The sequence below is a fragment of the Leptonotus elevatus genome, chromosome 7 (assembly GCF_054856555.1).
Source record: "Leptonotus elevatus isolate MCC_2025b chromosome 7, RoL_Lele_1.0, whole genome shotgun sequence".
Classification (NCBI taxonomy): Eukaryota; Metazoa; Chordata; class Actinopteri; order Syngnathiformes; family Syngnathidae; genus Leptonotus; species Leptonotus elevatus.
Window position 1 is genome coordinate 22,809,645 of NC_141245.1, and position 144,179 is coordinate 22,953,823.

The 144,179-nt window shown below is 39.8% G+C and overlaps 5 protein-coding genes across 12 annotated transcripts in view; 3 read left to right on the forward strand and 2 right to left on the reverse strand.

Moving 5' to 3' along the window:
- cntn5 (contactin 5) overlaps positions 1–15,414 on the forward strand; it is a 166,676-nt gene extending 151,262 nt beyond the window's left edge. For all 3 annotated transcript variants that reach the window (XM_086080520.1, XM_086080517.1, XM_086080518.1), the window contains 6 exons: positions 8,526–8,760; positions 8,839–8,948; positions 10,751–10,937; positions 11,029–11,141; positions 11,575–11,743; positions 14,652–15,414. In XM_086080520.1, coding sequence (XP_085936646.1) covers positions 8,526–8,760; positions 8,839–8,948; positions 10,751–10,937; positions 11,029–11,141; positions 11,575–11,743; positions 14,652–14,740 — 903 coding nt within the window. In that variant the 3' untranslated portion in view covers positions 14,741–15,414. The remainder of the gene's footprint in view (positions 1–8,525; positions 8,761–8,838; positions 8,949–10,750; positions 10,938–11,028; positions 11,142–11,574; positions 11,744–14,651) is intronic.
- Positions 15,415–28,847: 13,433 nt separating this feature from the next.
- arhgap42b (Rho GTPase activating protein 42b) lies at positions 28,848–114,487 on the forward strand. Of its 3 annotated transcripts, none has more exons than XM_086080900.1 (26): positions 28,848–28,969; positions 38,388–38,821; positions 50,469–50,564; positions 54,311–54,372; positions 73,532–73,603; positions 88,832–88,933; positions 89,062–89,172; positions 92,482–92,586; positions 94,695–94,824; positions 95,531–95,631; positions 95,894–96,003; positions 96,433–96,489; positions 97,434–97,512; positions 98,772–98,811; positions 99,189–99,251; positions 99,322–99,396; positions 100,333–100,417; positions 100,587–100,645; positions 101,506–101,611; positions 101,859–102,018; positions 102,092–102,242; positions 103,606–103,947; positions 105,176–105,335; positions 109,678–109,740; positions 110,659–110,738; positions 114,044–114,487. In XM_086080900.1, exons 2-26 carry the CDS (start codon positions 38,668–38,670, stop codon positions 114,130–114,132), a joined length of 2,652 nt encoding a protein of 883 aa, XP_085937026.1. In that variant the 5' UTR covers positions 28,848–28,969; positions 38,388–38,667; the 3' UTR covers positions 114,133–114,487. The 3 variants fall into 3 exon arrangements, with proteins under 3 accessions (XP_085937026.1, XP_085937025.1, XP_085937027.1); XM_086080899.1 differs by having other exon boundaries at positions 28,849–28,969; positions 103,594–103,947; XM_086080901.1 differs by lacking the exon at positions 96,433–96,489 and having other exon boundaries at positions 28,849–28,969; positions 103,594–103,947.
- Positions 114,488–116,937: 2,450 nt separating this feature from the next.
- On the reverse strand, positions 116,938–127,277 carry pgr (progesterone receptor). Its single transcript, XM_086079865.1, has 8 exons — positions 126,365–127,277; positions 125,608–125,717; positions 123,451–123,567; positions 122,161–122,466; positions 120,849–120,993; positions 120,525–120,655; positions 118,439–118,596; positions 116,938–118,368 (listed from the first exon to the last, which is right to left on the reverse strand). The coding sequence occupies exons 1-8, from the start codon at positions 127,150–127,152 to the stop codon at positions 118,213–118,215; spliced, it is 1,911 nt and encodes a 636-aa protein (XP_085935991.1). The 5' UTR covers positions 127,153–127,277; the 3' UTR covers positions 116,938–118,212.
- cep126 (centrosomal protein 126) overlaps positions 126,651–144,179 on the forward strand; it is an 18,350-nt gene continuing 821 nt past the window's right edge. The window contains exons 1-11 of one of the 4 annotated variants that reach the window (XM_086079862.1): positions 126,651–127,288; positions 127,386–127,440; positions 130,412–130,462; positions 138,349–138,460; positions 138,632–138,741; positions 138,948–139,184; positions 139,926–140,091; positions 141,167–142,277; positions 142,932–143,053; positions 143,158–143,230; positions 143,297–144,179. The exon at positions 143,297–144,179 is cut by the window's right edge and continues 821 nt beyond it. In XM_086079862.1, the coding sequence (XP_085935988.1) occupies positions 138,641–138,741; positions 138,948–139,184; positions 139,926–140,091; positions 141,167–142,277; positions 142,932–143,053; positions 143,158–143,230; positions 143,297–143,517 (2,031 nt within the window). In that variant the 5' untranslated portion in view covers positions 126,651–127,288; positions 127,386–127,440; positions 130,412–130,462; positions 138,349–138,460; positions 138,632–138,640 and the 3' untranslated portion in view covers positions 143,518–144,179. Of the gene's footprint in view, positions 127,289–127,385; positions 127,441–130,411; positions 130,463–138,090; positions 138,149–138,348; positions 138,461–138,631; positions 138,742–138,947; positions 139,185–139,925; positions 140,092–141,166; positions 142,278–142,931; positions 143,054–143,157; positions 143,231–143,296 lie in introns of those variants that run through there. The other 3 variants (XM_086079864.1, XM_086079861.1, XM_086079863.1) reach the window with 3 other exon arrangements.
- Positions 127,974–137,541, reverse strand: trpc6b (transient receptor potential cation channel, subfamily C, member 6b). The gene is made up of 12 exons (XM_086079860.1): positions 137,384–137,541; positions 134,764–135,517; positions 134,076–134,240; positions 133,838–134,002; positions 133,412–133,628; positions 133,099–133,326; positions 132,537–132,801; positions 132,119–132,314; positions 131,669–131,878; positions 131,528–131,584; positions 130,369–130,444; positions 127,974–130,285 (listed from the first exon to the last, which is right to left on the reverse strand). The coding sequence occupies exons 2-12, from the start codon at positions 135,493–135,495 to the stop codon at positions 130,146–130,148; spliced, it is 2,451 nt and encodes an 816-aa protein (XP_085935986.1). The 5' UTR covers positions 135,496–135,517; positions 137,384–137,541; the 3' UTR covers positions 127,974–130,145.

A 144,179-nucleotide genomic window follows, 5' to 3' on the forward strand; every position in this document is an offset into this window, starting at 1 on the left:
ATGGAGGGTCTCAGACTTGGGTGGGGGAGGCTCACCTTGGTCACACTTGACAAATGTGCTGATGAGGCGGTCCCCGCAGCCCACCTGGGACCCTTGTCGCAGTGATGAAGATGCAGCGAATATGCAATTGGGTCCTAGAAGAAGAAGAAGAAGAAGGGGAAGAAGACAGCGGGTCAGACCCGCCCCGGATGGACCCGTCGATGTGTATTAATGTGGTTGTAATCTCCCGCTAAAGCTAATAAATCTGTCGGCAAGCCAAGAGGAAATTGGAGTGAACTTCTTGCAGGCTCGGCCCGCAGACGGGTCGGGAGTTAGGGGGGCGAGGGGCCTTTATGCGGCACGTCCCGAATGTCTATGAGCAAGGCCAAGAATTTGTAATTAAGATGGGTTGAAGGACACTTTTGCAAAGGAAGGGGGGGGGTGAACAGATGTGGAATCAACTCGTCGTTATTAACGAGTGCCTGGCAGCCCAACTGCCACTGGGAGAAGCAGTGCAATGGAAACGTGGGCCGTGGGCGCCTTATGGAGGGGCGAGCGCCATCCAGATGGAATGGATGCCTGCTGGTGTCAATTGGCGGGGGTCGGTGGAACATATTGTTGGCTGGGGTCCAATTAGCATATTAATACACTGGTAGCTTGGCTCGCGAGTTGAATGAGTTCCTTGACCGCAAGTCGCTCGCATCTCAGATCAACTTTCCCCATGGAAAGGAATGAAAATAGCACGCACGCACGCACGCACGCACGCATGCACGCACATACACATACTCACCCACACACAAAAAAAATAAAAAATAAATAAATAAAAAAAAAATAATAATAATAAATAAAGACCAATGATGATGACATTTCCGAATGAACAATACTGAGCTCTTTAAGAAGAAGAAAAAAAGAAAAAAGAAAAAAAGGAATGAAAATAGCATTCGTCTCTTCCAGCCACCCCCCCCCCCCCCCCAAAACAACCGTAAATTGTGCAGTGTTTTGAATGAGTAAGCTAGCTTTCTACAGTTCAAACATACATTGATAACATACTTCAAGTCAAATGTGAAGAATGGCAATCGGTCCAGGGTGTGGACTGAACAACGTCAAATGTCTGATCTGTCACCCATTTCAATGTTAAATGCGCTAGCCATGTACATCTGCTAGCTTAGCAAATAGCCCGGCTGCTCAGTCTTTTATTGTCTTCCTTCTGTGAGAATGAAGAATTCTTGTCACAAATGTAGCTTATGTGCCGCCGCGGAGATGATTAGTTACATTGTGGAGCAACTCCACAATGTGTTTTGGCGCACTAGTAGCCAGCCGAAGCTCTTTTGCTAGCTAGCTGCTGTGGCGTAATTAGCACAGAGCCTTCCCTCGACCTCTGTCTACCCGCAGTTTTGGGACCGTCTCCACAAATCGGAGACTCTTCCAAATGTTTTATTATCAGTTTTGCTATTCAATGTCGCAAAATGCTAATTTCGGCTCGCAAACTGTGATATTTCGAGCTTTGACGTGATCTCCATCTCAGTCTCAACCAAATAGCCCAAATGCTCCCATACTGTTGACGTAAATGAGCTTGGAGAGGCCACAATTTCAGAATTATTACTTGTATTGCCCATCGCCGTAAAAGTAGGCACATGGCGCGGATTTGGAGGAGAAATTTACCATGAATTCAAGCTTACATTTTTATAAAATGAATAATGATGCACTGAGCCGATTCATCTGTTTCTGGATTAGGACACAAATTCTCAGAGTTGGAAAGCGCAATCCTAACGTTTCAAGCGACGCCGGCTCGCGTCTTAAAGTATCACGATTTTCGGTTTCATTAACAGGTTTAGAGGAAATGCGGCCAGTAGTATGGATAGATTTGGACTATTGCGGTTGTGCAACTGCACTGCCTCACACTCGGAACAGTTTCTAACATTTTGCTTCCTTGTACCGGAGGAAGGAACCTTCTTGGACTCGATTTACCGCATCAGACGCAATTGGTGCTTTCCGTCGGCCTTGGCGGAGGTCTTCACTCATGTGAGCGAGTGATAAGAAATATGAATGTGATGATGTCTCTCCACTACGCCTCGCTGTCATCCATAAATTTGACAAGCTCCTCTCTCTTGCAACCTCAACTGGTTTTCTTCCCGTGCGCCATTTCCGCCGGTCGCTGCTCAACACGTTTAGGAATAAATCAGCGGCGGGCGCCGGGTGATCGATGGTGGCCCTTATTAAAGGAGACGCGGCCCTTTTTTGCCGGCGGTGGCTTGTCCGGGAACGCTTCTGCAATCATCGACGGCGGGCGACCGGACGGCGTTAAAGCAGGATGAATGGCTAAACCAGCTGGCTGCTTTTCTACGGGGGCGTCCATTAGCGTTGGCCTCGCAGTCACCAAGCACATTAGCGCTCGGTCATGAGCTGATTTATCAGGCTCTGGCCACGTGTGCCCCCCCCCCCTCCCACTCCTCACTTGGACCAGTGGTTGGAAGTAACGAATTAAAAACACTCATTGCTGTACGAAACTAGCAATATCTGTTCTTCTGCTCCTTACTTTGTCCAAAACAGACTGGTTGTTTTTTTTTTCCAAACTCCACAGATGATGACAAAAAGACGTTAAATCCTAAAGGAGTTTTTATATATATATATATATATATATATATATATATATATATATATATATATATATATATATATATATATATATATATATATATATACACGAAAGAGGATTAGGGCCAGTGAAGAGGGGAAAAAAGGTTGGCAGGATTCTGACTTTAATCTCAAAATTCTGACTTTAATCTCAAAATTCTGACTTTAATCTCAAAATTCTGACTTTAATCTCAAAATTCTGACTTTATTCTCAGAATTCTGACTTTTTGACTTAACCCCACAACTCCCAGCTCTACGTCACAAAATTAGAATTAAAGTCAGAATTCTGAGATTAAAGTGGTAAATTCAGAATTTTCACTTTAAAGTGAGAATCCTGAGATTAAAGTGATAAAGTCAGAATTCTGAGATTAAAGTCAGAATTCTCACTTAAAAGTCAGAATTTCTGAGAATTAAGTAAGAATTCTTACCCTAACCCTTTAAAATCCGAATTATGAGAATAAAGTGAGAAACCTGCCAACCCCTTTTTTTCTCTTCACTGGCCCTAATCTTCTTCCGTGTTTTTACACAAGTATCCGTACTGGTAAAATCCTGAGCAAATCCAACCAGCATTTTTCATCTTGCAGCATGAAGGTTTTATTTCAGTGCTTGTGAGTGCGATGACCTTTCCCTTCACTCTCTACGACTCAAAAACAAAACAACAATGAGAGAGCACTTGTATTCTTTTTTTATTATTTGAAGCTGAAGCCTATCTGATCGAGGGGTGTGATACACCGTGGGCCCGATTTACTGAAGGTTTGTCAGGCACAAAATTCCTCCGGAAGCTGATCTAACTGGCCGCGCTCAGGATTGCATCTGCCAAACAAGCGAAGTTGCCAAGTATATGCAAATATCTGGAATTAGCACAGCAAAAGGGATTTATCATACCTGATTTGAATTGCGCTGGCTGATTATGCAAGTCTAAGTAGCATGTCTGAAATTCAGGTGCAATTAGTCCGCACATTGGTGCCAGTGTAGTGCACACAAAATCCGAGGTGGCCTAAAGAAGAGTTACAAGAGGAACAATGTCAAAACATGTTGACGTTTTATTTTGTTATTTTGTTATTTTTTTTAAATGCCAGAAATAAAAATAAACAGAAATGCAATTTTGGAGCTTCTTAATGATTGGCCTTGGAGCCAATCACAAGAAGGAGTCATGCCGTATAGCCAATGAAAAAAGTTCCTTTTGACTCTGCAATCCCAAGTTCTAAATGCAAATTATGCAGGATAGGCACACACGGGACCAGCTGAATCGATTATTTTATGTAGCTCAGTAATATATTGCCTTTTCCACTAACACTTCCAATTCCATCACTTCAAATGAAATTTTCTGCCTGTGGTTTTAAATATGTCATGGTGAAAATGATCAGAGTATTTTGGTAATCGCGGGAAATGCACTATAACATGTCAGTTGTACAGTGCATCAAAAAACATGAAAGATTTTGATACACAATGGGAGTCAATAGTCCAAAATTTGGATATTTTTACGTATGTGTACTATAAAAATTTGTTTTCCACATATAATAATGACAATAATTATTTTTGAAATTTTGGATGGTGCCATTTTGAACTTCAACATGTTTTGGACAATTTGGCAATTTCAGCTCACTTAGTGATTTTTTTCATATGCTTCATATTTGATATTAATAATAATAAAAAGCAAAACATTGGACAGAGGGTATTCAGGGTGTTTTTTGGTGTGTGTTTTTTTTTTTTTGCCTCTGGTCACCAAGCCCATGCAGGCTTCGTGATGAGCTGAATCATCAGGCTCTGTCCACGTGTCCCTCCCCTCCTACGTCCCACCAGCAGGGTCCTAAATGGCTTCCGTTTGTTCACGCTGCTCCTAAAAGGTTCATATTCAATGAGCAAACGCGGCCGGCCTGTAATGATCCACTTTGATGACAGCTCATTTAGCTCCACTGATCATCCCTGTAATGAGCACAGTCACGGTGATTGGTCATCGCGTTCCCATCCGGCACCATTACCTCTGGAGAGGACATGGCTCATTTGGGAAGAGGCGTTCCGGGGCAGATTCACATTTGTGTGTATGTTATTTTGTGGATGCTTGAATCATATTTTTCATTTAGCCACTTCAACTATTTTTTTTTGTAGCCAAGCCTGAGCTCTCTTGACAGCAACTGGAATTCGTATTGGATTCCAGGAAGCTGGTTCACCTTTTTTTTTGCAAAATCAAACCACAAAATAGGCCGAAGAAAAAGCAAAACCTCACATAAATTTTTAGGGCTGGGTTTTAAAAAATGTAATAATTGATATTGAATCAATTTTCCTTTTTGAGCCTGATATCGATTCATAAAACCACAAATTGATTATTTTGATATCTTTTTTCCAATAAATTCATACGAACATTAAAAAAAAAAGTATCTTACTGTTTTCTTGAAGTTTACTATTCACACGAATTTAAAAGTATTTTTGTTATATTTATAAAAGACCTGACATTAATAAACTAAATGATTTAACTAGTTACTGCCTACACAAAAAAAATTTTAGAATATGTTTGCGAGTTTTAATTAATATTTTAGAATTAATTGATGATAAATTAGTGAAAATACAATTCAAATAACAACAATCTAAATCCTTACCATTATTTGTTTTAAATACTTTTACTTTCAATACTTGACCACATTTAATATTTAAAAAACATTTTTGAAAGTACCTCGAAGTATAGCCATTAACAGCTAAAACGCCTGACAACAAAAGTGAGTATACCCCTATGGGAAAATGTCCAAAATATCTGTAGGAATTTGAGGGGTGTACTCACTTTTGCTAGATTCTGCAACTTTAAGACTTGGACTAACTTCTTCCAAAGCTATTTTCTGTTAAGGTACTTTATAGAAGACTGAGCTTAACAAACCTTAAAGTTGCTATTCCATCATGTCGCTACCCATATTCAGAATGCGGCTCGCGACAGAAAGGTTCAAGGATCGATTCCCCCATTTGGCTTTGGGACATTTGTCACTTGAGCGTTTTCATGTATTCCCTCCTGGGATGCAGAGTTTTAAATTGTGTAAAACGCATGCAAATGTCAATCTGTGGCAGTAAAAGTCAGTTTTGATTCATATTAATTTTGGATTTCACACACCATCATTAAAACATATTCCATTAAACGCAAAAGGCAGTGGCTCTTTTCCATATATTGCATTTAGCAAGGCCCTTAATCCGCTCGGCTCACATTAATTCATTGAGTTCCGTCCTAATGAATTGCCATCTGATTGGATGGAGTTGCTGGAAGACAACTCAGGGGAAAGCACACCAGACGCCGTCCCAAAGACGGGGTAAGGGGGGGGGGGGGGACTCCTGTCATGGATGCCTGGATTCAAATGTCTCGGTAAAGAGCGCAGCTGAGCCGCGCGCTCGCCTTCCAATCCTCACGACGGACTGCTCCTTTATGAACACTGGCAGGGAATTACAGTAAACGGGGAGGAAATTGCTCCAGATGAGAAAAGTTTGTTTCTTTAGTGGGTGTTCCAAAAGTGAAACTGCACAACGTATCAATCATTCTTTCCATTTTAAATAGGGCCCGACCGATACGCATTTTTTGAAGCCAAAACCGATTTTTGGCGGAAAAAAATACTGATTACCGATTAATCTGACAATTATTTAACAGATATTTCATGCATAAAATTGTGTTCGCACAGCATTTGTGTGTGAATAATTCGTTGTTCGAAGGAAAAACACTCCCTAAGTCGATGCTAACTTCCTGTTAGCATTTGAATGGGATCTTCCCATTACTTTTAGCATTAGCGCTAGGCTAGCGATGTTTTAAGAGCAAAGCATGTTTTATATTAAAATATATAGTGGATGTGATTCTTATTGTCGTGTGTTTGGTTTTACAGTTAACTCCAACTGGGGTGTCATTAAACAGCTTAAAGGACGCTTAGGGACAACAGAATATCCAGAATAACATACGCTACGCACTTGCTAGTTGCTAATGCTACGCAAGCAAAATGGTGCGTTCATGGTACCCTTCACAGCGTCGGAAACTTAGGGGGGGGGGGTTGTATTAGCCGATTCTAATCAGCGGCCTGGCCCAAATTTGAATTGCCGGGGACAAATATGAAAAACAATTAGATTTTTTATAAATCACCATTTTATTATTCGTTTGAGTTATTGTGATCTGGTAATGAGCCTTAGTAAAGATATGTTCGCTGCCACAATCCATTAAATGGTCCATCAGTCGTATTATTTCAAGGACCAATGTCTACTGGAGTGACTTTCTGCCGCCACGCCCCCTAACAGAGATCTATCGCATTACGTTTGACATGGAAGATATACATTGTTTTCAACTCCACTTGGGGCAACGACGCAATTATTTTCATTCTTCTTTCCGCCATTGTGCCAGGAACTAGCTTTTGTCCCCGACATCACACGTACTTCCAGATGGCAATAACTCAGATGGCGCAATTATGAAACAAAACTTTCCATGTCATTTGATCAAGACAGAGCGATTGACAAACCATTGCAAATGGCTTGAGAGATGATTTTAGCCTTCTTCTCTACCGCCGCAGTTTGAATCGCGTCAGTCGAAAAGAAGATGCGACAAGAGATAAATTGATTGGAAGGAAGACAAATTGCCGGCCGTCATTTACATTTCAACAGGAAACTTCAGACATAGATGATTAGTGAACGACTGGCTAATGAGTCGACTTCTCTGTTGCTGACGTTAGCAAACAGGCTAGCTAATATTTTGCTTCCCAGTCTGTCTTTTGTGTGACAGTGGCTTCTCCTTGCAATTTTTTTTTTTTTTTTTTTTTTTTTACAACATCCACTTCGATATATCCTCACCCACATGTTCAGCTAGATTTATTATTAGGGGCCCAAGCAGCGACCATTGCAAGGTCCCGATATTTTCTGTGGGAATTCTTCCTTATTTTAGATTTTACAGATTTCATCCCATTGACTTCAAACTTGGGCTGTACCATCTGAACACCTGGGACAACGTCTAACAAATTAAATCTTGATTTTACGGGTCATCAAATTTTGCCTTTCAATTTTTTTTCATTTATTTGAGTAACATCAAGTTAAAAAAAAAAATTACAACAAAAGTTATACAAAGGTGGTACTCAAAATGAGAGAACTTATAATGATCCTACCCCTTATTTTCCACTATTATACATATTTTAATTTTATTTTTTATTTTATATATAACAGCCCACGACAAACAAAAAAATTTTTCGTAGCCGTATGCTAAACCTAACCGGACGTGTGTTATTTTCAATTTTCTGCCAATTTTTTTTTTTGCTATTTTTGGCCTTTTATAAAGGTCGTATTTTAAGTAGGAGTGTCAGGCGATTACATTTTTTCATCTCAATTAATTGCATGACTTTAATTGTTAACTCACGATTAATCACAAATGTTATATCTGTTCTAAATATACAATAAAATATATTTTTATAAGTTTCATACTCTTGTTAACATAAAAGTGGGAACATGTTAAATTAATAGAAATATGGCTGCATATTTTAGTCATTGATACAGTCATTTCATAATAATTCATAAAATTAAGTTACAATTAAAGAAGATGCACTGTACTGTAAAAAACGAGTGTGATGTTGATTTGTGTTGAGGTCATTTTTCTGCCACTAGATGGCATAATTGCATTTGTAAGATGTTGGTGCATTTTTTTCATATTAAGAGCTATCTAATCTTAAGCATGAAGTAACTTGTGAAAATCTGCACATTTTTTAAATTGTAAAATACAACTTGACCCCAGCCTCCACAAATATATGCGTTATTATTATTATTCAAGTAAAATGATAGGCGAAAACACGTGCAACTTTGTGTCACCTCAGGCTTGGTAAAAACTTTAGGATTATTGTGTGATTTCTTAAAAATTCCTTCTAGAAATAGAATTTCAAGCATTTGGCCTCCCTAAAAAGTTTCTCTTTCCGTTGCAGCCCGTATCGGAGGAATTCCAAAACGGCGAGGGCTTCGGCTACATCGTGGCCTTCCGCGCCAACGGCACCCGCGGGTGGAAGGAGAAGATGGTGACGTCGGCCGACTCCACCACGTATAAGTACCGCGACGAGACCTTCCCGCCGCTGACGCCCTTCGAGGTCAAAGTGGGCGTGTACAACAACAAGGGCGACGGGCCCTTCAGCCCGGTCGTCGTCATCCACTCGGCCGAGGGCGGTGAGGTCAAATTTGGCTTGTTGGGACACGGGGGGGGGGGGGGGAGTGTGTTGTTGACACGTGTGTGTGCACATGCAGAACCCAGAGAGGCGCCGTCCGACGTGAAAGCTTACGCAATTTCCGCTTCGCAAATACGAGTCACGTGGAGGCCGCCCAACCCTGGTCCCGGAAAACCCAAAGGATACGAGGTGAGCTCGCAATCATGCACCCAGCAGACACTTCATAAGGTACACCGCATGCACTTAAAATGAGATCCATTATGAGGTGACTCAGGTACGTCATGTGACCAGGAGTTTCTCGCATTAGACTTTGGGGATGTAACGATATCCAAACATCGCGATGCGATATCACGATATCAAGCTCATGATACGATATTGTGGGGAGGATGGGGATGTTAATAAAGGTCACAATATTGTGCTAGTGCATATAAATAAACCTTCAATCTCTAATATTGATGCACTTACTTGCTAATGCACTCATTGAGTTCCTCTACATATTGACTCGGTTCACAGGCATGTTACATTTCCCTTCATCTGACCATTAGCGTGGATTTTAAACATAGCCAAAACATGCCGTATGAAAATTAAACGGCACAAAAAATAAAATAAAATAACCACCACAGAGGGTGCTAGAACTGAACAAATAGAAATCAACTTGGCATTTTTAACAAATGTGCTGCTTTTAATATCATGACATGACGACGAGGATATTGTGGCAATTTTAATATCTCGATATCACGATATTGCCGTTATCGTTGCATCCTTATTGGGCTTGAGGCTAAAGTTGCCACTTTTAGGACTCCATATGAAAATGATTGCATGTCTTTGCAATATGCATATTGCACGGCCCAATATCCCGATATCGATATTTTTTCTGATATATTGCCCAGCCCGACCTGTTTATATTTGAAAATCAGCCTTATCAAAATGGGTGCCATTTGTTGTTGTTGTTTTTTTTATAAAAATGAACACTTAACATGAAAGCAGTCGTTTTACCCTACACGTTCAACTATTAATGTTGTAATGGCAAAACTCAACAATTATAATGTACATAACAATTACATTTACGGAACTGAAGCTAGATCACACTCTGTCGACAGTACCTTAATTTTTTATTATTATTATTTTAGCTAACTTTACTCAAAATTGAGACTGCACTCTAAAATTTGGTCAAAAAGAACCCAACAATGGGTCCAAAAAGGACCAATCCTCTACTTTGTGTCAAGAAATGGGTCTTTTAGTGTGTTTGTAGTGTTTGTATTTTGCATAAAACAACCTAGAAAGTTGGGTCGGTCCATTTTTGATCCATAATTGGGGTTACTTTCTTATCCAACTGTTTTTAGAGTGTGTATTTCCACAGATACTGACTTCACCTTCAGTTAGAAGTAAAAATGTAATAATGTCTTGTAATATAGTAAAAGCAACTGTAATCTGATTACTTGACTGAAAAACATTTTCGTACGTTACTTTGTTTTGTGTTTTTTATTTATTAATTTTTCTTGAGAGCTCAGTATTGTTCATTCTGTCATTTTAACGATTCGACATGTCATCATCATTGCTCTCTTTTTCTTTTCTTTTTGTAATTTTTTTATTTTGTATGAGCGTGTGTGTTTATGTGTGAGTGTGTACTCTTTAGTTCACCTAAAACCTATTAAAAATCCCATACCGTTTACCTAAACCGAATACTTCAGCATCCAGCTAGAGTCGTGAGGTTGTCAGGAGACCCGAGGAAGGATCAAAGAAAGGAAAGTGAAATCCAGCACCGACCACCGGGTTACCAACCAGAGTCTTTCACCAACCCCAGAAACATCTCAATTACTTTGTAATGTGTTACCGACAACACCGGTCGCGACTGATCAAGTGTTGTATGACTTGACTTTTCAACCCAAGTGATAGCTTGACTTGACTTTTTGCCAGAGTAACTTGGCACTTGAACCATGAAGGTTGAGGAGCTTCCTTACTGAACGCAAACCGTGCTCCGGTGTGACCAGGTGAGCTACTGGAAAGCATCGGAGAGGGAAGACGCCGGCTGGAAGCAGAGAACCGCGAAGAACGAGACCTCCATGGTCCTGGGGGGCTTGGAAGGAAACAGCCAGTATGTCGTCATCATCAAAGGCTTCAACAGCATCGGGCAGGGACCCGCCAGTGCTTCCGTCATGGCCAAGACCAGGAAAGCCCGTACGTTCAATCATTTGCTATAAATCCCCCTTTTTTTTTTTTTTTTGAGGCTAAGGTTTTTGTTTTTTGTTTTCCCTCCGTGCTTCTTCAGCTCCGGTGCAGCCTCCAGGCAACCTGTTGTGGATTCAAGAGGGCAACAACGTGTCTTTAAGCTGGGATCCAGTCAAGGCCAACGAAAATGAGTCCGACGTCATCGGCTACATGGTAATCATAACGTTCCCACCTCGTTTTATGTGTAAAATCCTCCACGCGGGCAGCAAGCTTTGAACACGATCCCCGTTACTGTACGAATATAAAACTGCGCACGGTGACGAGGGTTTTAAAAATAGCGACAGGAGTTTCATTGATGCTTCGACAACGCGGCGAGTGAGGCTGCGGAGGAGGAAGCCGAGTAAAAGGGGGACGAGAGCTGGCTGGCTTTCAAAAGCTTCCCGGAGAGCGAGAACCTCCTTCTGGCTCGTGACCTCCGGGTTGTTGCAAGGGAGGACAGGAAAACAAGATCGGTGGGAAAGGGGGGGGGGGGGGATGTTGGGGGGGTTGGGTCTAAAAGTATCAAATCAACCGTGTAAAAGAACGGCATTGAAACAAATCAAAGCTAGATTCCCTTCAATGAGCCTGTTTTGTCGTCGTCACGCAGGTTTTACTTAAACAGGAGGGCCGAGGCCACAACCAGGTGACTCGCACCATCAACCCGTCCACCACGCTGTCCCTTCCGGAGGGCGGCACTTACGTCATCGAGGTGCGGGCCCTGAGCGAGGGCGGCGAAGGGGCGGTCAGCTCGCAAATACGACTCGTCACATCCTCTGGTAAGCTAACAGCGTTCGGTGTTCATTGCTACCGTTATTTTCAGAGGCGGCAAAAGTAACAATAGGTTCTATTTTATTCTGTTTAATATCGTGTTCGTGGAATATGAGTTAAGCAGCAAAATCCAGCCACTTTTAATCCATTTCTGGGGGCGGCCATTTTGCCACCCACTGTCGACTGAAGATGAGATCAATGTTGCTCAGGTCTCAGGCAACAGCCAATCACAGCGCAGCTTCAGGAAACAGGTGAGCTGTGATTGGTTGTTGCCTGAGCCCTGAGCAACTGTGATGTCATCTTCAGTCGACCGCACGTGGCAAGATGGATAAAAAAGATTTTGCTCCAAAACTCATATTCCACTATGTAATATTAATCACAATGTCATGTTTACACTAATGAGGTCACATGTAACGTATTATTGTCAAGAAATGTTTAAGGTTGACTTTCATTTTAAGTAAATGTAAACCTATTTTAATCATTTATATAGTGCCTATACTATGAAGATTGAAATTTTCATCACATTGCTGCTTTTTTTAAGCCGCTAGCTAGCTAGCTAGCATTACCGTGACTTTTTGCTATCAGAACATGTTTCCATATTTTTGCTGATGTTGTGAACTGAGTTGAAATATCTAAAAGCAAAATAGCAAATGATTACAACTGAAAAAGTGTTTTCATATTCAATATATTTTGATCACCAGAAGATTGTGTTGTTGTTTTTTTTAGCTAAGCACGAGACAAAACATTCACCACAAATCATTCATGTAGTGTAGTAGCAACGTGATAAGTGGCTGCCATTTTGTGGAATTTTCTTTAAAAAAAAAAAAAAAACATAATATGTACAGACCCTGTTAAATCCAGAGGTGGCAAATCCGGATCCAGAAAGTAAAAACCCTGCTACAGTTTGGCTTCAGCCCCTTGCGCTAGCTAGCTAGCTCCCTAGCAGGTAACTGAGTACCCGGGGAGCTAGCTAGGGAGCTTGCTAGCTAGCAACTGTGGCTAAAGCCAAACTGTGGCAGGGTTTTTACTTTCTGGACCTGGATTTGCCACCTCTAGGTCCAGAAAGTAAAAACCCTGCCACAGAAGACAAAAATATCAAGAAATCTTCTTGCTATTTAGCTATTAGCAGAACTTTGTGATGCAGATAAAGTAAAATACTCTAGTAAAGTACAGTCACTGAAAAATCGACTTAAGTACACTACATTAAGCAGTGTAAGGAAATTGACTTGACTTCCCCCCCCCAACTGTTTATTTTAGCATAGCTCGATGCTATCTGTTGTAATTAAGCAGTCAAAGCTCTTGCGCGAGCAAAGTTTTCTTTGGCTTAATACTCTTTTAATTACTTTGCCCACACACACAAAGCTTCGCGGACGCGCTCGGCCAATTAACCTGCTAGCGGCGCGCCGGCGAGACGAGACCGGCCAACAGATGTTTTATCCTCATGGCCGGTTCACTGGCTGCATTGTTTGCGCCCGTAATTAGTTGGACAATGACACAGTTGTCTCTCACCACACAGTACGCTGGGGAATGGAGTGCAGCCGTTCAGCTTTGCTCAAATTTGACATGGTTTAAAATTGGACTGGTTTAAAAAATGTATTTTTATTTATTTATTGGTGCGTTCATTTTGAGTTAATTTCAAGTTTCTTTAACGCCACAATTATTTTTTTTTTTACGCACGATTAATGGCCGCCCCTTACTTGGAAAGCCTGTACTGGGGAAATTCCAGTCGCAACGCAGCAGACACGTCCACGTCAAAATTTTGCAGTAATAAATGTAATAATAATGCATATATTTGTGGAGACTGGAGTCAAGTTGTATTTTGCAAATTTTAAAATGTGCAGAATTTCACAAGTTACTTCATGTTAATATTAAAAGAAAAATGCACTGAGCTGTCACCAACGTCTTACAAATGCAATTCTGCCATCTAATGGCAAAAAAATGACCTTGACACAAATCAATATCACACTCATTTTTATTTTATTTTTACAGTACAGTACATCTTTTTAATTTGAACTCAATTTTAACTCAATTTTAACTCAATTTTAACTTAATTTTAACTTAATTTTAACTTAATTTTACCAAATTTAAATTTTAGGAATCATGAAATTACAGCCATATTTCTATTAGTTAAAAAAAAAATCCACTTTTAGGTTAACAAGAGTATGACTTTTAACAGATGTAAAATTTGCGATTGTGAGTTAACTTTTGAAGTAATGCGATTTATTACGATTAAAAATTGTAATCGCCTGACACCCAAATATATATATTAGTGCTGTCAAAGTTAAAGCATTAACTGATTAATTAATCACAAAAAAATATCGCATTAAAGGTAGCACAGGTTGTTTGAGCAATAAACATAATTAAATGCATTAAAGTTAAGCATTTAATAAATGTTTGCGTATGACATTTAGAATATTTGTTCATGTCAAGTTATTGGGGTCATTTTTTCCCCATTTTAAATTATGCAAGTAATTCATTGATTAGAAAAAGAGGAGGATGACAGAACGTAGTGGATCAAAAAATGTTGAAGACGTCCTCATAACATTTAAATGTCAAAAGAATTATGCTCTTCAAATTTGGCGGGAAACAAATATTGATTAAAAAAAAGAAGGCTTTTTTATTAAGTGATTATTCGTGATTAAGAAAAATTCTAAGATGTGTTATATATATATATATATATATATATATATATATATATTCCTGTACTTTTTTCATTTGTATTATGTCTTTTCAAGCCATTTTTGACAAATACATTTTTGTAATGAAATAAAGAAAACAAAGTAAAATCCAGCCCGGTCCATATTCCCCTCAAATAGTGGGGGTCAATTTGTTGAAGATAAACAGGCGGCTGTCGACTGTGCAAAGATGTGATGTTGCGCTTCTCTCCACTAATCCTCCCCCGCTTCGTCCTATCAGGTGTGCGTGCAAAGAGCGGCGGATGCAAACAGAACCTGTCGTGGCCTGCGATGCTCTTGGTTCTGCTGGTGCCTTCAGCGTCCTGGTGAGGCCGCTTCACACTCATCTTTTTCCATCGGAGGGGAAAGGACTCGCCCTTTTCCTTTTTTTTTTAATTCCCTTTGACGCCGCCACTTTCGCGGGGTTGGCGTTCCCGCGGAGGAGGAAAAGGTCCGGGCGGGGGGGGGGTCTGAGTCATCTCGTCACCCGTTTAGTTTTGTGTCCAACATCGCGCTAGTGTTGTGCTGTCGTGTGCCGTGCGAGGAGAGATGTTTTTTTTTTGTTTTTTTTTTTTGTGCTCGTCTCATTGACTCCCGGGGTTTGCGGAGCATGAATACTTCTCGCGAAGCAACGAGCAGGATCATCTGGGACATGTGCATCAACCGCCCCGCCCCGCCCCACCCTCGCACCACCTCCACCTTCCTCGGGCTGCCCGACAAGCCAGGCGGCAGAAAACTCACTCGAGGAAAGAAGTGCTTTTTTTTTTTATGGACCAAACAAACCACGACGACTCGGACTACTTGCCAAGACTTGCTTTTTGTACATTGTGTTACCTTTTAGAGGAGAACACGGTGGTGTGTATCAGCTTTGTTTCTGTTGGTAGCAGCGCTTTGGTGCTCCGTGGCCCACGTTGATGGAAGTGCAGTAGGCAGCAGTAGGGACTCCTGGTGACCAATAAATGTGATGTATATTTTCAAAACGGTTTCGTCTTCTTTTTGTAGTTGATTCAAATGTGAGCCAGAAATAAAATGACGACGTTACGTAACTCATTCAAACCCAAAAACATATAAATATTTTTTTTACTTTGTCCTTCACTCCCAAAGACGTATATATATGTTTTTTTTTGTTTTACAGAATGCTTTGATGTAGCTTCTGACCTGAAGAGGTGGCTTAAAGCAATGGTAGTTATTACAAAAAAACGGCCAACAGGTGGCAGCAGAGTATAAGAGATCAGCCAGAGCCATTTAGCAAAAAGCGCTTTTCCCCAGTGTTTTCAACAGGCTTGATGAAACTTAGCTATATTCTAATGCTAATTTCTGCAAAACGGAAACAGATACAAAAAAAAAAATTTCTTTGCTGACTGATCTTTCTTTTGGTAGGTTCCATGTTTTTATAGCATTAGAACACAATATTCTGTGGGCCTTGCAAAATCTGTCAAAATCCAGTGAAACAGCTGGGAGCGAAGGGGGGTTGCTTCAGTGAAAATGGCTGGGAGTGAATGAGTTAAAAGTAAGACATTGAATCCATTAATCCAAAATCAAGGCTGTAATTGCCACTGAATGTCTTAAATCAGTCTTTAGGTAGGATTTTATAAATGTAATTAGTCCCAAAGTTCAAAATAAATTAACGTACTTAAAAAGATAATTTGCTGATTGACTCAATTGGTAATCTGAATCAGAATATCTTGTCAAAAATTGTATATATACAAAAAATGTATATAAATTAAAAAAAACTATATATATATATATATATATATATATATATATATATATATATATACATACATACATAAATAGAAATAAATATATATATATATATATATATATATATATATATATATATATATATATATACATAAATAGAAATAAATTCTAAAAATATATAGAAAAGTCAATAAATAAAAAACGCTCCACTCTCACATTTATTTATTTCATGCTGCAGACGCTCTGTAGGATGAAATGTTATTCAAATGAGGGGGCGGTCCTAAGCGTCTCTTGGGTTGAGCTCTGTAAGGAAACACAAGTAAGGAGAAGGATAGAAAAATCAGCCCCATATTAATTAAGCTCCTATAAAAGGAGCAGAGAATGCATTTGGAAGAAGAAAAAAAAAACCTCAGCAAACAGGCACACATGAATGAGCAGGCATCTGTAGCCAATCTGCAATTCGGAAAGTTCATATTAACAGCATTTAATTCCCAAAAGCACCGAGGGAGGTTGTCGTCATTCCAATCAAATGTTCCACTAGCAGCCAAACACAAAAGGGTTCCAAACTCGAGGCGACGCTTTTTATCGTTGGCGCTTTTGCAGCTGGCTTGAAATGTCAGCACTCAGACATGGCAAACATTTCATTTGTCACGCGGCGCTGCCATTTAATTTGCCACTGGGACCGAGAATCCAAACGGGACACGGGCCAGCCAGCATCCCTTCACTCTCCAAACTGACTTTGGGATGGGAGCGGGGTGCACCCTGGACCGGTTGCCAGCCCATCACACATTCGAAGTAGCTTTAGAAATTGTGAGAACCTCAGAACCGTGCTGTCCCAACTATCCAAATGAGCGTGAATAAAGTTCCAGAGAATATTTTTTTGCTAACTTTCCACAAGATGCACGACTCAGCAGGTCGACCACTTGGGGCCAAAGCGTATCGAGGACTAACATTGCTCCGAGCGCTTTCTTTAAAAAACAAACAAAACAAAAAACACTTTTTTTTTTGTTCACTGGAAGGAAGGTGGACCTGCTCCGACTTGTCTTTGGACTGTATTGATTTATTTGTATTTATGTTTTCGTTTTTGTAGTCATATTTCTGCAAATTTGGGCCACGCACACACAACAGACCCAAGCGCTCATGTAGCGACCTTTAATTATTCATGCAGCTGTTGTCTGTGTTGGCACATGTGATTTATGATAATGGATCATGTTCTGTGCAAGGAAGAGCCACAAGCTACAGTGTCAGCAATTAAATCACAAGCCCACCCGTGTGTGTGTGTGTAACATTATATACAGCTTGAAAAAAAAAATATCAAAAAAATCAGTGGTGTCAAACATATGGCCCGCGGGCCAGGACCGGCCTGTCAGGGGGTCTAATCTGGCCCGCGAGGACAGAATACAAACTGCTGTTTTTCACTCAATTTCCCTGTTATTGCTAATTGTATCCACTGGAGGGCGCGCACTGATGACCATTTAAACAGCCCTTGATAAAGAGAGTTTCAGCAGGGTAACAACATGGCGTCCATATGTCATGTGACCAGCAGTTGTTAAATTTAAAATCGACTCCAGTCCAAAAGTTCGGTGAAGAACTGATTTCATATTTCATACGTTCAAGAAATGCTGATTGAATATAAACCCAGTAGGGCTCCGGGGTCAGCAGACTCGGGTCAGTTAATGGAGTCCAGAGTTCAAAGCAAACATGGTGAAGCAGCATTTTTTTTGTGTGATGCTGCATGCAAGTGAAATCGGCCCCCATCGTAAATGCTTTTAAAAAATGATATATTTTTCCCATAGCTTTGATGAGTTTACTTTGAAATGTTTTTCAAGTCTCCTGTTAAACATTTTGGTAAACCATTTAAATTTTCTCTGCTTTGCTTCTGAATGTCATTCGCTGTTGTGTTTGTAAAAGCTTTTTGGTGACAAGACTTTGCTCGTGCGAAGCACATTGAATTGCCTTGTGTATGAAATGTGCTGTCTGCTGTAAAATCAAGCTGCCTTGAGGAAAAAAAATGTATTCCATTTTGCAATGAAGCTTTAACCTGACAAAGATTGGAAAAGTGAAGCGCTGTGAATATTTTCGAGCTGCACTTTAGCTGAAAATGACACAAATGTTGCACCAGTTCACACTCGGAACACGTTATTCATCCCTGCGGGCAAAATTCAGGCAACAGAGTTATTGTCAATAGTTTACAACATGAATAACATAAATACATAACTAAGTAAGGGCATAAGTATAAGAAGTCAGGGCGCAGTGGATTTTCTACTTTGGTAAACAACAAGTTCTCCTTACATGTATTGTTTTATTACAATCCATTATTGTATTGAGTCTTGCGGGTTACCAGAGGTAAGAGCCGATACCGCCTCACTTTGTGTTGCTGAAAGTCGGCTTGTTGGTGTTTGGACGCTTGCTTGCTCATGCTAATGTTCTTCTTCTTCCTGTGCCATGTTTGCTTTATCCGCTTCTTGCTGCTCGGGAATGAGAATTAGGGAGGCCTGCCATGTGCCGGCTAATGTGAACAAAAGGATTAACGCGGCAGTGTCGGCGGCGGCGGCGGCGGCTTTGGAGCTCGAGTCAACACGCAGACTTTTTTTTTTTTCCGCCTTAGCACCTGAGCGCTAATCATGGCCGCCTTAATTGAAGTCGTCTGGAGACGCGTAAAGCGAGGGGAGCCGCGGGGGGGAGAATAAAAGCAACAGAGTGTCCTGCTTGACTTTGACATTCATTTGTTTGCTTCGTGATTTATTTGTGTTCTTCAGCAACTTTTGTTTTTCGAGAGAAAAAAGCTTTCTGAGCGGTGCTGTGGTTTGCGCGCAGAGGTGGCAAATCTAGGTCCAGAAAGTAAAAACTCACAGTTTAGCTCCCTAGCTAGCTTCCATGGTGCTCATTTACCTATAATGGAGCTAGCTAGCTAGCTAGCATTAGGGGCTAAAGCCAAACTGTGGCAGGGTTTTTATTTTCTGGACCTAGAGGTGACAAATCTAGTTCCAGAAAGTAAAAATTCTGCCACAGTTTGGCTTTAGCCCCAGGTGCTAGCTAACTAGCTCCCGAGCTAGCTCCCATGGTGCTCGTTTACCTTCTAGAGAGCTAGCTAGATAGCATCAGGGGCTAAAGCCAAACTGTGGCAGGGATTTTACTTTCTGGACCTGGATTTGCCACCTCTGTAAATTGCGCGTCATCATCATATGAATTTGTAACACTATTAAGCGTTGAATTAATCCATGTTTTTGGTGGACACACATTTAGTAACTCCTCATGCTCTAAACGAACGGTTCTTGTGAAAATAAATAAAACTCTGCGGACCTGAAAGATTTTTTTCTTGACCTATTTTGAACCTGGCTTCTGGCCAGACACACGTTCTCTTCTTCTCTGATGCAGAAGTACAGTTCCGAGGTGCTCTTGAACCATTTCTGCCATCTAGTGGTGATCACTGTTATTACAACTTAAAGGTACTCATCTGCACTCATCTGTTCGACTCCAAGTCACCCGTGCCCCAGAGCAGCACGAGATGAAGAGAAGCAAACATCAACAGGCCGTTTGTTTTCAACGTATTGACGATTTAACAACAAATGGCTGATAATGAGAACATTAAAGATGACGATTGAGAAGTTACTTGTTGAGGCAGGCCCTCGTTTGCATGCGGAAACGCTTTCATTAACGCCTCGTTCTCGTCGACGTCTCCTTTCCTTTTTAATTGCACACATTGCGCTGCTATTAAAATAGCAGCCAATTTAATACGCACAGCGATCCCCATAGGGAAAGCGCAAGCGTCCTGCTGTGAGTCCTCATTAGCCAGAACATTTTTGAGCAAATTGTGTGAAAAGCAAAAAAGCCCAGTCCGTTTCTGACATGTCTGGAATAAGGACAAACTGGTTACGCTACTTGGGACAATCAATCCAGCATATGCGCTAAAAACAGCCGGTTCAGAAATAACTCAATGTAACTTTTTGAGCTATTCTTGTTACCCAAAACATTGGGTTGAATGAATAACTCCAAGGCTTAACCCAATATGGATAAAAAAGGAACCAACCCAATTTTTTGATTTAATCATTTCAATGAATAACCCAAAAAATTATTCCAAAATGGGTCAAAATTAGATCAACCAAACTTTGATTTAGTCATTTAACCCAAACGTTGGGTTAAACGAATAAACTAACCCAACTTCTTTTATTTGTTCATTTAACCCAAACCTTGGATTAAATGAATAACCCAAAGGTGAACCCAATATGGGACAAACCCAACTTTTTGTTATATAATTAACCCAATATGGGTCACCAACCCATTTTTTAAATGTAATAATTGAAATGAACAACCCAAAAATGTAATCCAACATGGGTCAAAATGATATCAACCAAACTTTGATTTATTAATTGAACCCAAACGTTTGGATAAATTAATAAACCAACCCAACTTTTTTTATTTGTTCATTTAACCCAAGCGTTGGGTAGGTTAAATGAATGAACCCAAAGGTGAACCCAATATGGATTAAAAAGGGACCAACCCAACTTTTTTATTTGTAGATGGGTTATATGAATAACCCAATATGGGTTAAAAAATGACCAAACCAACTTTTTGGGGTTGGCCCAGCTTTTTGGGTTATTCATTTGACTTTGTGGGTTAGATGAATTAAAGGTTGGGTCAAACCCTTTTTGACTTATTCAGTGTTCACTCCTTCACGTGACGAAGCTCTTCAACTGCCCTTTTCATTTTGGACATGATTAGATTCACCTTTCACAAACAGGCTCTACAACAAAAATAGAAGCAGAGTGACAGCAAGTTGAGTGCTGGCGTGTGGGTCCAAGTGCAAATCTCAGCAGGGATGATAAGAAGTAAGCGTTTATAAAAAAAAAAAAAAAAAAGATGATATAAGGCAGAAGGTACGGCGGAAATACAAAGTGACAAACTGAACACGATAAAACACAAGTGGCGTCTGACACACGAGAACAAAGTCTGTTTAATTTAAAAAATATTTTTTGCTTCCACATTTGTTAGTTTAGTTTGTAGTAAATATTATAAATACAGTTGGTAAATATTCATCAATGACAAGCTGCAGTATGTATTCTATTTCATCATCATCTACATGTGTCCATAGATTTGTAAGTTTCTTTTTGCGGATCTCTAGGTACCCACTTTTTGATTAAAAATAAATCATCTAACTCATTCACTCCAAACCATTTTCACTAAAGCAACCCCCTTCGCTCCCGGCTGTTTTACTGGATTTTGACAGATTTTGCAAGGCCTACAGAATATTGTGTTCTATTGCTATAAAACATGCAGCAATTGGCATTAGAATATAGCTAAGTTTCATCAATATTCAAATTCCTGGTGAAAACATTGGCAAAAAGAGCTTGTTGCAACATAACCCTTGGCTGATCTCTTATACTCTGCTGCCGTTTTTTTGTAATAACTACGTTGCTTTAAGCCACCTCTTCATGTCAGAAGCTGCATCAAAGCCTTCTGTATGAAAAAATATAAATATGTCTTTCAAATAGAATGTATTTTTATGTTTTTGGGAGCAAATAAGTTAACATAATGTATTGGAAATGACCCTGAAAGTACAGCTGGCGGACCCCGGTGGGTCCCTGAACCCCAGTTTGAGAACCGCCGCCCAAGCGTCCAAGTGATGCAAACATGGTGGGATGTGCTGCTTTTTCAAGGTCGCCTTGTTGAGTCGTCGCCTCCCAACGAGAAGGAAAACCGCAAAGGTGTGGAGGTGCCCGTGGTTTTTTTCCAGAAGGTAATCATTTCCCCAAGGTCACGCTCGCAACGGCGCAGCTGCCGTCGCGCTCAGCTGCAAATGCCGTTTTCTGTCCGCCGCCTCCATTGAGGTTTCTCTCTAAATTGCAAGCAATCCTTCCAGCCTCGCTTTGTGTCCCCTGGTCTGCTCACTTTTTAAGACCTTAATAACAAGTGGATCTGAGCGTAATACCCAATGTTTTATTCATTGCCTTTAGATTCCAATGGATCAAAGTCTAATCTGTTCCTCTAATGCACTGGCTTCCCCGCGGATTGAACCGTCCTGACCTGTCGCCCGGCCGTCCAATCTGCAAGGGAAGGTAAACGCGGAGGTTTATCCTCGGGCCGGCATCCGGTTCACGGCTCGGCCTTTTTCTTTTTTTTTTTATGGCTTCGCTGGACGCTTTACAGCAAAGCCAACCTTTAGCGGTGCTGACATATTGCCCGATTTAAAGGTTCCCCGGACGGGCCGAAGCCGGAGATCAGCCGAGGCCAATCCGAGGGTTCCTTGAGACGGAGTCGCTAAACAGTAAAAAGAGTCGCGCCGTGCTCATCTGCCGGCTTCCTCGCAGCAAAAGCCACTAAATTGGCTTTTGTGAAAGCAGAAACAGATACGACAACCAATATCGCGAGCCGGCAAAGTGGTTATTCCCACGACACATACTCCAAACTAAAGCGTGGTTTTCAACATATATGAGACACGACGGTGAAAAAAATTGGTGATTGAAATCGTTAGTGAAAACGTATAAAGACGTTCTTCTTTTAAATATTGCCCTGGTCCCAAAAAACGTATTCATACATTTTTGATGCTAGAGCATACATAAGGCTTTGATGCAGCTTCTGACCTGAAGAGGTCAGAAAAACGACCAGCAGGTGGCAGCAGAGTATAAAAGATCAGCCAGGGCCATGTTGCAACAAGCTCTTTTTGCCAGTGTTTTCAACAGGAATGTGAATAATGATGATGCTTATTATAATGATAATTGCTGCAAAACGGAAACAAATACAAATATACTTTTTTTCTGATGAAAGAAGAGACTCTAATCTTTCTTTTCCATGTTTTTATAGCCATAAAACACAGTATTCTGCGCGCTTTGCAAAATCAGTCAAAATCCAGTAAAACAGCCAGGAGCGAAGGGGGTTGCTTCAGTGAAAATGGCTGGGAGTGAACAAGTTAAGCAAAATCCGGGTCAAAATGACCCAGGATTATTGTTGCTGTTCCTGAAGAAAAAAAAAATTAAACACAAGAGTGCAAATTTTGTATTGGATTATGTACATACACACACACACACAAAAATCGGATACTTTTGGATAACTACACATGACCCCGGGTCAAATTGACCCAGGAATTGATTACTAATCCAGAGAAACGCACAGGTTGAAAATGTAAGTATTGTCTTTGTTATTATTGTATTTGTTATTTTGACCCAGAAACATTATTGCTGTTCCTGTGAAATAAACATAACGCACTGATTAAAATGAAGTCTTGAATTTGGATTAACCACATTTCTGGCACGTTTTGGAGGACGAAACATGCCCCGGGTCAAAGTGACCCAGGGACATTATTGTTGTTCCTCTCAAACAAACGTAACAGGAAGATTAAAGTGTGTGATCTACTTAAGATAACCAACACAGCACACAACTTTTGCAAGAAGATCTCAGGTTTTACTTCAAATTGTCAGCCGGGACTGTTTTCTGAACCGATTGAGGAGGAAATCACTCTTAGAGACATACCATAATCAAATTGATCTGAAAGGGCAGGAAATCAGGCTCGAAATCGGCCAATTATCCGAACATCCGACAATCGGGCTTTTGCCAAGTTTGACTGTACGAGAGGGAAAATGCTGAAATGAGGCCCGATTTTAGACCCGCTTCGATGAACCGCTGAAGTACACGAAGAGGACGGAGAGCCCGACGTGCTCGTCACATGTAATCAGTTCAACGTACTGATCTACGGTCGTCGTCATGTGCCGTAAAAACAGCAAATGAGCGCAACGTCATCCATAAACAAGATGGAGGGAGGGGCATATAAATGACGACATGGGCTCATTTCAGATAAACCAACAGAGCCAGCGTATTATTTATTGACAGGCCTATAGGGGGAAGAATAATGAATGAAATTAAAGGCATTTAAAAAAAATAAAAAAATAAGACTCAGGCCATAACTAGACACACTAAAGATAAAAGTTTCATTAACAAGACAGCCAAGTGAGATAAAATTCCAAAGCTTTTGCGGAGACGCTTTGTTGCACTTTGTTTAATTACAGCGGGCACGGAAACCTTCGACAATTAAAAGGACAGAATTTAGTGGCAAGTCGTTCAAAAGTTAAACTGCTTCCTCTCCACAAAATGATCAGATTTCTTTCTGTCAACATTTGGTCTTAAGAAAACAATATTCGATCATTTAGTTCGCAAAACGTTATGTGATCACACAGTACAATGATTATCATGTAAGCTTGGCTGTCAAGTAGGCAAGATCTGCGTATGTGAATTAACGGAAATGTAGAATAGGATAAAAATATAATAATAAATAAATAAAAAATAATAAATTATAGTTGTAGTAAAATGAAAATATTACATCCCGCCCTATATATGTGCTATTCTTAAATAGAAACTCTCTATTGCTAACATGCTAACGGTGGGTATGCTAAACTATTGAAAACTGGTAGCCAGGAAATGGAAAGAAATTGTCCTAAATTAAATGAAAAGTTAGAAGTTGGAATGGTTTGAGTTGGATGACAAATGTAGAAGGATTTCTGCATTGATTTTGGAAATTTGTGTTGAAAAATGGAAAAAGGGGGAATTTGTGGGATGTGAAACATTTTCTGTAAATGTCCCGTGTGAGCTTCACAATTTGAGTTTGGAATGTTTTGAATCGGTCAAGAAATGTAGAAAGTAAACATTTGTAAAATGTCACCATTAGTTTGCAGATTTTGTTTATGTAAAACTTGGATTTATTCAATATGACAGCTTCTAGAATACATATACCCCCCCCCCCCCCCACACACACACACACACACATTTGTAATGATCGGAAAGACTATTTTAAAATGGTAATAATAATGATGATGATAAAAGAATAAGTCACAATCGTACATAAAGTTAATGAATTAAATAATATGCAGTCATTCAATTAAATTTATAATTGAAAATGAGTCATTTAAAATAATACACATACTTTTTAAATTTGGGTATTTTGTCATGGAAAATGTGAAAATACTGAAAAATACTTTCCAATATGAGTTGAACATTTATGAATGGAATAATTTCACAATTTGAATTTGGAATGTTTTGAATCGGTCAAGAAATGTAGAAGGTAAACATTTGTAAAATGTCACCATTAGTTTTGCACATTTTGTTTATGTAAAACTTGAAATGATTAGAAATTATGATCTGGAAAAAAAAATTGGAGGATTTGGGGAATGTGAATTATTTCCAATATGTAACCTGAACATTTTGAATTTGAAATGGTTTGAAAATTTGAAGTGAAAAAATGCGGTATGTTAAGTTTCACTGGGTAAATGTCTCCCATGAATTTCAATAAATCTTTTTTCATGGCAAATATGGAACGTTGGAATCAGAAATTTTAGATAGACAATTAGCCTCATGCTCAAAGACTTCAGACATGAAGTAACTGCAAACACCTGCAGGCCACCGACATCTAACGGCAGATACATGTCCAATCAATGACCCAATCGACAGCCCATGTTCAACGTCACGCAATCTCCAAAGTGAGACAACCCACATGGAACATCAGCCTGCGCTACTGTGGCCCATGCTAGCCGCGAGTCACTCTTAAACTAGCTTAGCGATTAGCACGGCTCTTTTCCCGTAGTACCTTTTGTGAGAATGATACTTGTCAGAAATGTAGTTTATTCACTGCCATGGAGGCGATCGTTTCTGACTTAGGAGCGACTCAGCGAGGTTTCTGACCTTTAGCTCGTTGCTAGTTAGCTGTGGAATCAGATCCCATTGCTAAAAAAAAAAAGTTGACGTTACATCAAGCAGCAGTGCTGCTAATTCTGAAAGCTCGAGCCAGATTACGTTTACGTTGCAGCACTTGGAGGCGGAACTCTGATTGGACGAAAAAGAAATCAAACTTCCCAACAAAGTAGCGAAGGCAAATGCAGTTAAGAAAAAGGTTAGATTGCTGATTCAACGCGTGACGAACGGCCGCCAACACGCAGCTGATTGAGCGTGTCAGCTGTGACGGCGACGTGTGTCGATATGTTCTCCTAATTGAAGGCCCAAGGAGCTTTGCGCACCTCCAATTGCATGCAGATGTGCAGTGTACGCAAAGATTCACACTTAATGAGCTCGTACCGAGATGCTGACTTTTCTTTTCTTTTTTGTTAGTGCCAATGATTAATGTTGTGGGTTTTACCTTATTGATTTAAAGCTCAAAGGAGGAAATGGCTTTCTTGTGTGTTGCACTTTAGCCCACAGTCAAGCCACGGTGTCACACGTGCACATTGAAAGTTTTCACTCATTTTGTTTTTTCTTCAGTTTTTTTTTTTTTTTTTTTGTATGGAGGGAAAATGACAAACGAGTCGAGAAAACGCTAAGTACACAATTCGTGTCTGGTTGCATTTACATAAGCGCCAAATGGCCAATCTGGATCTGATCCAGATTGGGATTTATTCAATATGACAGCTTCTAGAATACATATAGCCCCCCCCCCCCCCCCCACACACACACACACATTTGTAATGATCGGAAAGACTATTTTAAAATGGTAATAATAATGATGATAATAAAATAATAAGTCACAATCGTACATAAAGTTAATGAATTAAATAATATGCAGTCATTCAATTCAATTTATAATTGAAAATGAGTCATTTAAAAAAATATATATACTTTTTCAATTTGGGTATTTTGTCATGGAAAATGTGAAAATGCTGAAAAATACTTTCCAATATGAGTTGAACATTTATGAATGGAATGATTTGATCGGTAGAGAAATGTGATTACATAGGATTAGGTAAAAATGGTCAAATTGCTGCATTCATTTCGGAATTTTGTCTTGGCAAATGGTTGGAATACTAATAAAGGGAATTTGGGGGAAATGGTAAATAGTTTTGTCGATGTCCTGAATGAGCTTGTTGGAAATTTTTAATGGGTTAAAAGTTGTGGAAGGTTCCGGTAAAAAGGTCAATTTGTTACAAAAACGTGAAATACTGAAAAATGTGGTAATTTTGTGGACATGAAAAATGCATGAGTTAGTATGATTTGAATAAGTACAAAAAAAGGAAAGAGTTAAATCTGAAAAATGTCTCCATTCATCTTAATGGGTTTTTTACATAAACGAATAAATGAATACATAAATAATCAACAACAAACTCAGCTGTGCACACGGATGACATTCCTCGCAAGACACGACGACTGTTCATCCTTTTGAACCAATTATTGTTCTCTAGCAAAATGACTGAAGTGGCTCCAATCCAGACGACACTCATGAGACTAAAATCGACGCGGCTCGGATGGGCGTCGGCACCCCGACGTCCCGATCGATGGGCCTAATAAAGTGTCAATGAAACATCCCTCTCAATCGCAAGCGGCCAAATGCGACATGATGGTGCTCGATGCGGAGATTCCCTTACGTTCAGTGGACATCAATAGCATGTTGTGCGCTGGCACAAAATCAATGCAAAGTGGCTCGTCTTGACTGAGCGGACATTTTCCCGAGGCCTCGTGTTAATCTCAGTTTAGCATTTGCTGCAACACAAAGCGTCCTTTTGCAGACGGTCAGGTCACGACATGACAAGTTTTTGCGACTCGGCACAAAGCTTCAAACCTGACTGGGGGATTATTCTTCACAAGAATACTGTCAACTGAGTGGATTAGTACACAGCCCCAGACAGGAAATGGTGGCGGTGGGGTGTCCTCACGCTTGTGAGGAAATGTGCCATGTTCTGATGAAACTTGATTGTGGTGGCTTCAAGCTTTGCGGCAGTTTGGGATTACGAAATGTTAACAGCAGGACGGCGTTAGCACAAAACCTTCTAGGCTTCTGCTAGAAAGCAAATACGTTGCAGGAAACTTTATTTTGGGTTAATCAGAGGCACTTTAAATGGTGGCATGCGTGTGCTAGCTAGAGTATGTAGCCTTGAAGCTGCTAGCAAGATTTGAATGTAGCCTCACTTCACTCGCCACCACCTTCACTCTTCTGCCCAAAAGGAAACACCCCTAGTTTTGTTTGTTTTATTTTAACCACTGCAACCACTGAATTTGAATGTGGTTGGTTAATTCTAAACAGCCAATTTATAAGTGACTGAAAAATATCTATTCAAAAAAGAAGATGTCGTGTTTTCGTTCTGTGGGGGTTGGGTTTTTCTTTTTTTATGGGTGTGTTATGGTGTTTTTTGTCTTGTGTTCCTGGATTCATCCCTTGTCTCGTTATGTCTAACCACGTCCGCCTGTGTGTGTCTTCCCTTCCCCAGGTGCGTCTCATTAGTGTTAGTGTATTTAGACGGAAGCAAAGCCGGCTTCGTTCCTCAAACAAATCTCGTACACACAGAAGCGTTTCAAGACTTGCGTGTGTCCAAAAGAAGACGCTGAGGACGTTTAACGGATGTAATGTAGATGCCAAGTCTGAAGTGGCGCTGTAGCGCAGCCACAGGGAGTTAACGGAAAGCGTAGAAGAAGAATCAGCGAAGAAGACGAACACTTTTTTTTCCCCCTAACTTTATTGCAATCCACAGAACAAATACAGCTTTGCATGTATCAAAACAACATGAAAAAGACGAACACAGGAGAAGCGACAATGGCGGGTGATTTAAGTACAACACCACTTGTCGAACGTGGGAATAAAGAAGCTAAATATTTTGCTGGATAAGCAAGCTAAGGCGGCTGCGCACAACGACTACGCCATTGTTGTTGACAGACTGACGGTTCGCGCGCAGTCACGCGAGAATTGGCGCATACGTCATCAATCTGCGACAACGCGTCATCCTCGAGCTGCGACCATTACTTCATCACTGGAGGAGTATCCTGCATATGGTGTCCAGACGGATGTGTATGGGGCACGTTTTGGAATCTTTCCACTCTGGAGCCCGCTTTCAAAAGTGATCGCTTTCAAGCTCCGAAACGGCGCCGTCGTGTGGACGAAGGGCCTGAACGGTAAGAAACTTATGAGGATACATTGAAACTGGCTTTCGTGTGTTTGAAGAATATATAAACATTTGAAACAATCCAATGGGTGACAAGGCTAATTCAATATCGATTAATATTGATAACGCTTGGCTTGGCATAGTAGTCATTTTTCAAGAGACTGACTGGGAACAAAACTTCTGTTTGCGTTTGTAGAAGGTATTTCTCAAGGGTATGTACAGTATCAAATATTTGCTTGGGTTGTCTTTGAGTAATTTAGCAAAACAAAACGGCTAGCCTGCTCGCTAACGTCAATGCTACAGAATGCTAGCTGTTTATTTCAGCATCAGACTGGGAACAAAACCTGTGTTTGCGTTTGTACAAGATATTTCTCAAGGGTTTGTACAGTATCAAATATTTGGTTGGGTTGTCTTTGAGTAATTTAGCAAAACAAAACGGCGAGCCTGCTCGCTAACGTCAATGCTACAGGATGCTAGCTATTCATTTCAGCATGTCTGTGCTGTTAATCCAAGCAACGGAAAGGTTACTTAATGATTAGGATTAATTTGAATTTCTACCACATTTATTTGTAGATCAACTTACCTGCTGAAATGTCAATGACGGCCAGCATTATATCTTCCTTCGAAGCAATTTACATCACATATCATACAACTAGTAAAAAAGTAGGTTGAAATGATGGTGGTCAAAAAGCTATTTGTTTACGAGTGGTGCCATCTGATATCGCTTTGGCTTTTGCCCTATGGAAGGACGTCATAGTGAACAATTGTCCTCGAATGAAGTGATAGCAAAACATGATGCTTTTTCATACACAAAAATGGAACTTAAGCTTTCTTAGTATTCCCACGGCGCACCTGGCTATGCGGCGGAGACGCTCTTGATTAGATAAATCACTCGAAGCGCTTTCCATCAGACCGAAAGGATTACGTACGCCGATTTGTTTTTTGTTTTCTCCCCAAGCTTTCTCGGGAAAAGCTGAAATGCAATTTTGCATTCTAGCTTTTTGGCTCAAAATGAAAAGCCCTTGAGTTTAATTCACGTTCTCAGTGCCACTTGAATCTTGTATGGCAGGAAAAAGAGCTCTCAGTTTAGTAAGTGACTCCTTCTGTTGGTGAGCTGCATCCAAAATTGTGTGTGCAATCTTTGGGGACCTCAACGTGCCCAAAAAAACCCTCACCAATTTAGGCAAGAACTTGTATTTTAGTGGTCCCCAGCAGGACCTCACAAAAATCACTCAGTGAAGCTTCCCAGAAATGTATTTTAAAAATAAGCCTCTAACCCCAGTTTCACTGTCGTACACAAAATTGGGTGCTAGTGTCGATCACAACAGGAAAAAAGTCTCAAGGACACCTGCCCCGTCATTGAACAAAAAGTCGGACATTTTCCTATCAAGTGGCCATTTCAGGTGAATTCCAGAACTCCTAGGAGGGAATTTGCCCCAAATGAGCTCCAATCGAAGGCAAGTCTACAAGACAGATGGCCGAAAGTAAATTCCGAAGTTTTTCGCCTATGCCACCTAATGTGGGATTTCCCATTATGAAGGGGGGTCCAGGGCCCATTAATCATTGCTGGCAGCTTTAATTATTATTTTTTCGATGACTGAATGAACTTTTGGGGGGCATTGGCATGCCCGAAAAGTCAGCAATTTTGGCAAACGCATGTATCCTAGTGAAAATTTATTTATTGGAGGGGGATAATACATAAACCCCCTCGCCACCACCCAACCCGCCCAGCTGGATTTTTTATTTATCTTATTATTATTATTTTTTTAATTATCCCCGATAGCAGTTTCATGGATAGACGTGAAATTGACATGTCTATCAAAACAGGACGCATGGAAAAGTTTCAAGGACGCATGCATGGAAACAACAGGAAGTCGGCAATTTTGGTTTAAAGCAGCCATTCTGAGCAAACTTCAGGTCTCATAATTTGACCAACTCGTCTCCTACTAGGTATTATACCCAAACGAACCCCAGTCAGAAGCATCTGTCCTAGACAGATGAGAGCTGCTAAACTGCCAAGCTGGTTTTGGCTATCTAATGTAGGCGGAGCTTGGTGTCAAAGTTTGGATTGATGGAATGGGTGGATGGAATCGATTTCATTGTCACTGCACATGCACGAGTACAGCGCGATAAAATTCATTTAACAGTTAGAACCTGTCCAAGACACATAAAAAAAAAAATAATGACCAACAGAGGGAGACAGAAATGAGAAGCCTGACGGGTCGCCAAAGGGTGCCCTGATTTTCTTAGATGAAAAAGAAAAATTGAAAAAGGTAAGCCTCAAATTTTTCTCGTATAAGGGAGGGGCACAGCATGGGATTGGAAAAACAAAAAACTTTAGTTTTCAGCGGTATCACATGGCATTTACATTCACAGGTAATATTGTGGCCCTCTCGTGTAGTTTACCAAATGTATTAGAAACTCTTTGTTTCAGACAAAAATGAGCATTATTATCTTTGAGTGTATCCAGTGTCCGCATCAGAGGACATTCCAGAAGGGGGCATTATGTCAGTATCGGGGGGCACAATCGATTTTGACTGATTTTGCAAGGCCCACAGAATATTGTGTTGCACTAAAATATGGAACCTCCCAAAAGAGATGTTAGTCTCTTCTTCATCAGAAAAAAATATATATTTCTATATGTCTCTAAATATTTTAGTTTCATCATTATTCACAAATCTGTTGAAACAGCTTGCTGCAAGATGGCCCTGGTTGATCTCTTATACTCTGCTGCCACCTGCTGGCCGTTTTTTGTAATAACTACCATTCTTCAAACGTCCCTCTTCAGTTCAGAGGCTGCATCAAAGCCTGCTGTATGCACTAGCATAAAAAAGATATAACTACGTCTTTGGGAGCATGGTAATATTTAAACTATAATATATTTAAAAGTTTTTGGGAGCAAAGTGTGATGAACAGCCGTGGCGGACATTGTCACGTAAATTGAAAACTTTGCTCCGTTGTAGGACGAGAATGCGGGCACTTTTCTATATGCGATGTCCTTCTACATTTGTTGGTGCATTTTACAATTACTTTTCTTTCCAAAGCCAGCCCAACCAACTGGGGCTTTTATTTTACGGAACACTGTACGTCTGCTGCCGGAGAATAAATTCTTAAAATTGCCATGGAAACGGCAAATGTTGAGGCCAAGTTTGAAAGCAGTCAGCTCACTTAAAAATTGCCAGCGCAGATGTGGCTGGATGTGATGTCATCATATGTAAATGAGCACTCACCCACATACAAAAAAAATAATATATATATATATATATATATATATATATATATTTTTTTTTTTTTTTCTTTAAAGAGCTCAGTATTGTTCATTCGGAAATGTCATCATCATTGCTCCTTTTTTTTTTTTTTTACACAAAAAAAAAGAAAAGAAAGAAAAATAAAATATGTAAATGAGCAACATGCTTATTCTTATTTTGTATTTGTTTTTATCCTTTTTTATCTTTATTTTATTGTTAGTGTATACAGATTCACACATCAGTAGATTGAAAATTCATGTTCAGGTGCACATTAACTCAAGGGGAGTTTACTTTCTAATATCTCGGAATAGATTCGACAAACACGTGAATTCATGAATCACAAAAGGGATTACTGTTGTCAACTAACATTGGTAAACTATTTTTTAAGGGACATTTGTCAACCCGTTCCTTTTCCAAGCAGCCAAGCCGTAACACATTACTCCCCTCTCATTACAGCAAATGTCAAGTTGTTACGCTGCAAACGTGAGGTCGCCAGCGAGCGGTCGCCTCGGCAGACAGCGGCAAAAGCGGCCATCCATCCATTTTGTCCTCAAACCGCAGCCTGTGACAGAAGCTCAATAATCCAAGGTCGCGCCATTTAACACACACACAAAACAAAAAGGGCTCATCAGACCGCTTTCGCTCCAACCTCGCCGCAGCTTGGCACGCATCAGCGACAGGTTGCAAAGATTTATGCAAATCGGCAAGGTTGCGTTTAACATGCTTGCTGTGCCGTCGTTTGCCCGAGGAAAGAACAAACAATAAAAGTTGTACTCGGGGAAAATAAAAACAAATGGAGGGGGATTTTTTTTATTTATTTTTTTGCATGAAGATTCATAAGAGCATTTATATTCACTCGACATGATTTAAGAGAACATTTTAAAACAAGGATTTTTCAAGACAGGATGTTGATTTTATTTACGTATTTTCTTCAGTTTATGCTTTTAAAAAGAATCATGTCTCAAAATCCAAGTCTTTTTTTAGCAGAGTATTTTATCTTTCCTTTTATTTTCCCTTAATTACAGTACTTTACGTTTTGGACATAATGGTACTTAATTCCTGCAGGAAGATTTTATGTTTCCATATTTGTAAATCATGCATTAAAAGACAAATCATACTATTTTATTTTTCATTTTTGTCTCTATTTTTACCAATATTATTGCACAGAATTAATTTTTCTATATTATTTTTTTCTTAATTGCTATGTAATACTTTTTGTACATAACAGTACTAAAATCCCTCTTCAACATTATAACAGGACACATTTGTGATATATTTTTTTACAGTTTGCTATGAACGAGTACAATTAAGACACAAATGCATACTTAATATACTATTAAATAGTATTTAATATATATTATTGAAACACAAATACAAAACACAACTTTTTGTACATAATGGCCTTAATTTCTACAAGAACATTGCTTGTTTCTATAACACAAAAATATGCAAATTGTCCTTAACTATAAGTGCATTTTACCTTTTGTATACAATCATACACAATTTCTGAAATCAATTTTTTGTGTATTTTTAAATCATGTATAAAAAGAAAAATATATGTCTTTCTATTTTTAATATCATTTAAACATGTATATTTTTGTCTTCCAAAATTGACAGTAACACGATTCATTCTGACCAACCAATCATAGGATGGAAAATTGCTGACATCATCGAGCTCCGGGTTTTAGCCAAGTTACAGCCAAAAGAGTCCCAAGTCCTCAAATTGTCGACTCAGGCCTGATTCGAGCCAAGTCCCGTTACACAAGTCTCTTCATTTCTCTCCGATTCGCTGCTAATTTCTCCACAGAAGATCTTTTATTTCCCTGGAACTTTTGGAGAGAATGGGCATCTTTAAGTGTGTAGACGAACACTAAGTGATGCTCAGGTGACACCTCGTCCCTCCCGAGCAAAACAGCTGCAGAGTTTTGACAAGTAAGCGGCATGACTCGGGCGAATGCAGCACCACAGTCCTTTCATTTGAAAGCTCAATTATTTGTCAGCCCGTCGGGATCTCGCGGGGCCTAGATTGCTTTCCTCAGATGAAGCTGCCAATCTCGTTTATCTCAGTTGATTTTATGGTGGAAATGTGCTAACAGATGCTCTCCAATGATGAAAAGACAGCTTTTGCTGCTGTTGCTTTTCTTTCTTTCTTTCTTTTTTTTTTTTTTAATGATTTGACTTTCATCATAATCCAATTTTTCCACAGCATATGTCAAAATGAGTCTGTGACCTGTTGTAAGTGTATCATCTACATTCATCAACAGTAAAAGGCAAAAGGGCTATATATATATATATATATATATATATATATATATATATATATATATATATATATATATATATATATATATTATTAATAATTATATATACATATATATATATAATTATATATACATATATATATAATTATTATTAATAATTATATATTGTCCCACTCTGCTCCAATGGTGTTCCACAGGGTGCAATTTTGGGACTCCTACTGTTGTAAGAAACTAAGAAAGAAAAAAAATAGCATGGTATTTCCTTCCACCGCAATGCGGATGACAGTCAGATCCACATCTACTTTGCTCTTGTCTGGTGGAAATCCAGGCCTGAATGGCACTGAACTTATCTCATTTCAATGAATAGAAAAAAGTTTTTTCAGCATGAAGATGAAACATTTTTACGGTTTTTATGTTATTAATTTAGAGTTTTACTGTAACTTACTTTGTTTTTATATGTCAGATTTGTTTACTCCATGTGCAGCAATTTGTTTAATTATAATAATAAATGTTTAATTGAATTGAATTGTTTCTGAGCAACAAGTAAAGCTCAGGAAAAAGGGCATCCTACTCATTTCCAACCTAAATGATCTTTCAAACCTGCAGAGATTGCAAATCCAGGTCTAGAAAGTAAAAAACCCTTCCACAGTTTGGTTTTAGCCCCTCGTACTAGCTAGCTAGCTCCCTAGCAAGTAAATAAGCACCCTGGGAGCTAGCTAGGGAGCTATCTAGCTAGCACCTGCGGCTAAAGCCAAACTGTGGCAGGGCTTTTACTTTTTGGACCTGGATTTGCCACCTCTGCAAACCTGAATTATGATGTAGCTGACATGGATGAAATATGATGTAATTATGATACATTAGAGGTGTAAATAGCAAAAACAAATGGCCTTAATGTTTGCCTTTCTGTGACATTATTTTCCAAGTCTTAGCTCGAAGAGGGGTCCGCAGGCGGAACAACACATCCAAAAGATGAATTCCTCAACACGGCTATTTCCTTGGGGCTGCGACAGGGCCGTGAATGAGGGGCAGAGAGGTCTCGTCCACCCTCCACCCCATACGGCGGAGCTGTAAAATCAAATTATTAAAGGCAAAGTCACGGCAAAGTGTTTACAAAGCTGCCCATCATTCATCACCTGACTGAAACGCCTGGAGGGAGCGCCTCCTCAAGGTCAAAATGGAGGGGGAAAAAAACTTTTCAAAAATGTCTAGCGAACTTCACATCAAGCAGCACTTCAGCACATAGTGAACAATTTATTTTTTTCCGAGAGTCCGAGTGCTTGCTTCAAACTATTTATTGCCACTTCCTGTTGAAATTTCCTAGAAAACTAGATCTTAGAAAATAGGAATATATAACTAAACAGCACATAACTTCTGTTAGCTTAATGCTAACAAACAATGCTAAAGTGCCATAGGTTTGAGAGCGGTCCAGTTTGGACCGGCCTGGCAGATGCACGTGCGTGGCGAGACGTGGAGGTAATGGTGCGGAACAGCTCATCGCCTTGGCGGAGTCATAAAAGCCGAGCGATGCCGGCGCCAGCGAGATTGCTCTGTCAAGAAGTAAACAACGCAAAAATGAGGAAGGACTCATTTGATAGGAAATGTCACAGCATGATTGGATTTATAAAAAAAAAAAAAAAAGAAGAAGTGTAAATTAGGGTCATTAATCATTAGCTGGGAAAACAGCGGCAGCTCGTGTTCTCGTCTCTGAAGGAGAGATGTGTCACACGGCAACAACCTGAAAACGGGCTCAACGCTAATTTGACTGAAGACTTTTTAAGTGGACAAAACACCTCAGCAGATTCCAACCTGTCACTTTCCAATGCAGCCGTTTGTCTCTAGTGCACAACGGCAGCATGTTGTCTTCAATAAGATGTCTAGCTGCTTATCTGTAAAAGAGGCTAAATCGGCATCATGCAAGCGCGTACGGGTGAAACCTTTCAAATGTGAATACATTTAAACTCATTTACTGCCATTGACGGCTATCGACGGCAAAGATACATTTTTAACTGGGCTGGCAGTTCATGTTAATTTTTATAGATAGATAGATGGATAGTCCATTAGCCTGCATGATGACTTACTATTTACGGCCTGAGTAAGTGAGCCTGAAAATGATGATGTCACCGTTGGGCGGAGCCTCCAATGTTAACCGATTTATGAAGACAAAGCATCACTGTAAATCACTTCCCCGCCAGCGTCCGGCCGCGACTTTTACAAGAAGAGTGAACTACTGCCAGCCGCGGCATAAGCTTCACCGCGGTCATATTAGCATGACACAACAAATAAAATACCTCGTAACTCTTTTTTTGTTTTCTTTTAGCTGTTATGTCGAACGTGACCTTTAAGTGGGCCACAAACGTCCACCAGCTTCATCTGTGCCCGGTGATTTATTGGCACACTACCTGTGGCCAAACAGTCAACGTGGGCCGGCGAGGTGGTAGTCTGGCAACAAGGAAACCAAAACTTGCGCTGGCTCTTCCAAAGCAAAGCCATCACTATAAGTGTTGTTGTTTTTGTCTCTACGGGTGTGAAAGATTTTGGCCCTAACACCTAAAAGTAACACAGGATTTAAACCCAAATTTGATTACACTAACTCAGGCTTCAAACTCCACTTTGAAACTCCAACCCATAATTTAATACCCTGACCCTTTCTTGAAACCCTATCTCAGTTCTAAAACTGTCATTTGAAACCCTAGCCACTGTTCATAAACCCTACTTTGAAACATACACTCTGGCTTGAAACCCTTATATGAAACCTTAACCTTTGCTTGGAACTCTGAACCTGGTTTAAAACTCTACTTTGAATCCGTAACCCAGGCTTCAAGCTGAACTTCCAAGTATTTATTTGAAACTCTAAAGCCGTTTAGAAACCCTACTCGTCTTATATACCCTTATATGAAACCCTGACCTTTATTTTGGAACCCTATACCGGGTTTAAAACCTCACTTTGAACCCTAACCTAGGCTTCAAGTCCCAATTTGAAACCCTAACCAAGGCTCTACACCTTAATTTGAAACCCTAAACCTAATTAGAAACACTAATTTGTAACACTGGCTTGAACTAACTGGTTTAAATCTGGTTTTAAACCCTACTTTAAAACCATAACTTTGGTTTGAAACCTTGGCTTCAAACACTAATTTGAAACCCTTCTTGAAGCTTGAAACCATAATGTGAAACCCAAACACTGGCTGAAACACCACTTTAAAGCCCTACCTGGCTTTTACACCCTACTTTCAAACCTAAAATTTGAACCAAAATCATAGCTTGAAACCCTTACATGAAACCTTAACCTTTGCTTGGAACTCTGAACCTGGTTTAAAACTCTACTTTGAATCCGTAACCCAGGCTTCAAGCTGAACTTCCAAGTATTTATTTGAAACTCTAAAGCCGTTTAGAAACCCTACTCGTCTTCTATACCCTTATATGAAATCCTGACCTTTATTTTGGAACCCTATACCGGGTTTAAAACCTCACTTTGAACCCTAACCTCGGCTTCAAGTCCCAATTTGAAACCCTAACCAAGGCTCTACACCTTAATTTGAAACCCTAAACCTAATTAGAAACACTAATTTGTAACACTGGCTTTAACTAACTGCTTTAAATCTGGGTTTAAACCCTACTTTAAAACCATAACTTTGGTTTGAAACCTTGGCTTCAAACACTAATTTGAAACCCTTCTTGAAGCTTGAAACCATCATGTGAAACCCAAACACCGGCTGAAACACCACTTTAAAGCCCTACCTGGCTTTTACACCCTACTTTCAAACCTAAAATTTGAACCAAAATCATAGCTTGAAACCCATATATGAAACCTATGCGAATAATTACAAAACCCTAATTCCTGCACTACTTTAAAGCCCCAACTTTGATTTGCAACCCGACCTGACTTGTATTTGGACTCCTCTCCACCTTTCTTTCGTAGCAAGCGGGGTGGGCGTGGGCCCCGAACCACCAGCAGGAGTCACACGACCACCGTGATTAGACGGATCCCCCCCACCCCCTCCCCCCTCCCCCCTCCCCTCTCCCCTAACCTCCAGTCAGGAACCCGGAAGTGAGGCACAGAGCTGCGGAAAGTTTGTCGCCTGCGACTTTTTTTTTGTGTTCGTGTGTGTGTGTGTGTGTGTGTGTGTGTGTGCTTGTGTGTCTGCGGCGTGTGGGGCGCGAAGGAAGAAGCGAGCAGAGCGGATCCACGGAGGGCAAGCATGGGGCTCCCCACGCTGGAGTTTAGCGACTCGTTTCTGGACGGTCCCGATTTCCGAGAGCGCCTCAAGTGTCATGAGTTCGAACTGGAGAGGACCAACAAGTTCATCAAGGAGCTCATTAAGGATGGAAATATGCTCATCGGCGCGCTCAGGAGTGAGTAATTCAAATAATAATCATATTACAAATCACGGGCGATTTGACATGGAAAAACAACGCGCGAACTACGCGTTTGCTGCTTGTGCGGGGTTTTAATAATCCGGGGGAAATGTCATTGAGGAGGATTATTAAAAGGCATTTATTCCATGTAAAAACACGCGGAGTCGTTTGTTAGTACGTCTCGCGGGTTGCAAGATGAGACTTGCCTCACTGAGCACACTTTGAGGCCCACGGAGTGTCCTCGACTACTGCACACTTTGCTTTTGTTCAGACAATGTAGTCCAAAAAGTGGTTCTCAAACTTTTTACACCAACCACCTTTAAAAAAAAAAATTCTTTAAAAACCCAATTACAACACCTAATCTAAGTGAGGTTTGAATAAAAAAAATGTGAAGCCTTTGCCCAAACTCAAAACACAAACCCTTGCTTCAAACTCAAATCATTTTGCAATTTAAATCCTGACTTGAAACCCTAATCCAGGCTCCAACCCAAAACCGCATCCGAGCCTGCAAACCTTAATTTGAAAGGTCAACCTCGGTTTTAAACCCTAATTTGGAACCTTATCTCATTTGAAACCCGAATCCTGGCTTGAAGCACGTAATTGAAACCCTAGACCAGGCATGGACCTTATAAAACCCCAAGATTGTCTTGAAATGAACTCATGCTTCACACTCAAATTTCACAACTCCAAAACTGGTAATTAATGGCAAATTTAAAACCGTAACCCCGACATGACACTCTAATTTGAAAACCTAAGACTGGCTTGAAACCATAACCTTCATTTGGAACTGTAACCCAGAATTAAAACCCTCATTTGAAGCCCCAAGCCACGCTTAAAGGCCCATTTGAAGGCGTTACCCTGGTCTGAAACGCACATTTCAAACCCAAATATTGTCTTGAAACCCTAATAAAAACACATAACCCTTCACTCTAAAAACAGTTGGGTCAAAAATAACCGAAAAATGGACCGATACTCTACTTGGGTCAATTTGACCCAACTTTGAGTCAAGAAATGGGTCTCTTAGTGTAAAACAATAAATATTGCTTAGATCCTTTACTCGGGTCAAAAAATTGGGTCATTTTGTATAAAACAACCCATAATGTGGATCGGTCCCGTTTTGATCCATAATTGGGTTACTTTTGACCCAACTGTTTTTAGAGTGTTCCTTGAAACCATAACCCTATCAGAAATTCAGAATGACAGATGTGGTTTACAGTGGTTGACGTTTGGTGAAAGGATTTAGTCTTGGGTGCAATGGAAATGCTCTCGTGACATGTGGAGTGGAGAAAAAAAGTTTAGTGTAGTTTTGTGTACTTTTGGTGTTTGACTCGACCCCATTAGGAGTCAGCAAAGGTCCGAGTCAACAAAAAAAGACATCCTGCCTTTCTTGCGGCTTCTCTTTCACGACTCTTTGTCCGCCACGTCAAATTTCGCTGATAACGTTCACTTCCTGCTGTCTTGTTTGGGCTGCGCTTTTTAGCCGAATGGACTCGAGTTGTTCGACTTAACAGCCCCAATTTGTGTGGAAAAGCTGCGGCGGTGGGGAGTGCGGCTGCTAATGGAAAGGGAGAAGTAAATCATTGATGGGCTTTAACTTTGGTCGCCGCAGACGCTCCAAGAGCCGCCATCAGTCAGAACGTTTTTAAATAGTCTGCTGTTTTCTTTGTTAGTAATGTTCTCAACAGAATTGTGTGGTCATTACACAAATGCTAATGTTATTGTATGGCTTCATATTTGGTGCTTTGAAGTAAAAAAAAAAAAGTGCTTATGACTGTACATTTGATGACTTTCAACATGTTTATTTGTATTTTTTATTTTTAAAATATAAGACTAGTTTATATTGTGAGTGTGTTTGGTGCCACATTTTCATTATTGCTTTTACTTTTAAGTTATGTCACAAAATGTTGCCTATTGTTTTTATTTTCTGTGTTTAAAACCCTAGTTTATTGCTATTTTTCAGTGCCTTATTTTTTATTTTACTTCTATATTATTTTTTAGCTTTATTTTATTATTTCCATTACTGAGTGAAAGTTAAAAATTAATAATAATAAGAATGCAAACAAAATCAACTACAAAAAAAAAAAGAAGAAATACACTACTATAAACTAGAAATGATGACAGAATGGTTTTCATTAAATATTTATGATAAGTACTTATACAATTGAGGATGTAAACACTTTAAATGTACCAATTTAAAAACAACTAAATTAGAGTAGATAATATAGTTAATTTTAGGATTTAAAAAAAATCTAGTACAAGACACAGATTTCAGTATGTATTTTATTAAATTGGCTAAAAAACGTAAAAACAAAAATCTACGGATGTCAATCGCATTTTCATAGAGTTTATCGTCCTGAGCATGTACCCGGTTAATTTTGAAGACTAACCAACAAGAGCTGAAGGTGGTAGCTGAGGTCAAATGTGTTCTTGGTCTTCATTGATTCACTATCAACTGATGTTCACTGATCTAACTTATTTTCTGTGTCAGAGAAAGAACATTCCTTACGTCTTATTTTTGGATGACTTGTATGTCGAGATATTTGAGGTTGCCATAAGATGCCGTAAGATTGCGCCAAAGACCAGGCTAATATGAAGGTTGGAGTTGGTGTCAAGGAAGTATGTTGAGGTGATTCAACTCAACTGACTTAAGATATTTGTATGTCGGGGGGGCTAAGAAACTAAATCATAATCAGCAATTTATTTTTTAAAGGTGATGTAATGATATTTAAGTTGTTTTGGCAAATTTTAATATTATACAGAACAAAGTTCCACATATAATATCACAAATATTGTATTATGTGATATTATAAGGACCAAACCTACCAGGAAAAAATAATCATATTTCTTTTCTGTATTGTAATCCGGAGCACAATTTGTAACGATTTCACCAAAAAATCAGCGAAAAAGAGCTTTTTGAAAACATACCTGATATTTATATTTGCTCGATTGCAGTTGACGAATGGAAACGTCAATGGCCGTGAATGACTTAAGGTCCGATCTTCAATCTGGTTTATGACCCCCAAATTCTCGTGGAAAGTTTCCAACTTTGAACATTCCCCGAGCCTTAAGACTGCGTTCTATGATGTAAGTTGAGCTATGGATTGGCCTCTTTGGAGCACCAGCTGTTTCTATTGCAGCTTTAATGAATGGCAGTCCAAAGCATCCTGAACTTATTGTGCCACGGATAATTGATTCCAGCTGCAAGTGCCATCCATCTGCATCCAGCCACGCTACTTGATATTCACACCTGGTCTCTATAACCACCGCTGACTTGTATTAATTCCCTCGGTGTGGCCGCACTAATTGAATACACTAATTAGGCCTTTGCGAGCCGGGGGAGGGCGCGAGGGAGCGTGAAGGCAATGCCGATAATGATGCATTTTCAGGATGCCAGGTGAGTTTGTCTAAAGCAGGGGTGCTCAAGTTCGGTCCTCGAGAGCCCCTATCCAGCCCGTTTTTCATGTTTTTCCTCCCGCAGCACAGCTGAATCTAATGACCAGCTAATCAGCGAGCTTTGCAGATGCCTGATAACGAGCCTGATCATGAATCAGGTGTGTTAGCGGAGAGAAACGTGGAAAACAGGCTGGATAGGGGCTCTCGAGGACCGAACTTGAGCATACCTGGTCTAAAGCCTGGTAGGCACATTAAGACATTCGGGTTGTTTTGTCCGGATTTTCCTTAAAAAGAAAAAAGGAAAAAAATAATAATAATTCTTTTATGTTTTATGAGACTAAGATTAAGTTTGTTAAGCGTTTTTTTTATCGACCATTTATCTTTAAAACAATCAAACTTAGTTGCTTAAAGAATGACCTAGCTTAATGCTAAAATATCATCATAAAAACCCTGCCACAGTTTGGCTTTAGCCCCATGTGCTCGCTAGCTAGCTCCCATGGTGCTCGTTTACGTGCTAGGGAGCTAGCTAGCTAGCTAGCTAAAGCCAAATTGTGGCAGGGTTTTTACTTTCTGGACCTGGATTTGCCACCTCTGTAAAATATAAAAGAAAACGCCAATGGCGTGCTAACGGTTAGCATCCGTTTTTGTGGTTTTAACACCCTTTAATCAACAGTTTGCAACTCTGCATTTGATATAAAAAAAGATCATCGTTGTTGTTGTTGTTTTTTCACCACAGTGCCATCTGCTGGACACTGCTGTCATGAATCTATGAGCTGATTCCAATCTTTCTAACATAAATCGAGTCCATAGCAGGCCATCATTTTGTCAAGCGCGTTATTTCACCCGATGCGTGTCCGTGCCTGCTCAGCGGTTCTCTGGGATGAGAGTAATGAATGGCTGACGCTTCGCATCATGTTATTATGCAAGTCCGTAAACAGCATTCTCACTTGTCACGACACAGTGCATAGTTTAGCCAAGCAATGTGATCCGGCCGGGCACAGTTATTAAAATAATAATACGGATCTGTTATCACGTCAGTTTCGGCGCTGTGGGACGTCTCGGCGTTGATGTGAGGACAGATGACGCTACAGGAAGTGTCCTGTAAACATGCTGGCTTGTGTAATCAACCACCCCCCCCCCCCCCCCCCACCTCCCTCCCTCCCGTCCTCTCTCGCTTTGCGTTTGGACTGACATCACTCTGGCATTGGATGAAGTCATGTTGCAGAGATGAAGTTCTGATTTTGATATTAGTCGGACAGTAGCTATTTGCAAGGAAATAGGAATGAAGCCATACCACAAATGGTGAAAAATGATCAGTTGATATTTTTTTGTTAATTTTGTGAATGGCCCTTGTGTCCTATTTTGTGTTGTTTAAGGGAACCGCACACTGTGTGAAGCGGACACAAATGTGCTGTGACACGTGAAAAAAAAAAATACGAGCTGTGACATTCATTTCAAATTTTGTTTCCACAAAGTATAAGTACATCACAAATGAGTTTTTTCTCTCTCATGAATATAGTGAAGTGCTTCCTTAAATTCTCCATCGAAGTCCGCCTCCATTGTGTGGTTGTGATTGGCCAGCGATATTGTGTGTTGTGCCTGTTGTCGTTAGGCTTCATCGAAACTGAAGATCTCATCATAATCCTCCCCGTTTTTCACGACTTAATTGTAAAGTGATGATATATGTGCGGGGAAACCCAAAGCTGGCATTAGTGTTTATGCTTTATGCAATAAGTGCCACAGTCAACGTGACCCCGTAAAGAAGCACATCAATGGAGTCATACAATTGGGAAGCAACAAAAGTTGCAGAAAAACGTAAGCAGATTTTTGGGGTGTATTTATTCTGCTGATGACTTTTTACTACCTACATTTAAAAAAACGACCATTTGTGCTTTGTATTCCTTAATGTCCTTAACGAGGAATGTCAACCAGGGACCTTCAACAACTATGACAACAGATTCAGATGAGACAAGATCTGTTGTCTTGTGCCAGACAAAAACAAACAAAAAAAACTGATGTCTGTTGTAGTTCTAATACTGTCCTGTGAGAGGCAGCGTGGTGCCAGAGGACGGCCAGAATCCAGGAAAATAGAAAAAAGCAGAAGATAGCCTGATTAGCTTAGCTGATTTAGCTTATCTGGACATTGCGGTGGGATACTTTTTATTGCCATTTTTTTTATGGTGAGAGGAGATCCATTATACAAACCGTTGTTGGCTTTGATAGGAAGGGAGAAGGAGTGTAAGCACATAGCAGTCATCAGGCTTAATTTGAGCATTTATCGCCCCACTTTTCTGAAGTTAGCAATGGTCCGATTGTATGTCGATAAAAGACTATCCTGACCGATTACCGTGTGGTATGTTAAAAGTTGTTGTTAAACCTGTTCAATATTTCCCATCACAATATTGAGAATGAAATGATGAACAGACGGTTTTTAGTTTCCCAGCTTACACGGCGGTGGGAAAATTCGTACATTCTACAATCCCACAGGCTTGTCTTTTGGACTCCGCCCCTCCCGCTGTGTGCCTGACTGGCTGAGCGCAACGTGGAGTGCGAGGAGTCTTACCTTGAAGGGGAGGCCTCCATGTTTCATTTCAATCAAAGTGGCACAATGCTCCCCGTCGCTTCTCCCCACTCCCCCGTTAAGCCGAGGCGGCTTAATAGAAGGAGGCGCCCCCCCTTTGGAAATCGTCTTCGCCCCCAATCAACTGTGATGGAATGGTGTTTCGGAGCACAATGTACTGGAGGACAGAGCACGAGGATGCTTTTGTGCTTGTGTTTTTGCCACTGTAGAAGACTGAGACCTTTAGTTCAGTCTCTGTGGGAACGAAGAACAACACATTGACTACCTTCTTTTCATGTTGCGAAATGAGACGGTAGAAGATCATTCCCGGAAATTATTAACAGCGCTTCCTTTGGCAATATGCATTTCAACGTGACGGCAACATAGAACAATGTAAATAAAATATACTCAGCAGAGATGCCTGGTTATTAAATGTATCGAAGCAAGCAGATTGCTTCGGGCATGTTTTGCTACTTGAATTTGGCTTAGTATGTCATTAAGGTGGCCCCCGTTTAAAATGGATTGGTTGAATAAAGAAGTAGTCTCAATGTTATCCGTTTAAATGAGTGATTCTCAAATTGTGGTACCAGTAGCACTCCTTCCAGTGGTATGCAAAGAAATCACTGAATTAAATGTTTAAACTGTGCGTAACGGCAAAGTAGCTTTAATCCAGTGCAATAGATTTGCATTTTGCAATGAATCATTTTGATGTGCAATAGGTTTTGAATAATCTTTAAAATTACGTTTTTGTTTTGCAAATTTACGAGGTAACTTTTAATTCCGTAACTTTTACATATAGGAGTGTTTAGATAACATTTAGTGAGTATTTTACAGGATTTAAGAGTATGTAGCTAACGTTTACTGATTATTTAGTAGATTTAAGAGTTCTTAGGTAACTTTTAGGGCGTGTTTGAGTAGATTTAAAAGTATTTAGGCTACTTTTCGGGATTGTGTACAACTTGGTGTATTTACATAAAATTTAGGAAGTATTTGAGTTTATCCAGGAGTTTTTAGATCATATTATTCGTGATAATTTTTTTGTTTTGTTTTAATGTTATATATATTTTTTTTTAAGTAAACTCTAATATTTCATTGTAATTTTCTTTTAACCTTCACCTGTAGCACTTTTGAGATTTTCTTGACATGTAAAGTGCATTATAAATAGAGCTGTCAAACAATACATTTTTAAAATCTGATTAATCACATCTTAGATTTTTGATTAATCACGATTAATTGCTTAATTAAAAATACTTTTTTATCAAAAAATTTTGCCCGTCAAATTTGAAGAGCACCTGTTGTGTGTTAATTATTTATTTAATATTATGAGGTCGTTTTCAAAATTTTTTGATCCACTGCACATGCTCATCCTTGTTTTTTTCTAATCAGTTAATTAATTTAGAATGGAAAAAAATGACCCCAATATTTTAACGCATGTAGTTATGTTTATTGCTCAAACACAACCTGTGCTACTTTAACGTAGCCAATAAGTTGCCTGCAATCTTACATATTGGAGAAACAGTTTTTGCAGACAAACAAATAGTTGCCTTTTGAATGATAATTTTGACAGTGCAACACTGAGCTGGCGGCATGCGTCGTGTTTGGACAGGCATGCCGTTGCCCTGGAGACGAGATTGCGATGGTCCCCCGGGGGCGTCTCGCACGTCGGCTGCTAACCGGCGTAGCCGCTCCGTTCGAGAACCCAGAGCATCTCTTTTGTGATTAAACCTGCACACAAGGATGCCCCCGTGGCTAATATTGTTCTTGCTCTGCCCCCCCCGCTGTGCCGAAGGATAATTTCAGCACAAAATAATCACACGCTGGGCTGGATCAAATGCTTGTCGAGTGTAATAAAATTAGATGCGGCTATTTTAAGCGCCTGAATGTTCTTCTAATAAGTGCAAAATGTTTTATTTTGCAGGGCCTTGCTTGGCAACGGCGCTTTCATCATATTGCTCCTCTCATCTCGCACTTCTTGCGCTCAGCAAGACAATTTAGACCTTCGCTGGCTTGTGCTGGTCTCCCTTTTTTTCTTTTTATTACCCCCCCACACCCGCCTGGCTCGCCACAGCTCTTCTTCGCCACATATAATCAAAGTGTAAGGCAGCAAATTCCCTCCTCTGTCAGCACAGATGAAGACGAGCTATCTGGGGAGCCGTGACATCTCTACTTGGCACGCACCCCTTCTCAGTGGCCGCTTTATTTGGGGCTTTTATCCCTTATTTCCCTGCTGTCTTGTAGAGTGGAAGCTAATGGGGTCTCTTGTGTTTGCTGCCGTATGTCAGCGAGCCCTTTCCCCCCCGTGTTTACTTTGTGCCATAGATTATTAAAGTTACAGAACAATGCATGCAAATGGGGAAAACATGAAATGCAGGAATGTAGATGAGGAATTATTCATTAGAATAACCAACAATTTACACGTTTTTTCGTTTCTTAACACTGATTCTTATAGGACAGCGTGATAATAGCATAGGTGTTTCTAGCTAATTTTGGGGGGCTCTAGCATCCCTATATTGAACCTCAGCACCCCTAAAATTAGCATTTTTTATTATTACATTTAAAAAAACATTTAACACATAAGACATACTGCTTGAAAGCATGCTTGCTATTAGGGGTGTTAGAAAAAATCAATTCGGCAATATATCGCGATATTACAGCGTGCAATTCTCAAATCGATTCAATATGCGGCCGAATCGATTTTTTTATGGGAATATTCAACAAAACGTCTTACTTAGGGTTAGGATTCACACATTAAACATGGAAGAATGTTATATTAATGGAACATTAAGCCATAATATTTTATTTCAGTGCTGTTCAAACATGAAACAGACTGCAGTCAGAATTTTCAGATAAATAAATACAATTTTCATACAAATCTTACAGTCTACATGTACAAGTTTGCTGATTAGTATTTTCTCTGTACCGCAGCAAAATGATAATCAAATATATGTACTTTGACGCCCCAGTGTTTCTGAAAGAGCACCAAAAAAAACAAAACTAGATGAAGTTGTGGATGGTGAACCGCAAATATGCGAGGAATTACGAAACTGTTTATTTATCTCATACATAATCCATTGAAGGTGGTCTCCATTGTAGACCTTAAGTGCTTTTGTAGCCATGCCATCCAAAACAGATTATTTTTGAGGAGTCAACAAGGTGTTATGTTTTTTCTATTTTTGGTGGCTTTCCAGAAAAAGGGCAAGCAACATGGCGCGTATGACCTGGTGATTGTTTCTGAGCTTTACGCCTGTCTGAATGTCAGAGCTCAAAGCTCATCCATTATTGATGGCCCTGTGAGCGCGTATAGACCGCTGGCATGGTATTGATCCCAAAATCTGCAGCCCCATAGACAAAGTGAGAGCGCGTCGAAGGCGTAATACATCTTCTGGAAACGTTGCTCTCTGGGCGCCCTCTGCAGCATTTACAGGCGGTCATCGTTCACTATAATGTAGAAGCCTCAATAGAGGCTTTCAATCTGAGGTCTGGCTGAGTCGCTCGCAACTATATCATGTAACAGCATTGAAACATGTTTATGCAGTGTATCAATCTATTTCGAGGAGTTCTGTGAGAAATTCTCAAAGGCAAGGTTTACGATGGTACGACGTAAGATTATGTTGTCTAGTGGCACACAAAGACTCTCTGTTGTCGCTGCACAGTAATCAGGAGGATTGGGACAGAGCCCTATTCTGATTGGCAAATTTGGATTACAGTACTTGGCTAGGAACACAACTGCATCGTGAACCAAGGTTCCTTTGTCGATGGTGGCGATCCACAAGCGTTGTTACTCAGTCCACACACTTTTACAGCATATGCTACATCAGGTAATTAAAGGTAGTTTGAGCAAATCTATCACTTCAGAAGTGTGTACAAAACTAGTTGCCCCTCCACTAGAGCAACACTAAGGAACCTTCAGTTTTCGTTGATTATTGCCATATGGACAAAAGCGGTATTGTTATGCCTGAGGAAAGGCCACATTTCCCATGAGGACAAGCGCATTGCGTCATGTTTTTAGCTCACGTCATTGAGTGAAATCGGGGCCAATGTTGATCCTTGACTGTCCTTTTATCTGGGTAGCTTCCCTTTTCCTTTTTTCCTTTTTTGTCTCCTCAGACAAAACTTTTCAGATGCTTTGCAGCCTCTTCCAGGAAAGCAGTAATCGTGCGTCGACATTCAAATTGACTTCCGTCTTTGTAACGAATGGGGAAAAGGGGAAATCCCATAAAGCAGTTAAAGTTGCTTAGTGCCAGTAAAAATGATACAGACCCCCTCAGGCCATGGCAAAGGTACCATTCAACTACTTTTAAGTCCATGTTTCATCAAAAAAGTTTTACTAAGGTTGAAAAGTTCCTTAGTGCTACTTTAATCAGTACACAAAGTGGTGTTCCACAAGTGTCAATACCAGGTCCACTCTACATAACTCAAAATTGCGAGGTACAGTATTCTAGTTACTGACAGTTACCGCCATCTTTACTGTTTTTCCTTTGATTGTTTAAAGGGATGCTTGACTCATTGAGCCATTTTCAGCAGCAAAAAGTTCATATTTTGTCCAGAATGAATTTGGCAACCAAATTATTTTTCAAATACAACCAATCATGGCTCAGTTTGCCGACCAAAGCCAGGAAACAGGTGAGCCATGATTGGTGGTTACCGACTTCCTCAGCACAGGTGATGTCATCTTCAGTCGACAGCAAGTGGGAAAATGAGTTTTTAAAGTTATTCATTTTACAAGAAAAATATTGAAGTTATCAAATTCATTCTGGACAAAATATTAACTTTTTACTGCTGAAAATGGCTCAATGAGTCAAGTATCCCTTTAATATTTATGGTCTAGGTGTTTTTTTTTTTTTAATACAAATATTTACTGAAATTCTGACTAATTTACTCATGGAGTTTTGGTTAGAATAGATAGACGGCATATTCAGATTCACGGACAAATTCGGGTTACATCACCATCCATTGGATCTCATTATATGTACGGCATAGATCATGCACACCATTAATTTGTCACTTTCATTTACAAACAACTTGTTGTTGCATTATCAAAAGTGTAAACTTTTGTCATATGTTAGCACTTTCGCTAGTTTAATTAGCAAATATGTTCCAGCACGCGAAACATAATTATCACACTGTCTGAAAGCATTTCCTCCGCCGCCACTCACTAATGAAGGCTGTGAATAAAACATCTAAGGAAGAAATTGCTACACTCTGAAAAGTGTCAAATTCCAGAAACTTCATAGCAAGCAGAGATCAAATGTAAACATTTTACATCAAGATTATAGTATTACCAGGATAGTAGTAAAATAAATTGCTTATAAATGAAACCAGTCTTATTTTTAATACAGAAATGATAAATAATTTTTCATGCATGCATTTGACTTTAATTACACTTTATTTTAAGATGATATAGCAATAAATTGTTTCATCCCAAATAGCAAGTAGAGGACTGCTCATTGAACCCTAAATCAATAGCTTACTATTGCATTTTTCACCAAATTTCCATGCAGGCTTAACTTATTACAGCTTCTTATTTCCAAACTGTTTAAGTCCCAATCAATGGACAATGAAATGTTCATGATTTAAGACCAATGAAAAGTAAACATTGTCATGGCTAAGATAACAAGTGGATAATAAGTTGGCAAAGTTGATATTCCGTTTTTTTTTTTAAATTTGCTTTCCTGCTGTGTTGTTGTGCAGATCTTTCTGCCGCCGTCCAGAAGTTCTCCCAATCGCTGCAGGAGTTCCAGTTCGAGTGCCTCGGCGACGCTGAGACGGACGATGAGGTGAACATTGGTGAGTTCAGCTTGGCTCTGGCTGAGGATGTGTGATCGATGCTGCGTAAAAGTAGACGTAATCCAAATCCTCGACTCGTCTCTTAAATTTAAAGAAAAGCCGAGAGAGGTGAAAGAACAATTCTTGGTTGGCTTTACACGAAAATGGCCCATCTATTCTTGATTACCATACTTGAAACGTATATCTTCATGGCCATTTAACTGAAATTTTCTTGACTGACTGTGGGGTAAATTTAGAGATCATTCAGAATCAGAATCATCTTTCTTGGCCAAGGAAGTTGTGTCTGGTAGTATGAGCTGCACTAGTATTGCAGTGGCAAGCTACTATGACAAACACAGACGTGACACGTCATTCTGGAGAGTCTTGTACGTGATGTAACAGTCCCATTTGTGCTGTAGTACCAACCAGTGACGGCTGTGCAAATGCTGTGGAGGGTCATCAAGCAAAGAGGAAGTGAAGACAAAGTAGCCCCAGTGATTGAGATACAACTTTAACTACGTGATGATACAGAAAGTCTTTGATCACTTAAAAGTGTCTAGTGCTGGGGAATATTGATCAATCACAGTTACACAAATATGTAGCGAGGTAAAGCTACAATGAGGAGTACAGTAACGCTTGTCATTCAACCATGTGAAAAATGGAAAAAGGTGCCACTATGCAATTTTGAGTCAACCGTTTTGGGATTTTGATGGCAAGAGGGAAGAAGCTATAGGAATGCCTGCTGGTTTTAGAGTGCCTCGTTTGATAGCACCTACCTGAGGCAAGGAGGTGGTGACCAGGATGTGGAGGGTCCAACAGACTTTTCAATGGATTAAGAAATATTATTTTCAAGGTTCTGAACTGAAGGTTGTTCTGAACTCTGTTTCCATGCCATGTTCTTGAGCCTGTAAATTATCTTAGACTGCTGGTTGCACCCGTGAGATTCATCAACAATAATTTTCTGGAAATCCGTAAGATTTTAAGGCATCAATGAATCCATTATCTTGTCCATCCCTCGTGGAAAGCTGCAGCCCTCAGACAGGCTCTAAGTGTTTGCTGCATGTATAATTGATGCGATTGATTATTTTATGAGGCTTTCAATGTAGGAGATCAAGGGCACTAATTGTCTGGCCAGTGTCAGAGATTAATGAAGATCTGAACTGTTGAGCCTCCAGCAGGAATATGAAAACATCTGTGCAAAAATTTGCCAGTCCGGATTTTTCTTCCTCTTTTTTTTTTTTTTTTTCTATCTTCATTGCGTTGCTCATTATCCTGAGTTGGAAATCTTGGCTCTGTGCGGCGGCAGAATTACTGTCCATCTGCGAGGGCAGAGCGACCATCGACCTCCTCGACATCAAGCCGTTGGACGGAATGCAAAGCATATAAAAGTCTCCACAAAGTCGCTTTTTGAGAGAGGCCAATTAACGTGGAAACTTCACGTTGACTATGAGGTCCTTTCTGTACTCATTATAATGAGAACCAATTCAACAGCTGTCTTGAAAGATAAGTGAAACGGGCCTTGGTGGACCTCGGACCCCTACCAGGACCAAACTATAATTCCAGGTAAATTCCTCACCTTTTATCTTAAATGCTAGCCTTCAACCTTTTAACTCCGGATCCTTACTGATATGAATCAATATGATTATGAAATACTGCAAACGTACCTAATTTTGTGGCCCCCTGAGAACGTACAAAAACGTAGGGTTTCGCTTCACCACAAATGAAGAAAGAAAAGGCCATGATTACTTTTTACAACACTCTGCAGAAAACAATCAAGTCATCAGTGAGGGTGAGCCCGACCTTGCAGGTCCCTCGACCGACACTGGCGGACCCTCGTCGCTGGCCTCTCTTTGATGCTCCCTACTTCCAACGCGTCAAGCCGGACGCCTGTTCACGCGCCGCCATGCGGGTGGCCTGACCTTCCATCGATTTGGCTCCATGACATTCACATTCTCCCGCAAATCGATACCACCAAAGGATTGATGCCATGACAGAATTTTTTTTTATTTTTATGCGAGAAGTTGCGTGCCCTTCTCACGAAAAGTCGATCCCAGAGCTTTCGCGTGTGAAGTGAGCTTTAAATCTCCATCAACCAACAAACCTGAGATACATTTCCTCTCGCAGAAAAAGACTCTATAGGGTATGTGTCCACTCGGGTGTGTGAAATTTTATGTATCTCTTACAGCAGCGGTCTCCAACTACTGGTTCGCAGCCCGGTACTGGCCCGCAGGCCATTTGGTACCGGGCCACACAGAGAGACAAATTTTTGTTTTAAAAATAACTCTTTTAGTACCGTCTAAAGAGCGTTTATGCGTATGGCTGATGGATTATATGATAGCGAATCATATTATTACGGTGTCCAGTTGTGAGCATATCTACTCAAACGACGGAAATGTGTGTGACAGCAGCCAATCAAAGCCAACGTTTTCTTTCTCTACTTTGGTTTGTAAATTGAAGAAGTATAATAAAGTAAAAGTAAGAGAGAGTAACAGTACAGAAAAAAGTAAGAACTTAGAAGTAAACAATGACCGGGCATCAATCATTTGGCGTTATCTTCCTAAGATGAAACTATTTTATATATAAATATAACGTGTGGTAAATGAAGCCGTTGTGTGAGGTATGGCCTTAAAAACGGACAAAATGGCAATCCTGTTGAATCATTCGAACAAGTTCCTCCCAAGTGATGATGTGGAAAGCATGAAAACGTGAGAACAGCTGCCCAATTAGCATTAGCACTTTAGCCGCTACTAGCTAGCCCTGTAGCCACCGGATCAAATCACTGCAAATAGCAGTGAAAACGCCGCATGTAGGAGCATAAATTAGAAATTAGAATGTTTACATTTTAATTTCAAATTTCCAGAGGATAAATTCCACTGAAAAAAATGTAAATATATGAATTTATGAGGTGTTGAACAAATGACTGTATTTTGGCCCAGGAATGTCACAGACGTTGTTTTAAATTGTGAAAACATGACATAATATGTCTCTGTTAAGCATGCAGTCACTTGGTACGTAAGGTTTCTTTTTCAAGGTTGTCTGCACTTATCTTTTCTCCATTTGCAAGTCGTAACCACCCTTGACTCCTATTGGCTGTCTTTGGAGTGCCATCAGTGGCTCCCTGAGAGCTTTTGTGCGCTTGATAAAGGAGCCGGCGGATTTAATGGGAGGCCGGATGAGTGAAAATCATTGCTCCCTTCACTTTAAGGCTTTGCCGTGTAAATGGGCCAACGTGTCTACGATGATGCATGGCTCCCCGTGCCCGGCTGGTAATGGTGTCAGCGGCGTGTTGGCGAGCAGGGCGGGTCGGCCACAAGGGCTGACCAAGAAGGTTGCCTCATCCGACCTTACAGCTTGTAATGTAAGCCGCAGGTGGCGCCGGCGTATCTTAACAGCACCAGTTTCCAATTGGCAGCAGTGCGTCGTTAAAAGAGCCCAGCAGGGAAGGAAAATAAAGGGATGTAATCAATGGTCTTTGCACAGTTTCAAGTATTGCGCTCTTTTTGTTTATTTTATTGCTCGTCTTCGGACAGCTGCATGACTTTATTGCATTCTAAAATATGCTGCAGCGAAAGCTCGGAGGCCGCGGTTCCATAAAGATTTTAAGGCCGCGCTCTGATGCTTGCGGCGAGCCGGGAGCAGCTGACGTTTAACGACTCCGCCACTGCGCAATGCGCAATGCGTTGACGCCTCTTATTTAACTAACGGCGTTGCATCCGTAAACTTCCGATGACATCTGTGGTAAAAGTTTCTTCTTGATTTTTTTTCAGCCCAGTCCTTCAAGGAGTTCTCCAAGCTGCTCAACACGGTGGAAGAGGAGAGACGCCGCTTGGTAAGAATGCACTGAATGACTCACCTGCTAAATCTTTTTTTTTTTTTTTTTAAGAATACTGTGAAACATGCAGAATGTTTAGTTCTGTTCTGTGACTGCTTTTCTCCATCCAGGCACAGAGTGTCTTAAGTTTGTAAAGGGTACAATGAAATCTCAAGACTATAACAGGGTTTCTGTAGTTCATTAACTCATTCCCTTCCAGCCATTTTCACTGAAGCAACCCCTTTCGCTCCCGGCTGTTTTACTGGATTTTGACTGATTTTGCAAGGCCCACAGAATATTGTGTTCTATTGCTACAGAAACATGGAATGTACCAAAATAAACATTTAAGTCTCTTCTTTAATTAGATTAAATTTTGTAGCATTTAGCATTAGAATATAGCTAAGTTTCATCATTCACAAATCTGTTTAAAACACAGGGGAAAAGAGCTTTTTTACAACATAGCCCTGGTTGATCTCTTATAGTCTGCTGCCACCTGCTGGCCGTTTTTGTAATAACTACCATTTCTTCAAGCAGTTGAGAGGCTGCATCAAAGCCTTCTGTATGCTCTAGCACACATGTTTGAGGTTTCTCTACTCCAACACACCTGATTCAATGATCAGTATAATTATCAGGCTCCTGCAGAGCTTGCAGATGAGCTTAAATATGAATCAGCTGTGTTGAACATTGGAAATCTCTAAGACATGCAGGACTCAGGCCCTCGACGACCGGACTTTGACACCACCGCTCTAGTATATAAAAAAAAAAACTATTTGTCTTTGGGACACTTTTTTTATTTATACGTTTTTGGGAGCAAATGAGTTTAAAAAGCATTAAAAGCCATTACAAGTATTTTGTGAAAATTAAGGCCTTGAATGACATTGAAACACATTCAAATGTTGCCAGAAGCACTCAATTTATATATATATTTGTGGAGACTGGGGACAAGTTGTAATTTACAATGAACAAAATAGGCAGGAGTCCACAAGTTCCTTCCTTTTCTAATTAATTTGCTCTTAATTTGAAAAGAAAAATTAACTGTTCGTGTCACCAATGCCCAACATAAAATGCAAATGCCACCTAGTGGCAAAAAACCCATCTCAAGACAAATCTGACTCCTTTTAACTGTCAGTCAAAACTAGCAACTGCTAACCCTCAACATCAGCCACTCGGACGCGTTTGTTTTTGAATTGTCACTCGGCTGCTTCACTTGGAATGATGTTTACTTCTGAGCCTCAGGAATCAGCTGCGTTCCCTACCAATCTTCTTTTGTTCTTTTTGTGATTGTTTTGGGGAATTGTCGTAGGGCCACTGAGAGGCTCAATGTGAACTTGAAAACATTTGAGAACAGTTAATGATAACCCTTTGTTGCATCAGCTTTGTGTTTATCAGCCACCAACTGGGAAAACAATAACAACCAGCCGTGATCAAGATGACTATTTCATCTCACGAATGATAATTTAGTCATTTGTGGGAAGGATGTGGACTGAAATAGTGGAAAACAACATAATGTAGCATTTGTGTTTACGGCGACTTCAATTTGTTCAAAGAAGCCTTTCTGCCTACCAATGAAAAACAAAAACTGTTGTTTTTTAAATTTGAAAACATATTCGACTCTATTTTACTTTATAAAAAAAACATTTAGCAATGACATAATTATGTATAAAAAAATAGACAGGTTTTGCCATATTTTTCTCTTCATTTCCATGTACATTGTGCTGCTCTTTCTAGCTTGCGCACCATGGCCACACGGGGGCAGTATAATACAGATATACATAGAGACAGTGAAGACTCCTCAGTAAGCTGCAGTAATAGTTTGTCATTTTTCACAGATAAAAAGATATATATGCCTACGAATTTTCTTACTTTGTCTGTGTCCATGTGCTAACAATTCAAAGCAAAAAAAATCATACGAATGACAGCTTGTATTGTAAAAATTACTGAATCGTCATATCTCTTTACTTTTGCCACCTCCATATATTACTGCGCTCACATCAGCTCTGACGTCTTTATACCTGCGGGAGAAAAAAATGGCATCAATGTCTGTGTTCAAAGGTCAAGGGACAAGCCCGCGACGAGGGTGGATGTCTGCAGACGATGCAGGCGTTTGCGTTAAAGGCCAAGGTCATGTCTTCCTCCAATAAAAAAAAAAAAAAACAGTTCCTCCAGTAAAATTGTCTTTTTTACTTTCACAATCTACCACCTGACTGCAAGTCCATAAACAATTTGACGTACGTACATTGTCGTCGTGTTTTACCATGTAGTATATAGAGTGGTCAAAATCAAACCTGCTCACGCTATAAAAAGAATGTGAAAATTCATTTGAGGTCTTAGCGGGGATTTTTTTTTTCCCCCGGTCTGATGCTGAAAGTGCAGCTAAATGTTTACGACAGCGTTGCCCTTTCGAGATATGGGTCACCTGTGTGCTAGCTTAAGATGAGGCAGAGCGTCCATGTGTCTTTTACGTAATGTAGTGAATTTACCCACCTTTTTTGCAGATTATTATTTGCACATTCGCCTGTTTTTTTCCCCCCTGTGGTACTCGCCTATTTGCAGATTTGTGTGCGCTCTCTGTAACACCCTAAGATGGCACAATGTTGTGCCAGAGTCCTGTCTAATAGGAAAGTAGCCATTTTGGAATTTTATTATTTATTTATTTTTGCATATTTGTGTGCTCTTTCTGTAATACTCTAAGAAGGTGTGCCAAAGCCCTGTGTAATAGTAAAGTAGTAATATTTCAATTATTAATTATTGGTGTTATTTTATTTTATTTATAATAACGCTCTAAGATGGAACAAGATCGTGCCAAAGTCCTGGTTAATAGGAAAGTAGGATTATTATTATTATTATTATTATTTAAAAAAAAAAAATTTCAATCTTGTGCCAAAGTCCTGTGTAATAGGAAAGTAGTAATTTTTTTAATTATTTTTATTTTTATTTTATTTATTTATTTGTTTATTTATTATTTATTTATTTATTTTTATTAGCATATTTGTGTGCTCTTTCTGTAACGCTCTAAGATGGAACAAGATAGTGCCAAAGTCTTGGCTAATAGGAAAGAAGAAATTAGTAGTATTGATTTTTTGTTGTTGACATTTTGACATTTTCGACGATTTCTGTATGCCCGAAAGTAATTTTCCTCTAGACGTAACCCACATGAGACTTGCATCCTTCCAGATAATCTTCAACTGCAGCCATTCCATCATTGATTTGAACAGGTGACAGAATAAGCCTTGGTGGAGGTCTGTGCTCTCTGCTTGTTGATGTTGTTCTGGACGCTTACCACCCCATCCCGCGTGGCTCCGATTCGACTCCGGCATCGGGTGATGACGGCGGCCTCCCAGCGACCGCTCGGTCGCTGTCGAGGGTGATCAGCACCGCACACTCCAACTTACATGGCAGTTACATCGGCCATCTCGGCGCGCATAATGAGGCGAGGATGGGAAGTTCCAAAGAGACAGCTGAAAAAGAATACATATTCATGCAGGTGTTTTGCCGGCATTCCATTTTGTATGGAGATGACAAAGACGTGCACTGTGGCGGATAACAGAAATTGAACAGTGGAGCAAGAGATGGCAGGGAAACTTAATAAGGCGCACTTCTGCATTTGATAAGACGGGAATGACAATTGCGCGCGCGCACACACACACACACACACACACACACACACACACACACACACACACACACACACACACACACACTATCTCCTTCACCTCAGCAGACCTTCATCCACTCTCAATGTGGAGTGATTTTACATCGACAAAGCAGCCTCTAAAGTCAATAATAGAATAGTATAAAGCAGGGTTCTCAAACTTTTTGTGACCAGGGCCCCCCTCTAGAAGATACTTTAGGAGGACTCACTCATAATCCAATTACGTCAGCCATTTTAGAACATTTTGATTGATCTTTGAAGACCCACAGGATAATTTTTTCTTTTTTTTAACAGAAATTTTTTTCTTTTTTCTGAAGATTCACTTTCTCAGGATAACATTTTGCAATCCCCAAAACGTATAAAAACGTTTTATTTTAAATATTACCATGCTCCGAAAGACGTATTTATACGGTTCTTTATTGGGGGGGGCGGGGGTAGGGGGGTTCATGCTAGAGCATACAGAAGGCTTTGATGCAGCCTCTGAACTGAAGTGGGATGCTTGAAGAATGGTAGTTATTACAAAAGCGGCCAGTGGGTGGCAGCAGAGTATGAGAGATCAACCAGGGCCATGTTGCAAAGAGCGGTTTTCCCCACTGTTTTATACAGATTTGTGAATAATGATGAAACTTAGCTATATTCTAATGCTAATTGCTGCAATACGGAATCAGATAGAAACACCCTTTTTTTTTTCCTGATGAAAGAAGAGACTCTAATCTTTCTTTTGGTAGGTTCCATGAGTCTTACACACGCCTTACACATCATTTTTTAACATTTGGAATGGTCACAATAGTGTAAATAAAAGTTAACTAATGAAAAATCTGAAGATACTCCAGCTTGACTGATTATTTTGACAGTGAACATACTGTATAGTAGTTGAATTATTTATCTGCGCATTGTGATTGACCGCCAACCAGTCCAGGGTGGAACCCGCCTTCGGCCCAAAGTCAGCAGGGATTGGCTCCAGCTCTCCCGCGACCCTGGTCAGGCTCGGCAAAATCGAAATCGGACGGATGGATGCTCTGAAATCCCCAAACCCGCCTCTCAGTTTACTGCCCATCACCCTGCCACCTTGGTGCGAATCGAGCCGTCGTAAATAATTTAAGATGCTTTTTTATTTTATTTATTTATTTTGTGGGGCAGTGTGTGTCTGGGCCACATAAATATAGGGCTGGCATTGAAAATGCGCGCTATTTAACTGATCCTATTCCAGCCCGAGTGATTTAAGCGTCCGTTAGGCGAGAGGTCAGAGACTCTTATGAACGAGTTGTAAATTCCAAACAAGACCAATGTGCTTTTATGGAATTCACCATTAGATTAGCAACTCGCTGCCAATAAAGTGCCGCCTCAGTGAAATGTAATGTGCACTGTTGGTTGCATGGCAAATTCAAAACAAACAAGTGAACTTGGACTGATGCAAACATTTATTCCCGATTCAAACGCAGACTGGCCAGCCGTCATATTTCATTTAAAATGGACTCCAACTTAATTTGAGCTTCTCTAAACGTATGCAAGTACGCACCAAATTGTGATTTTTCTTGTTGTTGTTACACCCCTACATGTTATAGAAATAATAATGAGTGAATGTCTCTGCCAGATGTTTCCTTGTTGGATTTCTTTTCATTTTAATAATGCAACATGTTGTTGGATCCAGTGAGATATTTGAAGGTCGAAGACGAGCAGAACCAGAAATGAAATTCAGGTTGGCCCTACCCCTTCCACTCCCCTTTCACATCTGGACTCAATAAGTGGCCTAAAAATAGCAAGAAAGACTTGATAAGGTTCCTTGCTGAGAGAAACCTACCGTAGTTTTTTTTTTTTTTAAACACCCATTTTTTTCTTTTTCACCCTTAAGCATTTGGGATTGACTTGTTCCACAAGTCCAATTTGCTCAGGCTGTGTCAGGCATGACACCGTGTATTGTCTACCGCCACCGAAGGCCAAGGTTAAAATCACGCCGTGATTGGCTCTTCAAATCCGCTACTTTTCTGATTTAATTTCACCTCCTGGTAAACTTTCTTAATGGCAGAACAAAAAGGGGAAGTGTTTAATTAAAAATCACTGTAAAGCCACTCAATGGTGCTAAGCTACTAAGTAACAATTACGCAAGGATATGTAAAGCCAGCTAGTAAACCGAGTGATACCTAATGTAGAGCAAGTTAAAACATAAAGTGAATCCCAACGTATTCATGGTTCGGTATTCACAAATTTGCAAATCCCGGCTTGGCCCCGGATAGCAGGGGTTCACTGTAGCGGGAAGCTAGCTGAGCCAACACAAATGCTGTAAAGCCACCCAGCAACCTTTTTGTAAGCATTGTTTAACACACTGTAAAGTCCGTTTGATACAGTAAAATGAGATAATAAACATGTCATGAAGTTAGATGAGATAAAGTATGTAGGTCTAATTTAGGCTAGATAATGCAGTTTATGTAAATGCAGCAGCTAACAATCCAGAGCTACCTAGCTATAGCATATGGTATAAAGTGAAAGAATATGAATGGTGTATGTTTCAAGCTTGCTATTTTTATGTTTTACTTTTGTACAACCAGTTTTTTTCCCTTATAAATTTATGAAAATGTCCGGTTATCATTGTTTTTCATTCGGCCAATTAGCATGTGTTGAATTTGGCTCTTGGGAGGCGGTGTGTACTGTGTTGTTATTTTTTTTTAAACAACTTTATTTAACAAATGCAACTTACAATAACAAAAACAATCAAATGTTTTACGCAAAAAATGCTGAAATGGGATGGAATATTAATAACATCCCATTTATTCAATGTAATGTGTCAAGTAAGAGAGTTATGCTTTTTGTTTTATATTCTACCAATACAAAGGAGGCGAACGTTAAATAGTTTTAATGTATGATATCTTTGCCTAAATTTTGAGTATCATTTCAGTATCCCAAGGCTAATACTGTGGCTAATACAGACACCGTAAAGCTAGCTAATTGGGCAACGGCAAATATAACATGGCGTAAAGCTACAGAATATACATTTACAAACCAAACATTTAATTGTATGATGTTATTTCCATCTGGATGTGTAAATCAGCCACAAGAGACAAAAATGAAGACATTTCAGTACACAAAGATGCATCGTGTTAATGCAGATTAAAAAGTTATTATTTCTTCTACTGTACATAAGCCTTCCGTTTGTCCCTCCAATGTGATAAAGCTCTGCTCAATAAGAGTTTGTTTTCACCCCCAAAAAGACACTAGGAAACAATGTCTTCCAAATGCTGCAACACAAATCATTTAAGACCGCTCGAGGGGGGAAGCAGTCGAAACTATTCGTTTTCTTTGCTTCCCGTATAAACTTTAGGAAGTCGATACGGCTGCACGCATTAGAAAGTATCCACTCTTGTTCTTTTATATTTATTGGGGCTTATGTTGTACAAATGTGTTATGCTCTCACTCACTAATAAGTGCCAGGTTTTAATTCACATTGTAATTCACGTCTTCTCCTGCTGCTTTTTAAAATGAACAACAAAAGCCTCCGGATCCCTTAAGTGCTGTTTGGCTGTGCAGCCTCCTATTTATTTCCCACGTTGACACTTTTCTTTAGGTTTACATTTCCTTCAACGGCCTTTAAACACATTTTAAAATCGACCGTAACCATTCTACGCCCCGGACAGAGACGACGCTCTGCAAAGTTTGAACTCTTTGTGCGGCAGAGTTAAACGTTTTGTGTGCGTAGTGACGTGGCCCAGTGGGCACCCTGTGTGTGTGCTGGGCCGTGAACGCAGGAATGTTTCCAATGACCCTGAAACAACAGTGCCAAATAAAGGCGGCCGTTGTTCTCGGCAGACTCGGGCACCGAGTGTGTTTGATGAACGTTGGAAAACTATTTGGAGCAGATGATAAAACCTTGCCGGACAATGAGCCTCTGCAAATTTGAGCCCAGATGAGAATATCAGCCCTAACCCCAATCATGCAAAGAATATGTCAGATATTCAACTTAACCACAAAGTTCCAACACGAATGCATGGTATGGCTTGCATGAATACGGTACGGTGTCGGAAAAACTATTGACCTACTCTTTGACTGGTCATTGCTCATAGATTTCGTTTTGATATGGATTGACGTAGACCAAGCTTGTATTTTAATCCACTCATTTTCTTTGCTGAAACTAGACAAAGTGCGATTCCTGCAGAAATTTTGTGGGAATGCTGAAAAGCTGAACGCTAAGATTTGAACGCATGTGCTTATGAAGTAAATTGAAGGAAACTTGAATTGCAATCTGCCTAAAGTGAGATTTATTCATTTCAGAGAAATTATAATCCATTTCCTGATCTGATAGTCAGTTGGTATCGAACCATTGAATGTACTAAAATGTGGTCCAAGCAGGGTGTTTTATTATTTATTTATTTTGAAAAGTGTCATCTGATGCTGAAAATTTTCAATATCTGTCCCATTGAAAATGAATGGGGAAAAGTTGATATTTTACGTACCAATACTCTAAGTAATGTGGAATATATACCCCAGGAGGCGTGAATTTTTTAAGCAAGTTCAAATTTGAACGGTGTTAATCGGAAGTGTTATCTGAGCGTTGTTACACTCATAATGGAGTGGTACTCGGCTGACACTATTTGATCATTTTGAAGTTTTACTTTAAGTGATGTACAATCAAATGAATGTTTTTTAAGGTCAGGCTAATCACCAATTGAGTCTCATCATCATCTAAGCTAGCATGAGCACTGTAAACAAGCTAACGTTAGCCACAGCTGTTGGTAGCATGACTTACTCATAATGGAGTGGTACTTGACTGACACTATTTTATCATTTTGAAGTTTTTTTTAATGTGATGTACAATCAAATAAATGTTTTTTAAGGTCAGGCTAATCACCAATTGAGTCTCATCATCATCTAGGCTAGCATGAGCACTGTAAACAAGCTAACGTTAGCCACAGCTGTTGGTAGCATGACTTACTCATAATGGAGTGGTACTTGACTGACACTATTTTATCATTTTGAAGTTTTTTTTTATGTGATGTACAATCAAATAAATGTTTTTTAAGGTCAGGCTAATCACCAATTGAGTCTCATCATCATCTAAGATAGCATTAGCACTGTAAACAAGCTAACGTTAGCCACAGCTGTTGGTAGCATGACTTACTCATAATGGAGTGGTACTTGACTGACACTATTTTATCATTTTGAAGTTTTACTTTTTGGGATTTACAATCACATGTTTTTTTTAGGTGCTATAAGGTTTAAGGTTTTAAGGTTCTGTTCTGCCATATTTTCAGCAAAACTCAAGGTGTCGGGGTGCGGGAGAACGGTGCGTATTTGTTTTAAGTTGGGGACATGGCACAGGCTTTGTTTAAATTTTTAAAGTTTTTTTTGTGGATTTAAGAGAGGATTATGTTGCTGGGGTTGCGTACCGGCAATTATTTCGGGATGTTGGAGTGGTTGCATTTCTTAAGCAGTTTTGGATTCTGCCTTACACACATCAGTGATACTATAAAAGTGACAATATTGTCATATTAAGGCCATAAAAACAACTCTCTTTGGCATTTGCACCGTCAGCAACAAGCAGACCACAGTGAGGGAACGCTAAGCTATATTTACCACATTGTAGCTGGCAAAAAGAACAAGGCATCCTGTTCATGTTTTGCACTGGGGGCTGAAACCCTTCTTTTTTTTCTTTTTTTTTGTTCTGCAGCCCGTCGATGTACATTTCCAATGACAGCACTGGCGCGCGCAGCCCTTCATGTCGGTGTAGCTAGCACACAGCGAGGAATCCATCGCTTCAGTTTGGCACATCAAACAGCTGCAGGGAAGTCCTGTGCATCGGCCCCCAAACTCTCCATTCAAGCGGCATCGCTATCAAAGAATCGCGCGGTATGGGGAAAAGCCCCCGGGAAGCCACAAAGCAGCTTCATATCAGGTGCTTTGTGCGCTTGTTTAACGGCTTACTTGCCAATGCAACGCGAGGCAAGCATGTCACGTCCGCTGTCCGCGTGTTGTATTGCAACAACATCGTTTTTTTTGTTTTCGTTATGCTTCTTCTCGACTCGCTCATGAAGTATTCATACCGAGGGGGGAGGTGGTGCTTCACATATAAAGAGAAATAGCACAGCTTGACCTTTCCGACTCGGATAGTTGCTCATGTGCGAGGGGAAATATAAGGTGCTAAAAAATAATTGCATCAAATTAAACCGCATCAAATACAGTTGCGGTTACAAACTGCGGAGGGCTAAGCTCGTTGTCGTTTTTCACTTGCCATGAAATAAAAACCCGTTACAAATATTGAGGTTGCTCTTAGCGAGGGATAGCAACGGAACCCTGCCACAAATAGCAACAACAAAAAAGCGAATTAATTGATTCAAAACACTAGTCTTATTTCCCCCCAAAAAAAATTTAACTTTAGGTTGAAAGCATCACTTTGATATTTGAACTACAAAGAGCGTTATAATTTGCGCCTATGAGCCCTTGGGCACACACACTGCAACTATTAACAGATTAATTCAAAATGGTGGAGAGCAGTGACCCTACTAGCATAGATTAAGCACTTTGTCACAATATTTGACTTTGTTTTTTTGTTTTTTTTTGTATAGTATAGTACTGTAGAGTGAGGTTTTATACAGCTTTTTTCTTATATCGCCAACCTCCCATTTGGAGATTGTTACTAGGGGTGGGAAACTTTGAATGTCTCACGATTCCATTCCATTCCGATTTTTGGGTCTGCGATTCGATTCAGAATAGATTTTTGATTCAAAATGATTTGATTGACAATGATTTCTCCTTCAATTTATAGATGTGCAAAGAATCGTCATGATCTACTCCAGTCTGACTCGCTAATGCTAATTAGCGCGCTACTCGCGGCACTTTTATCACTCAAAAGAACGGCTTGTCATACAAGACATTTCAGGAATGTATACCGAGGGGTATCTTAACATTACTTACCGGCGTATGCTCTTCCTACGCTGCAAAAACACAACTTTTAGTGGAATAACTTGACCGTGACTTTTTCTTTCTACCCTCGAACGTGGCTACAACTTAACAGTGTATCAGAATGTGCGGAACCACACTGCCCCTAAGTGGCCAAATCGGGTACAACATGAACAGCGCACCCAATAAAGGCACACACAAACAAGGGCAAGACAATAAAATAATTTAAATAAAATCGATTTTGAATCGTACTAAATGAGAATCGTTTTTTTTTCCCACACCCCTAATTGTTACATTGCTCGTGTCGTGCTAGGTATTAGACAAGTGTGAATGAATCAGTTAATGGAGATAATGAGGAACTGCACGTAAAAAAGATTTTCAACTCCAGCCATGCAGTTAGTCAGCATCGCTCACGGTGTATTTCTTAATTGCATATTGGTAAATAAATTACTGTGCCATCACAAGTCTTGATTTTGTTGTTTTATAGTTGAGGTGTCATTTATGTCTGAGACGTTTGCTTCATTGCACAAAAGCTTGTTTTTCGCCCGTTTTTGGTCAGGGAATTGTTTTTGATGAAACTAATCCAAGATCCACTTCTGATTACAATAGAATGGAAAATGCATGAAGGTCATACTGTTGCCTCGTGTCCAGACCTCAACCCAACCAAACAACTAAAGATTTTTTCTTTGCCGTTGATGTAGTTTAATGACGGAATCACTTTTCGACTAACTTTGGGGCGGCCTTGCTTGAGGTGCCATTCGTGCGCCAGATAAATATTTAGCCGCACAATCAGATTGTTCCCTTCCCTCGTTTGCAACGCCGAAACCAATCTGCACGCTGCTTTTTTAATAAAGGTCATTTGACACCCTCGGCATGAAATGGAGGATTTTATTCGATCATAATGGCGAGGGTGGAATGTTTATTAGGCGTTCATTTGGCGGGCGCGCGTGCTTAGGACTACTTTAACGAGCCAGGCTAATTTCTTCGGGGCGCTGCGTCTGTCGTTGTGATTATAGGTGCGAGCGGTACCTATATTTTTTTAATGCCGTGCTTCCGGCGATCATTAGCGGGAATGTGGCTCAGGATGAAGAGACGTGGAAACGCTTTTGCGATTTGGCCGACGACGACATTAACATGCGGCTTGACGCGCTGACGTCGTCTTATTGAGATTAATAAATGCCAACTTGCCAACAAATGACGCCTCCCCCCTAAAAAAGGTTCATATGAATAATATCAAGCAAATGAGGATCTCTAAACACTTAAATGTTGTTTCAAATTCATCCTGCGTTTCCCTTGAAAATAAATGGTTTAATTGCCTTCCTTCTTGACCTTCTTCCTTCCTTTCTTCCTTTCCTTAAACCTGATTTTTATTCATTGTTCCTTCCTTTGCTTGAATCAAATTTTTTGCTCCTTCCTTCCTTCCTTCCTTCCTGTCTTCATCTGCCTTCTTTCCGTCCTTCCTTTTTTCTGTCCTTCCTTCCTTCCTTTTTCCTTCCTTCCTTTCTTCCTCCGTCTTCCTTCCTTCCTTCCTGTCTTCCTTCCTTCCTTCATTCTTTCTTGTCTTCATTCTGCCTTCTTTCTGTCCTTCCTTTTTTCCTTCCTTCCTTCATTTTTTCCTTCCCTCCTTCCTTTTTTCCTTCCCTCCTTCCTTTTTTCCTTCCTTCCTTCTTGTCTTCATCTGCCTTTTTTCTGTCCTTCCTTTTTTCTGTCCTTCCTTTTTTCCTTCCTTCCTTCCTTTTTCCTTCGTTCCTTTCTTCCTCCGTCTTCCTTACTTCCTTCCTGTGTTCCTTCCTTCCTTCATTCTTTCTTGTCTTCATTCCTACCTGTCTTCCTTCCTCCCTCCCTTCCCTCACTTCCTCCCTCCCGTCCTTCCTTTTTTCTGTCCTTCCTTTTTTCCTTCCTTCCTTTCTTCCTCCGTCTTCCTTCCTTCCTTCCTTCATTCTTTCTTGTCTTCATTCCTACCTGTCTTCCTTCCTTCCTCCCTCCCTTCCTCTCTGCCTTCCTCCCTGCCTTCCTCCCTTCCCTTCCTTCCTTGGCTCCAACATATAACGACACTTGAGGGTTTTTCCTCTGAATTGAAGCTGAATCTGACTGTTTGGCCTAACACGGGATATTGACTCTGCAAGATGTTGTTGTTTTGTCACCTCTTGACTTTTATTGGCTCAGCAGACCGCCTGCTCGCAGCAACCATCACGACCTTAAATGAATCAATATCAGACTGAGAGCTCGCTCCTCGTTACTGATAATGACTCATAAATATGCCCTGGCCAACATGGCTAATAATGGATTTGGAAAGGGCTTTATACAGTGTGCAATGGAATTACAGTTCTCTCGTATAAAGATGCAATATGAGATTCTTTATAACAGTCGCATGGAACATACATAAACTTTTTTTATATACTTTAAGGATTTTAAATAATGTAACCACTATTTCTCTCCCTCATAATGAAGACAAGCTGAGATTCACCATCGTCATTCCATCCATGCGGATAATCACATTTATGTGCATCATGTCAAATTTCATTGTGAAGGTGAAACAGGATTTTGTTAGAAACTACACAAGACGCTCTTATTTTTCTGAGAGCTGCAAACAATGTGTCTTTGACGCAATCATGTTTTCCGAAGCTCTCGGCTCTCACTCGGAAGACTAAACGTGACACTTCTCGCAGGATTTTCCTTTGTGCACTTTGTGGTTTTTCCGCTGGTGGTCTGAGAAAAACACGTTGTTCAGCGGCAGAAGTTGAGCTCGTTGGGATTCCCGCCGCACCTGCTCTGCAATGAAATTCTCCAGCGCTGCCGAATCCTTTCGAGCATCACCGATTTAATCCTGTTGAGGGAGGCCGCTGCTGAGGGCATTCGGCATAATGCCGACTTATCGGCCGAGTCTTGAATAAGGTTGGCTTTCGTTCAGGTGTAAATATTTCAACTGGTTTACAGCAAAGACAACTGGATTAAATCGGGGATCTTTTTGGTTTCTGTGCTTGATGAGCGACGACTTAGGCATAATCCAGTTTGCTTCGTTAGAGGCCCACTTTGCTTCAGGGGAAAAGAAAATGGCTTGCGGGAAAAAAAAAAACGGCAAGTAATTGGAGTTAACTGTATCTTAAAATTGTGTCTTATAACATCAGTTTTTTAGACAATAGCTTGCATCGAATTTCCACGCTCTGTTTTAGATTCTGGTTATGCCTGTGATGGCACAACACTATTCCTGTCTGAAGGAGTAAACAACAACTCGAATTCAAATCTGTTTTCAAACGCTGATTTTCAAAATCTGAACATTTGGCAACATTACATTGGAGAGCAACAATATTACAAATGCAGTTGTAGTTCCATTTTTAAAAATGGTGTAATTTCACTGATGCCTTGTGGCTTGAGGAGAAAATATCCTCGTAATGACAACCTATTGTTTATCGTATCGTACCAACTGCCGTCAAGAGACCAACATCATGAAGTGTGTTAATGTCGAGTCTTCCAATTTCAATCAGTATATTTCTTTCTTTTTTTTTTCTTCTTCTTTTTTTCTTTTCTTTTTTTTCTTTTTTTTTTCTTTTTTTTAAGAGCTCAGTATTGTTCATTCGGAAATGTCATCATCATTGCTCTTTTATTTTTAATTTTTTTAATTTTTTTATTTTTTTTTGTGTGTGTGTGTGTGGGTGAGTGTGCGTGCGTGCGTGCGTGCGTGTATTTGTTAGCTCACCAGAAAACCTATTAGAAAAAATCTAATCAGTATATTTCTATTGCAGTTGGTGGGAAAGCACTAGTAGGCACGTGGTTATGGTATCTGCCTCACAGTCAAAAGTTTCAAGGTTTGAATCCCAGCTCGGTTTTTGAAAGAAAAGAAAATATTTTTTCATATCGAAAATTTCTCCTTGAAGGGTCTCCGTCCATCCATCTATTTAATGGGGCGGCATGGCTCAGTGGTAGAGCGGTTGTCTCCCCTCCGTGAGTTTGTGGGTTCGATGGCCTGCGCTGCAGCAGCCGACCAATGGTGTGTGAATGGGTGAATGTGAGGCATTGTAAAGCGCTTTGGGCAGAATATGGTGTAATTAAAAGCACTATATAAAAAGCGGTCAATGTAACTATTTTATAATGTGTTATAATTGCAGGTGTACACCTGATTATAAGCTAAGGACAAGCACAAATTCTTTCATTCACATTTTACCTTGTAGGCGTTAATCTCTGCCTCTTATCAACCTGCGTATTTAACTGTCCTGTCTGTTCAAGTGGAATTGGACAAGTGAGCGCTATTAGACGTCTCCATTGGAAAGCGCAACAACACACACACACCGCAGGCTCCATTAGACGAGCGAGCACGGAGGAGATAAAGCGTAGGAAATGACATTACCACACGGGCAGATTACTCCCAGTGCACGTAGATAACACCGCCGCTCGGTTGGGGGGATTACAGCCCGGCGCCGTTTGCCGACCGCCAAACGTCCTCCGACGCTTTCAGATGGAGTGTCGCACAAGTGTTCTCGCGGTGATGCCGTGATTTTGTGATTTAAGACCCCCTTCCTGTGCTCTTTTTTCCTCCCGCTTTCCCGTGTTTGAATGGATTTTTTTTATATGCATGCGCACAGCCAATACCGAAATGAAACTGTCCTCCCTGGCGAGGAAAACAAGTGACGAAAGGGCTGACCTTATCTCAAATTGAGCGCATACATCACATGCTACGCTAATGAGCGTCAAGCCAATATCCCAGCAAGTGTGAAGAGAAAAAAAAACCCTGTCACATCAGCCAATTTGTCACCGACTCGCAGTGTGTACATTTAAAACCAAGCCACATTTTAATGAGCGCTGCAGTGGGGCAAAAAAAAAAATACTGTTCCGTATCGGCTCAAATGTTAATCACCGAAAAGCAAATTAAGCAGCTCGAATGTCAAAAATATCTTCTCTTCTGCACTTTGTACTTTTTGGGGAATTGTAATTGGAGGCAAGCAATTTAAACTACTGTACATCGAAGACAAATCTGCTTTTGCATAAAATTCTCAGTAGTCAAGTCAAGGTTGTTTATATAAGCCTTAATCACAAAAGAGTTTCAAATGGGCTTTGCAAGCATACAGTTCACATTAAATAATGACATCCTTTGGTCGAACCTGGTCTTTTTGGCTTTGCAAAGGCTTTGGGAAGAGAAGTGGCAGCAAAACAGGCCAAAATCCAGACGCGATGACGATGATGTTGCGAGAGACTCGTTGCACGCAAATATGTAGAAATTAGTCTTAAGTCAAGATTTCAACATTTTCTGCAGAGGTGGTCGCTCTCAATTCCGTCGGTAGAACATTCCAGAATACTGAAGCCCTAATAGAGAATGCTCTCAAAAAGGGGTCCGCAACCTTTTTGAAGCTGAGAGCTACGTCTTGACTGCTGCTTCATGTGAAGAGCTACCTTTGAAACAACAAATTTGCTCAAAGTACCTTTTTAATGATGTTATTTTTGTGAAGCGACTGATCATTTTAATGATTTCTCACAAAATTGAGGACAAATGGATAAATCACTAGTGAGCTGTTTTTTAGAAGAGGTCGTGCTCAGTCCCTGTCCTTTTGACTATACTTAATTTATGTTGGGGGGCAAAGGACTTCCTGTGGGGTCAAGCTTCCTAAGAAATGTCTTCCTGTAACGTTCACCACAGTGCGTTAGAATCCAAATTGCGTTTTTCTGCATTGCTTTGAATCGCACCTCAGGGGATGAGCGCAATTTTCCGAGGACAGTCCTGGAAGGGATACCCTAGGGGTCCGTCTCGGGCCCGCTGCTGTTTTGCATGTATATGAATGACCTATCTAACAGACGTCCCGGGGTTAGCCAGCAGATGCATGCAGATGATAGGATGATTTATACATGCTGGAAAAGGTCTGGCAAGGACATTTGTAGCCCTTTCGCTTGTGTCGCCGCCGCCACCATTTGAAACTGCATTTGTGGTGATTTAAGTAAAGAATGGGGCATTCAACAAAGACCGAAGCACCTCGGGAGTGTCCATGCAGGCCCCAACAGATGTTTGGGATGCTAAAAATTGTGCTGTGATTAATGATGAAAAACAACAACTCTGAATGGAGTTCTGTTGCTCAGAGGTCCCCAATCAACAGGCCAGTTGCTACTGAGGGAAGTAAAGTTAAAATGGTGTCTACATTCTTTCACAATTTTTCTTTCAAAATTCTTCATACCCTACTTTGAAACCCTCATATGAAATCCCAAACCGGATTAGAAACCTACATTTTCCTTTTGAAACCTTAACCTAGCTTTAAAACTTAAAACTAACTTAAAACTCTAACACAAATTTAACACTTGTGCGATGCACTAAGCCAGGCTTGAAACCCTAATTTGTAACCCGAACTTGATACTCGTAACCAAACCAAACCCTGCCTTCAAAGTTGAAACAATAGTTTGAAATCCCCAATTGAAACCCTAAGCCTGTCTTAAAACCCTAATTCAAAAATCTTAGAGCTGACCTGAAACTCTCATTTTCAACTCCAATCCAACTCCGGCTTGAAAACGCCAACGCAAGATTGAAATCTTAATGTAAAAACACTCAACTTGGCTGAAAAGTCTCATTTTCAAACCCTCACCTTTGTTTGAAACCCTAACTCTGTCTTTAAACCGTAACCCTTATTTGAGACTGGAACCCACAACTGAAAACCTGAACCCTGGCTCCAAACCAGGCTATAAACCCTAACCCTGGCTTTATTTTTCAGTCTTATTTGAATCTCTGGTGTAAAACCCCCAACTTTGCCTTTAAACCATATTTTGTAATCATGATACAAAATCATTAGATTTTCGCATTATGATGATTTAATTCTTTTTTTGTTTCGTTAGGTACGCGTTCTTGTAACAATAACAGTGAACTAACAAAGCCACCATCTCCACTGCTGCCTCGATGAATTATTTTACTTTTCTCACGTGTGCTCACTGCGCAGAATAACACCTTCCATCAACTTAACAGCCGTGTCGTTGCGACCCCCCCTCGCACCTCCCCCAACCCTCCTTACCCCAGCCTCGTTGCTCTGATGTCATCGACTCAACACAGGCGAAAGCCTATCCTGCGGGAATTTTTCCGGGCCGTAACGACACCTTCATTCGGCGCAGTCACCCCAGGAGTGAACGTGGCCCGTAATTGGGGCAATACATCTCCAGCTTATCTGTTTCGGAGTCGAACGAGTGGCGAAACTCTCGATCGTGAGGTCGCCGCGGTGCAGGTAGACAAAAATGACTCCAAAATGTAAAATGCACCTCAGGGTTGCAGGCGAAATGCCGGGCCATATTTCTCTAAGCCAGAGGTGGGAGGAGGTCGTGTATGTGCAAGGCATTAAGTCTCAAGTCTTAACCTTCAACTTACAAGTTACGAGGAAGTCTCAAGTTAAATCAAGAAATCCCGCAAGTCAATTAGCCACTCAATTTCAATCAATTTATTACCTCATTCACTGCCAGCCCAGATATTTGACGTCTATAGTCGTCAATGGCAGTGAATGATTTAATGTGATGCCCTGAGACACAAATTAAGAGCCGATTTAAATTCTGAATTTGCAACTGTAAACCCTGGCTTGAAATCCTACTTTGAATCCCTAACTGCTAATTCAATACCACAATCCCTGTTTGAAACCTGAACTACAAACAGAGTCAGGTTTGAAACCCAAAGACTGTCGCTAATTTGAAATCCATAACCCTGGCTTTAAATTCTAGATTGAAACCATAATTTGAAACTCAAACCCTGGCTTTAAACCATACTTAGAAACCCTCAATTGAAATTAGGTTTAGCAAATCCAGGTCCAGAAAGTAAAAACCCTGCCACAGTTTGATTTTAGCCCCTGATGCTAGCTAGCTAGCTCCCTAAAAGGTAAACAAGCACTATGGGAGCTAGCTAGCTAGTACCTGGGGCTAAAGCCAAACTGTGGCAGGGTTTTTACTTTCTGGACCTGGATTTGCGGCCTCTAAATGAAACCCCAAACCCTGGTTTTAAACCCTAAATATAAAGGCTGAAACCATATTTTGAAACCCCAATTTGAAACCTAAACCATGACATTAACTCATACTTAGAAACTATAAAACTGTCTCGAAACTCTAATTTGGAAATCATAACCCTGCCTTCAAACCCCAATTTTAAAGCCTAACCTTTGTTTGAAACCATAACCCAAGCTTGTAACCATACTTTGAAAACGCAAACCCAGACTTAAACCGTACTTTGAAACCACAAATTGAAACCCAAACCATGTCATGAAAGTGTATTTTGAAACCCTAACCCTGCCTTGAAATTTTAATTTCAAACCCTCACTCAGGCTTGAAACCCTAAATAGAAACCCCAGCCAGAGTTTAAAACCCGAACCCTTTATTGAAACTTCAACCAAGGCTTAGACCTGGTTTGAAATTGTACTTTGAAACCCTAACTTTGAATTAAGCAATATGAAACCATAGTCCAGGTTTAAAACCCTACCTTTTGTTTCAACCCCAATTATAATCTCCAACAGGTGACAATTGAACGCAACAGCGTTTGACTGGATCATTTCCACCGCATTAGCTCACGTGTCAGCTCCTTTGCGCAACAATGCGACGGAATGACAACTATATCGAGCTTTTTAATGATGTTTTTCTTTTCCCGGATTACTCAATTTGAAGAACAGAGCCTGACATTTGTGTGCTTTTGTTTTGTAGATTCAAAATGCGGATGACGTCTTGATCACTCCCTTGGAAAAGTTTCGCAAGGAGCAAATCGGCGCCGCTAAGGTAAGCAAAAGTTCCCCTGCATACAATTAGCTGTTTGACAGCGTCACACTGTGCGTGACGGAAATCCGACAAGGATTGAATCTTTGCTAATGAATCACCTAAGTGTACTTTTGATAGGTGATAAAACATGGCATCCCGAAATAAAATGAGCCAAGAGCTGCAAAGACTAACATTCCACGAATAATTGATGCCCCACCTGTTTTATTTTTATAACTGCTTGTATTGTTAGTTTAAACCCTAACTAAATGATCACAAAATACCCCTTTATAGACCACCATCATCAAAATAGGAAAGTAGTAAACTCATTTGGTTTCAAGTACGCATGTTGAAGTAATACAGTATATCTCAACAGACAAGTTTAACTAACCATGCTTAGTTCCGGAGAGTCTTTGTTGCATGTTTTTTTTTTATACTAGGAATGGAACGATGACTGCTTCATCGTGATATTGCGATATTAAAACGGCACAATATTGTTGTTGTCATGTCACGATATTAAAAGCAGCACGTGTTAAAAAAAGTCAGGCTGATTTCCATTTGTGCAATTCTAGCACCCTCTGGTGGCTATTTTTTTGTGTGCAGTAAAAAAAAATCATGAGGCATGTTTTGCCCTTCTAAATTTAAAATCCACGCTAATCGTCATATGAACGGGAACGTAATATGCTTGTGAACAGAGTCAATATGTGGAGGGGCTCAATGTGTGCGTGCATTAGCAAATAAGTGCCTCAACATTAAGTGTTATTCGAGATTGTAGGTTGTTAATATGCATTGCTGTTATGTACAAAAGCACAATAGTGTGATTTTTTTTTCAGGATGAGCTAAAAAAAATATATATATGTTTACAATATTGTGACCTCTTTTTTTATATCGCCACCCTCCCCACAATATCGTGATAATTATCGTACTGTGAGCTTCATATCGTGATAATATCGTATCGTGATGTTTGGATATCGCTACGTCCCTATTTTTTTACGTCATCAAATAATCTGTCAGCTGTTTATTTGTAAGGGCAAGATGAATTTGATGTGATTTAGCGTTTCTGGGATCAGATTTGATTTTTTAGTTTTTTTTTACACGGTTGGCTTTTTTTTACAAAGGTTCTTTTACTATTAAGTCATCTGTTAGTGGTTTTTGTGGTCATTCGAAAACATCCCAAGATGCGGCCTAAATGGGGAAAACACTAACCCTAAATAGGAAAGTAGTACATTTAAACATCCTGACTGAGAGACGAGTTTTGTACGTTAGGGAGGAGCCATGTCTAGCCTGGGTTTTTAGTTGAATTTTTGCGTAACCCATGTTTTTGGATGATAATATTTATGGTTACAACTACTATTATAAGCAATTCTTAACATTAACAATTAGGGACTGATTAATCAGCCGGCTGATTTAATTGGCCATTATTAGCTTTAAAATTGGCAGCAACAAAAAAAACTGCTGATTTTTGCTGATTTTTTTTTCTTCTGTATTGTGAAAGTAAACACACAAAAAAAGGGCAAAGTAAAACAGTCACCTTTTCTGCCTGTAATTTATAACGTTGGAACAATTAAGAGACTACAAATATTTGATTTATTATGTGTTTTTTCAATTTAACAGCCAAATAATCTGAATTGTATTCTGTCAAATATCAGAATGGGCCTAAAAAAATCCATATCAGTTGGGCTCTAATTATAATTGCTTTCAATTTTTTTGTTATTTGTGGCAGACTTTTTATGATACATATAGTATGAATGTTTATTTTAATTGTAGTTTTTCTGGGGCCATTTTCTGTATCCTTAACCTAAAAAAATAGTTACCCGTTCAAACAAAAAAAAAAAGCAAAATTTTTGGAAAGCACATTTGTATTTTTTAAGAGTAAATTAACAACAATTTATACATTTCTGCTATTAGCCTAACAATATGTTGTCATTTCCATTTCCATCACAATTTGTTGTTTATTTACAGTTTAAACTATTAATATAGACATTTTTAGGGGGCTTGAATCATAATCCTGGGGGATTACTGTCCTTCTACTTTTACGACTATTTATAAATGGTCACTGTAATTCTTTCAAGGATGCTTCAGCACAATCCTGCAGACCAGCATTTTTTTTTTTATAAGCTTTGCTAATCTTATTGCGCCAACCCGACAGTATCTAATTTATAGCATTAGCCATTTTTTCTAATCAGATTACTCTAATCCGGTTACATGCTCCACACCCGAGTGGACACGCAGGATTGATACGAGCCAAAGTGCCGGCCGGCTGCAGGGCATCCGCCGGCCCCAGCGGACGACTAGCAAAGAGCAAGAGTTGCTTTGTTGCTATGTACCAGCGCGGCTTTCATTCCCGGCCAGCACGAAGCCATCAAAGGAAAGTACGGCCGCTTGTTTGTGCTCGTTCCCACGGCATCCCGCCGAGTCTCTGAGCTCACTTCAGCCTTCCGGCGTCGTTATGTGGTCTTAACCCTCGTGAGTCCCTCACAAATCTCCACTTCGGGAGCTTCTTCATGACTTGCAGCATAACCGAGATGTAGTCTGCATTATTGACTTCATTACCTCCATGAGAGATCTTTAAAACCAAAAGGCCTGAAGCCTTAATTAAAAACCATAACCATGGTTTGAAACCAGGATCTGAAAGCCCAAATTGAAATCCAAACCCACTTCAAACCGTGACTTTAACCCTATAAAGCCAAACTGTATTTCATGAGTATAGTATTGTTCCCCCCCATTAAAACCCTGACGTATATGATCTGACACATGCATTGCACGGATAATCCATACTTATTAATAGTGGAAAATGTTCTTTCAGATTTTTTGAAATACTAATATGTGTGATATGTCTGTTTATTATTACATTTGTGACAGTTATAGATATTCAAATTTAAAGCATTATGACCGGATGTATCAAATATGACACAAATAAAGTCATATGTGGAAGTGTTCAAAAGGACCAATAAATACTCTATTTACAACAAATCTGAATTTTCTCTCATATTTCATGGTTCAGGCTTTATAGGGTTAAATACTAACCCTTGTTTATAACACTGCCATTTTTTTTAAAGAACTCTAACCTTGGTTTGAAACCCTAACTCAGTCTTGAAACCATAACTAACTCGAAAGCTAACCCATTTTAGACGTCCAATTTAAAATCCTAAACCTGACCTCGAAACCTTATTTGAAACCCTAATTGTAGTGAAAATGTATTTTACACAACCAAAACTCACTCAGTAGCGCCCCCCGTATCACTTCAACGCATTATCATGAGACCAATTACTACTTTCCTATTAGCCTTAACATTAGCCTTACAAAAAAGTCCACTTCGCTTAATGCCAACAAACAATGCAAAGCGACATAGACATGCTAACAGTTAGCGTCGATAGCCACGATTTTAGAAGCAACGGATCTTTATTGCTATTCTTCTAAAGTACAATAATGAATGCTCTTTTTAATTATTTAAAACATGTACATAAAAATTTGGCATGGGAAGCTGCAAGTCATTTAATGGCATTTCATTTCATTTCGGTCTTCGGAGTTATCTCCCTCTCCCTTCCCCCACTCCAGTTTTCGGTGTTATTATTGCACATGTTTATAGAGCATCTCCTTAAAAGCCCGCTACCCACGTCACTCCTACTCCATCCACTTCCTCCTAATGGCTCTCTCCGCCCGTATCGCCAAACATTAGCCCGGACTGGAGCGAGATAAAAGGCGGCCATCACGAGTTGCGACTTTTCCACTATTCCGAGAACGCGGAGCCATGGGTTGCCTTTCTGAACCCCCTCCGCCCCAACCCCCACATGGCCCCCTTCCAGTTAGCGCCTTATTTGGCTGCGAGTAATCCCTGGAGGTCACGTATGGATGCTTCAGCTCGACGGGTGCTGATGCATGACGCTCGCGGCGCGCACCACTGCAGGGAAATCCAAATAACAAGCCGTGACAGTTTCTCACCACACACTGGTGGCATAACAATGACAAATACGCAGAGGACATTTGTGTGTGTTCAAGGGAACATTATTATGGAAAATGACTATTTTGATTGATTACCTTAAATTACAAGTTAAAGGGATACTTGACTCGTTGAGCCATTTTCAACAGTAAAAAAGTTAAGATTTTGTCCATAATTCATTTGTGAATTTCATTATTATTCACGTACAATTAATACCTTTAAAAACTGTTTTTTTCAATTTGCCGTCGACTGATGATGACATCACCTGTGCTGAGGAAGTAGTTTGAACGACCAATCATGGCTCACCTGTTTTCTGGGTTTAGTCAGCAAACTGAGCCATGATTGGGCGTTGCCTACTTCCTCAGCACAGGTGATGTCATCTTCAGTCGACAGCAAGAGAAAAAAATAGTTTTTAAAGGTATTAATTGTGCGTGAAAAATAATTAAATTATCAAATTAATTATGGACAAAATATAAACTTTTTTTTACTGCTGAAAATGGTTCAATTCAACTATCTCTTTATTTGTTTTATGACCAAATTGTATGTCAAATTTATTTACCCCATTGAAATGAATTGAAATTCCATTAATCTGTTCTAGCTCAGAATTATTATTTTTTTGGTTCTTGTTAAAAAAAGAAAAAAAAGCTCTGTATTATATAAAATAGCAATAAAAAATAATAAAAGAGATTGTAAAGATTCTGGCGCAACCGATACAGGTTATTTGAAACAGATTCAAGTATTTGGCAGAATAAAATTACGAGGGTGGGGGGTGGTATGGGGGGGGGTTTCCTGCTATTTGTGTCTCCACATGATCCACAAGTGAGTGACGGCGAACTAATGTTACATGTGCTATATATGGTCGCGACACGTTTGTTTTGTTTTTTATATATATTTTTATTAAATTTTCTTGAAATCTTCTTGGGTGGTGACCAGTTTACTTGGGTGGCCCGCCCAAGTATTAACATGGTGTGGGAAACACTAGAGATGTGTGTGAAGTATGTTTTTTTTCCTGTTGTTTGTCCTCTTGCCACAGAAAAATACATTTAAGAACAGTCATTTTATTTCTACTTTCATTTCTACTTTTTTTTTTACACAACCTGAGATGTGTCAGAGTTAAACACCCCGAAGCTGTTTATTTTCTCCATTTTTTTAAAAAAATTTGTTTTTACTTTTTTTATTTTTGGGGTGAACTGTGCTGCTTTTGTTGTCTTCCGGCCTTGAATCACCAAAGGAGCTTCAAACTCATGGATGGCACTTTAAGCTCCTAAGTAAAAGAAAAAATAATCACATTGTGTTCCGGTCGAGGGATTTCGTCAGCAGGGTCACCGTGGAGGTCCGTCATTGGCTCAGTGTGAAGAATAAATACACACACGCACACACACACACCCACACACGCACACCCCCACACACACACACACGGAAGACGTGACCACTGCTAATTAAAACATGTCAGTGCACACACTTTAGATTTGGGTTCTCTGGAGAAGGACGTGACATTTACCTCTCTCATGTTAAATTTGAAACATGATCATTATACTGTACATAGAGTATATGACGCCACCACTACCATCCTACAAATATATTAATCTCCAGCATATTCTTACTTTACGATGCACAAGTTTACCTATTCTGAAATGCCACACGCCAAAGCCCTGTCTAAAAAATCTGTATTAGTAAGGCAGAGGTTACTAATACAGATTTTTTATTCAAATGAGCAAACTTAATTTATAATCTTCCAGTATGCATCAATAAATACATGAAGCCATAGCATTGCTCTGTGTAGGCGTAAAAAGCAGGATTGATGACGATTTAACCGCTGGTGGCAAATCCAGTTCCAGAAAGGAAAAACCCTGCCATAGTTTGGCTTTAGCCCCAGGTGCTAGCTAGCTAGCTCCCATGGTGCTTGTTTACCTGCTAGGGAGCTAGCTAGCATCAATGGCTAAAGCCAAACTGTAGCAGGGTTTTTACTTTCTGGACCTGGATTTGCCACACCTGGATTTAACATTGAATAATCTTTTGCCAAAACGAGGCTGATCTTGAAACAGGCGTACTTCCTGTTTTTGCTCGTCTTTCCAATTTATACAGAGTAGAGGAATTGTGTGCCGCCATCTCGTGGTCAACAGTGGAATTACAACCGAAATAAACGACAGGCAGAACAAATTTGAGTTGTAAAACTCTACACACACAAAAATCATTCAAATGTAGTATGATGAGTTTGAAATTATATTTCAGTTTTTGGTGATCATAATTTGTGGCATATTTACAGTTTTACTTATTAATACAAACAATTTTGAAAATTTTAGGGGAAGGGCGTCAATTACAAAAAAAAAAAGAAAACAGGTCAAAATAACATATATATCGCCGCCATTTCAGATAAGGCTCTTGCTGTTACATTGTCTGATCCGTGTTGTAACCTTGGCTACAAATTAGCTTCCTGTAATGAGCTGCCGGAGACCGAGCCCCCTCCTCCGCTTTCATGTCACCATTCCGGGGAAACCATTTCAAACCAACGCGCAGGTGACACCTCGTCAGCATTGATGTTTGCTTTACTTTTGAAATGTTGCGGTGCGTTGTGATATTTAGATGTTTTTTCTTATTTACTGTACACGCATACAGACACACAAGTGAATGTTCGACCGCCCTCTGCTTACATCTGTTGCCATGGTGATGGGAGGCATGGCGACAATGGCCGTGTAGCTCATTAGGTCCACTGTCAAGAATGGCAATGTTAGCGAAGTGTATGCATCCTGCCAGCATTCTTTTAGACCCCTCATTGTTAGTGACATAATACACTCAATGGCCACAATATTAGGTACACCTGCACAGCTAAAGACATGCGTGTATACTGCAGGGGGTCTCAAATTGAGGTCACGTGAGAACCAATTAACTTTTAACGACCATGTACCCCTCAAAAAAAAAATTGGGGGAGGGGATTTATATTATATAACAAATTCAAATTTTTTTTTTTAGACAAAATATTATTTATATATATATATACTTTAACAAGGTAGGAAATCATAAGCGAATACAAATACATCTATTTACATAATATTTTGCCTTTTATTCTGGGAAAAGATTATACACTAAAAAATATATTAATATATTCTTAGCAAAGGAAGGCAGGAAGAAACGAAGCAGTAATTAGTCTGAATATTTTAGTTTTTTTGTATCGTTTTTACCGTCGAAAGGTTTTCTTTTAAGGTTAAAATACCTTATTTTAACCTCCAGTATCCCTCGCTGATGCCGTACACTTGTCAACGGCAGAACCCAGCGTGTTTTTCCACTTTTGGTAAAGTTTTAAAGCCGTCCGTGTTCTGACGTAGGTTACCTGGTAACTCGCGTTAAATGTCCAAGTTTGCTCACTTCGTGTTAAGACGGCGTCAGAGGCTAACAATGAAGTAACAGCAAAGGTACACTGCCAAGATGGGATTTATTGACTGAATGCTTAACAGTTTAATATAATGGTCATCAGCTGGCTAAATATTCCTCTCGAAGGGCAGACACACACGGAGCCAAGCCAGCAGTCCTTTTTTCTTTTTTTTGAGAGAGAGAGAGAGAGAGAGCTCAGTATTGTTCATTCGGCAGTCTTACTGATTCAACATATCATCATTGCTCTTTTTTTGTTTTATGTTTTGGTGTGTGTGTGTGTGTGTGTGTGTGTGTGTGTGTGTGTGTGTGTGTGTGTGTGTGTGTGTGTGTGTGTGTGTGTGTGTGTGTGTGTGTGTGTGTGTGTGTGTGTGTGTGTGTGTGTGTGTGTGTGTGTGTGTGTGTGTGTGTGTGGGTGGGTGTGGGTGTGGGTGTGTGTGTGTGTGTGTGTGTGTGTGTGTGTGTGTGGTCTTGTTTTTGTTACATACTGGGGACAACATTTCGGAATTTCACAGAGTTGTGGGGCCCACCCTTCCATGTGGGGCCATTTTGCTGGGCCCCACAAGTTTAGACCTCTTTTTGAGGGTCAAGACTTGGTTTTAGAGTTTAGGTTTGAATTGGGTTATGGTTGAGGTTAGGGTAAGGAATAGGGGCAGGCAATCATTTTTGATGTTTGCGGTTAAGGGGAAGGGGCTAGTAAATGCATTATGGCAATGAGATGGCCCCACAAAGATAGTAAAGCAAAATTGTGTGTGTGTGTGCGCGCGCGTTAATTCACACCTGAAAGCTATTAAAAATCCCATACCCTTCACCTTAACCGAATACTTCAGAGTCCCACCAGAGTCCTGAAGTTGTCGGGAGACCAGAGGAAGGATCAAAGGAAGGAAATATTAAACAAAGTGAAATCCAGCACCAACCAGACACCACCTACCACCCACAGGTTTACAAAACCAGAATCTTTCACCAACCCCAAAAACCTCTCAATTCCAACAGATCAGGGAGACCTCAAGAGACCAAAGGGAACAACTAAAGAAAGGAAGGAAGGATAGATGAAGCAGAGTGAGATCCACAGACAACCAAGTTAACATTCATGTGACACTAGTACACCTGACAATATGCTATGATTTAGTCTCACTTGAATCTGAAAATTCTGATGTGCCATTTTGACAATCGACAAGTTTTATTTGTTTGTGTTCAAATATCCGTTTCTTCTAAAACTGTAGCTCTCAATGCTAACTGTTAGCTTTCAAATCTGCGTTTTGAACGGCCAATTCGCATCACAATTTAAGTTGCCAACGATTCGTGCACATCCCTAGTAGACATGCACTTTTAATGATACAACATAATCATTTATTTATTTATCAACCTACGGCTTGCGGACCCTCAGGGGTCCCTAGAACTGCGTTTGACAACCACCACTATGCAGGGGCTGTATGGAAATATTCCAATCTTGTGTATTTAAAAGCATTTGACAAGCCAGATAAATATATACACAGCGGTCATCTGCACTTCTACTGATATTTTTTGTGCATACAGCTCTCGTATTGGATCTTGTTAAAATACTGCTGGGTGAGTGTATATTTTATGTTGAGGCTGTATAGCTGGCATCTACACACGCGCACACCAACAAACGCACAACAGGCATTCCAACATTGCTCTGCATTGGATTATTCTCTTCCTGCGTGTGATTTATTCATAAGGGAGTAGAAAGCCATCAGATGAGGAAGTCTCCCAGGTGCTACAGTAGAGCCAAGTGTGTGTGTGTGTGTGTGTGTGTGTGTGTGTGTGTGCGCACGTTTATTGAAGTGTGTATGTTTGTTGCTGAGCGCTCACAAGTGCTTTTGTTCCTATTCTTTTCCCAGCGAGCTGATTACTCTTGGGCACCCGGGATCAGTTTGGGTCAAAGATTCCTTCTCCGCTGCGCTGCAGGGGGTATAAACGTTACCGTCTTGCATCTAATGCTTCAATAACACTTCGCTGCGCCGTGTTTGTGATAAACGAGGCCAAAGTGTCAAATAGGTAAATGTAAACGTGCTGCAGGCGTTAAAAGCAGCAACGGTGTTTTTTGTTGACAGCTGTTCGTGCTCTTCGCTGGCGACTATTTCTTATCGCGGTTATAGTTTGAGTGAGACTGAGGAGGTCTGTTGCTACGGACCCGGTTAGTGATGATTACGTTGACGGACGGAAACGCACTTCCGGCAATGCGTCGTCCGTCAAATTATCGATATTTCCCATCGTTCGTTAACTCATTCAAACCCCAAAATGTATAAATAAGTTTTTAATGCTTTGTCCTTCCCTTTCAAAAACATATTTATACATTTTCATGTTCTTTTTTTGTGCTGGAGCGTACGGGAGGCTTTGATGCAGCTACTGACATGAAGAGGTCGCTTAAAGTAATGGTAGTTATTACAAAAAGCGACCAGCAGGTGGCAGCAGAATATAAGAGATCAGCCAGGGCCATGTTGCAACAAGCTTTTCTTCCTAGTGTTTTCAACAGGTTTGTGAATAATGATGAAACTTAGCTATATTCTAATTGCTGCAAAACAGAAACAGATACAAATATAATTTTTTTTTCCTGATGAAAGAAGACACTCTAATATTTTTTCGGGGTAGGTTCGATGTTTTTATAGCAATATAACACAATATTCTGTGAACCTTGCAAAATCTGTCAAAATCCAGTAAAAAAAAAAAAAAAAAAAGGTCAGGAGCGAAGGGGGTTGCTTCAGTGAAAATGGCTGGGAGTGGATGAGTTAACCTCTGGATATATTGCATACATTTTGTTTGTATGTATGGGAGGAGCTAATTTAGCAAAAGTTGTTAGTGGAAGTTAATAGAGATTTCTTCACTCAATGTGCTCGCGTTTTTTTCCAAATTAAATTATCCGTAAAACCTATTTTTCAGGGTTACGTCAAATACGTTTGGAAGGACATTCCTGTAAATTGTTTAGTGATCGTAGTTTGTTATATTTTACGGCTTAAACTATTACTATAACCAACCCCAATTCAGATCACCCAGCGTGACAGCTGCTGGAGGCCGCGAGAAGTCATCTTCTCTTCACTAGCAACAAACAAAGCTGCTCTCGCCCTATTTTTGGTCTGTAGGTGGTCTTGAACCGCCAGCCTCTGCTCCTTCTTTTGCAGCCAAGTCCTTCCAGAGTGACAAACACAATGACATCAGTCTGAAGCTTGGCAGGATTCTTTTGTGTGATCCCCCCCCACCTGTATTGTCCCCGATCCGGCAGGCCTCGCAAGGTGATGCAGGTGCCATACTCATTACTGGGACAAATCAGAGAGCACCTGATGCATTCTGCCAGACAGCTTTCTGTTCAATTTGGCAAAAGTACAGATGTTTGTTTAGCACAGTTTAGGCTGCACTTATCTTTAAACTTGGACATTGTATTTCAAAAAAAAAAAATCCTGAATTGACTTTAAAGGGGTCTGAGGGCAAATTAACATGAATGACTCTAACTCCACATTGCCAGCTTTTTTTTCGACCCACAAAATATTGTGTTCCTACGACGGCGTATTAGGGCCACGTATAAATATATATTTTTTTGTGGGTGGGGGCAATATTCCCCCCCCCCAAAATTTGACTTTATAAAGTGGAAGATTTGCGAGTTTATAAAGTGGCAGATATGCGAGAGAAAAAAAACTCAGAAACTTGCGATAAATACACGTACAATGGAGTGTACAAATATATATTTTTAGAGGGTGAGGGCAATATTCTGAGAAAAAATATTGTAAATTTGCGACTTTATAAAGTGGCAGATTTGCGAGAAAAAAAAACTACACTATGAGTTTTTTTTGCGCAAAACTACTATAAAGTTGCAAATTTTCCACTTTATAAAGTTGCAAATTTTCCACTTTATAAAGTTGCAAATTTGCGACTTTATAAATTTGCAAATTTGGCACTTTGTAAACTCGCAAATTTACGAGTTTTTTTCTTGCAAATTTCTCACTTAGTTCTCAAGTAGTATAGGAATATTGCCCCCATCCTCTAAAATATATATATATTTATATGTGGCCCTAATACGCCGTCGTATGTCCCAAACCGTATGTACCAGATGAAAGAATACTTAGTAATTTTGCCATCTTCTGGCAATTGCCTTCCATTAAAATATCTAAGCTCCATGTTGGCTGTGAAGCTACAACAGCACCTCCTCTGCCCCTCCCATTGAAAAATACGGTCTGACGAGTACACTCGTTCCATGGCAGTGAATGAGTTACTTACTTCCCACCACTGACTAGCCAACAAACAAAGCAGGGTGACAGAATGCAACTCATCAGTCCCCACAGTGCGAAGATGTCGGGATGTGGCAAGCAGCCGTTAGTGTCACGTGTTGCTGGTCAAACGCCCGCTGCTTTGACTGCGGGGGCCTCGGATAAAACCCACGTCCTTAATTTATTGTGATTCCCGTAGTGAGTGTGTGTGTGTTTTCTCTCTCCTGAGGGGCTTCACGCCACTCGTGCGCGCACTTCCGAAAATAATGTCACGTCAACGGCACTTTAACAACGCTGGCATTATTTATTTTTTTTACTCGAAGAAAAAGTGCACGGCGGGTTCTTGGGGGAAATATATTTGCTGTCAGCGTCGTATCATACTTAATCATGTTTATTTAGCTTGACACCTGTTTGTGTTGCTTGTCTCTCTCGGCAACAGCGCACCCCCTTCCATCCTCTGCCGACAAAAATCAATTGTGCGCCAGACACGACTGGTGCGATGGAAATAAGAAGCCACGTGAAATTATCTATTGATTTTTTTATTTTTTTTCCCTCTCTCCCTTCGTGGCGGGATTGTTTCGTGGTTGTCTTGTAGTGAGTTTTAACTCGCTCAGGCGAAACGCTCTTGTGGGTCCAGTCAGCTTGCTGAACATCAGGGCCATGGGAATGAAAACAAACAAGCAGGCTCTGGTTTCAAGCCCCCCCCCCCCTTTTTTTTTTCTGTTCAAGTGACTCGGCCCAAGAGGTCAGAACACACAAATGCCTTCAGAGAGGAGAAGCCTCTGATTTGGATCATTTTTGGGGAGGGTGTTCAAAGTTGAGTGTTGCTTGCGAGATGGCTGTCCGGCATGAAAAGCCCATTTCCTGTTCCTCTCCCAGGAAACTTCTGTCAGACCTTGGGGACCATCTTGGAAAATACAGACGTCATCCATCCACTTAAAAAAGAAAAACAAGAAAGGTTTTACCCCCAAGTAGATACGCTGCTAAATTTATGCTGTTGTTGAGGGTTTACTGTAAGCCTGCCCCCCACCCTTTTGTCCCCTCGGAATGACGGAGCCATTCACTCTTTCCCTACTCCCTAATCATTATAAGGATTGTTATGTAGTGGACCAGAGAGTTCACAAAAAAGTCAACCAAGACCCTCATCTTAGGAGGTTTTTATTTCTATTTTTCTTTTTTTAGCGCTAACTTCTCGACAAGCAGCAGATGGCCAACTATTCTTCAAAAATGCCAGCTTAGCCGCTATAGCCACTCTCAGTTGAAGTTTATTGAAATCACTAAACATAAAACCAATAGAATTATTACACATGGTTGTTTTATCAAATCACATAACTTTAGTTTCTTAAAAATAAAAAATACTGCGAGCTTAATGCTAACACACAATGTATAATGTTATGTAGTGGATCAGAAAGTTCACTAAAAAGTCAACCAAAACTCTCAACTGATGAGTATTTTTAGCGCTAACTTCTCGACAAGCAGCAGATGGCCAATTATTCTTCAAAAATGCCAGCTTAGCCGCTATAGCCACTCTCAGTTGAAGTTTATTGAAATCACTAAACATAAATCCAATAGAATTATTACACATGGTTGTTTTATCAAATCGCATAACTTTAGTTTCTAAAAAAATTGCTAGCTTAATGCTAACACACAATGGATAATGTTATGTAGTGGATCAGAAAGTTCACTAAAAAGTCAACCAAAACTCTCAACTTATGAGTATTTTTAGCGCTAACTTCTCGACAAGCAGCAGATGGCCAATTATTCTTCAAAAATGCTAGCTTAGCCGCTATAGCCACTCTCAGTTGAAGTTTATTGAAATCACTAAACATAAAACCAATAGAATTATTACACATGGTTGTTTTATCAAATCACATAACTTTAGTTTCTTAAAAATAAAAAATACTGCGAGCTTAATGCTAACACACAATGGATAATGTTATGTAGTGGATCAGAAAGTTCACTAAAAAGTCAACCAAAACTCTCAATTTATGAGTATTTTTAGCGCTAACTTCTCGACAAGCAGCAGATGGCCAATTATTCTTCAAAAATGCTAGCTTAGCCGCTATAGCCACTCTCAGTTGAAGTTTATTGAAATCACTAAACATAAAACCAATAGAATTATTACACATGGTTGTTTTATCAAATCACATAACTTTAGTTTCTTAAAAATAAAAAATACTGCGAGCTTAATGCTAACACACAATGGATAATGTTATGTAGTGGATCAGAAAGTTCACTAAAAAGTCAACCAAAACTCTCAATTTATGAGTATTTTTAGCGCTAACTTCTCGACAAGCAGCAGATGGCCAATTATTCTTCAAAAAGGCCAGCTTAGCCGCTATAGCCACTCTCAGTTGAAGTTTATTGAAATCACTAAACATAAAACCAATAGAATTATTACAAATGGTTGTTTTATCAAATCGCATAACTTTAGTTTCTAAAAAATTGCTAGCTTAATGCTAACACACAATGGATAATGTTATGTAGTGGATCAGAAAGTTCACTAAAAAGTCAACCAAAACTCTCAACTGATGAGTATTTTTAGCGCTAACTTCTCGACAAGCAGCAGATGGCCAACTATTCTTCAAAAATGCCAGCTTAGCCGCTATAGCCACTCTCAGTTGAAGTTTATTGAAATCACTAAACATAAAACCAATAGAATTATTACACATGGTTGTTTTATCAAATCACATAACTTTAGTTTCTTAAAAATAAAAAATACTGCGAGCTTAATGCTAACACACAATGGATAATGTTATGTAGTGGATCAGAAAGTTCACTAAAAAGTCAACCAAAACTCTCAACTGATGAGTATTTTTAGCGCTAACTTCTCGACAAGCAGCAGATGGCCAATTATTCTTCAAAAATGCCAGCTTAGCCGCTATAGCCACTCTCAGTTGAAGTTTATTGAAATCACTAAACATAAAACCAATAGAATTATTACACATGGTTGTTTTATCAAATCGCATAACTTTAGTTTCTAAAAAAAAATGCTAGCTTAATGCTAACACACAATGGATAACGTCATAGAGGAGCTAACGAAGCTAACATTTTACTATCAGGAGCTAACGAAGCTAACATTTTACTATCAGCAGCTAAACGACATTTTTCTAAGTGAACTGTATCCATGTCAAGCCTTTCATATGCTGATGAGGGTGCAATTTCTGTAAATATACATATGTTTACAAGGTTTATATTAACGTTAAGAGTGCATTCATGAGCTGCTACCAAAATTATACTAATCCAATTTGGGTGGTATGAAGACTTTCTCCAATACATTATTACATGCATATCTTTATTTTACACATTACCTGCTTTTGTCAGCTGAGAAAAAATGCAATCTTATTATTCAGTGCAGTAATAAAATCTTATTTTTTTCTTGCTGAGTGCAGTATAGGCAACATAGTGATTTAATTCTTGCCATAAACGTGTGTATTATACAAATTCAGTTCTGTACTCACACCTGTGGCTACTCAGTCATGCAGGAAAGACAGGTATAACACTTTTTTTTTGGTCGAAATGGTGGTACTTTGAGTAATCAATAATAAAAAAATAAAAAAAGTCCTGTGCTACTTTTATGACTGCCTTCTTTTTCCACAGCATGTGGAGTGGACGTGAATGTGGTTTGACTTCCCCCTAGTGGCAGCTTCATCACACATTCACAGGACCTAAAACCTGCTGCTTTTTAAGCTCTTCTTTTTATTTACCTGTTCTTATTTATTTTAGGATGGAAAGAAGAAATTTGATAAGGAGACGGAGAAATATTACTCCACGCTTGAAAGACACCTCAACCTGTCGTCTAAAAAGAAAGAAGCTTATCTTCAAGAGGTAAAACCCAAACAAACTTTTTTTTTTTTAAATAACTAATGCAGCTTTGTGTGTCATCTCAAGATGAATGAAGCTCGGACTTTTCTGCGACTGCATGCTGACCCGGTTCTTTTTTTGCTCGTTGGCAGGCCGACACGCAGATTGATAAGGAGAGGCAGCTCTTCTACGACGCGTCCCTCGAGTACGTCTTCAAAATACAGGAAGTGCAAGAAAAGAAGAAGTTTGAGTTTGTGGAGCCGGTAAATTGAACTTGCTCTCTTTTTTTAATTTGGCGAGGGAAGCGTATTTTTAGCGTCATGCATACACAAGGCAAATTCATAGTGCTTTACAGCGGCAAAGACATAATTATTCAAAACAATATAAAATGATGGAAAATCACATTTTTTTTATCATTTTTATTAATCATGACTTCAATATCAATCAACCTAATCGTGATTATTATTTTTTCCGTAAACGCCGGCAGCCTTAGTGTAAACCAATAATTTTGAAAGTGTGTTATTACCACCACTCATTTTATTTGCGTATTATGTGAAATACATTTTCATTGAATCGTTAAGTAATTTTTTATTTCTTATACAAGCGCACAACTATGCATAATGTTGCAGTGGCTTAAAATATACTTTTTAGAAATTAATCATCTGTATTGGGCATTCATAGTGGTACAGTACATGAGAATTTTTTAGGTGGTGTAAAAAGTTGAGAACCACTAGTTTGGTTTTGACACAGCTCTTGCATTGGACCTTAATAAGATGGGGTTAGGTGTGCCTAATATTTTGACCTGCGAGTTTACACCGCAGCCGCGGGTGTGTCATAAAACCAACCATTTCCAACATATCCATTGGCGAAGGTGGCAGGTAATATGAAGTTCTCATTTTATTGTGTGTTTGGGAGACGTGAGTTGAGAGTCAAGTATTTTTTTTGGGGGGGGGGGGGGGAATCATCCTACCCCACCGTCTGCATCCCCCTGCTTTGTTTACATCTACTGTCAGCCCACCTTGCAAAGTAAGACCCCGCCCGCCCCCCGCAAAACGAAATATAAATCTATTGGCCCCGCAGGTCACCGCGACGGGACTCAACCTTGCGGGCCCCGTGATGAATCTGTGCATAGATAAGGTGATTCATCCTTGGGCGTTTTGATACAGCCGAGCTCATTCTGAAGATCAAATCAGTGTTTGTGTCAGCGGGATTTGACTGGGAGACGCTCTCGTCGGGCTCAACATTGCGTACACCTGTGTGTGGTCTGATGGGCTGCAGTACTGTAGAGCCATGGCTGTCAAACTCGGGGTCCGCAACATTATTTCCAAATACATGGTCGCTTCGACTTTACGGCGCCCGCGCCTCGTCCGTAGCACCTTCTTTTTCGTTGGTTTCCTACAGTAATCACGCCATTTTTGAGTTATTTCAAGTTGTGTTGCTGTTACCTCCGGCAACGGACGTTCATTGAGCAGGTCGGCTCGCCATCAGGCGGGTCACAATTCCGTGTTTAAGTTTGGAATTAGCTCCGCTCTGCCGGTGTCGGTACCAGATGTGATCGGTTTGCCAGATCGTATCGGGGGTTGCCTTAAACGAACGCTACAGGATTGGCTGGAAATGATCCGGTTGACGTCAAGCATTGGAAAGAAAATATTAAAGATGTCATTTAAATAACAAAATGTGTGACTATGACTGAAATGATAAAAACGTAAATAAACCTAAGAATTTAAAAGCAATATGTATTGAATAAATAATCCAATTGATTGAATAAATGATAAATACACAAATTAATTGCCTGAGATGTGACAAAAAATTGTCAGTTTAGATTGCTAATGTGTTCCTATTCTCATTAAGACTGTTTTTGTGATGTATTGTGATTTGTGAACAGCTAAAAAAAAGAAAAGAAACCAAACGTCTGACTCGCGAATTTAGTTAGCGCTGCTGTACTGACGTCATCAATCTTAAAGTATCCTGCTTTTATGTTCTCCTTTTTACAATTTCAATCCATACATTTTGTTGTTTAAATGATAGGTTTAATATTTTCTTTCCAATGTTTTGATGTAAAACAGATTTTTTTTTTCATATAACTTTATTGAACAATTATAAACTGACAATTTCCAGCCAATCCTTTGGCGTGACAGCCCGATCACACTGTCCGTCACCAATAAATGTCCCTGCGGAAACATGAAATATTGGTTCCAGCTCTTCCGGGTCGTGGAAAAATGTTTTATTTTCAATTACTGTATAATGTATTTTGAAGTGAATATCGACTTTAAGCTGCTCTCCATATCTCCCGCCTTTCATTGCCGAATGGACGTCCGTCGGCTCCATGTTAGCAAGAAGCTTCTCACGGGTATCACATCAATAGTCAAGTTGCGAAAGTCCAAGAGCGGCGGAATTTTTCCGCTCGATAAAATATCTTAGCTAAAAAGTAGCAGATGTTGTAAACAGGCTGCAGGGGAATGCTCACTCAACAAGCGGCGATACTCCCCGCCACAGAATGTTTTGGCCTAAAACGCTGAAAACCAGTCCAAAGCAGGTTAGCGTGACATGCAATAAACATTAAATGACAAAAAAATGGTGGAAAAGCGCAAAATTTGCAGATGGTTGGAACAGGCTGCCAACTCGCAACCTGTGCGACTTTTTCACCGTTTTATCTGGGTCACTTCAGAACACTTCCTCGACGTGACAGAGAACAGGTAAAAAAAAAATTAAAAAAACACGAACACTCTCTTGATTTATGAGTTCAATTTATAACAAGGGCTGAACGATTTTGAAAAGTAATCGTATTGCTATTTTTTCCTCAGTATTGCGATTATAACTTAACTCATTCACTGCCATTGACGGCTATAGACGTCAAATATTCATTTGAACAATTTCTATTAGTTCAACATTTTTTTTATTGTACATTTAGAACAGATATAAAATTTGTGATTAATCGTGAGTTAATTATTGAAGTCATGTGATTAATTACAATGAACATTTTTATTCACCTGACGTGATAAAAAAAAAGAATATAAAAAAATTGGGGCGTAGGGCGATTAAAATTTAAATTTTAATTAATCGCATGACTTCACTAGTTAACTCACGATTAATCACGAATTTTATATCTGTTCTAAATGTACAATAAAAACAATGTTGAACTAATATAAATAGTTCAAATGAATTTTTGACGTCTATAGCCGTCAATGGCAGTGAATGAGTTATTGTGTGATTATTTTTTCAAGGTCTCCTTCCCATGTATTTTTTTTTTTAACAAACACAAGCAATGGATTAATATGTATAACAATGAAAATATCAGATTTATCGTACCACACAATGCACTACTGATTTGATATGATTTTGAACAAGAGACTGTAATTGCCATAATCTGTACGCAACAACAACAACATCGCCGAAAGCTGCTCAACTGCGGAGGAGTTTGGGCCAAGAGAGGGTCACTCGGAAGTGCACCTCATCTCTAACTTTTTCGAGCACCCTATCCTATTTGTGTGTTGATACAGTATACGAGCGTGTGCGTGCGTGTGCGTGCGTGCGTGCGTGTGCGTTAACGCCCGAGTGCTGCTCGTCCACAGCTGCTGGCCTTCCTGCAGGGCTTGTTTACGTTCTACCACGAGGGATACGAGCTGGCTCACGAGTTTGAACCGTACAAGCAGCAGCTCCAGTTCAACCTCCAGAACGTAAGTATTGACCCGCATCTCACCGTACCCTGCATGGTCGTCAGATTTCTCTGCTGCTGGTTTTAAAGGAGACATGGGATGCATTTTTTTTTTAGGTTATGAGTCAAAAGAGTTCCCAGGTGTCTTAATAAAGGTTTGCTACTTGTTTCCAGAGAGAAGACGATAATGTGAGGCCAAGTACAGTTGTGCTCATAAGTTTGCATACCTTTGGGTGTGTAAACTTATGAGCGTGCATACCCTAGGGCAGGGGTGCTCAAGTTCGGTCCTCGAGAGCCCCTATCCAGCCTGTTTTCCATGTTTCTCTCCACTAACACACCTGATTCATGAACAGGATCGTTATCAGGCTTCTGCAAAGCTTGGCGATTAGCTGATCATTAGATTCAGCTGTGCTGCAGGAGGGAAACATGGAAAACAGGCTGGATAGGGGCTCTCGAGGACCGAACTTGAGCACCCCTGCTAGGGGTATGTAAACCTATGAGCTCAATTGTTTAAATCACCATTCACCACTAGTTGGCAGATATACAGTTGTGCTCCTAAGTTTACATGCTCATAAGTTTACATGTAAATTTAAGTAAAATACGTTTACATGTAAATTTTTGAGCACATACCTTTGTGGTATGTAAACTTATGAGCTGAATTGTATATATATCACTATTTACCACTAGCTGGCAAAATTGTGTGTATATATATATATATATATATATATATATATATATATATATATATATATATATATATATATATATATATATATATATATATCACAATTTATGACTAGTTGGCAAACATACAGTTGTGCATACAAGTTCACATGCTAAGATATGTGGACTTATGAGTAGTTTGGCTTTAATGGTGAAATCTGACTGGCTGGAGGTATGCAAACTTTTCAATGAGTTTACGTGCTCATAAGTTTACGTGTAAAAAAAAAAGAAGAAAGGTTAAGAGTCAAAAAAGTTTACGTGTAAACTTATGTAAAACACTTTTACACGTAAACGTCTGAGCACAACTGAATGTCTGCCATATAAGGTATATAAACGTATGATCATGCATTCCCTCGGGTTATATAAACCTATGAGCTCAATTGTTTAAATCACTATTCACCAATAGTTAGCAGACATTCAGTTGTGCTCGTAAGTTTACATGTAAACATATTTTACTTAAATTTGACGTGTGAACTTATGAGCACATACCCGAGTGATATGTAAACTTATGAGCTGAATTGTATATATATATCACACTTTACCACTAGCTGGCAAACACACAGTTGTGCTCATAAGTTCACATACTCCGAGGATATTTGAACTTATGAGCACAACTGTAAGTAAGTAATGAGGTTGTGGCCTTGCAACTGCTCACCCTCCCCTGCAGGGTGTGCCAATGTAAGATCTACATCTTTTCAAATTAACATTAAAAGCTGAGTTCTAAGAAAAAAAAAAAAATTTGCACTTGAGCATCCCCAAACAATTCGAAAAGCATGGCTTGTATTTTCACTTAGAGTGGCAGCACTTCATCACCAAGTAGGTAAACACGTGCTGACTTTTTCTGACCAAAACGCCATCATAATTTGACTATCACCTAAGCAAGCTTTTTTTTTTAAGTAATTTTTCCATAACATGTCCCCTTTAATGTATTCTGGCCTTAATTTAAAAAAAAAAAAAAAGAAGAAGAAAGGTTAAGAGTCAAAGAACAGCAAGCTGCGTTCGACAGCAGTCGCAGCCCCAGGGCTCCTGGAAATCAGCCTGACGCAGCAGCCGTTGCGCTGACATTTTACACTTGCTCTCCACGCCCCGCGAGGCTGAGGGCTCTGATAGCACTGCAAGGCTGCATCAGCATCTCGCCACCGCTCCACACTATGACACACTGCAGTCAGCCAACTTAACAAAATTCTGCAAATGCTTCCGCGCGCTACTTTTTGAGAACACAAGTCTATTCAATTAGATGGTTCAGATCTGAAACGTTCAACACTCAACGTTGCTGATAGATTGGATTGGTTTGTTTATGCCGTGACAATATTCCAGGTTTCTATTTTGTGCCATTTTTAACCTAAGAAGAATTGACATGTTACTGTTACCAGAGGAGGATTGCAGCATTCTCTTCTCTCCACGCAGACGCGCAACAACTTTGTGAGCACCAAGCAGGAAGTGGAGAAACTGATGATGAGGATCAGGTCTGCCGACCAGGACTACAAAGCTCCGGGCCGGTGGAGCATGGAGGGCTTCCTGTATGTGCAGGAGAAACGTGAGTGAGCACTTACCGTGCCGCAAAAGGGTGGAGGAAGGTGTCGCTCAAATGTTAGTTAAGAAATCCATATCCACATTTTTTGTTTTTTTATGCAAGAGCATACAGAAGGCGTTGATGCAGCTCCTGAAATCAAGAGGTAGCTTAAAGCAATGGGTAGTTACTATAAAAAAACGGCCAGCAGGTGGCAGCAGAGTATAAGAGACCAACCAGGTCCATGTTGCAACAAGCTTTTTCAACAGGTTTGTGAATAATGATGAAATTTAGCTATATTCTAATGCTAATTGCTACAAAACAGAAACAGATACAAATATATATATTTTTTCCCTGATGAAATAAGAGACTCTAATCTTTCTTTTGGTAGGTTCCATTTTTTTTATAGTAATAGAATAGAATATTCTGTGGACCTTGCAAAATCAGTCAAAATCCAGTAAAACAGCCGCAGAGCGATGGGGGTTGCTTCAGTGAAATTGGCTGCGAGTGAATGAGTTAAGTTCAACTTTGTTTCTGAAATAAGAGATTTTTTTTTTCTTTTCAATTATTGCAGCTTAGCTATTGGGGATAATTGTGTCAAGGAAGGAAGTATTTGAAAATGACACATTTTGCACTTTCACTTATTTTCCAAATGAAAATATCTGTAAGCCAATTCCTTTTTAAGTGTAATGTTGGAAGACAAGTTTGTAATGTTTTTGTTGTTGTGTCTTAGGTCCTCTGGGCTCCACGTGGGCAAGGCACTACTGCATGTATGAGAAAAGCAGCAAAACTTTTACTATGAGCAATACTGACAACAAGTCAGCCAATAAACAGGTAGTTCACGCTTTTTCTTTGTTTTTTTGTTGTAGTTTAAACTTTTTTCTTTTTTTTCTTTTTGTTCAGATTATCTTCATGTTTGTCTATCTTAACTTTACTTATTTAGCTCTAGTTAACTTTATCCTGATGTTTCTTTATTTGATTTTTGACATGTTTGACGCATTTTTTTGTTCTACCTGTTTTTAAACACTAGCATTGTACATTTAATACAGAATTATTTTGGGCGATTTTTTTTATTTTTATTGCATTTATCTTTTAGAATGGCCTGGTAGTAAACCACCCCGAGATGTTCAAGCTCAAATCATGCATCCGGAGGAAAACGGACTCCATCGACAAGCGCTTCTGCTTTGACATTGAGGTGGTGGAAAGGTCTGTGACTTTGCATAAAACTACGAAATGAAAAGTCAAATTATTCTAGCTTTTTCTTCAATTTATTACAATCTTTCCCGTTGTATTTATTCAAGGCTCGAGAAAAAGCTCGATTGAAGTGCATGTGAGATGTTTTATGTTCCATCCAAGCCAATTAACCCAGCGTGTCCCGACAGAGACTCTACACGTCAACAAAGTGATGTCGTTCGGCTTCCATTAACATCCATGTTTTCATCTCCCTTCGAGTCTGGCATGAATCCCCAACACCTCTTTGTTACATATGCAGTATTCCCCCTCTATTTGCGGCCACAAATAGTGAAGGAATGAATAGTGAATATGTGGGGGATTATTTGTAACCTCAACGTTTTAAACCCATCCCCAGTCCTTTTTCCCCCCCCTTCTTCTTCTTCTGTCTACATGTCCACATAGAAACGGCGTCCGCCGCGGAACTCTTTTCAGGCCGCTTCGGTTGTTCTATAAAGTCCGGTACGTGAGCGGACCCTCGTCGCATGTGCATGCGTGTGTGTGCGTGTGCCGCTTACGTATGATTCGCACCTTCTTCTTTTCTGCCCCGTTTGCTGCCTCGCTGGGACAAAATGTGCATATGCTTTTATAGTGTGTTTTGCGGTGATTGTCATCCTCATGAAAATCTAATCTTTCACTTTCTGCTTTAATTGATCAAATTGAATTTCATTTGCTAGCAGCTGAACTTCGATTACTTGAATTTTTCATGTGGGCTTATAATGTAATATGATGTTGTGTGAAGGAGTGGCAGTGTCATGCTGAAAATGAAAAGAATATACAGTACACAGTATATAGTAGACATACTACAGTAAAAAAAAGTTGGATTTTGTTGGAGGAAAGTCGATCTTAAAAGAATAAAGTCACATTTTTCAAAGTCATAAATTGTATAAGAATGGAATTTTATATAAAAAAAAATTTTGAGTTGCACTTCTACCAGAGAAAGCCGTATTTTGCTAAAGGGAAAAAAGTCATAATGGTAGGAGAATAAGGTTGTATTTTATTTATATATATATATATATATATATATATATATATATATATATATATATATATATATATATATATATAGAAAGAGAGAGAGAGTATATATATGTATATATAGAGTATATATTATACTCTATATATAATAATATGGCCTAAACAATTGAGCCACACCTCCAAATCAATCCATCCGAGCGTTTTTGTGTGACGCGCTGATGAGGTGGTGAATATGCAGATGCATGCTGGGTGTGCAGTGGTGAATCACGCTGGCATTATGCAGCTTGTAATCAATTAGGCGTGGAATGTGAAGCACCGGCAAGCTATAATTTGGTCACACTGGCCCCTTTAACAGCGACCACAGCTAAAACATCTCTGACATCATTCTGAAACCAGCTTCTTTTTTTTTCCCCCTTCTCCCACCCCAGGCATGGTGTCATGACACTGCAGGCGCTGTCCGAGTCCAACAGGAGGCTGTGGCTGGAGGCCATGGATGGCAAGGAGCCGGTAAGGAACCCACCGGGACCAATAAGAGGGGACCAAAAACGACTTTCTAACTCAATCATGTGCCACTGGCTCCCCCATGTGTCTGCTGCTGGAAACTACAATGTTGTAAAATAAAAAAATATATATATAAATAAATAAATAATCAAATGTGTAGGTAAAATATGGATGAATAGAATGAATCATGTTTGAGTTGTATTATTTATCCATCCATCCATTTTTTAAGCCATTTTTTTTGGTCATTAATTTAATTATAATGAATTAATCATTTAATCAATAAAAGTTCATAAAATAAATAATGAATTAATGCATTTAAATAAATAATTAATAAAATAACAAATACATTTGAGTTGTATTATCTATCCATCCATCCATTTTCTATCCCGCTTATTGTCATTAATTTAATTATAATGAATTAATCATTTAATCAATAAAAAAAATCCTAAAAGAAATAATAAATAAAATGATAAATAAATAATAAATAAATTCGAGTTGTACTATTTATCCATCCATCCATTTTCTATCCCGCTTTTTTTCATTTTAATTATATGTATATTTTATTTATTATATTTTTATATTTTATTTTATTTATATTCTGATTATAAAGAATCAATCATGTAATCAATAACAAATCCTAAAATACATCATAAATAAATAGATTCTAAGTCAATAATAAATAAATTCCTGTAATAAATACAGGAAATTTACCAATTCTGTAATAGTATAAAATATGTAAAAGAGGAGAGAATGGGTGAGTACCGATACGACCTTATTTTAAGGTATTGGGTACTCGTGAAGGTTGCCGGGACCAACCAAAAGTACTTAAGGGGAAAAAAAATCTTACATAGGTCTTATTGTCATTTTGTTAGACAAAATTGTATATAACTCAGTATCAGTGAGTACTCAAAAGAGTTGCTCATGTTGGTATCGGTCTGGGGGGGGGGGGGGGATGTCCCTATAAAACAGTAAAATAGCAAATTGTAACAATTAAATATTTATTTTCACATAATTATTGTTTTCTAACATGCCTTGTATTTTTTTTTGTAACAATAAAAACATATTTTTAATAAAATGCGTTTTTAAGATTTATTTTATTTTGTACTCATTTATTTTTGTTTGATTATTTACAATAAGTATGCTAAAATGTAAATAATGATTAAAAAAATTATTAATGGATTAAAAAACAGTAACCCTGCTACAGACTAATCATTGTTAAACACGCTAAAATTAACATTTTGCTTTGCCTTTTTGTAATTGTCTAGATTTACAACCTGCCTGCCATTCTAAGCAAGAAGGAAGAGAGTAAGTTTGACTTTAAATCTCTACCAATGCCCTTTATTTGTGAAGTGAACCCATTTCTAACATGTTCTGTTTTGCCAGAACCTTATCATAAAAAGTTCCCTTGTCACAAAATTAGGTACAGTGATGTCATCGTATGAGATCCAGTAGCAAAGTGTGCAGTGTAGCAAGTTCAAGTGTCACTGTCACTCAATTATTATCTGTTGATCCAACTTTTGTATTATATACGACGAGAGTGTGAGAGACAAAAAAATTGCCATGTCACCCTAAATAATTCATATGTATTTTTTAGGGAAGAAAAGTTATTTTATGAGAATAAAGTTTTGCTTTTAGACTAATGCGATATTAATTGGCGACCAATACAAGTAAATGTCTCCCAGCATTCCTTAACGAGGCCGGCTTCAACTTTGTGAAGAAGTGCATCGACCTGGTGGAGAGCAGAGGTAAAGCGTCTTCAAGAGCACGACAAATAATCGAGAACATGCGACATCATGTTGTTGTTCATGCGCGCAGGTATAAATACGATGGGGCTGTACCGGATCGGAGGTGTCAACTCCAAAGTGCAGAGACTGATGACGACCGTCTTTTGTAAGTAATGATGGGATTGTCTGCAACAGGATTTGATTGGGCCAGCGCGGTGTCTTAGCGGTTTGCACGTCGGCCTCACAGTCCAAAGGTTTAAAATACAGTATTATCTCAGGGCTTGCTGATGGGACAAGCCGAAAGTCACGCTAACCTATAGAGAATCACTTTATGTGAACGTACTTTCTTTTTGCCACACCATAATAATAATAGTTTTGGATATTTTATTATGGTTACCGGTAGTTTTTTTTGTGTGTGTGTGGAAAATGCTTAATTTCAGTTTAGTTTTTATTAGGTTTAGCATTAGTTTTATTTACGGTGAGTGTTATTATTTTTTAAGCATTTTTATTCCGTTATTGAAATGTTTCTTTGTTTTTTCAAATGTATTTTATTTTATTAATTAATTTTTATTTTATTGTTGTTTTAGTTGAGTTTTAGTTACAGTGAGTTAAAAAAAAAATGTAAGCGTTTTTATTCCGTTAAAGACATTTTTTATTTATTTAATTAATTTATTTTATTTTTGTTTCAGTTTAGTCTTTATTCATTTTAGTATTAGTTTTAGTTACAGTGAGTGTTTTTTTTAAGCATTTTTATTCCGTTAAAGAATTTTTGAAATTATTTTATTTTATTTTTGTTTTAGTTTCGTTTTTTTTGTTTTGTGTTCAGTTACAGTGAGTGTTAATTTTTTCAAAAGCATTTTTATTCCAGATATATTTTTTACATTTTATTTTGTTGTATTTATTTTAATTTAATTTATTCTTGTTTTAGTTGAGTTTTTATTCATTTTAGTATTAGTTACAGTGAGTGTTTTTATTTATTTATTTATTTTATTCCGTTAAAGAAATGTTTTTTCCCCCAATTTAATTAAATTTTTTGTTAATTTCCGTTCAGTATTTATTTTCCCCCCTCTCTGGTTGTTTTCCTGTTCCCATCCATTCCAAGCATCCAAGGCAGCCGCGGACATGGACCTGGATCCCGAGACGTGGGACAACAAAACCATCACCAGCGGCTTGAAGAATTACCTCAGGTCAGCTGACCCCGTCCTCGTTCCGTCACAAATCACCATTTAGCGTCTCTCGCAGACCGGCGGTCCCGTTGTGTGACTCATCAAGGCTGCCGGCGGATTTACACAGGAACAAGCGGCTGACATGATTTGGAAATGATTGACAAGCAATACCTTTTTTTTTAATCTGCAGGTGTCTGTCTGAGCCATTAATGACCTTCAAGCTGCATAAAGAATTCATCATGGCTGTCAGTAAGTTCTTGAAAATTGAAGTTGAGACAACATGAGGCCAAATTTCACTCAAATTGAAGATTATAAAATCCAGTACAGTATTTGACACATTCTCCTATTTGCTTTATTTTGTCTTTGGAACCTATCCCCATTTGCCATTTGCTGCAAAATATAGTTTCTGCAGTTTTAGTGCTCTTTCTAAGACACATCCGTTACTCATGCATGATTTTTGTCCGTTCAGGGCCTACTGTACTCATTATCATTCTCTTATGTCATCAAATATAACCAACATGTTCCACACTATTATTTAAAATATGTCTTATAGAATATAGTATAGCACTTCATCACCAAGGCACACATGGGCAGTAGCGGTGTGCCAATAAACTCATTCCCATGTCCCCAAATCAATTTTATTTCAGTTATTTTATACTGTCTTGCCCTTGTTTGTGCCTTTATTGGGAGCGCTGTTCATGTTGTACACAATTTGGCCTCTTAGGGGCAGTGTGGTTCCGCGCGTTCTGATACACTGTTCAATTGTAGCCACATTAGAGAGTGGAAGGAAAAAGTCACGATCAAGGTATTCCAATAAGAGTTGGGGGTTTTTTTGCAGCGTAGGAAGATCATATGCCGGTGACGTTAGCATGCTTTTCTGTATACAACATATACAGTGACGCGGGTAGCATGCTAATTAGCATTAGCGAGTCAGACTGGTAGTAGATCATGACGATTTTTTTGCACAGCTATGAATTGAAGCTGAAATCATTGTCAATCAAATCATTTTGAATCGAAAAATTGCAAGCAATTAAAAATATATTTTTTGTACTTTGTCGTCTTTAAAGAACTCGTTGTAATTTGTAACTTTGTCAACAATTTATTTTCAGAATCGGACGACCAGAACTACCGAGTGTGCGCTGTCCATTCTTTGGTCCACAAACTGCCTGAGAGGAACAAGGAGATGCTGGAGATGCTCATCAAACATCTCGTCATGTATGATTCCGATTAGAGTCGACAAAAGTAGCGGTAGCATTAGATACACAGTAGTGACAGACAAATTTGATTCCCAACCACAGTGCCGCAGCAAATTAGCATTTTAATGTTGCTCATGATTGGTGGTACTTGAAGAGCTAAGTATTGTTTAAACTGATACTTATAATAAATAATGATCACATTTGAGGGACGATACGTGCGAATGGCGACTAAGCAAGTCACATCTGTTGTTGTTTTCCACCCGCAGAGTGTCGACCCAAAGTCAGTCCAACATGATGACCGTGTCCAACCTGGGCGTCATTTTCGGGCCCACGCTGATGCGCTCGGAAGAGGAGACGGTGGCCGCCATGATGAACATCAAGTTCCAGAATATTGTGATGGAAATTCTGATTGAGAATTTTAACAAAGTGAGCCAAATTTCTTGATGTGAAAACAAAAGCTGTATTGAAATGACGATGGCATTGATTCTGCAATTTCCAGATCTTCCATCAGCCTCCGGACCCCAACGTGCCGCAGCCGCAGCCTCCGAGCCGGCCCGGTTCCCGCAGAAGCAGAGCCATTTGTTTGTCAAGTGGCCCCCGGAAGCCTCGCAGCCTTTACACACCCACCCTGTGCTTGGCTGATGCTGAAAGTGAGTACCAGGAGGAAATAAAATGGTGGTTGCACCCATTTTGTTTTTTTGCCAGTTGTCAAGATGAAAGGATGGCTTTGACATGTGGCGTTGCACAGGGATCTGTTCTTGGACCACTTCTGTCACACTAATTATGTAATCTAAATATGGTGATGTAGCATAGAAGTTACAATACATAAAATGTGGATAATATTTCATGTTTACCCCCCCAAAATGTTCTTATTTTGTACCTTACTCTTATTGACACTGTTATTTTTTATTTATTTGTATACGGTAGTTACTTATTTTTTCAGATTTCATATTTTGCAATACTGTATGGAAAAAAATGGATGTAAGGTTTTAAGGATTACAAATTACATTTGATTATGGGCTCCAGCATGCCCGCAACCCTCGTGAGAATAAGCGGTTAGGAAAATGGATGGATATACTATAGCGAGTTGTATTATCGCTAATAATTTCATAAATATGGAGGGGCATCTCTATCATATTTAATTATCATAATTTATTTTTAGCATTTGTTTTTTATTTTATTGTTAGTTTTTGGGTATTTTATTACGAGCATAGGTTTTTCATTTTATTTTTGTGAGTGTGTTTATTTTAATTTGAGTATTTCTTACTGTACTTTTAAGTATTTTGTTTTATTTTATTATGATTATGTTAATATTTTATTTTGTTATTTTATTATTATCAATTGATGATGCTGATGATGATTACATTTACTGTATTTTATTTTATTATTTTAGTTGTTTATTGTAGTTATTTATTTTATTGTTTTATTTTAGTTAGACTTGCTTTTATTTTAGCTTTAGTTTTTCTGACGGCATTTTTTTATTGTTAGTAATTTTTTTTCATTTTATTTTATTTAGTTTTAATTTAGTTTTGATTGTTAGTGTTTCTTTGTTTTTCATATTTTTTTATTTTTAATGTTATATTTTTATTTTAATGTCTGCGCTTCATAATTAGTTTTACTTTTTTGCTTTTAAATTTTTTATTTTATTTTATTATTATTAACTAGACTAAGTGCAATTTCTGCAGAAATTGCGTGGAAATTCTGATGCTTACGAAGAAAGTTGAAAGATAAATTATGTGAAAATTACAAAGTATTACTTGTAGTTGAACGATAAATGAATAAAAAGAAAACTTGAATTGCAATCCAGCGAGGGCGGGATTCGAACCCTCGCCTCCTGTTTACAGGTCATAGCTCCGCTCTAGTAGCCTACCCATTGAGCCACAGAGCACATGTGATAGTAGTCGAGGGAATATCTTGCTGAATAGGCATCAGTTCTGAGAAGGTTGTTAAATTGAAGTGATGGTTCAGGTTTTAATGAGGGCCCGGTGTGCCTCCTCTCTGGCCCCTGCATAGGCGACGCGTGCAGCAGCAGTCCAGGCAGCAGCCCCATGGGCAGCACCGGGTCTCTGTCCTCGCACTCCTCGGAGCACAACGGCTCCTCCAAGGCCGAGACGGCGTCCTCCGCTAAAGCCAAGAGCGCAAGGGAGCACCCTGACGCCGCGTCCCTGCGCTCCAGCGGGCCCCGGAGCACCGAGTCCAGTTCCAGGGAGGAGGCGGGCCCCACCGACGTGGAGTCGGAGGACGCCCTCAGCGCGTCGTCCGTCACCGCCGTCGCCCCCAAAAAGGCCCCCCACCAGCCGAGACCGCCTGATCTCACGGCCGCATCCTGTCTCAAGTCGCAGCGCGTGTCGGAAGGTGAGCCACAAACCTCCGTTAATTATTCGAAAGATATTGTCCGCGTTCGGGTCGCAGGTAAATGAAGCCGAGCTAACTTTGGGTGGCTGGGCGAGTCGCCTGACAATCGAGGGCACAAATTGACAAATAACAGTTCACGGGGGGTCAAACTCAAGGCCTGGGGGCAAGATCCGGCCCCATCACATCATTTTATGTGGCCCACAGAAAGTGGGTCAACTTCATGTTTCTTTCTTTTCATTTTAGAAAAAAAATCTGTACCAAAATTGTATTTTTAGTTCACGTGATGGTTTTTACATTTTTTTTTTACATTTACAATTTTTACACCTTCTAAATTGGCCAATTACATTTTGAATATATACATTACTTGCTTATTCTATTTCCCATGACTTCTGATTTCAAATTCAAGTTAAAAAAAAATATACCTACACAGTTGAACCCCTGCAAGTCATTGAAACGCCCGACAAACACATTTATAATTTTCTGTATTAATAGTTTAAACTAGTGATGTTCGATAACCTTTTTTTTTTTTCAGACCAACACCAGGACAAGTATTTACTCTTAAACACTCACCGATTAAATCCCCCCGCAAAAAAAACAATGACAGACAATTTTAAAGAAAGACCAATGTAGGAATTCTCCCTAAAATTGCATGAAATGAATGGCAATTTTCTAAAACGGACACAAAAGTCTAGAGACTAATACATAAAATTGTATTTAAAATAATGACAAAAACCTTTCTGTCTTCTGACACACATGATGATTCAGCGATGTGACCGACTTGATGTGAGATTTATTTTTATTTTTTGGGGTAGTATTTTTTTCCCAGATGTATCGTAGTATTGGCATCTTTCATGTGTATTCGATAACACCACCCGGTACGCATTATAGCACAACCTACCATCCCAAAACACTTAAATATAATTTCAAACTCATTTTACTGTCAAAACAAAAATACTGTCCGTAGCTTCCACAAACAACCCAGGCTAAACTTAGCTTCTCCTTAGCATGCGAAGCTCGTCTCATAGTCGAAATGTATCACCTCCACATACTCCCTTGAAAAAAAATTACTACTTTCCTGTCTAGCTAATTAGCTTACAAACTCACTTTTAACAAATAGCTGAGAAGTTACATAGAAAAAAATTCAAATGGGCGAATTTGTGAATGATGAACTACATCTAAGTATAAATATCATATCATTCATAATTTTCACTCTTTGTTCTCCGTCAAGTCCAAAGAAGCTACTCGAAGTCCGCCCTAAATCTCTCCACGCTGGATATCATCGATCACTTGGAGCCGGCAAAGCACCCGGAGCTTCCGCCCAAGCTCGTGATCCGGCGGCGGGGCGCCGCAGCCTCAGCCGGCAACGGATACCAAAGACCAGGCTCAGTGTAAGTAATGAAGTCCCATCATATTTCATTAATGCTTCTTTGGGAGTTCATAACAAACCGTGCTGTGTGACTTATAACCGTTTAAAAAAAGAAAAAAGAAAAAAGAAGAAGTTGGCTCACTATTTGGTACAAGTACAAATTACTGTCAGACTTGAGAGTGCAGCACAATCCACTTCAGAAGATTGGAATTTTATGCTAGTCAAAACAATACAAGAAGGACTTTTAAGGAAATTAGGGGCCTCATGCCATCCTGGTAAGAATGTATTTTCGGGGTCCCCAACATGACCTGCCAAAACTCACTCCCAGGAAAATTGGGGAAAAACACGTTTTTTTGTTGTTGTTTTTTTTTAATAGTTTTTTCAACAACAACAAAAAAGTTTTACCAATCAACATTACATTACAACTGCACAGAACAGTTGGAGCAATGGTAGTTATTACAAAAAGGGCCAGCAGGTGGCAGCAGAGTATAAGAGATCAACCAGGGCCATGTTGCAAACACGCTGATTTACCCACAGTTCTAAACAGATTTGTGAATAATGATGAAACTTAGCTATATTCTAATCCTAATTGCTGAAAACGGAAACAGATAGAAATATACTTTTTTTTTCCTGATGAAATAAAAGACTCTAATCTTTCTTTTGGTAGCTTCCATGTTTTTATAGCAGTAGAACACAATATTCTGCGGGCCTTGCAAAATCAGTCAAAATCCAGTAAAACAGCCGGGAGCGAAGGAGATTGCTTCAGTGAAAATGGCTGCGAGTGAATGAGTTAATACCGTCTTACAATATTACACAGGGGGGGAAAAATATATATATATATATTTTAATATGCGAGGGATTACTGTTTAGCTCTAATTTACATGTTCAGGTGTGCCTAATGAAGTGTCCAGTGAGTGCTTGATTATTTTTTTTTAATTATGGATTTAGCGTTTGCGACGCGTCAATAAGGACAATTAGGTCAGCCACCGTCGGGCCGCCTGGCCACCTCCTTGGCCCGTGTCCGAGCGTGGAGAGGATTTATCTGCGGTGGGAGAGCTGCTCTTAATTCTCGGGGTTGGTGTGACCCAGCAGCAGACTACGCTCCTCCTCCTCCTCCTCCTCGCGTGTGTGTGTGTGTGTGTGTGTGTGTTCGCGGGATTTTGTGTGTGCGTGACGACTGTGAAAAATGGCCTTAGAAAAACAAGATAAAAGATAATGAAGTTAGGAATATATTAATTTAAGCAAAACTGTCTGCTAATAGATTTGGGAAATTGGATTTGGGAAGTATAAATCAAGTGCATTGAAGGAATTGCTATTTTGTATTACTTAAACTTGCTTATAACCAATTATAAAATATAAATAGGTTGCAGATAGGTAGGTAAGGTTGAAAGGTCAATAGATGTTAGATCAGGGATGGCCAACTGGCGGCCTGATGTTTTTTTTTTTTTATGCATTTGTGGGGATTATAAACACATTTCTTCCATATACTTGTGGCTCGGTACCCATGATTTCACTTATTTGTGGATTTGTTAATTGTTTTCATTTTTCTTTGTTTCGGGAGTAGCAAACTCCTGTTTTTCAGGGAAAATGTATATCGTCGCTGTGCTGTGAAAACAACACATGTCCTTTTTTTTTTCTTTTTTTAACGTTTTTTGCTATGTCGGCATTCAGTTTTGTCCCATAAATCGTAAAAATGACGAACAATACTGGAGTGTGATCAGCATTTTTTGGGGTAGAATTTTTGGGGTTTACAATTTTTTTCCCCAAAAAATCTTTTCAAAGGCTGTCAATTATACATATTTTCTCTATTGACAGTTTTAAGAATGTAATATCACCATTCGCCACTAGATGGCAGACATGGCTTTGTTGCGTTTGCACCCCTTTGCGACAGCGTGAGCAGCCTTAATAATTTTTTGCAGATTTATAGTGACTTTCAGGAATAACAGTAGTACCTCAATCATTTTAAACAAAAATTTAATATGTTGATTATTGTGAGAGAGAAAAATGCACAAAATGTGTTCTTGCACTCAATATTGCTGTTCAGCAGTAAAATACATTTTAAACTGTTATACCCCCACCCAAAAAAAAAAAAAACTGTTGCATGTTGGTATGTTGTTACCTAATTAATAAAAATTGTTGAATTGTGGTACAGTAATAAAAAAAAAAAAACGCTTGAAGAAAATGAAATGTTCTTCCTCACAAACAACCCGATAAGAAGAAATATCTTGACAAACAAAGAACACGCACTTTCTACTTTGATTTGTCATATTGACTTTTGCATCATTTTATTGCATTCACGTGTGAGAAAGCACTCACGTGGCCTCTTACGTTATCTTCCCTGCTGCCACCCTCACAGCTCGGCGTCACCTTGACTTTCAGGTCACGGTGGCATGCGGGGTCAAGTGCGGCCTCGTAATGACGGCGCCTCACATTTGAAATCAACAAAACAAAAAACACCTGAGGAAGGAAGGAAACGTCCCGCATTGTGTCGTTCCGCCTTTCACTCGCGATCCAAACAATCGGGAATGCAGCGTGTAGGTTTTTGCGGGTCGAGGAAAAAAAGGTCAGGGAGACTCTTGACGTTCCATAAGAATCATTCACAACCATTATTATATTATTATTATACAATTTCACTTACGACAGTGGTCTATATTTATTTGACTGCAACTGATGCCACACGTATTTCACTATTCACAAATTCACTCGTTCAAGTTTTTTCCATGTAATCGATCATTTATGTTTTTGTGTTTTTTATTATTATTATTATTAATAATTTTTTTATTATATATATATATATTTTTTTTTTCTTTAAAGAGAAAAAAAAGTAAAATACGAAAATTATTACTTCAAATAAGCGAAATTATCTGCCAACAGAACAACAAATTTTACTTAAATTTACCTGTAAGATTTTGAAAAATAAGAAAATAACACTAGGCCCATATCAACCACAGCGGTCTTGAAAAAAGTATTTTTAGACTAAAAACAAGTCATATTGGCTTTTTTCAAGCTGTAAAAAATAGAACTATTTCCTTAAAAAGTACGCTTTTTTTTTTTACACTTGGATAACTTTGCCTAAGTGTCAAGCAAGGAAGTAACAGATCCCATTTTTATTGTCTTTGGTATTGAACCCACAACCTCCAAGTCTGAGGGTAGGCACTCTACCAGTAGACCATTGAGCTAGTAATGGAACGAGGAAAAATGACCTTAGTAAATATAGCCAAACGAACCACTTATAATAAAAAGCTAGATTGCACTTTTGTCTGATTGTTTTCATACTTGTATTTTTCCATTTATCTCATTACTAGTTTATGCAAAATCTTAAAATAGGAAAAATCTACTTCTGGAATCCCAGTTCAGGGCCTTTGATGTTGTGTAGTTGTCATTTTAAAATGTGGGAAATGCTTGTTTTAAGCTGTTAACACTCATTGCCAAGACTGCTTGATCAAATCAGATAATTAACTCATTCATTGCCATTGACAGCGATTGACGTCAAAAATTCATTTGAACTATTTCTTTAAGTGTAACATTTTTTCCACTTTGTTAACAAGAGTATGAAAAACTAGAAACAAATATTGTACATTTAGAACAGATATAAAATGTATTATTAATCTTGAGTTAACAATTGAAGTCATGCAGTTAATTACAATTAAAAAATGTAATCATATAAAAGATTATTAAAAATTAGGAGCGTCAGGCGATTAAATTTTTTAATCGTAATTAATTGCATGACTTCACGAGTTAACTCACGATTAATCACAAATGTTATATCTGTTCTAAATGTACAATAAAAAATTCTAGGTTTTCATACTCTTGTTAACAAAAGTGTGGGGGGGGATTAAACTAAGAGAAATAGTTCAAATGAATATTTGACGTCTATAGCCGTCAATGGCAGTGAATGAGTTAAGTATTAAAATAAGCACAATGATCTTGTCTGACAATTTCATTTTAAGTAAAAAATAACTTATCAAAGCAAAATAAGCAAATTTAGGTAAAAATTTAAGCAATTATATCTTACTTAAAATTTCAGTTTTTGCAGTGTAAAAAATTCCATAGAATTTGCCAATTGGCAGATTTTATTTTTGATCTTACATTATTCACTGAAATACTCACCAATTTGCCCAACAATTGTATTGCTGTGGCGCCATCTGGTGGCAACGTAGTGACAAAGCCCTATTCAAGTGAGTTGAGGAGCTCCTTTCAGTACTTTTTGTGATATTTTTGTTTGCTTGTGTGCCAGGAGATTTGACTAATGCCTTTGCTCAATCAAGTTTGGCAACACTCTTGTAGGAGAGCCGTTCCGCCACGTGTGGATTAAGCATGTCCTTCATCAGGTATTGTTCTCCTTCCTCTCGCCTCTGCGACAGGGTGGCTGCCAGAGCGCTGCTTTTTGAACACGCCGCCGCCCAGCAGCCCGCCATGCTTGGGAGGTAACTGGCTCGTACTCTGGCAAATGGAGCATGTGGCTAATTGACGCTCGAGTTCACAATTGCTTATATTTAAGTTTAAATCCATGACTATAACACAAACCGCAATCCCAAAAAGACTTAAATACTCAGCAAAGATGCACTTAACTCATTCACTGCCATTGACGGCTATAGACGTGAAAAATTCATTTGAACTATTTCTATTAGTTTAACATTTTTTCCCCCACTTTTCTTAACAAGAGTATGAAAACCTGGAAAAAAATATTGTACGTGTAGAACAGATATAAAATGTGTGATTAATGGTGAGTTAACTATTGAAGTCATGCGATTAATTACAATAAAAAAAAATCATCGCCTGACGCGATTTAAAAAAAGAAAAGATTGTTAAAAATTAGGGGCGTCAGGCGATTACATTTTTTTATTGAATTACATGACTTTGCTAGTTAACTCACGATTAATCACAAATTTTATATTTGTTCTAAATGTACAATAAAAAAAATCGAGCTTTTCATACTCTTGTTAACAAAAGTGGGAATTTTTTTCCCAGTTTAAACTAATAGAAATATTTCAAATAAATTTTGGACGTCCATAGCCGTCAATATCTGTAAATGAGTTTAAACATGCTCCCATGACACCAGTTACTACTTTCCTAATAGCCCAGACTTTGGTGCTATCTTGTGGTACTGGTATTAGGTGTTGTATTCAACAAATAACTGGGGATAAAGTCGTTTCCACGGGGGGGGAAATGCAAATAAATGAATTTGTGATTCAGGTTACTGTCCTGTACAAGCAATAATATTTCATCAAAAGCTAAATTAGCTTCTATGCTAAGATGAAAATTTATTGTTATTATTTTTTAAATAAAACAAATATTGTCACGGATATTGAATAAGGCTTTCCGTAATTGTGTGCTTCCGACAGAGATGCCCAAGCCGTCTACTCGTGCGAGGCCGAACACAGCCATGAGCTCAGCTTCCCCCAGGGGGCGCACTTCTCCAATGGTGAGCGCTACCAAATGGTACCAAAACACACACACACGCGCACACACACACAATCAAGGTCACGGAATATGAATTAAGGTTGAAAGTCAAGGAATCACTGTACACGTTTTGTTAACTTGGCACAATGATCACTTCACTAAACATTCGGATCTTAAGAAAAGCCATCTAGTAGCCGTAAAAATAATTACGCTAGGTGACATCATGAAAAGTCCACATGTATTTTTAACATATATCCCACACTTCCCACAGTAACTAGTCAACAACATGCCCATTTGTACTGATAAGTGTCGCAAACGGCTTGTGGCCAATGCTAGCGGGCTAATGTGGCTAACTAACATATCAATGAGGTAACGCAACTAAGCTCTTATTTAGCTGTACTGCTGTGACCGCACCGGAAACAGGAAATTAAAACAGCAGACCATAGATATCTATAGACTAGATGTCGTACGGCGCAGAGTCCAACGTCCGCACGGGGCGGCCATCTTGGCACAGGCAGGCAGTCTGGTCTTTTGTATTGACTGTGAGTGATCTGAACAAACTCTGTTATCTCGCTTCCAACTTGATGGATTTACACACGGTTTGCTTTCTCACAAACTTTAATAAAGAAGAAAAAATCATTCTGGATGGATATTTATTAACTCTATGAATTATTAATTCGCTGCCATTGACGGCTATAGACGTCAAAAATTCATTTGAACTATTTCTATTAGTTTAACATTTTTTCCCACTTTTGTTAACAAGAGTGAAAACCTCGATTTTTTAAATTGTATTAGAACAGATGTAAAATTTGTGATTAATCGTGAGTTAACTAGTGAAGTCGTGCAATTCATTACGCTAAAAAATTTTAATTGCCTGGCGCCCATAATTTTTTATAATCTTTTCTTAAAAAAAACAACGATTATTAAAAATTAAACACTTTTAGTCTATAGCTGGTCAATGGCAGTGAAGTATGCAGTATAATAACTACGCTTATAAACTAAACTGCTCGATAATCAGTTGATTTTTGTTAAAACCCTATTTTGAGTTATTTAAAGAAAATGTTCGATAAAAACACATAGTAATAATGAATGAGAGATGCGGAGCGAGGTGACTGTGGCAAGATGGCCGCCCCATGCAGACAACTTATATACATTTTATATTACATCAATCAAACAGTAGACATTAAATATCATTTTTGCGCAATATGAGTTTATTTATTTTTTACAGTATTATTATATATTTTTTACAACCTTTTGGTACAGGCAAATAAATGTCTCTAAAATGTGACATTTTTCTGCAATTTTTATTAACCCTAGTACAATACGGGGATATATTTTGGATCTTTTTTCTTATTTTGCAAAAAAAAAAAAAAAAAGTGAGTATTATACGTCTTACTTTATATCTAATCTCCACATGTAGGGAGTAAAAGTCACAAGACTCAAAGTACACATAGCTGAAAATCTACGCTCAAAGTATTTGTACTCGATTACTTGCCGCCACTGGTTGCTCATCTGCTTTGCAGCGACTCATTTGAACCCATTTGGCTTCATCCCAGCTTTCAGTGTGAGCGCTGCTAAAATACAAACAGCGCTTTTTTTTTTCTCTCTCTCTCTCTCTCTCTGGTTTTATTGCCTTTCCGTGACGAGCCCACTTGGCCCACGAGCAGCGGGGAGGCAGGTCACAGTAACCTAGTGATGGAAGGCACCCGGGCCTGTTATCCCCCCCCCCCCCCCTCCCCCTCCCCCTCCCTTACCCACTGCGCCTCTCTGGTCCAGCAGAGCCTGCAGCCAGATACGGAAAAGAAAAGAAAAAAAAGCGACAACAAACGCTGCTCGCCATTTAGCAGAAGGCTTTTTATGGCTCCGCATTAGCGAACCCGCAGCACTTCATCATTTTTAGAGCTGCTCTGAATCAAGCTCCACAATATAGACTTGTTTACGCGCCGCTTCTTACTGGTACCAGGAAACTGGACAACAGAACACCAACAGGGTTGTAAAAGAGTGGGAAATGTCTGGTAAATTTTCTGAGGGTTCCCGTAAATTTTCATTTTGGGAAATATTTCAAAAACATGGCGAATACTTTGTTGTCATATTTGTTAAAACATGTAACAAGTGATTATGACGATCTTGTGCCGCTAATTTGAAAGGCGACTGAGGAGAAACAACCAATGAAAGGCAGGAGGTGTGTCACATGTTTCTAAAAATAGCTCAGCAGTGATGCGATATTGTGATTTACTAGGAATGTTGTAGAAAATGTCAAGATTTACAGAAATGGTGCCGCATATTGATATTCATTGATTGGTCTTTCTTTAAAGTGCAATTTCAGCAGAAATTGCATGGGAATGCTGAATTTGAATGCATGTGCTTATGAAGTACATTGAAATATAATTTATGTAAAAATTATTATTATTTTAATTGTAGTTAAATGACAAATGAATAGAAAGAACACTTTAACTGAAAATCTGTCTAAAGTGGGATTTAATAATTTCATAGAAATTATAATCCATTTCTTGAGATGATATATATTAGGATATGTTTCCAATGTACAGTCTGAGGTGGGATTCGAACCTGCGACCTCCTGGTTACTGGACAATGCTCTTTGCCACACACCTGGCAGTGATGATCAGTTGTATGAATAGAAGTGGGCGTGGGAAAAGTTCAATGTCAGTCCCATTGAAAATGAATGGGGCAAAGTTGATTTTTAACGTTAAATTGTGCGACGATAAGTACCCCGAGAGGCGTGATTTTTTTGAAGCAAGTGTGAACGGTGTAAATCGGAAGTTTTATGTGGGAGTTGTTTCACGGCAAAGAATAAAATAAAAAAAATCACAATGCTTCAGCGTTCCCACAATAATCACATTAGTAAAGATAATTTCTGCAGTGTGTATAAAACTGGAAGCCTCTTACGTTAATCAGTACTCGAGAAGTAACTCTCACTTTCAAAAAGATTAGTGACTCGTTCTGTATCTAATCAGGGTATCTGCTTACGGGCACGGATCGCTGCTTTCACTTCCGCACAGATATTTCTCCATGCGAGATGTGAATGTGAATGAGAAGAGACGCTTTGAATGACGGTGGCTTACGTGCATCTGCGAAATTACCAAGGCGCGGTCTGACCTGCCCCTGTGCAGGTTTGACATTTTTGCTGTTGTTTTTTTGGTGTCAACATTGCTATCAAATGAAACTTGCCTTGCTTGGTGTGGTTTTTTTTTATTTTATGCGCGCCTGCTTGTCGTATGTAAGGCGATCCTGCTTTTTTATAAAAGAACACTCTGACCCACATTTTCACTTGTCGTCTTCGTCTGTGTTCTTTTCTCTCTCTGGCAGTGTACCCGTCCGTCGAACCTGGATGGCTGCAAGCGACGTACCAAGGAAAAATGGGTTTAATCCCTGAAAACTACGTCATCTATTTTTAATTTTTGGGGGGATTTTTTTCCTTCCATGGTATCCATGGAAAAGTCCACTACTGGTGAATGTAGCCGTGTGGTTTCTAGCTGCTTGGATAGGAGCTACAACATGACAAATATACCTCCTTTTTCTTTTTTATTTGGAGGGAAAAAACTCCCTGAAATGTGTTCTTAATAAGATGTTGACATCGTTTGTCTTTTATCAACACGTTTTTACGACCTCAAATGACACACGAGAACAACTTGTCTAGTTTTATTGCCCTGAAATATCTTCAACTATCTGTGATGAATGTTTTTTTTTTAAATGTTTTTTTATGTTTAAAACAGAGATCAGCAAAATAATTGAGACCTCGCGACCCCGCAACCCAGCAAGTCGGCAAAGTTTCCCGCCAGGCTCCGCCCACACACGATGACGAAAACTCACATTCCTGGCAATTTAGCGTCGGCCATCTGTCTAGTGTGCGTAGTTCAAATTTGATAGCGGCTGGACAAAAAGCTTCCCATGTTGAAAGACTCCGGATAACTTTGACGGGTAACTTTGAAACCAAAATGATCATTTTCTTGTTCCTTTTACTTCTTGAATTTTGTGGGTCCGCTCATGCTGGACCTGCAATTGCATCTTGCTAAGTGAAACTTTTCAGGGCCTCAAATTACACACAAGCCATTACACTGTTAAAATGTGCTTACATGATTGCTAGTTAAATGCAAATTATATCAAAGTAAGGGATGGGAAAAAAAAAACATTTGTGCTTGGCCACTAATAATAATAATAATGCACCTTACGTAACTGCAATCAACACACTGGCTTTGCACTTTCTGGTGTCTCACTTCACTTTACCTTTCTGTTTATTAATCATAGAAATGGTCAAATATTCTGTCAAACAGCAGTTCTCAAACTTTCTGGGTCAAAGGGAAAAGTTTTTCAAGCCCCTCCATAATTCTGATGATTATTAGACATAACATACCACGCGTATCCCTAAATGTCAAAGGAATTAAAGAATTGCCTCTTTTCAAGAAAACAAAGTCAAACATAACAACTATTTTGTGGTGATAAAAAGTCATAATCTTTCAAGCTTGAAGTTGCATTTATTTATATATATATATATAAAAAAAAGCATTTTAAGTTAATTTGTTAAAAATGAATATTTACTTGTACATTTATGTTTCCACAATTATTATTTACACATTCATACGTTTTGTTTTTTGTTTTTGTAAAAGTAACTACGTTAATGTGCTGAATCTGCTGTTTTCCATCACTCACTTGCATTTACCTAAAGTATGCTAGCTTCTGATTGGTTCGTGTTTAGTCAGCTGATAAGGGACCAGGAAGTGTTGTCGCTCCAGCTGCCGTGTATGACGTGTAAAGTTTAAATTAAGAATAAATCGGTCTCCATCCTACCTTTTCATTTTGTAAACGGTGTCCCATTAACAACCAACGAATCCTCTTTTTTCTCAGAATATTGCCTCTGCCCTCTAAAAAAAAATATATATATATATATATATATATATATATATATACGTGGCCCTAATACTCTGTCGTAAAAGTCATATTTTAACAAGTGAATAAAAAAAAAACTTTATTCTCCTTATATGACCCCCAATCTAGGACTTGTGGACCCCAGTTTGAGAACCACTGCTGTAAACTGTTTGATCCTAGCAACGTGGATAATGACTTCACCATAAAATATATCAAATGTACGGGTGTACCAGCATATTTCATTATTATTACTAAGAATATTGTTATGTTAAATGGTGGCCTTTTCAAGGGTTTGAAAAAGCAAAAGCTTGCAAACTGAAATGTGGCAAGGGGGGGAGGGAGGGGGCTGAAACTGTATTTGTGGAATGTCAAGTGGCCTTGGCTGCTTTTGAGCGACGTGGGAAGAATGATGAGAAAACTCCCTAAAAGTGGGGAGTTGCGAGGGCGCGTGGCGGAAATTCGAACCATGTCCCGCATTGTGTACCGTTTCCACGCAGAGGAGGTTGATTCCTCTGCAAGCAACTACTGTCTGCACACCTTTATAAATAAACACAATGATTTATGGAGGCTGAGATCTAAGATTGTTGGACCTCCATTTTGCATGTTGTATTTTGACAAAAGTAAAATGAGTCACAGCAAAATCGCCAATGTTAGATTAACACTGAGAGTGTGAAATCACGCTAGAAAAGTCTATATATGTGTCTCCACACCAATGACACTTTTTCAAAGGGTTAGTTGTTTCACACTTAACCAGTGTTACTCCAACACTCCACAGTGTGAAAAATTTACATTTTGACTACTGACCACACCGCATCAGGAGCAACTGTGGGTTCAGTGTCTTGCTCAAGGATACTTTGACACTTTAGTCACACTGGCCAGGGATCGGACCCTCAAGGTCGGGAGACTACCACTCTACCACGCCATCCCAACAACAACAACAACAACAACTGGATGTATCGCTATTGAAATTTGGAAAGTTTCTCCTTCACTGGAAATGAGGGTGTCGTCAATTTAACACTATTCAGGTTACACCCAACATCCACCCCAACACTCAAGGAAATTTACTGTGACAGTGTAATTTTTTATTATATCAGTGTTAAAAAAATAAAATAAAATAAACCTGCTGACTGCATATTTGATCCAAGGTTATTTTAGTTAACGAAAAAACTCAAATTCAAAAAACAATTTTGTTGACTAAATGAAAACGAAAATGCTTTTAAAAAAAACTACAAAACTAACTATAATTATAGCGAAACTGTCCTTTGGTAATTAATTGAATACAGGGCATGATTTTGAAGGACATTTATTTCAATATTAACCGGAATAAAGACGTTTGAAAATGTGTCACACAGAAGTGATGTCATTTAGCGGCAGCCAATAGAAACGCTGGGCTTGCCTGCTTTTTCATTGGACTGAGCCAAAATGCAACGCAATGTTTCTTATTTCATTTTACAATGGTGTTTTTTTAATATTGCACACAAGTAATACACTTTTTTTTTTTACGAAAAATAAAAACGAAACTAAAACTAAGCATTTTTAAATAACTCAAAACTACCCGAACCACCCTGAAAACAAATTAAAACGAGCTCAATTTAAACGAAACAAAATACAAGCTGACTAAAATGAATATTCCAAAACTATGAAGTTGACTTTTGCTTTCATGGGCCACATAAAATGATGCGGCGAGCCAGATCTGACCCCCAGGCCTTCAGTTTGACACATCTGCTCCACAGGGTCGAAATTCAAACATATTAACTCATTCACACCCAAAAATTTGTAAAAACTGGGGTTTTTTTACGTTACTCCCAAAAAACGTATTTACATCTTCATACAGAAGGCTTTGATGCAGCTTCTGACATGAAGAGGTGGCTTAAAACAATGGTAGTAGTAAAAAATGAAAACATGACCAGCAGGTGGCAGCAGAGTATAAGAGACCAGTCAGGACCATGTTGCAACAAGCTCTTTTGTCAGTGTTTTCAACAGAAATGTGAATATTGAAGAAAATTTGCAATATTCTGATGCTAATTGTTGCAAAACGGTAACAGATAAAAAAAATACTTTTATACAGAGTATAAGAGATCAACCAGAGTCATGTTGCAAACAAAACAGGCTGATTTACCCACAGTGCTAAACAGATTTGTGAATAATGATGAAATTTAGCTATATTCTAATCCTAATGGCTGCAAAACGGAAACATAGAAATATACTTTTTTTTCTGATGAAAGAAGAGAGTCTAATCTATCTTTTTGTAGGTTCCATGTTTTTATAACAATAGAACACAACATTCTGTGGGCTTTGCAAAATCAGTCAAAATCCAGTAAAACAGCCGGGAGCGAAGGGGGTTGCTTCAGTGAAAATGGCTGCGAGTGAATGAGTTAATGGCTTTGCTTGAGTTTACACAAGTCAACCATAAAAATAGTCGCAAAAAGGTACGTCAGTCAAACCCGATCTTCTTTTTGAGTGTGGTTTTATTGATTGATTGATTGATTGTTTTGATTGATCCTACACAGTAAAGAGTAGAAAGGAAGGAGGGGCACTCGAGGCGCTTTTGGCACAAGATTGACTTGAAGAAGAAGAAGAAAAAAGCCAATGGGGGGGGGGTGAAGGTGCGGTCACTTGGGGTGGAAGAGCAGCGGCCTCACCATGCCCGCCAGGACCTTGGGCAGCTGCGAGGCGATCACCTCCGTCATCATCTCGGGAAACTCCACCTTCATGGCGTCGGCCTGGATGAATGTGCTCAGGCAGAACAGGTTGACCTTCTTCACTATCTGTTGGGCAGACACTTTTTACATTTCCCATTATAGAACACGTGCGAGTTGAGTCGGTTCGAGCGTGTACTTCGTGCATGGCGTCCATGAGCTTGGTGAGGTGGTAGAAGCGCTGCGAGCTGGCAACCACGCCCTTCTCCTTCCCGTGGATGGCCTTGGTCAGCTCGCGGATGTAACTCTGACGCATCTCCTCGAACGCGCCTTGGCTTTTCAGACCTTCCAGAGGCACTGAGGGCACAACGCGCGACACGTTTCGTTGGGCCAGAACACATTTTCCCACATTGGGGAGAGTTCAAGAATGTTTTTTTGCAAATCGTAGCCAGGGCTCGAATGTTTTTCTATGGAAGATAAGGATTCCGTGTTGGCGCCCTCCAACATACTGAAGTCCAAATACATAAAGAAGAATGGTAGATTGTTGTACTTGCCATCAATTTCGGCAGATCCATTATTGTTTCTTTTAGCCTCTTGGCAGCACCCCTGACCAGTTTTCTTCTCGTTTTCAGAGGTGACAAATCCAAACCCTGCCACAGTTTGACTTTAGCCTCAGGTACTAGCTAGCTAGCTCCCATGGTGCTCGTCGTACCTGCTAGCGAGCTAGCTAGCTAGCATTGATAGCTAAAAGCCAAACTATGACAGGGTTTTTACTTTCTGGACCTGGATTTGCCACCTCTGCTCGATTTCATTCATTTCTTAGTAATGTCACTGATATTTTACATTTTCTTCGTTTGACTGTTTGCCTGTGTTCCATTTAAGGGCTTAGAAAATGCTACCTGGCAGCTTTTGTATAAGAGTGTTAAGTGTATGAAAACCTAGATTTTTTTTTATTGTATTAGAACAGATATAAAAAAAATGTGCCAGACGCCCCTAATTTTTTATAATATTTTCTTTAAAAGAAAAAAAATATTTAAAATATATATATATATATATATATATTTTTTTTTTTTTAAAGAAAAGGTTGTTAAAAATTAGGGGCATCAGGCGATTAAAATTTGTAATCGTAATTAATCGCATGACTTCACTAGTTAACTCACGATTAATATATATCTGTTCTAAATGTACACAAACAAATTCTAGGTTTTCATACTCTTGTTAACAAAAGTAGGAAAAAAATTTAAACTAATAGAAATAGTTAAAATAAATTTTTGACATCTATAGCTGTCAATGGCATTAAATGAGTTTTAAAGGGAAAGTCAACATCCCCAAAAATTCTTCATATATGTTCTATGCAGCCTCACTCGTCTAAATATGGTATTCTGTTTAATATTGTGTTAGTGGAATATGAGTTGAGCAGTAAAATCCAGCAGTTTTTCTCAATATCAGAAGGCGGCCATTTAGCCACTTGCCGTCGAGCGAAGATGACATCACAGTTGCTCAGGTCTCAGGCTACAACCAATTACAGCTCAGCTTCAGAAAACACGTCATTTGTGATTGGTCGTTCGTTGCCTGAGACCTGAGCGACTTTGATGTCATCTTCAGTCGACAGCAAATGGCAAAATGGCCGCCTCCGGGATTTTGCTACATAACTCATATTCCAGAAATGTAATATTAATCAGAATATCATGTATAGACTAGTGAGGTCACATATAACATATTATTGTCATGAAATGTTTAAGGTTGACTTGTCCGTGTCTGTAACGGGCTCGCTGAGTCTGGCGTGTAGTTTGTGTTCCAGGTAAAAAAATCAGAGCACAGCACTCCCTCGACGTCAGGGGTTTGCTGTATATGCGATAGCGAGAAGGCGGTAACGCTTGTTGATGACGTCATCGTGTGAAGTCTGCTTCAGGCACGTCTGACCACAGAGCTGGAGGAGTCACGTGACCCACAGTTTTAAATATTCACACTATCAGTAATGTTACGACATAATTGTTCTGTTTTTATTATTATTATTTTTGATCAGTTTAGCTTTGCCTGTTTTTATTATTATTTTTTTTGATCAGTTTAGCTTTGCAAATGGACCGTTGAGCAGGTGATATCTATGCTTACTTGTTTTAGAAATTGTCAAACTTTCCTGTTCTACTAGCAGATGATTTTCCTCATCAAGTCACTCATTCTTAATTTTTTACGACTTTTTCCTTGTTTTTACAAATCTCTCTCTTTTCTTTCTTTCTTTCTTTATTCATTTTTTTATTTTATTTATCCATCCGTTTCAGTTGTACCTGTGTTGAGTAAGATGATGGCCTTCATGCACAGGAACTCCTCGCGGGTCACTTGAAGGTTGGCAAACTCCTGCGGGATGAACTGGATGGCCAAGCACAGGTCGTAAATGGGGGATCTCCTCATTTGTTCCCTGAGGAGGAAGGCGGGGCACACAGTAAAATAAATAAATAAATAAATAAAAATGTTATATATATATATATATATACATTATACAGTAATGGCCAGTTAAACACTGAGTACATGTTTTTTGGAGACCCTATAAAAACAGAAGTTAAACAAAAAAAGTCATCTGTTGCCCGTTCTACGTATTCCTTCATACTTACAGGCTTAGAATGAGGTCAGGCGCAAAGTACAAATATTCCCTGGTGACATTTTGAAAGGAGCGCCAGCCGAGAGAAAACACCATCAGGTTCATCCACGAGTACTGGATGAGAGTCATCTGGTCGGTGATGTGAAGATTACGAAAGCCTTAGCAAAGGAAATCACATTTTGAAGCAGTGACATTGGAATTGGGATATATCGACTGTAATCGTCATGTTTAGTCCAATGCAAGAGTAAAATCGGTTAAATATCGATTTTCATCCAATTTTCAACGCCGTTTTCTGTCAACATTCGGAATATATATATATATATATATATATATGAAATCTCTTACACAGTAACATTAAAAAAAAAAAATTTAAAACACCAGATTGACCGATGAACATGAAATAGGGTGAAACTTGTTTATCAAAAGTTACAGGCTGAAAAAAAACATCAAGTACACATGCACAAATTGAACAGGAAGTTGCAAGCAGACATTTTGTGGCGTAGACGCCTACTTGGGAATTTGCCGAAGCAAAAGCGTTTTTTTTTTTTTTATGTGGATGAAGCATGACATCAAAATTTGATGATCCTCTTGAGGATACGTCATGAAAAAGACGGTTTGAGGACACGTTCATCACTGCTTGACGCATGATGAGGTCATTTTGTTTTTTCCGTGGACAATATAACTCGTCCGTTCATCCGTTTGAAAAGAACCACCAGAAAATTAATCGGTATCTATCAAAGTAAAATAGTAATGAAGTAATAGCAATATAAAACAATAAATACTGTTTCTGCTGTGCATGACTTGATCTCTAGGGGGCACTGTGGTGCCGCACATGTGGAGATACACACTTATATGAACTTTATTGATTTAACTCGTTTTTTTGCTGATTAGAAATAATTTATGCCTTTGCGTATGTGTTACCGTGACTGTATGTGTTTGTGTGTGAATATTTGTTATTTGAAGAAATATCACTACTGGTAGTCGATGCTAATTTCCAATTAGCATGTCAATAGGATTTTACATTGACTGATCACATTAGCACCAGCAAATGTTTCTAACGTTACGCATGTCTGTGAATCTGTACAGTAATTCTTGTTTTGTGAGTTAAAGCTCGCTCAGGGAGGGCAGCCATTTAACACGTTCATCGTTTTTTTTTTCAGTTATAATCTTTTTATTACGCAAGAAGCCCAAATCAAAACCATGATCACATCTCAAATAACTGCCCATTAGTCCTCTTTTTTTTTTTTCTCAGCGTGTCATGCCGAGACCTAAAACAAATCTCTTCTTTCGGGTCTCCACGGCAACGCCGGGCAGAGTAAGATTACCTGGCAAAGACTTGGACCACTTGACGATCCACAGCAGCTGCTTCTCGCACAGCCTGTTGAGGCTGTTGAGCAGCACGTGGGGGACGTCGGCCTGCGCGCTGTCGTAGCCCGAAAACACCACGTCGGGTTCGATGTTCTCCAGGATGGCGGCGATCTGCTGGGAGAACTGTATCTCCTGGATGCCCGTCATGCCCGCCATGGCGCCCAGGGCCTGGCCGTCACCCGACACGGACAAGTGCGACGGGAACATGACCGAGGGCGACAAGCCCAGCGCCTTGAGGGCGCCGAAACGCTTCAACTTCCTGCCTGAGAAGGCGGAGCAAAAGGTTTGGTTAGGGAGGCGTGTTGCAAATCAACGTCATTGTTTGCTCTTCTGCGCCAAAAACGTCCATAAATCTGATAGCGGAGCATTAAAAAAAAAAAATGCATCACACGTCAATATTTATTTCATTTTAAATTTACTGTATTATACTATTTGTACGGAAGAGTATTAGGGCCAGTGAAGGGGGGAAAAAAATGTTGGCAGGATTCTAACTTTATTCTCAGAATTTTGACTTTAAAGTAAAAATTCTGACTTTAAATTCAGAATTCTCGAAAGTCAATTCTATGATTAAAGTCAGAATTCTCACTTTAAAGTGGGAATTCTGAGAATAAAGTCAGAATTCTCATTTTAAAGTCGGAATTCTGAGATTAAAGTCAGAATTCTCGAAAGTCAATTCTATGATTAAAGTCAGAATTCTCACTTTAAAGTGAGAATTCTCGAAAGTCAATTCTATGATTAAAGTAAAAATTCTGACTTTAAAGTCAGAATTCTGAGATTAAAGTCAGAATTCTCGAAAGTCAATTCTATGATTAAAGTCAGAATTCTCACTTTAAAGTGAGAATTCTCGAAAGTCAATTCTATGATTAAAGTAAAAATTCTGACTTTAAAGTCAGAATTCTGAGATTAAAATCAGAATTCTCGAAAGTCAATTCTATGATTAAAGTCAGAATTCTCACTTTAAAGTGGGAATTCTGAGAATAAAGTCAGAATTCTCACTTTAAAGTCAGATATCTGAGAATAAAGTCAGAATTCTGACTTTAAATTCAGAATTCTGAGATTAAAGACAGAATTCTCGAAAGTCAATTCTGGGATTAAAGTGAAAATTCTCACTTTAAAGTCAGAATGCTGAAAATAAAGTCAGAATCCTGCCAACCGTTTTTATTCCAACCTCTCCACTGGCTCTAATTCTCCTCTGTATAACTGTCTACATGTGTTGCTGCGCTGTTTGTTTAAATTACGCAAATTACCTCCGAGCATCATTCCCGCTTGATAGCACTTGCGCAGACGACACGCCGGGCAGTTTTTCCTCCGAATCTTGTCCACGATGCAATCGTTGCGCCCGGCGCACAGGTAGCTGTGATGACCTTTAGGAACGAGACGGCACAACAAGCAGCAAACGTCATTTAAAATGGTCTTCTTTTATTTTGAAATGCAAGAGGGGAGCGTAACAAGCACGAGGGGGGGGAAAAAATGTGTCGAAGGACTCGTGAGTGTTCAGTGAAGAGCTCTGAAGGAGAAAATGAGATAGTGGCAAGGCTGTAAGGACGGAGTGACACGGCCATGATGAGACATGGTGGCTCTCGAGTATCCGCTGCGGTGTGATAAAAAGGAAAACAAATCTAAAAAGCCCCAGATAGTGGCGCCAACCACCTCGAGCGGTTACCAAAGAAGGTTAGCAGATGCTTTTTGGGGGCTTAAATGACATGAATGTTAGGTCTAAACACCCCGAACGTCACAGTATTTGTCTTTGTTTTTACATTCTGTCTTTCCATGTTCCATGTGTATGCTGAAGACTGGGGTCCGACCAATTTAGATTTTTTTTTGTGGCTGATTCTGATTCTGATATGTGGCAGAATAAAATTCAGATAACCCATTAATTAGACAATTTATTTACAAATAATGGAATAAAATAACCTCTATTTTGGTCCCTTAACACTTGCAGCAGAAATGATCCTCAATTACAGGCAGAACGTTTGTCTGTTTTACAGTCAGACACAAAAATTGTCACAAAGTTACTTGAAGCGGCTAAAGTGCCGTAAACAACCAACCACAAAGGCAGTGGATATTTTGCCGTGAACGCCTCTGATTGGTCAGTCATGCACTGGGCGTAGTTCCTGCCTCGCTTCACCACCTTATGTGTTTTTCACTATGTTTTCGTTTTGTTTTGCCACCGAAGTAGGCTATTACCTGCTAACCATAACCATAACTGTCAGCGCATAGAAATTGTACCAAAAGCTCAATTTGATTCGAACCCGTGACTCTGCACTTTTGGGGGCGACTACCTTAACCATTATGCCACAAGCTAGTAAATATTTTCTGGCACAGAATTTTACTTGGTAGTTCTCACGCGATTCACAGGAAGAGCAAAGTGGCCCGTTGCCGGTCACGACAAAATGTCCACTTCGAACCACAAAACAGATCAACAAAACACTTTCCAAATTTGCTTGTGCACTTTTTTTTTGAGAGGGTCGTAGTAATCGAGTCATTGTGTGGAATGAGTCAGGAATGAGCGCACTATTAAGTATGAACTAGTCTGTTGTCTCGAGAAGTTAGCATAGGTTTCTTGAACTTCATCCTTGTTTCTTCTCGACATGGGAAACTGGACTTTGATATTCAGTCCCATGACAAGTTTGTAGTCACTGGCACATCCCCTTAGCCTCACATTTTCCTGTTACCTGTTGGTAAACCTTTAACAGAACATTCACCTCTCTGGGGGGGGGGGGGGGGGGGAAGTTATAGCTAATTAGCTAACAGAAGCATAACGAAGATCTTAGCTGAGAGGATTCCTAAGCAACGGAATTAGCAACATTTCTGCTGAGCAGGTATGATTAGCACCTGTTTGATTATTAATTAGTGAACATTATAAAAAACAAACTTTAAAGTGATACATCTAGAGTTATAGTAACACTCTATTAAGTCAAATAAGTCATGTTATCAATGTAGCAGCCATGGCTAGCGGCGTCTTTACAGTGCTAATGCTAGCTTAGTATTGCTAGCTTTATTTTGTGATGGCGTTCTCTGTATCACAGTTAAAATTCACTTTTGAAACTGCACGCCATTATGAAATATGAATGGCCATGTTTGAGAATTTTATTTGAGGGTCTCAATGAGGGCCGCAGCTTTGGTTAAACTTGGTGTTGAGAGATTAGCGAAGTAAGGCTACTTTCCAATCTTGTGAGAGATTCTCTCATCCCTTTTGAAAAAAAATAGCATTCTAATCAACTATAAATGGATCAGATAATTGATCTCACTTCATTGAGTCTCCATTCATTATCAATCTTCTCCCCAGAAGAAGGAGGATTTCGTTAGCTGCCCATTCATAAGCATACTCGCTCTAACATTCAAAGCTTCCATCCAATCAAAAAATGACAACAGAAACAGTTCCATGTGTCCCAAGTCCTCACCTTCCACTGCTCTTTTAAAAAACACCTTGCAGCTGCCGCAGGTTAGAACGCCGTAGTGGCAGCCGGAGGCCTCGTCGCCGCAGATCACGCAGGACCTCTGAGGAGGCATACTGCGGAATTGAAAAACACACATTCAACTTTGCGTAAAACGACAAATGTCAATTATACTAAACGCTGCATGTCAGAAAAAAAAATCCAGGACTGCCGTCACACAAGATGCTACCTTGAGATACATATTTAATTTGTTAAATGAGCATACTTGTAACCCAAAACATTCATCTCAAATCGGCTTTCCCTATTGAAATAAATGGAAATGCCATTAATCTGTTCCAAACACCGGCCCAAAAAAAAAAAAAAGTATTAAGGAAAACAACACTCTATACTATTGTACTTGGCCACCGTATAATTTATGGAGATAGTCACTACTGCTCAGTATTATTATATTAGTTGTCACAGAGAGGACAGGATAAAGAATACATGCCTGTGAGTAGTTATTGTCTTTCTACATATATTTCTGCACTAGTGTTTGTGTTCAAATGTGTTTTAAGATATGTAACACAGCGACACTGATGCTATTTGTTAGCTTATCTATGGCATGTCACATTGTTAGCATTAAGCTAAGCAATTCAGCAGCATGTCGACATCCATGCGGTCATTTTCACAATCATTGCGCTTCTGAGGGGAACTGTTGTAGGCACAATAAAAAAATGACAGTGACACCCGCACCCGGTGTAAGTGGACTCGGGTTCAAATTTACCCGGCAAAGGCGTTGAAAGGTGTGTGGTTCCGCTGGGCCACGACCTGGCTGTGCATCCCATTATAGCCAAACGGGTCCTCGGTCACCCCTGCCGGCTGGCACCAGAACTGCGCCTCACCGACCCCGGGCCCCACGGCGGGCACCTGCCAGCGGGCCACCTCGCTCTTGTACACGGCCAGGTGAGCCGGCGAGGGCGCGCTGGCGTCCAGGTGGAGCGCGGCTGCGGACTTCCCGGCCATCGCTTGGCCCTGCTGGGGCATCTGCTCGGCGGCGTTCAAGTGCGCCAGGAAGTTGGGCGAAGCCTCCTGCGCCGGCCGAGGACCCGCCGGGGCGAAGCGCGCGCACTCCGGCTCTCCGAAGCCGTAGTGGGGCTGCTTGCGGCCGCCTTGAGAGCAGCCGTCGAGCGCGTGGAAGGCCGGGCACGGCGCCTCCATGATGACGGACGCTTCTTGCTCGTCCTTGATGAATTTGGACGACATGCTGGAGCCGACCTGCGCCGCGTTGTCTTTGACGAAGTGCTGCCATTTTAAAAAGTCACTTCCACGCTCGTCCTGCTGTTGCTGCTCCTGCTCCTGCTGCTCCTCTTGCGGGGCGTCCAACAGGTTGGCGCAGTCTCTGAACACCGAACCGTCGCCTTGGCTCGGCGGCAAGCCGGCGGCCGCGTAGTCGTCGCCGCCGCCGCCGCCGTTCCCGCCGTTCCCGCCGCTTCCGCCGGCGGGGAGCTTCATGTCGTTGAAGTGCATGATGTCACCCACGGATTCAAGCATCCTGTCGTGGACTTTCTCCATCTCGAGACGCGAGTCCTTGTGCGCCTCCGAGCAGGACGGGAGAGTGAGGAGGAGATGAGGGCTCAAGGGTGTTTCCTGCTGTGATCGGCCCCCACCCACCTCCACCGTGTTGGGCAATCATCTCTCCAAGTAACAGGTTAACAACGGTTTTATTAGCGACCATCTTCCAAGATCGATGTACCGTAGAATCTTTCTTTTGGCGTCTCTTTTAAAGACAAACTTTTTCGTTTTAGGAAAGTGCGCGGAGATCCAATTAAGGACACGGGGATGATTGTTACACAGTTACCGGTAAGCATATATATAGTTGCTCCAGTCAGTTCTGAAAGTTTTTATATAACAAGAAAAAAACAACAACAACAAGAAACAATTAACAAGAAGAGCATTGTGGATTACGATGACCCGGATGACTGATAATCTATTCTATACACGGAAATTAACAAAAACAAAAATATACTTTTCTTTTAAAAAAAAAAAAAAAAGCACATTGTTGTCATTTATCACAATTGTGACAGTGAGTTAAAAAATGCCTGGGAATAGTAATTATGCGTTATTGTACGATCTCCAGAAATAAAATTAGTTTTACATAATGAAATATGAGACAGAGTATACAATATAATTAAGGGGAATTAAAAAAAAAAGTCATTAAATTAAAAATATATAATTTTACCCCCTTGTGTCACTGTTGCATAGGTATATTTTGTATGCAATATCGATTAAAAATTCACATAGATAATCAATATTTTTACTCAAAATAACTATCCCTTTTAAAAATTACAGTAAAATGTTCCAGTGCTTCTCAATTATTCATTTATTTTCATTTATTTTATTGCCCCAAGTATCACTATAATGAACAATATTAAATAATGCTAGCGTAGAAGGCAAAAGTCTTTATCAAAAATGAGGCAGTATTAAAAAAAATAATTATAGAAAAAATACACTGTATGAACTGTCCTTAAATATAGGGGGGAATAAACTGTCCCTAAATACTGTAACAATTCAATTGAAAGGTATTGCACATAAATTTAAATAGAAAATAACAGTTCTAAAAGCAAACATACTTAAAAGTTAAATACAACTGAACTGTATTTAACAAATACATAAAAACAATTTTTAAAGGTATGTGCCACATAACATATGACAAATAACATTATGGACAGTCTGAAGCACTACCAAGTACCATGTGTACTCTTACTACACTTTGAAAAATCACAACAAAACATAAAATTCCAAACTTTTCAAACTGGTCAATTTGACCTGCAACATTACAGGAATGTTAAAATTGCCGTATGAGCAAATTCCCTTTGGATGACTTCATTAGTGAATTGAAGTAGAAATATGTATCCCATATTGACATCTGCCCATTTAAATTTTTTGGGGGGTATGATACTGTAAAAGTCATGATCAAACGTTGCCAAAATGACCCAAATCAATACCGTTTTTTGCTCATGTTGATATGCAAATTACTGCAACAATCACAAGAAATCCTTTTTTTCTCCCCTCCCAAAAGTAGCTTGTTTGATGTCTGAGTGATGTTCTTGGATGCTGCGGTTACTTTTGGCGGTGATGCACACGTAGGCCTTGGTGCTATCTCCTGCGTCATAACCATGTTGCTATCAGTGGTGTGTGTGTGGGTGCGAGGAGTGGGGGGGGGGGGGGGGGGGCTTCTCATTGTGTGGCCTACATTACATTGTGACTGTAGGATAACAACTGTCATATTTGTGTCAGTGTGACATGTGGTTCATATGCAGATTACACACCTGATCAGGAAACTCAAGTTAGCGGCGTTAACTTTGTTGTGCGAGTGTAGTCGCACTTTGTTTTTGTTTTTTGCAACTACACACTTACACAACTCACAACAAGTTAAAAGTGTTTAGCTTTGAGGTGAAGTTTCAGGCTCAACCTATAGAAACATTACGTATGAAGAATGCCCACTTCTCTGCCTTTCTGTGACTCTTCCAGTCTCTCTGTATCGCTGGATGCGATGATGGACGTTCATTGTCTTCTGTTATGAATTTGCACTATATGAATACAAAATTGTCTAATGTCCTCTGACAGTTGCACAAGAATCCTTGAAGAAGACATGTTGCCAAAAGATAAGCATGCATTACACAGCCACATCCTTGTTTTAACCTCCTATATGGAGCAAAACAATCCGATTGTGAAAAACACACAAGGTTATATGTCAAAAGTAAGAGAGCCCAACAGCGCCATCGTGTGGTTGATTATGACATTGGCACAAAGTGGAGGCCAAGCTCCATTATTGTTGTTGCGACTTTCGGCTTGTCCAGGCTAGGGAGGGAAAACTTTTGTGCTGAAAAGCCCATACTTGTATAAAAAAACAAACAAATTGTCTTAAATAGTTTATCGTAAGTAATAAATAATAATAAAGGATAATTTAGTCTCATTATTTTTATGACTAACATTGTTAATGAATTTAATTATAATGAATCAATTATTTAATGAAATAAAGTTTTGTTGCTGTTGTTGTTTTAAATAATGCAGCAGGTAGCCCCCATAGAGCACGAGTAGCCAACAGCCTGTTCTAAAAATTGGTCACCAGGGATGGGACATTGTGATTTTCTAGGAATGTTGTAGAAATGTTCATTTGAAAATGCCTACACTGGCAGTGGTTTATATAAATACCGCATTGCATATTGATATTTATCTGTTTCCTAATTATTATGCATGATCGCTGTCCTCACATGAATACCATCAATTAGTCATAATAACATTAGTAAAGGTAATTTGAGCTTATTTAACCATTTAGAAGTGTTGCCCCTCACATGAAATCAGCTACAATATTTTGCAACAAATTATAAATGACCTTATATGAGAGGGTCAAACCATTAGGGACAGCTCTCAGTATCATGCAGTGCGGTAGCAATCCGTTTGATTCCCGTTAAGTTTGGTTTTATTTACTCCAGTTGGGTCCGAACAGTTTATTGAACTCGTGCACCCTACCATTTGACCTTGAGTGTATCCTTGCATACAAACTAATGAGACTCATGATGTCCTTGCGTCACTTCACTCAGCTGCCCGATGAGCTCAGCCAGGGTCTTCACTTCTCGCTTGCCCTTCCCCAGCAACTCGAAGCGGAGGCTGGAGATGTCCCGTTTGATCTCGTTCAGTTCGCCTGCGGGACACGATGTATCGCAATAATAGAAATGCAGAGAACATTGTGTGCGTGTGCGTGTTTGTGTGTGCGCTCCAAATCACCTTCATTCACCTCGTCGTTTTCTTTGTCTCGCTGCGCTTTCAGGATGTGTCTCTTGACGAGGCGGTTCATGATCTTCTGCAAATTGGAAAATTGGTGGGTAATTTTTAAAATGACATGCTGATCTTTAGCAATATGTCACCGTGTTTGAGGCAAATTCGCTGAAATGAAGAGTTGAAGGTGACCATAATGTATCCCTCGTGGCCTCTTCTAAGTTCTTGTCATGGTTTCCAATGCACAAGCGGATTCAATTCCTTGACCTAGTGGGGGAGTTGTAAAAACATTGCTGGCTCTACTGTTGTACGTCCAAATAGACTTCTGGCTGTAAAATATCTTGTTGGGAATAGCATTTTGAGATCAACAATAATCTACAAAAGTATCCAATATTATCAAGTTTTATCGTCTTACCTGACACGCACCAAAAAATACTGATTTACTTTTCGGAATATGGCGTGAGAATGTTGAGCTAAGTTAGGTAGTAGTTAGGTAAATAGTTGGGAAAGAGTAAGTTGTAGGTAGGTGACGTTGGTTGGTAGGCTACAGTAGATGTAGCTAGGTAGGTGTGGTTGGTATGGGTAGGAAGTTATAGTTGGTAGGTGGCTTGCTAGCTAACTATCTTTATTGGTAGGTCGCTAGCTAGTTACTTAGAGAGAGAGCTAGCTAGAATGTTGGGGTAAGGAAGTATATTGGTAGGTAGGAAGGTAGTTGACGTTGGTTGGTAGGCTACAGTAGATGTAGCTAGATAGGTGTAGTTGGTATGGGTAGGAACTTATAGTTAGCTAACTATCTTTGTTGGTAGGTCGCTAGCTAGTTACCTAGCTTTACAATAGGCATAGTTAGTAAGGGTAAGTAGGTTGGCGTAGTTGGTAGTTAGAGGTAGGCAGATAGATGTAGGTAGCTATGCGTTGTTGTTAGGTAGATAGGTAGGTAAGGAGTTAGTAGGAGTACGTAGGAAGGTCAGTCAGTCAATAGAAGTAGGTGGATAGGTAGACAACAAATAGATTATGATGGCTGTGTATAATAGGTAGGTAGGTTGGTCGGTCGGTAAGTTTCCTCCAGGTAGTTGTTTAGGAAGCTAGGTGTAGTTGGTAGGAGGTTACGGATATTGTGCAGTTGTTAAACGAGGTAGACAGCCAGGTATGTAATAAGATAGATTGTTACTTGATAACGTGTTGGGCAAGCAGATGCGTCCACTCTGGAATCTTCTTGTTGGCTTAACTAAGACCCAAAACGAAGAAGAAACATGAGGCTGACAAGTCAAATTTTGCAAAATGAAAACTCCGATTGACTCATGTTCTCTACCTTGTTTCGTTCCATTTCGTCACACTGCATGTTTTCTCTGACTTCTCCTCGAACTGTCTCCAAAAAACATCCTTTGAGTCCACGCATGAGTGAAGCAACCGGGCCGAGACTTGGGAGCAGGTTGAAGGGGACGGGCAGTGAGCCGCCTTGCTCAAAGTACGAGAACCACAATTTGGCTCGGGCGAACTTCCACTCCACGTCAGAGTCACCCTGAATAAGACACAAAACTATTTTTTCAGGGCTGTTGGAAGCGTAGTGGTTCACGTAGCTGCTGTGGCCCAATTCACGTTTTGCACCCCCGGGACTGGTTGCTAGCTAATCACACACATTAAAGACAAGCAAGCATTCACACTCAAAATCACACCAACAGGTAATGACCCTAATATGCGTGCTTTTGGAATGTGGAAGGAAGCCGGAGAAAGTGGAGAACATCCAGGCAACAAAGCGTACCTCTATCTCTTGAAAGGAGCTATTGAACATGGCGATGAGCATGTTCAGCAAGACGATCACCATGATGACGTTGTAGACGCCGTACAGAATATAGCCGATGTTCTCGATGAATTTGTGGTCGATATCGATTACCACCGATTTTACTTCCGACAGGCCGAAGATGGTCCAAAAGAGCGTTTTGAAGCTTTCCTCCAACCTGTAATGGAGAGTGGTGGGAAGAAACAAAGTATAAATATTTTGGTATCGTGCAACAGCTACAACATGGATGAATGTGAACCAAGCTGCCATAACGAAGACGATGCAACAGATTCGGAGAAGCGAAAGCTTATGATCTGTGGCCTTATTGAAAAGAATGATTTGACAGGATAAGACTGTGATTGGAATTTGCAGTGCAAATGCAGTGTGAACCACAACTCACGTGGTGAAAGCGTCATTGTGCTTGGCCCCGAGGTAGTACGAGTACAGGTTGAACATCCCCACCATGAACGCCACAAAGACGGTGATGAAAATCACCAGGAACTTGAAGATGTCCTTCACCGTCCTGCCGAGTGAGATCTGGAGCGGGCCAAAGCTCTCGTTGGCGGGCAGCACGTAGGCGATGCGGCAGAAGCTCAGCACCACCGCGATGGCGTATAGGCCCTCGGAAATGAGCTGCGGATCTGACGGAAGCCACTTGACTCGGGCTGGGAAGTGGGGAATAGAAGAGAAAGAACGGACTATAAATGGTGCCAAATCACAGTAGGATATAAAAGGAAAGTAGTAATTAGTGTTAAGGATGTGCCATTTCCTGTTTTATAAATTGGGGAAGGGCCAATCTTCTCTAAAGGAATAGGTTCCTTTGAGAACCAAAAATGTCCGAAGAAGATGAATTGAGAGTTCTTATAGAATAGAATGCTGACATCTATGAAATGTTACAACTGATAGCATAAAACCAACTTCTTCAAGGGTCTTGACAAGAAGTCTTCAGATCTATGACTTACCGAGCTGAAAATACTGAATGTCCGATGGCAGGGAGATGCTGGACAGGTTTACGTGGCGCTCGTCCACGTAGCACTGAGCGGCGTACACGTGCCAGAGCGCCATCAGCCGTGCAATGAACGAGCTGGTAAAGATGGCCAAAATGTTGAAGTCCAGAAGGTTCCACGGTTCTGCAATATACTCTCTGATGTCCTGAGACCAAATATCTTTACATTCTTCCCATATTTTCCCTGTAGACGCAGAAAAACTTCACACTGTTCACTATGACGAGGAGGTAGATAGGCATGTGGGTCGGTTAGTAGGAGAAAACCTAACCTAAGACCCAGGACATGATGAGAATCTCTATCCAGGTGAAGGGTGTGGTCTTCATGCGGAAGAGCTGAGAGGGACGATCGTGGGAAGTCATGTTGGGCATCAGCGGCGGACCGTTGAAGCGGTCAGCTGCGTTCAGGACCAGAAGGCATAGGAATGCCACAAAGGAGGCGGCATGGGCCACAAACATCAGGAAAGGACTGGACATCAGCTTCCCTAGCTGATGGAATGTGGGGAAACAGGCAGGAACAAGATCGTTTCAGATAGAACACAGAAATGGGGGTACCTTTTCCGGCTAAAAAAAACTGTACATGCAGTAAATGTTTCCAAGTTGTAAAAGTCTTGACGGATACAAAAACAGAATCAACGAGGGTACCAGTACCACCCTCAGGACACTGATAAGGCACTACATATCGTCTCATGGCCAACCTTGCTGGATGGTGCAATCCAGGACACGAGGGCCAGAACGGGCAAGCCAACTGCGACCCCAAGTACCAGGAGAATCTTAACTGCCAGAGTCCATTGACGTAGTCCAGAAACGTTCTGATACCAGATGGAGAGCAGTCGTTGCTGGCAATTGGGATGGGCCACAAACTGACAAACAGGCAAAGAGTAAACACTACAGGGGCTCGAATATATAAAGACAGTGCTTTGGTCAAACAATCACCTTCTTAACTTCATACTTGATGGCAAGTTTTAACCTGCCGAGGTTTTGGATGCTCTCGAGCGAGTCGCCGTGCAAGATGGCCTCCACTTCCTCTGTGTTCTGGCATACGTCCAAGATACCCACCATGAAGTCTTTGCACTGAATGGACAGTTTCTTGTAGTCGTTCTGGTGCAAAGGGATGGAAGACGGAAGTTAGCATGATGCACTGGTCCTAACATTAGAATTTAACAGTCGGCTAACTTCAGTAGTTTGATTATAACTAATGGACAGATTTCAAACACCCTGAAGCTGTCTGGGATCTGGGACTCAGGCCTTTAGTGGATTTGACATGGGGATTGGACTGTTTGGGGCAACTTAATTTAAGACCAAGTGGAAGGTTGGACTGGTTGTTGGAGATGCCAGATTACCTAGTGAGCACTGCTCACATATCCTTGAGGGCAGAATCCTAATTCCCTCCATTCATGTCCTAATTTAAGGGATATTGTGGACTACAAGAATGATCCATAGTCTTGTGGTAGCCTAAAAAAACACCAGCTTCTGGTGCTAAAAAAAATCTCTGTTTAATCTGTAAAAACATCTATATCAGTAAGCTTGGTCTGCAGGGTATCAAATACTCCAGTCCCCAAACCACTTCTCTATCGAGACAAAACAACTGCCCTCTTAAAAATCCTGTGTTCTGTATTTTTACCTTGAACTCCATCTCAGTGTTCGCCAAGACTGCCAGCTCATGGCTCAGCTCCAACGCTGCCATCACGGGATCTTCATTGGAGAGCGAAAGGTAGGCTGGACTGGCGAGACCTCTGTAGGCGTCAATGCGTGACCGGGAGTGCCTGAAGGAGTCATCAGCCTGCTCTTGGCTGCAGGTGCTGCACCAGCAGAAGTAGTCGTGGGGCCGCTGGATACGAGCCCCCCTGGCGAGAAGCAAGTGCACTATCTCGTAGTCGTGACATTGGGAAGCCAGGATGATGGGCGTGATGTCGTTGGAGAAGAGGCTGCCGTTCTCGTCGTATGCGAAAAGATCTCGATGTATGTCCACCTGACTGGGACTGGACGTCAACCTCTCAACGTCCGCAAAGGCCCGGTGACTCAAGATGGCCTCCGCAATGCGCACGTAACCTTTACGGATGGCTAAGAGCAACGCGTCTCCCACCCTGGTCAGCTCTTTCCTCTCCAGGAGCAACTTGGTGATCTCCAAATGCTCGTTGGCCACAGCCAGCTGCAAAGCGTTCTGGCCCGTGAAATTGACGCTGTTGACGTTGATGTCCGGCAGCTCGTCCAGCAAGCGTCTCACTTCAGGAACATTGCCGCATATAACAGCCTCTAAGAAAGCTTCCTCAGTCAGGGAGAGGCTGGATTCGGGATGGTCTCGGAAGACGGGGACGGCGCCCCATGAGGGCGATCTTGAGAGTTTCGCTGTCATCTGCCAATTTGTTATGCCATCACTGACCACAGGAGAACATAGGGGAGACTTTTAAACCATTTATTTTGGTGTGACGGTGCATATATTTGAAGGACTTTTTTTAAAAAGTGGAAGTCAACCATAAACATTTCATGACAATAATATGTTATATGTGACCTCACTAGTCCAAACATGACATTCTGATTAATATTACATTTATGGAATAAGGGTTATGAAGCAAACTCCAGCCATTTATATCCATCTCAGGGGGCGGCCATTTTGCCTCTTGCTGTCGCCTGAAGATGACATCAATGTTGCTCAGGGCTCAGGAAACGACCATTCACAGCTCACCTGTTTTCTGAAGCTGAGCTGTGATTGGTTGTTACCTGAGACCTGATCAACATTGGCCGTGTCCATTGTGTTTGGCGATTCGGACAGCCAGCTCACTACTTAAATCTCAGACTATTTATTGTGAATGAAAATGTTTTAAAACTGTGCTTTATTTCCTTTGTTGCACATAGTTTCAACTAAAACAAATTAATTATTTCCGTAGTATATATTTAATGCATTGCTTTGATTCCCATGTTTTTTTTCATACTCGCAATGCATTGTGGTCTATATCATCCCGGTTGAGTGAACATTGATGTTCACTACTTTTCAGAGTGCATTGTGGGTAATTTTGACTACCCTACATTTTCGCTCCCTGAACATTCGGACACCCCTACAAAATGATGTGACCCCCTCAGTAGGGCACTAAATGGAGTAGGGTGCAAATTCGGACACAGCCACTGATGTCATCTTCAGTCGACAGCAAGTGGCAAAATGGCCGCCCCCTTGAGATGCATAAAAACGGCAGGATTTTGCTGCTTATGTCATATTCCACTAACACAATATTAACCAGAATACAATATTTAGACGAGTGGGGCTGCCACCTCTGGATGGATCGACGTTCGTGATCTCTATTGATTCTGAATCAGGGGAGCATTTCACAGCCACGCCGTCACTGTGCCGGTTTTCTAGATAGTCGTCCGAAAGCTCATTTGTTTTCATCAACTCGACTGTGCGCATGTCCTGCAGAGAGCGTCTGAGAAGTGACAACTCTGTGGAGCGGAGTTATTACTCTCTCCCCACGAAGGACACCGCCCACAGACTCATCATCTGCTCTCCTTGACACCCTCAAGTTCAGCCTTGAAGGAGGCCGAACCCGTGGAGGACACTCGCAGCACGTCGCCAGGCTTTTTATAGGCTTTGTGTAAGCACAACATTTGGTGTGTTTACATGCGAGAAAGTCCCTCGAGATCAGCATATGGTGTTCGGCGGAGGACATTGTTTCAAAGTGAATCACCAAACGTAAAAAAAGCAAATCTGGTTTTCCGGTCACTAATTGAATTTGAGTGATGCACTCACGGCAGCCGGTAAGTGCTGCAGCTTACGATGACTGAGCAAGACTTCCCCTTTTATCCATTTGTAAGCATTGTTGGAAAGGATTAGCACGCGCGGAATTGAGATGAGCGGATGTGTAGCCGCGGGCCACATAATTAGGTACAGCTGCACAACATTCAAACAAAAATGTTCACTTTTAAATTGCAACTGTCAAGAAAAGTATTGATTTATACATTTGTTTATTATGGTGGTTGTAGTTTGCAGTGCTGTACTCCACAGAAATTAAAATTAAAATCCAAGGATTAAACACACTAAAATATGATCCTTTCAATAGTACAAATAATTTTAGTACAAATTAAGTCATCAAAGGGGTGTTTTGAGGCAGGTAAAAATGTGATGTACTATTGACAAATAATCTTGCTTAAATTAAATATCACAAATAGAAAGCATGCAGGACAGTATCACCAAGCCCATTTTGGTGGAAATATAAATAAAATGACATAATAATCATAATTTTTCCACTCACCTCAAAGAAAGACATCTGTCTGTCACATTCCAGACAGTCTCACTGCAGTAAAGTAAAATAAAATAACATACTGCAGCTTGTCTCGGTATCCGGTCAACCTCTTGTTTGCCTGCCTGCTTGAGTGACCAAGAGGTTGTGGTGACCAAATTCAATTTTGTGTGAGGTCACACAAGGGATGGCGCTGAGCAGCCTCCTGTCCTACCAGTGATCATACAATAAAATGATGGATCTCTTTTGAATTGAGAGGGTGTTCCAATACCATATGGAAAATCATAGTTTATTTTTCTTTACTATGGATTAAGATATCAATCACTGCATTATTTCATCATTATATTTTATTGCTTTATATTCTAAATCAATGGTTGCTTTTACAGCACTTAAGGTACCACAAAAAAACAAGGCAGAGGTTTTATTCCTAAAAAGTATATTTAATAGTATTTAAAGGCCTGTAAAATGATGTAACACTGAAAACAAACTGTTATAAAAGATGAAATGCAAAAAGTTCACCACAACTGAACTGTACTTAACCCAATGTACTGTACTAGAATGAGTAATATTACATGTTATATTCTTAGCGTGTGTCCAATTACCCCCCGATCCATTTCATAAGATGCAGCTTCCGTTCGGGTTTACGAAACAAAAAACATAAATTTCGTGTGTATTTGGCGGTCTCTGCTGGACAGTTTTGGTACGCGCACAACAACCGTTGCCAAGGAAGTGCGTCCTGAGTTGTCTTATGATGGCCGCAAGTTCACATAGAGACAGGTGAGCGCTCGCTTTTTGAACTAAAGTAGTTAAATAAGTCACACACCAGTCACCGTACAACATTGACGTCATATTTGAAGAGTGTGACAACTTTATAGTAGGCGTTTTAACAAAAAATATTATCGTTAGCTAACTAAGCTAAACCTGACGCGTTAGCTCGCCACCATTTTATATAACATAACTTATTTTCTCATCGACAGATTCAACACAATGCAAGCGTGAGGGTTATATTCTACATCACTGTGACATCACAAACGTCAAGGCTCTGCAGCAAGGATGCAGCTATACAAGGAAAACTTGCACAGCTGCAAGGTTGTTTTGTGTTTGTTTTCTTTTAACATAAGACGTCACGTCAATTATTACAAAGCTAATGAATAGTGGCTAGCTGACATGGCACGTTTGGTCACATTCATGAGCAGCAGCGAGAGCATTATTCCTGCTCTCAAATGTTTGAAAGACTTAAGGCTTGCTGTCCCCACACAGAGATGAGTGATGTCGAGCCTCCAGCAGGAGAGAGCCGCTCTAGTTGAGGAGCAGAAGGTGAACCGAGAGCGAGCTCGCAGATGTGTGCAGGAGACCAACCGCAGATGCAGGTATGGCATCCACCCAAATGTACCCATTTAAAAGTTTCAAAAGCCGGATTTTTTTTAAATGAACTATTTTTAGGCTAAACTTTTTTTCCGTCCTGTATTCTTTTCTTTCCATTACAGTATTTATGTATTTACTTATTTATTTACAATAGAACCCCTCTTATATGGCACATTCAATGGAGTCACTCTCTTATTTATGTCTGCATCAGGGATCTGAGGGAGAAACAGAGACTGTGGATTCTGCAGGAGCAACGGCGGCGCGAAGAAGTCCTGCTGCAGCGCCGGCAGAAGATCCAAGATGTCACTGAGCAATTCCAGAGGGCTTACATGCCTCCCTCTCAGAGGCCGACCCAATGCGAGCGGCTCTCTTTGGCCAAAGACTATCCGAATTTGGATGATGCGCTCAGTCAAATCCGAGGCCCCAGGCTGGCGTCTAACATCAACAGGTAGCGCCGTCGATCAAGTAGTTAGTACCAGTTTTTAACTCGATAAAGTTTTGTTGTTACTTGTCGATTTTTTTTTCTTTTGTGTTGTGACACAAAATTTGACTTACAGTGAGCTTTGGCTGCGCTGCTACTTGAGTTGAAGGGACGAAAAAAAGGAGAGCCACTGTCACTGATACACTTTTTTTTAATGAGATAAACAGTCAAACACACAAATACAAAATGAAAACACTCTCAAAGTGTAAATAAAAAATACGAGAATATATATTTTTAAGGAAGCTTCAACAGGTCTATCGCAAAAAAGGTTGAATATTTTAGAAAACTTTTTTTCCCCCGTTAGTTCAATTTAATAAGTAAGATGCATATATTTTATAAAATCAGTACACACAGAGTGAAATATTTCAAGATGGTTTTTTTTTAATTTTATTTAATTGGCTGTTAATTTTAATTTTGGTGATAGTAGCTGCAGCTAACAAAAAAACCCCACAAATTCAGAGTGGTACATGCATGAGTAACAATTTTTAGTACAGAAATTAGGTAGGTGTTTAATGGTACATGTAAAAAAAAAAAATGCTTCCTATGATAGTAACATTTATTGATGCACCAGTATGTAATGTGCAAATCCAAAACAATGAAGAAATATTTATATATATTTTTTAAACATTTACTGAGTTGGTTCCTGTGATTGCACAATAGTGTTTTTATTTTATTTTTATTTTTATTTTTATTTTTATGTGTCTTCAGTCAAACGGGCAGCACCTCCACTTCCAGACCCGTCGCTGCCTTGTCAGAATCCCCCCTTCACCACACTCCCGTTGCTGTGTCGGCATATGTGGGATGTCAGGAGCCGAGCCCTTGTATGAGGAAGTGGCAGGAGCTTCCAAAGAAGCAACTGGAGCACAGTGGACAGGTATGTTCCCTTCATGAGGATGCAGGTGGTGTCGACAACCTGAACATGGGCTGCTCAAACTGCTAATTTCATTTTTTTAAATAGTCAAATTTGAGATTTTTTTTGTTTTTTGTTTTTCAATTAGGCTTGAGTGACTGAATAAATGTCGCCATCTATGGGCAACTGAAAGCGATGCAGCCTCTTGTGTGCTTGTGCAATAGATAATGTGCAATAGAGATACATTTTTGTGTTCAGTGGCGTAGCAACATTCCCCAGGGGCCCCAAGCAAGAAAGGATAGGGTGCATCTGCAGCCATTCGTAGGATACATAGTACGTCATTTAAAAATTGCACATATGCATCTTCAATAAACAATCAAAATAAAAAAATAAAATTACTAATCGCATGGTCGTTTACAAAAAAGCCTTACTATACATGGTCGTTTAAAAAATAAAAGACGCCTCATTGTTTTTTTGTTTTTTTTAAAGACACCTTAAAATACATGGTCATCTTAAAAATAATAATAATAATGCTATACATGGGCGTATAACACGCCTTACATGGTCGCTTAAAAAAGAAACGTCTGGTTGGTATGGTTGTTAAAAAAAAAAAACTGGCCTTACTTTATTCATGGTCGTTTTTAAAAAAAAAAAAAGAAGGGGGGGGCCTTATTGCCTGGTAGTTTCTTTGTTTTTTTCCCCCTAAATTAAAGCTTTACTACTATTTATGATCAATTACAAATAAGTAAAAAATAATCACATGGTTATTGCCGGGTTTTTTTTAAAGAGAAAAAAAAACACCTGACTCAGGGAATTTGAGACGGTCAGTTGTCATTGCTGCTTTGCTAATGTGAAGGATACGCAGTTTGAATCAAATCTGTTGGCCCTCTGGTGGCCCCTGCTGGCTAAGGGTCCCCCAAGCAATTGCCTGCCTTGCCTAATGGGAGAAACTACGCCTCTGCTTGTGTTCACAACTTTTTTTAGATTCTGCCCAAAATGTAATGACTTCACTATGGAACCAGCTAACAGACCTAATAATACCTTTGTAAAACTGAGTTTTAGTTTTAATATGACATCACATTTCCCATTGACATTTCAGGACGACAACGTGTCCCGTTGCTCTAAGTCTGACAGTCTGTCCAGTCAGGACAGTCTGGAGAACGAGGAACCCGCAAAGAGCACCGTCCTCCACTACTCGGAAAAGCCCGTCCAAGACCTCAAATGCCCCAACGACCTACGACCTCTGTTGCCGGTGCCCGGGCCCACCTTGGTCGCTGTGAAGCCGCACATCCACAGGCTCCCCGCGGACCTCAATTACAACCTACCCACCCAGAAGGAAACCTGCGCTTCTGTGAATAACCTCAACAAGTTCTCCGCGGACATGGGCGCGTGGAAGCACATCAATACAGGAAGCCCAAAGTGCCACCTGAGTCAAGATTCCAGCGGTTCAAAGGTGTCATCGCCCGCAGCCTGCAGAGTCCAATTCACGAAAGGTATCCTCAAAACGATGCCCGGTGAAACGCCGGCCGAATCCCCGCGAGCTCACGCCAACACCGTCAAACCCGTTCAGTTGTTGGTGTGCGACAGCATCGAAGTGGCCAAAGCCAGATCCAAGGCTGCCGACTTCAAGAACGCCTCCAAGAAGCTGCGCTGGCTGGATGAGGAGGCGGGCGAATCCGACGGGGCGCGACCCAGAGACGGCCTACAGACGTGGGTAGATGTCGGGGTTCAAGTCAGCACCGACATGGTGGGGCCTCACATCCCTCAAGGGGACTACGTGGCCAGGGTCGGGGCGGGTCTGGTTTCCTCGGGCTTCAGCACCCAAACCAGGATCCGGGGGGAGTTACAGACCGCCTTGAAGAACTGGGGTCCCACCAGGGGCCCGTACGTCGGCGACCAGGCACGTATCAGCCATCAGCTCGCTCCTCCGCCTCCCGAGGACACGCAGAGACTTATGACGGGCGACGGCGCCGTCATCAATACTCGCTTGCCGACTTCGTTGAGCCGGCCCACGCCCGACAGCAGCTGGAAAGGTTCGCTTGCTCTCCGTCATCCGCCGACGCCGGGGGGCGGCGGCAGAGGACGCAGGGTGACATCGAAGGAAAAAGTGTTAGACCGCACCCCCACTGACGATGAGATCTATCAGCTGTGCCAGGACGTCCGCAACGCCTTCATTAGCACCGCCGGACAACAACCGGACACGTCATTAGGTACACCTGCAAAGTGTAATGTCATCCAATAGAAAAGCTTTATTAATCCTTATGTTATGTTCCAAAGTTTATAGATTTTTTTCCGGTATTATATAATATTTAGTGTTTTTTCTTAAATGACTATAATGTTGAGTCATTTAAAAAAAACAAATAAAAAAATGTTCATGGGTTTTGACCTTCTACATGTTAATTTGTTAAATCAACATAATCCATAAATGAAACAAATCTTAGAAATTAAAGTTACTTCATTAAATGAAGAAAAAAGTATATTTTTATTTACATACACACTACTAGTCAAATTATATATATATATGTAATTTTAAAAAATCAAATATAAAAATATATATTTCAAAGTTGCTATAAATAAATGAATAAAACATTTAAAAAATATATTTATTTTATGAACATATATTAAATTATTATTTTATGTTTTTTTACATTTATTTTATAATAAAGTTTGTAATTCAAAATATTGATTTTATGACTCAAAAACACACCATAAACATTTTGGGTGTATTTATTTTGATTGTGTCACCAGTAACCAAAACAGGAGCACCTCACTGAGGTTCTAGACCCACTTTTTAAACTACTGCTGTCGAATTAACTTTACTCTTGACAGTTTCAATTAAAAGTCATTTGTCTCAATTCTCTCAGACAAAGATGGGGCCCCCCGATGTCAGGCTTTGACGGGTGGGCGGACTGCAAACAAATCCAGTGCGGATCAGAACCGACGACCTTCTGGTGCAGCCAATAGGAAACCTCCCGAATTCTTTAAGGTAAGAGATAGAAAAAAAAATTTTTTTGATTGCCAATTGAAAATGGGTCAGCACAGATTCTTGCCTGTCAATAAGATTCTCACTATAACATGTCAACCTTACAGATAACATGTCTCCAGGGTACAGATCAAGTGGGAATATCTCCCAAAGGATACTACACAGATCACCCAAACAAAGGTTGGTAGGCATCAAGTAGTCACGCTCCAAACTGGCGAGTCGCCCTCATCACGTTTTCTGTCACAGGCACCAAAACTGCCAGCCAGCGCCGTCTGACCGAAAAGCACGCTCACGGTCCCCCGGAGGAACGTGGTGGCAAACCACACAGGACCACCTCGCAGCCACACCAGCAGCAGTACCAGCGCCGACACCCGGCGCCGACGTCCATCTCCATGGAGGAGCAGAGAATCTTTCAGTCCCTGGACCGGCTCAACTGCCAGCTGTCTCGCAAAGGTGGCTTGCATTGACCCAGCATCTGGACACAAGTCAATCTGCCAGCCCAACATGGTCGCCGTATATAGCACTTCACTTGCAGGTGAAATGGGCTCCGCTACCTTGGAACCAAGTGTGCCTTATGAAAGAACATGCACAACCAGTAAGGCAAGCATACAGTAAGCATAATTACATTGAATTTCGCACTAACTTTGCAAGTTTAGTCATTCAGTAGCAATGAGGATCATCACTCACAAAAAAAGAAAATTGGATTTACTGGATTCACACTGCAGGTCCAAGTGCCTGATTCCAATAAATGCACACTTGCATCATACTTTACTTGGGGCTTCAGTTATGGTGGAAGGAATTAGGAACTGTTCCAAACAGCAGTCAGTGTTAGGACAAAAGCCTCAGGCTTTTTTTTTTTTTTTTTAGAAAGCAAAAATAATGTCAGGAAAGGCCAACTAGAACATCTGACCTTTATTTGGGGTTAACCAGAGACAAATGGTGGCAGGTGTGCTTCCTTTCTGTTAACATGAGTTTGAACGTGATTGGTTCATTCTGAACACAGCTGGGGCTGCTCCATTATGAAGAAAATATGAATCGAGATTAATTTGGTAATAATTGAAATCACGATGAGGACAATCATTAGTTTTTTGGTACAAAACAAGAAAAATGTCAATCTAAAAAAATATTA

Coding starts and splice junctions, on each gene's coding strand:
- arhgap42b (XM_086080899.1), top strand. CDS start 38,668: ATGGGGCTCCCCACGCTGGAGTTTAGCGACTCGTTTCTGGACGGTCCC. Junction 94,825..95,530: donor CCTGTATGTGCAGGAGAAAC/GTGAGTGAGCAC, acceptor GTTGTGTCTTAG/GTCCTCTGGGCTCCACGTGG. Junction 109,741..110,658: donor CAGCCCGCCATGCTTGGGAG/GTAACTGGCTCG, acceptor TGCTTCCGACAG/AGATGCCCAAGCCGTCTACT.
- trpc6b (XM_086079860.1), bottom strand. CDS start 135,495: ATGACAGCGAAACTCTCAAGATCGCCCTCATGGGGCGCCGTCCCCGTC. Junction 134,241..134,763: donor ACACTGAGATGGAGTTCAAG/GTAAAAATACAG, acceptor CCTTTGCACCAG/AACGACTACAAGAAACTGTC. Junction 131,879..132,118: donor GCTCCTTTCAAGAGATAGAG/GTACGCTTTGTT, acceptor TGTCTTATTCAG/GGTGACTCTGACGTGGAGTG.
- pgr (XM_086079865.1), bottom strand. CDS start 127,152: ATGGAGAAAGTCCACGACAGGATGCTTGAATCCGTGGGTGACATCATG. Junction 123,568..125,607: donor TTTTAAAAGAGCAGTGGAAG/GTGAGGACTTGG, acceptor TCGTTCCTAAAG/GTCATCACAGCTACCTGTGC. Junction 122,467..123,450: donor AGCGGGAATGATGCTCGGAG/GTAATTTGCGTA, acceptor CCGCCTTCTCAG/GCAGGAAGTTGAAGCGTTTC.